Below are 101,223 nucleotides of genomic sequence, written 5' to 3'. Positions count from 1 at the left end.
CAGATCCCATTTTTTGAGCAGCAGATCTGGACAGCCAAAAGGAGCCTTGATTGTATTCCCCTACTGTTAAGGGCTTGTCATTATTTTCATTCCGTCTGGTCTCAACATGATTCAGCCCTCCCATCACAGTCAAGCATAACCGTGAATAGCTCAATCCCTAATTGCAAAGTGCTGTCATGAGGAACTGTGCACTCTTCTGTGTTGCTCAGAAGTATCGCGTGCAATGTTTATATAGTACCTTCTGAACTCCATATGGCACAGTTACTGTGAGCATTATCCTAAGCCATCAAGAGCAGAGACCCTCCTACTTAATAAACATCTTGCTGGCAAGGAGGGGATGTAGCCGTCAGCTGCCTTGTAGCTATGGGAGGTGCTGTTTATCTGGCAAAGCTAGTCTGGAAGGAACAGACAGTATTTAAAAAGGCTTTAAGGAAAACCACAGCCTGTGCCTTACTTCTGTAACTTGTTTTTTCCTATTTTTAAATGCAGTACTTTGTTTGGAATATTGTGTGAATACCACTACATAGTTATTTATTGAACTAGGGAATCTACAGGCTTGCTTCATTTCACTTGTACTACAGAATGAGCACATGGCTGAGGTCCCACACTGCCAGTGAAAAGGACTTGAGCTGTCAAGTATTGCCAGAACACCGGATGCTTCACCACTCCTAAGACTCCTTTCAGTTGCACTGTTGATCTTGTGTTTGTCCAGCACTGAAGCACATAATCCAGATAAGGGTTGGCCCCACCTCTACCTCATACAGGATGCAGTGTGTTCTGTCCCCCTACATTCCTGGTGCCATGGTGTTTAATTTAGCAGGGACAGATACCTGAGCCCTTTGCATTCATTCTAATGGCTTTAACAACTAAAACTTATTGCAGGCTTTAGTAGCTCAATTAGGGAGCTGCAGCAGTGTGGGTAGGAACAAGTAAAGGTTTATTCCTGCTGAAAGGAAACATTTAGTCTGTGGAGCCTTCATGTGTCACAGGCTTTTACTTGTTGAGTTTTAATACGATCCACAGTCCTAAATGAAAACTGATCTGTCTCAGAATCATGTTTCCAATGTGAAATGTATCTCTCTTCACCTCCGTTTCCTGCAGCTGCCCCTTGAGTGAGGCCTCCCTCTGCAGGAGTCTCTGCCTCCTGTCCTGTGGTCAAGGGGCTTGGCCCTCAGCAGTGCAGATCTCTCTGCATCAACATCAAGGCTTTTTCATAGCTTCAAACTCAATTTCCTATTTCTACCAGGTATTTGCCCATTTCTGATAGTCTGTCACACACCTGAAAAGGGCTCCACAGACGTTTTCTATTCTTTTTTCAGCATGGAATAAACCTTTTCTTTGTTCCTTTGCAGCTTAACTCAGTGATGCAGCTACCTACTTGAACGTCGTCAGCTAACAAAAGGCTATTTATACTAACTTCTTAGTATTGTTGGGAGCTTTTACATTCCTGCCTTGGTCATGACCAAGGCCTTTGGCCCCTCTGGTGCGGTAGGTAGGTAGTTAGTAGCTGACGGATCTGAAGATCTCATCCAGCCATTTCTTGAAAGACACCAGGGTCTCTGCTTCAATAACAAAACTAGAGTAGGTAGCTTGTTCCTGAATCTTTGTCAAGGTGTAGATGTATTATTGTTTTCATGTTCTATTTTGTTTATGGTCTAAAAATAGAAAAAGTAAACTAAAGACTTTTCCATTTTTTCCCATAAAGGTAATCATTGTTTAATTCTAATTAGTTTCCATACCTTTACTTGTACCTTTAAGTAAAACGTTTTGGTTTATACTGTAAGTACTGTACTTGGTTACTGAACCACTTTATGGACGTGTCCAATATCGGCATTTTTCCAGTCAATGGGTACTACCCATGTCTTGCGTGCCATTCAAAGTGTTGTGTTAATGACTTGTAAACGCAATTTATTTCCTTATGTACAATTGGGGAGAAAACATTCGAGACATGTAGGCGTGTTTATCTTAAGCTTGTCTAGTACCTGTAATACTCTGTTCATCTGTGCTGATATTTAATACAGGACTTTGTGTGCTCAGCTCGAGGCATGTTGTCTGTTCCTTCCTTGGGAAACACCTTAGTGACATACAGTAAGCATTTCATACATCAGTCATTACCTAGAAGTGTCCTGTTTTTATCTCTGAGAAGCATTACTTAATCAGCTGCATTATTTTGTGTAATACTTTCAGTTATAATACTGAACAATACTGAAACAAAAAAGTTTCCTTTGTTATATTCCTATCAATCTCTCCTATAATATTTTTTGTTTAATACATTATGTACTGTACCCTTTCTTTAACTGGATCTTTTCCTTGTATTTTTCTTAATTAAATTATTAATCTATTCCACATAACATAAATGTGGAATTTATGCCAGCAGCCATATCACTCTGCAACTCCCAGCTGGCAGCCCCACTGGAGCTCAGCAGTGTGAGCCTGGTCAGTACCTGGATGGGAGACTCCTGGGAAAGCTGAGGTTGCTGCTGGAAGAGGTGTTAGTGGGGCTAGCAGGGGGCGCTGAGGTCTGTATGGGGGTCCTAATGCCCCAATATACGGACGGGGACACTATACTGTAAATGGGCACCATCCTTCAGATGAGATGTAAAACCAAGGTCCTGACTCTCTGTGGTCATTAAAAATCCCAGAGTGTTTCTCGAAAAGAGTAGGGGTGTAACCCCGTCGTCCTGGCCAAATTTCCCATTGGCCCTTACCAATCATGGGCTCTTAATAATCACACTCTATGAATTGGTTTCATTACTCTGCTCTCCTCCACACTGATAGCTGATGTGTGGTGAGCGTTCTGGCGCACTATGGCTGCCGTCGCATCATCCAGGTGGGGCTGCACATTGGTGGTGGTGGAGGGGATCCCCATTACCTGTAAAGTGCTTTGAGTGGAGTGTCCAGAAAAGCGCTATGTAAGTGTAAGCAATTATTATTATATTATAAATAATACTGTTATTTTCTTTAAGCACACCTGGAGAAACAGCTTCAGATCCACCATCTTCTTAGTTATCAGAACTACTGTAAGTGTTTCTGTGTCAGCACTGTCTCCGATCCAGGCAGGAGTCTGAAGAGTCTGAGGTATGCCACCTGAGCTCCCCCTAGTGCATGTCTCTGACAAATCCTCATTCTTCTTCCCAAAACTGCTGTTTACAGTGTCTCTCACCCTTTCTGATATCCTTTGAAAACCAATCCACATGTGATATCACGGGTCATATAAAAATCTGATGGCTATGAATCTGATAGTGCCTCTGCCTTTCCAAAAATATATAAGTAAATTAAAACAAAACAATTCTTATTAAAAATATAACACTTAAAGCAATGGGATAACATTTTAGTAAAACTCTGTTGAATAGGCAAAAAGCAAATCTTCGCAACAAAGCATTAAGATGAACAGTATTAAAAAAGAAAGTTAAAAGGCACTAGCCCACTCATGTGGTGATTTCCAGTAATACCATTAATTCTAAGTGCATCTGAAATGTTGAACAGGAAGCACTTCTTTACAAAGGGTTGTGAAGGTCTGGAACAAGTCACCCAGCGATGGACAGTACCTCAAGCTGGATGACTTCCTCAGATCTAGTTAGCAACTACTGTAGCAACCAAGCAAACTAGATTTGTTGTGTGGCCTCCTCTTGTCAAACCTTTATGTTCTTTCAAATAAGACTATATATAATTGCCTTTTTAAAGCCATGCCACCAAAAGCTATGGGCCACTGTAAGGCCATCCAGTGTCAGGATTTGTAGGTGTCTTTCAAACGGTAGAAAGGTGTACCTGCTCTTTCATCTGCTAATACCAGGATGTGATGTGAGTGACAGGAGTGACAGAACTTGGGGCTTTTTTCTGTCATTATGTTCAGTTTCTAAAAGTCAGTTTCCAAATTCTGTCATCAAAAATAAGGAAAATTTTAAGGTTGTTAAAAAAGACTTGGGGACAAAATCTTGTGTGCTTCTTTTAAAGTTCAAGAATTTTACGTTTAGAACAGACATTTGACATAAAAGTAATATAAAATAATATTTCAGGGCATCATCTTTCTTTCATGAAAGTTAATTCTGAGTGTGATTTTGGGGAATGTTAAGGATTCAGATCTGCCGAACATCTTTCGAGAGCAGAATGGCCTGATCTCTAGTGGCTTTTCCATCAGCTGGCTGCCACTATCCGTCAGGGTGAGAATCAGGCCTGCGGAAGGCCATCCGGGAACAACATTTGCATGTCTTCACTCTGGTTTTCAGGTTTCCTGTCAGTTGGTTTCACAAGAAACAAATTTGTGAAACAAACACAGAAAAGGAATTTCATAATTGTAATGTTGTGGTAGTATGTGTGTGTATTTACACAATAGATTTGCAGTTAACCGTAGTTAACCTGCTGTGACTATTTATAGCTAAGTCATAAAAAGAAATTCACAGCACAAAATTCTCTATAAGATGTGTCAAAAGCTTTTATTACCAAGCTGTTAATAAAATCTTAAATTGCACCACTGGGCAATCAAATCAAATGGAATGGAATCAGATCGGATCAAATAAAAAAAATTGCCTTAACCAGAGAAATGCTGTACATTGGTATAATTTAAATGTTCTATGTTAGACTTGTTAAAAGAATAATTATTGCAAAATGTTGCAAAGTTGTATCTTGTAATAAGAATATTTTTTTCTTTGTGGCGCTAATTGGCTTCCATACATAACACTACAGTTATAAGCAGCTGTACGTGGATTTTAACACATAATATATTTTGCAAGATACAAAGAAATAATGCAAAGCCCAATTGCTAGTTTATTTGTCCCACACTCTTACATTTGCTCCCATGTGTACAGATGTGTACTGTATGTTATTCACTACAGCAGTGGTGGGTGAAATGTCTTGCTAAAAGGTACAGCAACAGTCTCTCACACAGGGTTTAAACCCACACCCTTTCATTTAGAAGTTTACAGCCCTGATCTCAGCTCCACACAGCTGTCCGTGTGGTGCTGAGCCTCTCAGTAACCCTGCCAGTCACATTAATTTTTTTTCCCATCACTCCTCCTAGTTGGTCTCGCCTCATCGTGACCTGGACCTGATGAGCTACCCACAGTGCAAGTCCATCGAATCTGCCAGCACGGATCTATGCCGCAGGTCTCTGATGCAGCAGTGGAAGGCCAGGAAAGGCCTGTACCTACATTATAGGGGATAGGATGTTCTGTCTTGGCTCCTCTGCCAGCTTCAGGTCAGCATTCACTAGTTCAGTCAATTTCTAATTACAATGAATAGAAATGACTAATATAAAGGGATGGCGTATTTAATGCTGTAGTGTTTGGCATTAACTCATCTAAATGAGAAAAAATGGCAGCCCCAGCCAAAGGTCAGAGTTGTCAAACCCCCCTCGTTTATGAGGAATGAGACAGGGAAACAGCTGCAAGGGCGCAGACGGGGTGAGAGATGCACATAGAGATGTGGGCAGCCAGCGAGTGTTATTACGAAAGAGAGCAGAATTGGAAGAGGAGAAACAGAAGTGTTTCAGGTACTAGCAGGACTCAAGGTAAATCAATCTCTAGGTCCCAATGGTATCTTACCAGTTAGCAAAGGAAATGAGTGATGTTCTTCAGAACATACTGTATCAATTCAACTCTTCCAAGAGTCACTCAAGTCAGGGTGAATACCCATGAATTGCCAAACAGTAACTGAAGTGCCCGTCCATAAGAAGGGTGACAAAACCAACCCAAGTAATTATAGACCAATAAGTCTAATTTCTGTCAGGTTAGGGAAACAATTGTTAGAACTAAACTAGAGGATCACCTAATTTATATGGAAAAGCCATCCTAGGGCATAGTTAACACAGTTTCAGAAAGATGGATCTTGCTTAATCAACTTGTTAGAATTCTTTGAATAAGCAACAACAGAAATGGACAAGCACAGATCATATGATATTGCGTATTTAGATCTTTAGAAGTTTTATGATAAAGTTCCAGATGAAGACCACTGCTCAAATTCCAGATGAAAGAATTTCAAGGAAATGTGTGAATGAATTAAGAACTGATGAATAAATAGGAAACAAAGACTATAGATAAGGGGTATATAGTCAAATTGTGTGATGTACAGTAATGTACAGTAGTGGAGTACCACAGGGGTCTGTACTAGGACTACTGCTCTTCCTAATTTATATCATTCAGGTTTGTAGATTATGCCAAATCAGGTGGATCAGCAAACATTAAAACTGTTAGCAGAAAATTAAATTAAAAAAGATTTAGTAAAAGACTGGGCAACCACCTGGCAGATGACATCTAATGTTGACAAGTGCAGAGTTTTGCATACAGGTAGTAAAAAACTAAACTACTTAGGATAGTTTTTTATGTTGACATTACTTAAATCTACCAGACAGTGTGGAGAAGCAAAAAAAAAAACGGCAAGCAAAATGTTAGGCTATATACTGTAGCTGGAAGGGTAGGAGTTAAATTAAGGAAAGTCCTGTTAAATTTGTATTATGCAGTCAGGCCCTATTTACAATAGTGTGCACACTTCTGGTTGCTACGTTACAATACATATTGCAGACATTGCTCTGGAATCAGACCTGCAGCTGAACAAGGATGGAGCCTTTCCACCTGAGCTCGTTCAGCTGCTGTAGCAGAGTTGTCTGATCTCAGGTGGCATTTCCATCAGCTGGCTGCCACTGTACTGTATCTGTCAGAGTGAGAATCAGGCCTTGAGGAAGGCCTAGAGCAACCACAAGAAAGTGTCCAGGAACAACATTTGCATGTCTGATGTTTACCTGTCAGGTGGTTTCACACAATTCACATCAAAAACAAACAAGCAAAGGAAATTAAATAGTTGTATTGTTGTGGTATTATGTGTATTTACACAATAACTTAACCATTGATTCTAGAGTTACTATGTAAACTGTAGCTATGTAATTAAAAGTGACTCACAACACAACTTGTGTTCTTTATAAGATATGTGCTCCACATTTGTCTTAATCAAATGACAGAATAGTTGTGACTTAAATCTGCTGTTTTACTATGGACCTTCTGTACACATAATAAAAACAACATAATTTTACAAATAAGGGAAGGCCATTCAGCCAACCCAAGCTTATTTGGTTGTTATTCAAGAATCTCATCCAGCTGTTTCTTGAATGAATACAGATATGTCTCAATTACAGGGTCAGGGAATGTGCTCTACATCTCCACAACATTCTCTGTAAAGAAATTCCCGTTCTCAGTTTTACAGTATGCAGTTCCAAACTGTATCCTTCCGTTCATTGTCCATGAACACTGGTTAATTTATCCATTACTTCATTCAACTCAATTGACTTCTCATTTAAAATACGTAAGTCAATTCAAATCTATAATTGCAGAGAGCCAAAAGTCATAATTAAATATTAAAACACCAATTGACTTCACGCCTTATTTTCATACACATAAATGTGGTGAATTTGAAAGTAGAGAGAGTACAGCAATGTAATTCATGACTACATTGAAAGGCCAAAAAATGTACTGTTTTTAGTATAACATTGGTGTATATGCATCAGTAAGGGGTTGAAAATCAGATGAAATGGACAGATTTAGCTTGTCTTGTTATTTCCATGGCTTTAAGGCAAGGGGAGATTACACTGGAAAACACTGCAATCATCCGCACTCATTACTGGTTCCAGAGGGGTTACAGAGAGTTTCTGTAATTCTGTACTAGCTACAGAGGGGTGTGTGGAACAGTAATGAAGCCAGCACAATAACACATACCATCTTTGGAATTAAAGTACAAATGTAAAACTACAATTCTTCAAATACTAGATCATACAAATCATGAACTGTGAAATCAACTACTACACTGTATCAGATTATAATCTGAAAAGCAATTAAACATCAGTACAGAGTCAAGAAAATAATAGTCTTATTTTAAATGGTCAAAAACTAGCTTCAATTAAGATCTGAAAAACATTCTGTACTGTATAGTTCACATAGGGTTGAATTTTACCCTATTGGTGACCTTCATGAAAGTTCCTGCCTGCCTCATTTCTGCAGTTATTTAATAAATACTCTGAGCTGGGCTCCTGCTCACTGCGACGCTGTATTGGACTGAGTGGTTAAAGATGATGGAAGAATGGTGGTGGTGAAGCTCCTGCTTTTGCTCCTGTTTCATCGTTGTGTTTAACTTCTTGCAAGAAAATTCTACAAGATACCTGTTTACATTGAGGAAGCATCAAGCTCAGCCCCTGATACTTTAGTCCCTCCTTACCTCTGGAGATATAAAAGCCAGAGCTAGAATCCAGGTGGGACACTTTCCCTGAAGATCCTGTGGAGACGCTGCAGCCTATCCATAGTGAACCATGGGAAGAAAGGCAGGGGTACCAGTATTGGTGCTGATGTGGCTGATGATGTTTGCTGCTTATGGCTCTACGCAAACAGGTAGGCAGAGTAGACTGCAGCTACTAAAGGTTTATGTTTAAAATCAGTCAAATGTTGGCAGTGTCAAAGAATACTTTCGGGAACTCGTACACAGATTTAAACAATGAAGATGAATGTGTAATAAAACTGCGGCGTCCACTGACACTTCGGTGTGTCACGCACTTTTTAAATAAGTGCTAAAAGTCGGCACCTGTTGACGTGCTTAATAATGGCACTATTTACCTTCTTCATATTCACCCTTTTTATTCCTGTTGCTTTGTAGTTGTAAATACACAACAATAATCCACAAACCTAACAACCTGCATGAATCATGTCAGGAAAGCTTGAGGCTCTTCTTATTCAAATTCACTTGGGAAATATTTATCTTTATTGGAGAGATTTTTGAATGATGGTATAGGTACAGTTTGTCTAGTGTTTGCAAATACATGCAAAATTTGATTTTTTTAAGAAGGTTTTTTCTTCTGTCAGAAGTTTCTTTTTAGATGAATATATGATGGCAAAAGTGGACCAGCTTTCTGATCTGGTATTTGGAGAATAAATACACAAATCAGCTATTTCAACAAGAATATGAACTAAAACTTAAACACTTCTTTAAGTAACAACAAGCTTAAAAAATACAGCAAGTTTTATCAAAATAAGTGTTTAAAACACAATTTCCAAGATTCTACTAAAACAGTGAGACCTGTACCAACAAACTTCCTTCAGCACTGAACGTCACTGAACATCATTCAGACACTGGTTTCCCTGTGGAAGACCAAGGACTGAGATGGATGGGCTCTGCAGATGTCTGCTCGTTATTGTGCGTGTTTTAGAACTGGTAATGGGGGTGAGTGGTGGGGGAACCTAAGTGCTGTAATGTGGTAACCCCAAAATATACTGTAAGTGGCTGCCGTGTGCAACACAACAGCTGTTCTTAAGAACTGTTGTCAAACTAAGGACTTTTATAGTTTTGCACCTGTTAAACTGGCCGCCCTTCAGCCAGTTGAGCTGCCCTTTGCCCTTCCTCCTAGGCAGTGGCAGTGAGCACATCCAGACGATCTGCAGCACCTGGGGCAACGGGCACTACAAGACTTTCGATGGGGACGTGTACCAGTTCCCGGGGACGTGCGAGTACAACCTGGCCTCCGACTGCCACGAGTCCTACCTGGAGTTCTCCGTGCACATCCAGCGGGCGGAGCATGAGGACCACCCGGTCATCAGCCAGGTGGTCATCACCATCAAGAACGTCGTCGTCGTCCTCCGCAGAAAGCTGGCGTCTGTCAATGGAGACATGTGAGTACTGCTGAGAATGTCTGAAAACTCAATTTATAAAAGGGGGGAACAGAACTGAGCCAAGAAACTGGAAGTGTGCTTCTGTTACAAGTAAAACCTTGGAAATGACACTTAGAATTAGAAGTTAGCAAAATACTTATAAAACAATAACATCTTAAAAAACAGCCAACTAGTTTTTGAAAAGCAAGGTTTTGTTTTAACTAGCTAGAATTCTTCACACAAGCTCAAACAGAGCAGATAATACACGTTGATATATAGACTTCCAAAAACATTTTGTCAAGGTCTCACAAAATTTTAAGGGGCACAATTTTTAATTGAATTGCAGTGGCTTTGGATGTTTGCCCATTATACCTTCCAGCATGTAGGGGCAGCAACATCCTGTAACATTCGTTTTTTAAGGGACAGGGTTGTTAGCCTTGTGCCCAACCTCCAACATGGAGGACCCACTACTCTGAGATGATGAGTCTCATGCTCTACTAACAGAGCTAGTCTGTGCCTGCAATTGAATTGCAGTGGTGTGAATGCTGAAATAGTTGCAAAGGCCTCATAAACACTTGGGCAAGGTCAAGGATTTATCAGACACTTAAAATACCAAATAAAATGTAATATTGATACGTTCAAAGTGCTCTGCACTAATAGTATAAACACATACAATACTGTACATATCGATCCTTATCAGATGTGTGATTCAGACTGTGGGACTGTGTACAGTAAATGTGTTTCCTTACTATCCTGTAACAGTGTCATTTTATGGAAGATGTAAATGAAAGTTATCATTAACAAGAGAGAGTGTGGGTTGCATAATCTCCATTATTTTTTAAACAAATCTACTGTACTTTTTTGAAGAAAAACTGAAATCACAAAAGGTTGTTAATCTGAGAAAAAGACTAGGATTGTCTCAGCTTGCCCTTGACACAAGCTTAACTGGGCAGTTTATATCATAAAATCAAATGACTGATTAATGCGTTTGGCATTACAGCTTATTCATTATTGCTTATTCATTTGGCATTACTGCTTAGCCAGCAGCCATATCACTCTTCAACTCACACCTGGCAACCTACTGAAGCTAAGAAGGTGTGAGCCTGGTCAGTACCTGGATAGGAGACCTCCAGGGAAAAACTAAGCTTGCTGCTGGAAGAGGTGTTAGTGGGGTCAGCAGGGGGCGCTCACCCTGCGGTCTGTGTGGGTCCTAATGCCCCAGTATAGTGACGGGGACACTATACTGTAAAAAGGCGTCGTCCTTCGGATGAGACGTAAAACCGAGGTCCTGCCTCTCTGTGGTCATTAAAAATCCCAGGGCGTTTCTCGAAAAGAGTAGGGGTGTAACCCCGTCATCCTGGCCAAATTTCCCCCTGGCCTTTACCAATCATGGCCTCCTAATAACCCCCCTCTCTGAACTGGCTTCATCACTCTGCTCTCCTCCCCACTGAGAGCTGGTGTGTGTGAGTGTTCTGGAGCACTATGGCTGCCGTCGCATCATCCAGGTGGGGCTGCACATCGGTGGGGGTGGAGGGGATCCCCATTACCTGTAAAGCGCTTTGAGTGGAGTGTCCAGAAAAGCACTATATAAGTGAAAGCAATTATTATTATTATTATTATTCCCTCAGGCTGAGGATTTCTGTCTCTGACTGCTCACTGCAGTATGTACACTGAATGCTGACACCACCTCTCTCCTGGTGCTCGGGCAGGTTATAAAGTATTGGTGTGAGAATCTTTATGTCTCTTCAGAAGCTCAGTTCAAGGACTAAGCTGACAGAAGTGAGAAATCACAAAGGCATGGTAGCAAACATAGAAATCAGCACATGATTTTTAAAACAGTGTTGAGTTCTGAAAATAAATTCAGTTTAACTACACTAGGCTGTTCTTAACTGTTCTATTTACCTGTAGAACTTAACTGTTCTAGGCTGTAAAAGTCTTATATTCTGTCCTTCAAACCATATTTTTTCTTGCGCTCATATTAGTGAGGAAAGCTTCCTCATGCAGGTTGTTTCATTAAGTAAAGTCAGAACAATCTTCTCTCTTTAATGTACACAGTCCAGTTACAGTGTTGAAAATGAATTGCCTTAAAATCAGGCTGCAAAAGACAAGGACCTAAAACTAACGCAATGTATTTCAACCCCAGTGTGAAAACCCCATACTACGGCTCAGGGGTACTGCTGGAGAAGAATGAGGTCTACACGAAGCTGTACGCTAAACTGGGACTCACTGTCATGTGGAACGGAGAAGATGCCATCATGGTAAGAGCCAGGCTGTTTGTCAGCTCTTCAGAGAGGGAAGATTCATTCCCATCCTGTTACCAGTAGGTCACTCCTGGAGCTGTAACGAGACCATAGACATGACTTTGAAATGTTGGCGTGTCTCAGGCCTGACATGCACACATTTCTCCATAAACTTCTGTCAAGACGCCGGGCTACCCCAGTTCTGAACTGAGCATTCTGGGCTTTCTTTCCTCAGCTGGAGCTGGACTCCAAGTACAGGAACCGCACCTGTGGGCTGTGTGGGGATTACAATGGGATCAGCATGTATAATGAGTTCATCTATGAGGGTGAGTTATTGGAACGAGGGACTTTGAAAAGTATGAGACAGTCGGCAATCACACATTGTTGTCAAACATGAATAGTGAAGACTGAGTTTATATACTTGTGAAACTACTTTTCTCATGGTTACTGTATAATTTATATAATATAATAAAACACCTTCTGTGTACTAAACACAAATGAATTTAGTAAACTATTAATCAGTTATTCTGTAAATGTCATATCTTTTGCATTGCCAAAACATATTTAAAACCGTAAACCTTCTTATGCAGGTGAAGCCCTGAGCCCCATTACATTTGGGAACCAGCAGAAGATCCATCGGACCAATGAGGTGTGTGAGGACCCCTATGAGGAGGAGTCAACACCTTCCTGTTCTCAGTATGTGAGTATCACGTCTAAACCTCCAGCTCAGCACAGAATGTGATTGTGTACAGTTTCTCTCTTCAGTGGCTGTAACCTGCCTGTATTGCACCTAGCGCACACCCTGTGAACAGCTGCTCAAGTCCAACACCTGGGCCAACTGTATGAGCTCCGTGGACCCTGAGCCCTACCTCCAGGCCTGCATTCAGGACATGTGCAGCTGTAACTCTACCCTGGGTGACTTCTGTGTGTGCAGCACCCTCTCCGAATTCTCCCGGCAGTGCTCCCATGCTGGTGGCACTCCCCAGAACTGGAGGACTGAGAAATTCTGCGGTAAGATGCATCAGGGTCCAGTGCTAGATTACAGGCAAACTATTTATACCAGATTAGTATTGGGTTATAAGTCATTACTACTTGGATTCTTGCCCTTAGGCTGTAACTGATGTTTTTGCTGCTCCTTGTAAGAGAGCAGGGTTTTTATCCTGAAAACTACTTTGTCTTTTTTGCTGCATAACTGTGAATTGCTTAGCCTTCTTTACTGCTGTGAGAGGCAATATTGTATATAAATATTATCCTTTGCCTTAAATCAAAGAGTCTAGGATCTGCCCTGAAGCAGAAGACCTTTGCAGTATCTTGAAATCAAAGCATCTGACAGACATCTGAACTCCTCACAGCTTCATCCTAATTCATGTCCTCCAGTGCTTAGTGTCATTAACCCATTGCTGTGATGACCTCTAAATATACTGTGTCCAAACTGCAGCCAAGCAGTGTCCCTTCAACATGGTGTACTTGGAGAGCGGCTCCCCCTGTATGAACACCTGCTCCCACACTGACACCAGCAAACTGTGTGAGGAGCATCGCATGGACGGCTGCTTCTGCCCCGCAGGTCAGTGCCCCTGTGTTCTGCAACACCACCCTGTAAAACCAGGATGACATGCTTGGTCTCCAAGACCTGTTTTGGATGCACTGTGCAGTTGTAATTAACAGTATTGCACAAGATGTGAGACTAGAGGCTATTTTAATACAAATGACTAGGAAATAGGATGTTAGACTATTTTACTGGGCAAGTTAGGCTGAGAGCATGACGTGACTGAAGATCCACATACTGTCACAGTGCGTGATCACTAGTGACCAAGTAGAGAAATGGTGACTTGTTCTCCAGTGAAGAGGTTATTTTTGGGTGTTGAAGTCCTTCCAGCAGGAACAGTATGAGAGTGAAACAGGCAGTCTGTCACGGACTGTGGTCTCATGCTGCCCGTCTTTGCTGTGCCACAGGGACGGTGTTTGACGATGTTTCTCAGACCGGGTGCATTCCAGTGGAGCAGTGCCAGTGCAACATGCATGGCAAACACTACCAGCCTGGGGAGACAGTCCAGCAGGAGTGCGAGGAATGGTAAACGGCATCTTCGGCCACTGCAGTGGCTTCTGTCACCTGCAATCTCTCTATCTGATTTAGTGTAGTTTGAAACTGAAATGTAAAAGACCAGGTCCCATCTTATCCTCCCATTAAAATGGATTGTGTTCACAAACACTTATTTCTGTGTGATGTGCTCTGCATGCTGTTGTCTCTTTGGCTTTGAGGCAGAGTTCCTCACAGTGCTGCTGAGCCAGGGGTGATATTCTTCATGCAGGGCGCGGGTGTGAAACTCGAAGGGCTGTTCTGTGTTTCAGTGTGTGTGAGTCGGGGAAGTGGGCCTGTAAGAGCCGGTCCTGTCCTGGGAGCTGTGCCGTGGAGGGGGGAGCTCACATCTCCACCTTTGATGGCAAGACCTACACCTTCCATGGGAACTGCTACTATGTCCTGTCCAAGGTAACGTCCCTGCCCATTACTGTAGGACGTCCTTTCTTTGTCATTTCCAGATGTTGCAAGCTGTCCTATAGAATGTAAATTGGTGCAGTCATCCATGATAAGTTGGCTTGAGTAGGTCAACTCTATTTGTACCCTCTCAGGACTGTGACGGAGCCACGTTCAGCATCCTGGGAGAACTGATTCCCTGTGGCTCCAAGGACTTGGACACCTGTCTGAAGACAGTGGTGGTGCTGTTGGACAATGACAAGAACAATGTGAGTGTGGAGCCAGAGAGACTGGTACTGGAGGGACAAGATACCAGGAAGGACAGGTTTCAGTCACAGTAACTATATTCTTACAAAGAAGAAAAATCCCATTAAAGAACAAACCATAATAAGAGTTGGCAGAAAATGTATGTACCCGATTAGACAGTAGATTTTGTGTTTCCTCCATCTTTATATTCCTTGTTATTGTTGTAGGCGTTGCTGTTTAAAGCTGATGGGAAAGTGCTCCACAACTCGGCTGAGATCAGTCTCCCATACAACACGGGTGAGAACTAGACTTCGTCTGTTGGGAACGTGCCCTGTTCTGTAGGGTGTATGATGAGACTTGAGCTGAGCATTGTGACGGTCACAACAGAGAACTGCATGAATATACGAATAGTCAATACAGATCTAATGGCTTCCATTTCTGTCATTGTTCAGCACACCTCCATGTCTTCAGACCCTCCTCCTTCCATATCATCCTGCAGTCGGACTTCGGTTTGCAGCTGCAGGTCCAGCTGGTTCCCATCATGCAGGTCTATGTGTCCCTGGAGCAGTCCTACAAAACCAAGATGTGTGGTAAGTTGCACTGCATCTGTTCCACAATAAAACCTGAGCTCTCTGGTAGCTGATCTTTGCCCAACAGTCTGTATTGCAGTTCCTTTGCTATGGAAAATGACAGTAAGTTGCTCAGGCAGAAGCCCCACTGTAAGCAGTGTCTTGTGCACAGGTCTGTGTGGAGACTTCAATGACGTTCAGAGTGATGACTTCAAGACCCAGCTTGGGCTGGTGGAAGGCACAGCTGCCCCCTTTGCCAACTCCTGGAAGGCCCAGGCCAGCTGTCCAGACAGGTCTGACCGGCTGGATGACCCCTGTGCCCTCAGTGTGGAGACGGGTGAGAGTCCAAGAGCTGCCTTCCATGTCCATATACAGCATGTGCTGGCCAGATAATGGGACTGAGTGTATTCAACCATTTGTCTAAAAACTGCATCTCTGCCACGTTGGAGTCTAAAGGTGTACAGGGATTTGTGTTCTGAATATGCTGCAAATGTTTAAGAACATGTCTGGATATTGCAGCGATTGTTTTATTATTAGTAATTAAGACAAAAATAGACATTAGCTTTTCTGTATCACACTGGAAGAGACTTAACTGGATGATGAAAAAACAGCAAGAGGAAGGTGAATATCAGCCTCACAACAAAAGCTTGAGTGAATAATGACTACGAGATTCCTCATCTTATTCCTCATAAAGACACTGACAGAGACAATAAGGAGAGCTAATCAGATCAATTTTGGTCATGTCAGATCTCTGATGCAAAACATTTTCTTGCTTCAATTTTTAACATCTAACAGCTAATAGTCAGGTTTTTTCTAAAGTTGTGCATCATCAGCCTATAAATGAAAGTTGATGCCATACAAACAGTATGAAGAGTCTGTACTGTAACTCAAAACCTTCACTACAATTGACAATCTTGACTAGATTTTAATAAAAAATGTCCAGGATTTTATTCCTTCATGAGTTTGGGCAGTACGCAATACCAACAATTTGATAACAGAAAACAATCTGTTGGATTTATCATAGGCTGTCACTATAAATGGTAATAATTGATGGTATTGATTATTAGGGGTCTGTAAAACTAGTCCATTACAGTAGTTCTGTGGAACTGAGGTGTTCCTGTGCTTCTATCCCACAGAGAACTATGCTGAACACTGGTGCTCCATTCTGGAGACTGACAGTAAGTTTGCTGAGTGTCATGCGCTGGTGAATCCCAAGGACTACTACAAGGTATGGATGTGAACTCCAAATCCAGATCATCTTGATCTGTAGAGAAAGTGAAGGAAATAATTCTACGGGTCAATTTGGATGTCTAATGTATAGCTAGTTTCCTGCCTGCTGTGATTCCAGAAATGCGTGTACTCCACCTGTAACTGTGAGAAGAGTGAGGACTGCCTGTGCGCTGCCTTGTCCTCCTATGTGCGAGCCTGTGCTGCCAAGGGTGTGAGTCTGCGGGACTGGAGGAGCACTGTGTGTGGTGAGTGGGGGAGGGAGGGACTGGGGCAGAAATCACACTGGAGTAGTGCTGACATACAGTACAGTAGGGGGTGTACTGATCCTCAGAACCACACAGAGAAACCAGCTGTTTTGGGCACATTAGCTGAACCCTTTACAAAAAATGTAAAAGAGGACAAAATATGGGAAATTTTACAGCTGCCAAACCCCACCTCAGCTATCCCATGTGATTCAGACCAAGATGACTGGTGTATCTGCCTGTTTTGCTGTAATGGGCCTGTGTGCCAGAGTCCTGTTTGCTGAATATAGTAACAGCAGCAACTCCAATAATGAAAGAGTCCTTCTGTGTTTCACTCTGTCAATGGTGACCTTGCATTGCCCATTGCTCATTACAGGCTCTTGGCCTGTACAAGGGATTGCACATCTGAACCCGTTAAGATTGCACCATGCCCAGTGACACCTCATTTAGAATATTGTATATAATTGTAGTGACTGGGTTACTAAAGATATTTCTGCTCTGGAATCAGTCTAGAGAAGATCAACCAGGCACATCCCTGGGATCAGAGGGAATATCCTAAACTGACTACAAATACTGAATCACTTTAGTCTCAAACAAGGAGGGCTCAAGCAATATCACTTGCTATAGTACTGTAGTAGATGAGTAGAACCTTGCAGCATAACCCCGGTCTTGTTAAGAACATAAGAATTCCTCCATAAGAACTAATGATGATCGTTTATTCCATGCTGAAAAGAGAAGAAAAGAAACACAACGTTTTGGCTGTGAAGCCTTCACACCCGAAGAAGGCTCCACAGCTGAAACGTTGTGTTTCCTTTCTTCTCTTCTCAGCACGGAATAAACCTTTACTTGATCCTTTGCAATCTACACATGCTGACGCAGCTGCCTACTGGAACTAATGATGATAATAATGAGATAATGAGAATCTCAACAATTACTAATCAAGATGAGATTAATTCAACTTTTAAACAGTTTCACTCTAATCTTTATAGAACTGATCACTTGCCTAATGATGTAGACATTCAGTCATTCCTGAAGACTATTAAACTCCCTACTCTTTCAGCTGAAGAGTTAAAAAGCCTAGATTCTCCTCTCTCATTGGACAAACTGTACAAAGCTTCGTTCAGCATGTGTAATGGAAAACCACTAAGACTGGGTGGTTTCCAGCTACATTTTATAAACATTTTTAGCATTTTCTCTCATCTACTCTATTTAATATGTTTATTGATGTCACATCTAAGAATAAGTTCCCTGAACATATGAATACAGCTCTGATTATTCTTATAGTTAAAAAAGATAACAACCTATCCTCTTGCTCAAACAATTGTCCACTAAGATTGTTAAATGTGGACCTTAAAATGATTTGTAAAATTAATAGATTAGCCTCTGTGATCCAGAGATTAATTAATTCTGACCAAACTGGATTGTTTAAAGGAAGACAAGCATCAGATAATAGTAAGTGTTTAATTAATCTCATCTATCATGCTAAGCAATTGTCCTTTGACAGAGTCAATTGGAGCAATGGGGTTTGGACCTGGCTTCATCCACTGGATTCAGACCCTATATAATTGTCCTAAAGCCTCAGTTTTTACTATTAGAAAGATATGTAGTATTTTATACTCTGTGATGGACCTAGACAAGGCTGTCCTCTTTCCCCTCTACTATTTGATATCTTTATTGAACCATTATCCTTAGCAAATCTGATTATATTACTGGTATTACTGTACTGTACTACAGAGCACAAAATTAGTATTTATGCAGATGGCTTTTTATTTACAAAATCCTAAAACGTCTCTTCTTGCCTTCTTAAACTTTTGGTAATATTCCAGGATACAAGGTCAACAAGGTCAATTGGTCCAAATAAGAAGTCTTTCCACTAAACAGATTGGAGTCGGGATACTCTGGCTAGCTCTTTACCTTTTAAACTGAACCTTTCTGGTTTTAGATATCTTGGTGTATGAATACGCTTAAATCTGTCTGATCCCTCTACTTGATTCTGTTACATTGCAATGACTTCAATGGATTGCCAGACTCTCTAATGGGGCGTATTGCTGCAGTAAAGATAAGAATACTTCCTCACATTAATTACATGCTTTCTATACTTCCCATCTTTCCAAATCAAAAATGGTTTTCTAAACTGGAAAGTGTACTAATCAGATTCTATTGGAAAAATAAAACAGTCGTATTAAACTTTCAACTATTCAAAATAATACAAAACAGGTTGGCATATCAGCTCCTAGCTTTCTTCATTACTTGCCATTTACTCAATGGTTTAACCAGAGTCAATTAGATACCTATTCTTGGTTGGAATTAGAGCAGGAGTCTAGTACCCCAGTGCTGTTACATCTCCCTTTGCTTGGCAACTCAGTTAAAAAAATGGTTTAAATAATGACTATTTAAACTATTTTAACATGGGTTAAAAATCCATGTATTTCATCCATAACTGAAATATGGTTTAAGATGAATGAAATTCACAAATAGAAAATCATTTTCTCTTTTAACTTCTATTTGGCATAATCCTGATTTCATAATCAATAAGAAACGTATAGGCTTCTCAATTTGCTACTCAAAAGGCATTAAACAGCTCGGACAACCTTACAATAAGAGCCAGTTGATTCCATTTTCTAGATTAGTATTCTCTCCCCCAAAGCCAATTATTTCAATTTATGCAGGTTTTTAAAGACAAACTTTCCTCACTCCCATTGTTACCTTATCATTTAAAGACGACAGATATACTTCTTAACTTGCCAAGAAACCGGTGTTCGGTGTGTAAAATATACAGAATACTGGATGCATTAGACACTGGAATGTATTTACAGTACCAAGTGTAAAGTGGCCACGGTTATATCCTAAGACATTTCATCGGAACTCTGATCGCCAATATGTCTCAATATATTTACAGTAAATGTTCTACTAATAAAAAAAATCCACTCATTAAGTATAAAGTTTTACACATTATACACTTTACTCCAAGAACTTGTGACCTTGAAACACACCAACATTGCAATGAAATCCTGCCATGTCTTCTGAAAATCCTGTCTTTCATTTTTGGTGTGAAATGACATTATATTAAATTAGATAGAAAAAATATATTTTTCTTTCACAAAGGACATCAGATATGTTTGAAATTCTTTTATTTGGGAAAACTATGATGTCTATTAAAAATCAAATATTGACATTTCATGATATTTGGGTGCCATTCATTACTCATCTTCATTTGTATGGGAGGTGATCCTGATCTCATTACTATTGTATATATTTTTCTCCTTTTCTTTAGACTTGATGTTGAATGTTTTTTTTCTGTTATCCCTTTCTTGTTTCTTTCCTGTCCTCATCATTCTCCTTTTGTGATATATTGATGTCTTTCTTTGTTGCCCTATGTTGCTGCAATTGTTGAAATTATGTAATTTTTGTTTGTTTCCAATAAAAAAACACTAAAAAACAACATGAGAATTGTTACCAAATGACGCAACTAGTTCATTTGATTAAAATAGTTTGTTGCAAGCAATTATACTGCACAATTGTTTGTCCACCATCATAAGTGAATAGTAGGTAATCAGTTCTCTAATCAAATATTTTATGAAATGAAGGGGATAGATTTGAAATTGGTACCAATAGCTTTTGTTGCATTATTGCTGCCTCTCAGTATCTAATGATTGGGAATGTACGGTAGATGATGTCTTGTATTTTACTTATTTCAAATTCACTTCAATGACTTTTGTTATAGAAAAGACTGAATCCCTTTATTGGCTTGGCACTTTTTATTGTATAGCTTTATGCATCAGGAAGCATCTCAGTAGACTACCTCTCTTCTGTCAAAGAGAAAGCCTCTAAAACTAAAAATCAGCCTTTTCAGATGTTTGAATAGTCCTGAATTTGTGTTCTTTATACTGTATTTTTGTTACTGTATTCCATTTTATTAAATAAACAACTATGTTTGGATAAATAAGCAAAAAGTCAAAACTTCCATAAAATACTATTATTTTGAAAAAGATTGACTTACATACAGTATGATATTAAATGAAAAATATTTGTTTGATAGCAGTGAACATTTTGGCAGCTGTTGAAAAATGAAATATTGTTCTACTATAGTACAAGTGCTCCAAGAACAACTGTGTGAGTGTAATAGTTATATTTAACAGGATCACACTGTTAGTTTAACTGCTTTAATTAAAGAAACAGTGCAAATATTGTGATTCACCTAATTAAATTATAATCCCATCCTTAATTTCTTTATATGTGATAAGACACACAGACACACTGTTACTGTTACTGATGGTCATTAATTGTGCATGTTCTGATTCACAGACACATATATAGAGAGCTGTCCTGACACCCAGAACTTCTCCTATGGGCTCAGTGGCTGCCAGCGCACCTGTCTCTCCCTCAGCTCTGATCTCCAGTACTGCTCCCCCACCTTCCTGCCTGTGGATGGCTGCACCTGCCCTGACGGTCTGTACCAGGATGAGGGTGGCATCTGTGTGCCCATGGCCAGCTGCCCCTGCTTCCACAATGGAGACCGAATCCAGCCTGGGAAATCCATCACAACCAAGGATGAGCAGTGGTAGATACCATTTCCAGTATTCTTTAATAGACTTACAAATGGGAGATTACGAAAGTGGTGAAAATCAGGATGAAGCAAAAAGGTCAGCATTATATGAATCAAAATCCATTATTCAGTCCACTTTCTTTCTTCCTGGGGTATCAAGCCGGTTACTGGCTGATCCTTTTCAACCAGGCTCCATAAATGGTGCCCTCACTGCATGCAGCTTTGGTCTGCCCAACACAAAAGCAGGCCTGGTTCTATTCGTCAACACTGGGCTACTGGGAGTGAAGCTGTTCTGGCCCAAATTAATGCCCACTGCCTCCAGCTGGCACTACAGTGTGAACTCCCAGATCAGTTCAAATCGGTGCTGTCTAATCTTATTGCTGGGAGTCAGAGAAATGGCAGCAAGGCCAATGTTAACTGGAGACCTGATGGGTTCATTGCTCTATCTGTGCTCCTGCTGCAGTGAGGAAGGGAAAGTTAAGGAATGAAATCCTGGCCCCCTGATACCTAGCAGAGCTTCACTGGAGAGGCTGAAAGACCCTGAATGTTGCCTGAGTCACAGCTGCAGACAGATGTAGGTGGTGACACAGACAGCTTGTTAGTCCTGCAGACAGAAGTGAGTTCTTGAAGAGGCGTGTATGCAGGTTCGCCAAGGAAAAGCTGTCCCTGCCGTAGGACACAGTCTCTAGGATGACAGGGCAGGCCTCAGAGCTGTTGCCCTGCTCTTGCAGTGTCTTGCAACTCACCCAGCCCCCTGAGGTAGCCTGATTGTTATAAGGACTCTGGTAATGCCACAGGCCTCTCACAGGGACCCAGGGGCTCAGGCTACTGACACCAATACTGTCAGTACTTCTGCCTCCGGGAAAGCTGCTTCCAGTGCTGCTGTGCTCTGTGTCTTCTGTCGGCCGGGGCTCTTCCTTCTCTGGCAGCTTGTGGAAGCCAGGTGGAGGTGCAGGAAGCTGAGATCCACCCTCAGGTGTGGTTCCTTTGGGTGTAGAGGCCTGTTACTGTGGAGCTGGTGGCTGTTTGGCAGTCTCTGTCTCGAGTGGTGGACCGCTGTCTGCAGTCTTTTATGCAGTAGAACATTCTACCGTAGACAGTTCTAGCCCTGACATTTGATCATCCAAAGAAAACAGATGACCCTGACACCTCTGCATCTATCAAACTCTCTTTTGACCTGTTGCTCTTTGATTCTGTCTCTCCCACATTTGAACACCAATTATGTAACTTATTCCCTAGCTCTTTGTAAATTATTTTTATTTCACTCGAAATCAGAATTTGACCAAGCGGTTTAGTTAGTAAGTAAAATAACTATTTATAACCCCCAAAGTGATTTCTAGCAACATACAGTACTTGAGCGGCTGGTATAACTAGAGGCACGTGAGCTCTTTGTTCTCTGGCACAGCTTTGGTGAGAGGAGTAATAATCCAGGCACACTTGGTTAAACAAATATTTATTAGAATGACAAGACACAAACTACACTACACAAAACAAAACATACTATACAACACACTAGTTACTCTATGTACAGTAATTACAAACAAGGTGTTTCTGAGGCCTAACATTCTGGTCACCCAGAAAACCCCAGACTGCTGCTATGCAAAGTTCTTAATGCCCACAGAGGCCAGACAGGAGAGAAGCTGCCTTCTAACTAAATACTGTACAATGTAACCTGCAGTTAAATCTCTCTCTCTGCACCCTGGATGCACAAAATAAATGGGAGCCTATATCCCTATCCATAAAAAAGCACCCTTAGCAGGAAAGACATTTCTAACTGAGGTATCTTTTACACAACAAACCCAAGTTCCCTAAAAACACAGAATAGCATGCTCTCTCTAGCAAGGTTCAAATGCTTAGCTCCAGTCAGGTTTGGTTTGGAAGTAGGGGCTCTCGCCTGGCTACTTAAGCTTCAAGTCCCAACTCTTCTGGACACTTGTCTCTCCTCTCCTTGTTCCCTGCCTCTGCCTTCTTCTCTTTCTCTGTGCTCTTATATTGCGTGTTTCTGTACTGCTCCTTGACAATCATTAACCCACAACTTACCTACTGTACAGTAGGTACTGTATACTAAGGTAAACTTTACAATTTTGTCTGCTCAAGGGACCCCTGTAACAATACTGTACACCCGATTATCAGTGAGATTCAAACAAATGGTGGCATAATTGTCTTTTTCTTAAGTGAACTGCAGCATAAAACCAATGCAGGGACAATGTCACATTTTAGTATATAATTTTAAATGCATCTGTTTTAATACTCCTTTTTCTTCTTGTTATCACTGAGACATGTAACCTACACATTCTGTGTTTTCAGCGTGTGCACCAATGGGAAGTTACACTGCCTGTCTACAGAAACATCGACAAGTAAGTACCATGGGCTTGTGGCTAGCAAAGCATGCAGAGAGCTCTTGGTTTCTTCTGCTGGCTCTGACTCCCTGTGTCCTGTGTACTGCAGGCTGCCCATCCCCCATGACCTACTTCAACTGTTCCACAGCCAGGCCAGGCTCTCCAGGCCTGGAGTGTCAGAAGACGTGTAAGAATCTGGCGATGGAATGTGTGAGTACAAGCACCCTTCCTGTCAGTAACACAGCCTGTCACTTACAGTAAGTACAGGTACCTTACATAATATTTTTAGCTGTTCTAAAGTTTTTATATATTGATTTCAGTATTCACAAAATATGAATAAAGTTTTGTGTTTAAATAAAAAAGCCCACTCAGTTTGTGCTGGGTGTCCTTTGTCCCTGCAGTACACCGTTGGGTGCGTGTCGGGGTGCAAGTGTCCCGATGGGCTTTATGACGACGGGATGGAAAACTGTGTCCTTGAACATCAGTGCCCCTGTTTCCATAATGGAGATGTCTTTGCTCCTGGGGTGACACTGAAGGACAAGTGCAACACCTGGTAGGTCCTTCACTAGAGCAAATCAGCTTATCAACTTCAGACTCTTCTCGCTATAGAGAAGTGTAAGAATATAACTTGAATACGTTTTATCAGAATACATCATTTACAGTACACCTCACACTACGCCTCATGTATACATTTCAACATTCATAACTGCTGCAATGCAAAATGCTTGATGCTTGATAATACACCAGACTACAGAGGGGTACTTTCTGTGTAAATTTAAGCTGTGCTCATCAGGATACTCCTGTTGATATTGACAGCTGGTGTGATTCCAGCTCTCTTCCCCCGGTTAAATGTTTTTGGTGACTCTCTCTCCAGCACCTGCAAGGCAGGGCAGTGGCAGTGCACGAAGGAGAAATGCCCGGGCATCTGCACCATCTATGGCAGTGGGCACTACATCACCTTCGATGAGCAGAGGTTTGGCTTTGATGGAGACTGTGGATATGTGGCAGCTCAGGTACTGTAACAGTCTATCAGCCCAAAGTGTGTTATGAATATGCACAGTAGCTGCTGTTTCATAAGGTAGTTTATGCTGTTATCTTTGTTTTTTAAAAAATCAATATCCTTGCACAGAAAACAACAATTAAATAAGAATTTATAAACTAATCTTGTAACAATTATGTTTGATTTTTTTTATTTTTTAAAAATATTATAACTATGACTACTGTGTTTATTTTACAGGACATGTGTGGAGATAAATCTGCAAACGGCACCTTCAGTGTGATCACTGAAAACATTCCCTGTGGAACAACAGGCACAACCTGCTCCAAATCAGTGCGGATTTATATGGGGGTAAGAGCCATTTCCTGAATATCATCATAGCTACTTCTTTCAGGTATATCGTCATCCTTCTAGATCCAATCTCAAGCTGTACTCTATTGGCAGAACTGTTCTCCCATGTTTCTGAACCCAGCGCTGAGACGTTGTCTGGTTTACTGCAAGCCTCCCCACTATCTCTTGTTGTAGAAACTGGTATAAATGTTGGGGTCACCAGGAGCTGAGCTGTCTGTCTTTCACAGAGAACTGAGCTGAAGCTGTCTGATGGAAAGTATGAAGTAACTAAACTAGACTGGGGAGAACAGGTGACGTACAGAGTGCGGTCTGTTGGCATGTACCTCGTTATCGACTCCAGCGTTGGGCTGAAGGTACTGTGGGACCGGAAGACAGCCCTCTACATCATCCTGGATCCATCATACGCAGTGAGTCAGGACTGCCTGCAGTCAAGGTCGTCTGGTATAAAAGAAAGTTAGTGGGGATTTAGCAGAAGAGACCCCATACTGTTTTCTATCATGTTGCATAGTTGGCAATGTGGAATTACTCTTCTTGTAAAGTATAAAGTACTGCTAGACTTGTGCACTCAGCTCTAATTTCTCAGCATGAAGTGGCTTGTGGGAGGGGTTCTGCAGTGCTGCTGTCGCAGGATGTACCCTGAGTGCACCGCAGGCTCCCTGACTCGTGCCCTGTGTCTCCTCTAGGGGCAGGTGTGCGGCCTGTGTGGGAACTTCGATGACAACGGGAAGAACGACTTCACCACCAAGGGCCAGCTGGTGGTGGCCAGCCCCCTGGAGTTTGGGAACAGCTGGAAGGTGTCCAGCAGCTGTCCTGATGCAGAGCTCCATGACCCCTGCTCTGTGAATCCCTTCCGCCATGGCTGGGCTAAGCTGAAGTGCAGCATCATTAAGGGAGACACCTTTGAGAACTGCCATCCTATGGTACACCACACCACAGACAATTCACAGACAATTCACATCTTAAATGTGGACTTTGTATTAAAACAAAGGTTTTATTAATTAGTCACAGATCATTATTAAAATTGTACTTTGACAAAGGCCAAGCCTGATGAGTTTAGATTTGACTTTAAAATCCTGCTTATAACTTGTATTATAACAGTGCTCTGATTGCTCTGATAATTTTTTACAAGTAGGTTTGTATAATAAAAACAATTTATTATTATCACAATCATCTTCACTATTTGGATAACTCGTGTCTAAGCACTTGTGTTGTATATCTTGACTGAATTTGGTTAGGGTTATTTAAAATATCCAAAATGTTTATAAGCAAGCTGAGTGTGTGGTTTTGATGATGTGTGATAAATGTAAAAAGCAGTGTGTCTTGGCCCTTCCCTGTGCAGGTGGACCCCAGTCCGTATTATGACGCCTGTGTTCATGACTCCTGTGCCTGTGACACTGGAGGAGACTGTGAGTGCTTCTGCACAGCTGTGGCTGCCTATGCTGCAGCCTGTAATAAAGCCGGTGTTTGTGTGGCCTGGAGAACACCAGAGATCTGCCGTGAGTAGAGTTTACAAAATACGAGTTTATATTTATGGTTCTGCATTTTGCTTTGTAGTTGCTGCTGCAATTCATGCCTTTGAAAGATACTATCTATAGTGTCTGAAACACCTACATTTCTTGTTTAATAGTTGTATTAATATCACTTAGATTTTTATTGTTTTTGCTATGCATCTTATTCAGTACATGATTGGTACAGTATGATAATATCTGCAATGTAAAATAACAAATAGGATGGGTGTATAAGTCTGTTCCAATTAGATAGATTCTTAACTTATATGACTTTCTGCACAAGTACAGAGTGAAAGCAGTTGAACTTCAGTACAGTTATCTCTCTGTAAGTAAAAACGGGTTCATTGCAAGTAGATGGCCAACCAACAAAGTCAGAACTCAGAGCTTGAAATGAAGGTTATGTATTCTGAATTATGCATTCTGTTTAAGGATTGTATATGTGTTTTGTCTCTTGCAGCTGTGTTCTGTGACTTCTACAACCCCCCTGGAGAGGACTGTGAGTGGCACTACAGTCCTTGCCACAGCCCCTGCATTAAAACCTGCGAGAACCCGGAGGGAAACTGTAGCAACTCACTCCTGAAACTGGAGGGTGAGACTACAAAAACATCATTTCAGCCTGTTTGTCTCCATTCACCACATTCTGATAATCCTCCCACCATTATACTATGGCAGTGGACGATGATAGACTATGAATATAGATACTGCAGATAAAAAGCAAACAAACTTTATATGTCAAAAAGCAGACTTAATACGTGTTTAAAGACACTTTGCGGATCCCAGAACAGACTGCATCATTATTACCAATTGCAGCTATAAGAAATTAGCTTGTTTCTAAGTACTGTATAATTACAACATGTTTTTCTCTGTTGCTTTGTAGGCTGCTACGCCAGATGCCCTCCAGACAAACCCCTGTTTGATGAAGAAACCAAAACCTGTGTGGAGAAATGTGGATGCTATATAGATGAAATTCTCTATCGTCCTGGGCAGGACGTTCCCACTGCTGAAAAGTGTACCACGTGGTAAGGCACTCTCAAAAAGAACTACTCATCCAAACTTAAATAATTTTACATCTCTCAAATTGGCTATTGGCAATTCTGTCCTTGACTCTCTTTATCAACAGTTGTACTACCACAGCAGGTTAACATCCTCTGAAATGTAAGCTGCTGGGTCATCTGTTTCTTTTCCACACAGTGAGTCCAGTGTTAACAAGAGAGTTAACAGATGGAGGATGGATACTTTTCCTAACCATAACATTAAAGGCCACAAATGGGCGCTGTGAGGGTAACTTTCCTCCCACAACCCCAGTGGGACTCAGTTGTGTGACACATCTGGGGTATCAGTCAATTCAAGCCATTCCAGATTCATACTAGAGCAGATGAAGACTGCACCCTGAATGGGCACATTTACTGGATAAACTAATTCAGAACCATGGAACAATCAATCTGATAACTGTCACAATATGCTCAGCAAACACAAAACACCTCTGAGAAAGCTGTGGGTTTTATTGGTAAATATATATTTATGATCTAAACTATCTAAACTGATGACTGTCAGAATCCTATGCAGACAGCGCAATCCGGAAGGGAGTGAGAAAACACAGGGAAAAAAGACTAGGATAGGGGCTGGAAGAAGAACAGGGGGCATGTCCAAGGTGCGCTGGTGCTCGATGGGTGTGTCCAGGGCAAACAAGTCCAAAGGGAGTCCATGAGAATAACCTGAGAAAGCCAATGTCCAGAGCCGGGTGATCCATCCTGACACAGACGAACGAAGTTAAAAGCCGGAGCGGGATCTGGCGAAGGGTCGGGGGGAATAAAAGGGGGTAACGGGGCCAGGAGCTCCCAGTCCCGGACCCAGATGGTCAGGACGCCGTTGCGAAGCCTGTGCCGTCGAGCCCCTCCTGGACTCGCGGGTAGGCGGGCTTCCGGGCGTCCGTCTTCCAAAGCTGAGCCCAGATTGGCAGGAACGCCTGGCTCTTATAGGACGGGGGCAGGTGTGGGAGATCAAGAACAGACAAGGAAGGGCTGGAGCGTCCTTAAGAGGAGGGGTTTACGAGTGTGACAATGACGTGTACTTTGTTTTTATTGTTGCAGTAAATGCACACAATCTGGAAACACAAAATGTGAAAGGAAGCCTGGTGAGTAATTTAAATATAGGCACTTTATAATTGCTGAATGTCTTGAGTCCATGACTCAGTTTGAATCTGCTTTCCACAGGTTGTTGCTTTTACAATGGAAAGGAGTACAAGGAAGGAGAATCCACTTCCCAGGACAACAAAGAAGGAGAATGTGTAACAAACATATGTAGAAATGGAACCATAACAACATTCAACTGCATTATTACTACAACCATTACATCTACAACTCCCACTACTACACCCACAACAAGTAAAAACTATTTGAGTAATTCTGTTGTTTTAGAATATTGCCAATAACCTAGTGCTCTGTTCGACTACAATAACACAATACTACAATCATATGGTTTTTTGTGTAACTAAGCAGAAAGAGAGAATGATGTAGCTAAAGAGAAAGAATTTAGATAAGGTTAACAGTTTCTGAAGAAAAATGTTCAGAATTCTCTGAGCTTAACACTCAACGGGTCTATAGGTATAGAAATTTAGTAAAAGCTGGAAATCACTTAAAGAAAAGGAGAGAGTAAAATACATAAACAGGACGAATTTAAACTGAAGTCTCATTATAATAAAAAAAATATATAAATATTTTTGTAAAAATTATAACTTTGTCTTTTTCACCCACAGTAACACCTGCAACTACCACCCCCCACATTTCTACAACACGTAAGTCTATTCTGATTTGCCAATTCTCATATTCTTTACACACAAGGCTTAATGTTGATGTTCAAAGCTCTCACAGGTCAAAACGGAGAATGTGAGTGTACATTTCTTCCTCTGAACTACTGTATTTTAAGAAGGAGAGCTGAAAGACCCAATGCTTTCTTACATTATATACAGTTTGATTAGGACAGTACAATTTTTTAAAACTTTTTTCAGCTTGTGAGAGGAGATGCACATGGACTTCCTGGTTTGATACTACTGATCCAGAGTTCACACCTGATGGTGATGACTGGGAGACCTATGAGAATATTAAAAGCAAGGGTGACAACATCTGTGATCACCCAGAGGACATCAAGTGCAGGGCAGTGTCCTACCCCGAGTACACCCTGGAGGAAGTGGGACAGAGGGTGCAGTGCAATGTCTCTTTTGGCCTGATCTGCAAGAAAGAAGACAACGTGAATTTAATTCCTCCCAAGTGCTACAACTATGAGATTCAAGTGCTTTGTTGCAGTAATACCTGTCCACCTACAACAACCCCCTACCCTCCCTCTACAACAATCACCCCTCCACCTCCTACAACAACCCCCTACACCCCCTCCACAACAATCACACCTCCACCTCCCTCTACAACAACCCCCCACACCCCCTCTACAACAATCACTCCTCCACCTCCTACAACAACCCCTTACACTCCCTCTACAACAATCACCCCTCCACCTCCTACAACAACCCCCTCCACCCCCTCTACAACAATCACCCCTCCACCTCCTACAACAACCCCCCACACCCCCTCTACAACAACCCCCTACACCCCCTCTACAACAATCACCACCCCTCCACCTCCTACAACAACCCCCTACACCCCCTCTACAACAATCACCCCTCCACCTCCCTCTACAACAACCCCCCACACGCCCTCTACAACAATCACCCCTCCACCTCCTACAACAACCCCCTACACCCCCTCTACAACAATCACCCCTCCACCTCCTACAACAACCCCCTACACCCCCTCTACAACAATCACCCCTCCACCTCCTACAACAACCCCCTACACCCCCTCTACAACAATCACTCCTCCACCTCCTACAACAACCCCCCACACTCCCTCTACAACAATCACCCCTCCACCTCCTACAACAACCCCCTACACCCCCTCTACAACAATCACTCCTCCACCTCCTACAACAACCCCCCACACCCCCTCTACAACAATCACCCCTCCACCTCCTACAACAACCCCCTACACCCCCTCTACAACAATCACCCCTCCACCTCCTACAACAACCCCCTACAGCACCTCTACAACAATCACCCCTCCACCTCCTACAACAACTACCCACACTCCCTCTACAACAATCACCCCTCCACCTCCTACAACAACCCCCTACACCCCCTCTACAACAATCACCCCTCCACCTCCTACAACAACCCCCCACACTCCCTCTACAACAATCACCCCTCCACCTCCTACAACAACCCCCTATACCCCCTCTACAACAATCACCCCTCCACCTCCTACAACAACAACCCCCCACACTCCTTCTACAACAATCACCCCTCCACCTCCTACAACAACCCCCTACACCCCCTCTACAACAATCACCCCTCCACCTCCTACAACAACCCCCTACACCCCCTCTACAACAATCACCCCTCCACCTCCTACAACAACCCCCCATACCCCCTCTACAACAACCCCCTACACCCCCTCTACAACAATCACCACCCCTCCACCTCCTACAACAACCCCCTACACCCCCTCTACAACAATCACCCCTCCACCTCCCTCTACAACAACCCCCCACACGCCCTCTACAACAATCACCCCTCCACCTCCTACAACAACCCCCTACACCCCCTCTACAACAATCACCCCTCCACCTCCTACAACAACCCCCCACACTCCCTCTACAACAATCACCCCTCCACCTCCTACAACAACCCCCTACACCCCCTCTACAACAATCACCCCTCCACCTCCTACAACAACCCCCTACACCCCCTCTACAACAATCACTCCTCCACCTCCTACAACAACCCCCCACACTCCCTCTACAACAATCACCCCTCCACCTCCTACAACAACCCCCTACACCCCCTCTACAACAATCACCCCTCCACCTCCCTCTACAACAACCCCCCAAACGCCCTCTACAACAATCACCCCTCCACCTCCTACAACAACCCCCTACACCCCCTCTACAACAATCACCCCTCCACCTCCTACAACAACCCCCTACACCCCCTCTACAACAATCACCCCTCCACCTCCTACAACAACCCCCTACACCCCCTCTACAACAATCACTCCTCCACCTCCTACAACAACCCCCCACACTCCCTCTACAACAATCACCCCTCCACCTCCTACAACAACCCCCTACACCCCCTCTACAACAATCACCCCTCCACCTCCTACAACAACCCCCCACACTCCCTCTACAACAATCACTCCTCCACCTCCTACAACAACCCCCCACACTCCCTCTACAACAATCACCCCTCCACCTCCTACAACAACCCCCTACACCCCCTCTACAACAATCACCCCTCCACCTCCCTCTACAACAACCCCCCAAACGCCCTCTACAACAATCACCCCTCCACCTACTACAACAACCCCCTACACCCCCTCTACAACAATCATCCCTCCACCTCCTACAACAACCCCCTACACCCCCTCTACAACAATCACCCCTCCTCCTCCTACAACAACCCCCTACACCCCCTCTACAACAATCACTCCTCCACCTCCTACAACAACCCCCCACACTCCTTCTACAACAATCACCCCTCCACCTCCTACAACAACCCCCTACACCCCCTCTACAACAATCACTCCTCCACCTCCTACAACAACCCCCCACACCCCCTCTACAACAATCACCCCTCCACCTCCTACAACAACCCCCTACACCCCCTCTACAACAATCACCCCTCCACCTCCTACAACAACCCCCTACACCCCCTCTACAACAATCACCCCTCCACCTCCTACAACAACCCCCCACACTCCCTCTACAACAATCACCCCTCCACCTCCTACAACAACTCCCTACACCCCCTCTACAACAATCACCCCTCCACCTCCTACAACCCCCCACACTCCCTCTACAACAATCACCCCTCCACCTCCTACAACAACCCCCTACACCCCCTCTACAACAATCACCCCTCCACCTCCTACAACAACCCCCCACACTCCTTCTACAACAATCACCCCTCCACCTCCTACAACAACCCCCTACACCACCTCTACAACAATCACCCCTCCACCTCCTACAACAACCCCCTACACCCCCTCTACAACAATCACCCCTCCACCTCCTACAACAACCCCCCACACTCCTTCTACAACAATCACCCCTCCACCTCCTACAACAACCCCCTACACCCCCTCTACAACAATCACCCCTCCACCTCCTACAACAACCCCCTACACCCCCTCTACAACAATCACCCCTCCACCTCCTACAACAACCCCCTACACCCCCTCTACAACAATCACCACTCCACCTCCTACAACAACCCCCTACACCCCCTCTACAACAATCACCCCTCCACCTCCTACAACAACCCCCTACACCCCCTCTACAACAATCACCCCTCCACCTCCTACAACAACCCCCCACACCCCCTCTACAACAACCCCCTACACCCCCTCTACAACAATCACCACCCCTCCACCTCCTACAACAACCCCCTACACCCCCTCTACAACAATCACCACCCCTCCACCTCCTACAACAACCCCCTACACCCCCTCTACAACAATCACCCCTCCACCTCCCTCTACAACAACCCCCCACACGCCCTCTACAACAATCACCCCTCCACCTCCTACAACAACCCCCTACACCCCCTCTACAACAATCACCCCTCCACCTCCTACAACAACCCCCTACACGCCCTCTACAACAATCACCCCTCCACCTCCTACAACAACCCCCTACACCCCCTCTACAACAATCACCCCTCCACCTCCTACAACAACCCCCTACACGCCCTCTACAACAATCACCCCTCCACCTCCTACAACAACCCCCTACACCACCTCTACAACAATCACTCCTCCACCTCCTACAACAACCCCCCACACTCCCTCTACAACAATCACCCCTCCACCTCCTACAACAACCCCCTACACCCCCTCTACAACAATCACTCCTCCACCTCCTACAACAACCCCCCACACCCCCTCTACAACAATCACCCCTCCACCTCCTACAACAACCCCCTACACCCCCTCTACAACAATCACCCCTCCACCTCCTACAACAACCCCCTACACCACCTCTACAACAATCACCACTCCACCTCCTACAACAACTACCCACACTCCCTCTACAACAATCACCCCTCCACCTCCTACAACAACTCCCTACACCCCCTCTACAACAATCACCCCTCCACCTCCTACAACAACCCCCCACACTCCCTCTACAACAATCACCCCTCCACCTCCTACAACAACCCCCTACACCCCCTCTACAACAATCACCCCTCCACCTCCTACAACAACCCCCCACACTCCTTCTACAACAATCACCCCTCCACCTCCTACAACAACCCCCTACACCCCCTCTACAACAATCACCCCTCCACCTCCTACAACAACCCCCTACACCCCCTCTACAACAATCACCCCTCCACCTCCTACAACAACCCCCTACACCACCTCTACAACAATCACCACTCCACCTCCTACAACAACTACCCACACTCCCTCTACAACAATCACCCCTCCACCTCCTACAACAACTCCCTACACCCCCTCTACAACAATACACCCCCTCTACAACAATCACCCCTCCACCTCCTACAACAACCCCCCACACTCCCTCTACAACAATCACCCCTCCACCTCCTACAACAACCCCCTACACCCCCTCTACAACAATCACCCCTCCACCTCCTACCACAACCCCCCACACTCCTTCTACAACAATCACCCCTCCACCTCCTCCACCCCCTACACCCCCTCTACAACATTCACCCCTCCACCTCCTACAACAACCCCCTACACCCCCTCTACAACAATCACCCCTCCACCTCCTACAACAACCCCATACACTCCCTCTACAACAATCACCACCCCACCTCCCTCTACAACAACCCCCCACACGCCCTCTACAACAATCACCCCTCCACCTCCTACAACAACCCCCTACACCCCCTCTACAACAATCACCCCTCCACCTCCTACAACAACCCCCTACACGCCCTCTACAACAATCACTCCTCCACCTCCTACAACAACCCCCTACACCCCCTCTACAACAATCACCCCTCCACCTCCTACAACAACCCCCTACACCCCTCTACAACAATCACCCCTCCACCTCCTACAACAACCCCCTACACCACCTCTACAACAATCACCCTCCACCTCCTACAACACACCCCCCACACTCCCTCTACAACAATCACCCCTCCACCTCCTACAACAACCCCCTACACCCCCTCTACAACAATCACTCCCTCCACCTCCTACAACAACCCCCCACACCCCCTCTACAACATCCCTCCCCCCAACAACCCCCTACACCCCCTCTACAACAATCACCCCTCCACCTCCTACAACAACCCCCTACACCACCTCTACAACAATCACCACTCCACCTCCTACAACAACACCCACACTCCCTCTACACTCCACCTCCTACAACAACTCCCCTACACCCCCTCTACAACAATCACCCCTCCACCTCCTACAACAACCCCCCACACTCCCCTCTACAACAATCACCCCTCCACCTCCTACAACAACCCCCTACACCCCCTCTACAACAATCACCCCTCCACCTCCTACAACAACCCCCCACACTCCCTTCTACAACAATCACCCCTCCACCTCCTACAACAACCCCCTACACCCCCTCTACAACAATCACCCCTCCACCTCCTACAACAACCCCCTACACCCCCTCTACAACAATCACCCCTCCACCTCCTACAACAACCCCATACACTCCCTCTACAACAATCCACACCCCACCTCCCTCTACAACAACCCCCCACACCCCCTCTACAACAATCACCCCCTCCACCTCCTACAACAACCCCCTACACCCCCTCTACAACAATCACCCCTCCACCTCCTACAACAACCCCCCACACTCCTTCTACAACAATCACCCCTCCACCTCCTACAACAACTCCCCACACCTCCTCTACAACAATCACACCTCCACCTCCTACAACAACCCCCTACACCCCCTCTACAACAATCACCCCTCCACCTCCGTCTACAACAACCCCCTACACCCCCTCTACAACAATCACCCCTCCACCTCCTACAACAACCCCCTACACCCCCTCTACAACAATCACCCCTCCACCTCCCTCTACAACAACCCCCCACACCTCCTCTACAACAATCACACCTCCACCTCCTACAACAACCCCCTACACCCCCTCTACAACAATCACCACCCCTCCACCTCCTACAACAACCCCCTACACCCCCTCTACAACAATCACCCCTCCACCTCCTACAACAACCCCCTACACCCCCTCTACAACAATCACCCCTCCACCTCCTACAACAACCCCCACACCCCCTCTACAACAATCACCCCTCCACCTCCTACAACAACCCCCTACACCCCCTCTACAACAATCACCCCTCCACCTCCTACAACAACCCCCCACACTCCCTCTACAACAATCACCCCCTCCACCTCCTACAACAACCCCCTACACCCCCTCTACAACAATCACCCCTCCACCTCCTACAACAACCCCCCACACTCCTTCTACAACAATCACCCCTCCACCTCCTACAACAACCCCCCACACCTCCTCTACAACAATCACACCTCCACCTCCTACAACAACCCCCTACACCCCCTCTACAACAATCACCCCTCCACCTCCGTCTACAACAACCCCCTACACCCCCTCTACAACAATCACCCCTCCACCTCCTACAACAACCCCCTACACCCCCTCTACAACAATCACCCCTCCACCTCCCTCTACAACAACCCCCCACACCTCCTCTACAACAATCACACCTCCACCACCTACAACAACCCCCTACACCCCCTCTACAACAATCACCCCTCCACCTCCGTCTACAACAACCCCCTACACCCCCTCTACAACAATCACCCCTCCACCTCCTTCAACAACCCCCTACACCCCCTCTACAACAATCACCACCCCTCCACCTCCTACAACAACCCCCTACACCCCCTCTACAACAATCACCACCCCTCCACCTCCTACAACAACCCCCTACACCCCCTCTACAACAATCACTCCTCCACCTCCTACAACAACCCCTTACACCCCCTCTACAACAATCACCCCTCCACCTCCTACAACAACCCCCTACACCCCCTCTACAACAATCACCCCTCCACCTCCCTCTACAACAACCCCCCACACCCCCTCTACAACAATCACCACCCCACCTCCCTCTACAACAACCCCCCACACCCCCCCTACAACAACCCCCTACACCCCCTCTACAACAATCACCACCCCTCCACCTCCTACAACAACCCCCTACTACCCCTTTACAACAATCACCCCTCCACCTCCTACAACAACCCCCCACACTCCCTCTACAACAATCACCCCTCCACCTCCTACAACAACCCCCTACACCCCCTCTACAACAATCACTCCTCCACCTCCTACAACAACCCCTACACCCCCTCTACAACAATCACCCCTCCACCTCCTACAACAACCCCCCACACTCCCTCTACAACAATCACCCCTCCACCTCCGTCTACAACAACCCCCTACACCCCCTCTACAACAATCACCCCTCCACCTCCGTCTACAACAACCCCCTACACCCCCTCTACAACAATCACCACCCCTCCACCTCCTACAACAACCCCCCACACTCCTTCTACAACAATCACCCCTTCCACCTCCTACAACAACCCCCCACACCTCCTCTACAACAATCACACCTCCACCTCCTACAACAACCCCCTACACCCCCTCTACAACAATCACCCCTCCACCTCCGTCTACAACAACCCCCTACACCCCCTCTACAACAATCACCCCTCCACCTCCTTCAACAACCCCCTACACCCCCTCTACAACAATCACCCCTCCACCTCCTACAACAACCCCCTACACCCCCTCTACAACAATCACCCCTCCACCTCCGTCTACAACAACCCCCTACACCCCCTCTACAACAATCACCCCTCCACCTCCTTCAACAACCCCCTACACCCCCTCTACAACAATCACCACCCCTCCACCTCCTACAACAACCCCCTACACCCCCTCTACAACAATCACCACCCCTCCCCCCACCAACCCCCCCAACCACACACCCCCCCACACCCACCATACACCCCCCACCCCAAACCACACCCCCCACAACAATAACCAATCACCCCTCCACCTCCTACAACAACCCCCTACACCCCCTCTACAACAATCACCCCTCCACCTCCCTCTACAACAACCCCCCACACCCCCTCTACAACAATCACCACCCCACCTCCCTCTACAACAACCCCCCCACACCCCCCCTACAACAACCCCCTACACCCCCTCTACAATAATCACCACCCCTCCACCTCCTACAACAACCCTCCACACTCCCTCTACAACAACCACCCCTCCACCTCCTACAACAACCCCCCACACCCCCTCTACAACAATCACCCCTCCACCTCCTACAACAACCCCCTACACCCCCTCTACAACAATCACCCCTCCACCTCCTCCAACAACCACCCACACTCCCTCTACAACAATCACCCCTCCACCTCCTACAACAACCCCCTACACCCCCTCTACAACAATCACCTCTCCACCTCCCTCTACAACAACCCCCCACACCCCTTCTACAACAATCACCCTTCCACCTCCTACAACAACCCCCCACACCCCCTCTACAACAATCACCCCTCCACCTCCTACAACAACCCCATACACTCCCTCTACAACAATCACCCCTCCACCTCCTACAACAACCCCCAACACCCCCTCTACAACAATCACCCCTCCACCTCCTACAACAACCCCCTACACCACCTCTACAACAATCACCCCTCCACCTCCTACAACAACCCCATACACTCCCTCTACAACAATCACCCCTCCACCTCCTACAACAACTCCCTACACCCCCTCTACAACAATCACTCCTCCACCTCCCTCTACAACAACCCCCCACACCCCCTCTACAACAATCACCCCTCCACCTCCTACAACAACCCCCCACACCCCCTCTACAACAACTCCCTACACCCCCTCTACAACAATCACCCCTCCACCTCCCTCTACAACAACCCCCCACACCTCCTCTACAACAATCACACCTCCACCTCCTACAACAACCCCCTACACCCCCTCTACAACAATCACCCCTCCACCTCCGTCTACAACAACCCCCTACACCCCCTCTACAACAATCACCACCCTACCCCTATCTACAACAACCCCCTACACCCCCTCTACAACAATCACCCCTCCACCTCCTACAACAACCCCCTACACCCCCTCTACAACAATCACCCCTCCACCTCCCTCTACAACAACCCCCTACACCCCGTCTACAACAATCACACCTCCACCTCCTTCAACAACCCCCTACACCCCCTCTACAACAATCACCACCCCTCCACCTCCTACAACAACCCCCTACACCCCCTCTACAACAATCACCACCCCTCCACCTCCTACAACAACCCCCTACACTCCCTCTACAACAATCACCCCTCCACCTCCTACAACAACCCCGTACACCCCCTCTACAACAATCACCCCTCCACCTCCTACAACTCCCTACACCCCCTCTACAACAATCACACCTCCAACTCCTACAACCCCCTACACCCCCTCTACAACAATCACCCCTCCACCTCCTACAACTCCCTACACTCCCTCTACAACAATAACCCCTCCACCTCCTACAACAACCCCATACACTCCCTCTACAACAATCACCCCTCCACCTCCTACAACAACCCCCTACACCCCCTCTACAACAATCACCCCTCCACCTCCTACAACAACCCCCCACATTCCCTCTACAACAATCACCCCTCCACCTCCTACAACAACCCCCTACACCCCCTCTACAAAAATACCCCCTTATACAACTTCTACGACAACTCCCTCTCCACCACCATTCTCCTATACTCCGTCTACTACCAAAACATCAACCCCGTATCTCTCTTCTACATCAGTAACCTCTGCTTCTCTGTCTACATCACGTAAGTCTGATTCTCCTTTATCTTATTTGTTTATATAAAACAAACAGTATTTAAGTTTAATTTTGCTGTGACTTAGTTTAGAGTCATCAAGCCATTTTAAGATCTTGATAGTAACCAGTACTGGCTGAAAATATTCTCCGGATCACTTTTTAAATATTTAATTTATGGGCACCTATGGGCTCTTTACTTATAATTAGAAGGTCTTGAGTTTAAATCCTCTTATTTTGTTATTTTACCCTTAATATTCTCAAAAGTAAATATGGTTAGGGTCTAGTGTGCTATTTCTGACATTATTTAATTTCTCCACAGATTCCACCACATTTTCAGTAATTACTGGTACTCGTCGTCAATCAACACATGGACAGAATAAAATAACAACAACACAAAAACCACCATGCCCTTGCATTTTGAATGGAACTCATTTTAATCCTGGTGAGTTAGACTTTTTACACACTTATGGAGAGTTTATTATTTATTATACACACATATAATTCATATTTATTTCCCCTTTTTTGTAATCATTTTTTGGTAACAAAATAACAACATAAAATAGAAAAACAGCCTCCTTTTCTATTATATCCTTTCCCTTCACCTCTCTTGGGTGGTAATCACCTCTGCTCCCAAACCGTCCCACAGAGAAGCCCCGATTAACTGAATCAACAAGTTGAGCATGGTGATGAACTCACTGGAGCTTAGATCTTGTCGGCTGTATCTATTGTCGAGAGGTAAAATGGAAATTGTTCCAAACAGCATCAGAAGAAATGCTTTCCTTTATACAAGGTACATATCTTTATCAAATGTCATGATCTCAGCAAAAGAAAGTAGAGCCAGGACACCAGTTTCAAAGATTAGAGATGTGATTATTCTAGAATAAAAAAAGTACTCTGGACAAAAAAATTATGTGAAGTCACTTAATAAGGCATTGGGCCACCACATGTGGCCACTGCAGTCTGTATGTGCCTATACCCTAGAGTCCACCCATGTCTGTAGTTCTGTACCACTCTTCCATGAGAAAGTCAATCAACCATACAGTACCTGATTGGTGATTGAAGTGGAAAAAACACTCCTGGTCATAGTTCCTGAAGACCCCATAAAAACCCAGCTGGGTTCAGATGTGGTAACTGAGAATGTCATGACATACAGTATGGATGACATACAGTATGGATGATGAGATGAGTGTCATCTCATCAAATTGTTGTGCGACCACACATGCTCTGTGCATGGAGGCGTAGTAATCATCCTGGAGATCACCCCTCCCTGCAGGAAAGAATTGCTTCAGGATGGGGTGAAGACCATTAAGTAGCAATTAGCTTTGTCCTTATCTTCTAAGGGAATGAGTGCATACAAACCATGCCAAGAAAATTGCACTTTAGAACCTTGCTGAGCCACCAGAAGCCCTCACTGCTGTTGTAGTCTTCTTTAGGTTGGCCACAAACCTTTTTGTCTGTCAAGAATAAGATGAAGGATGAATAACCTGACCCCATTGCATTTATCCCCTGTTCAACAGTCTCTTGCCAGTAGTCTTTGCACCACTGGACTCTCAAACATTGACACTTGTGAGGAGCAGTTTGTGCCCTGATATCCAACTGTGGATATGATGCTCTCCAGACTATTCGGTGGAGGGTTTTTGATAAAACTAACTGTGGACTGTGCACAAGTTGAAATTTGCAGTCAATTGCAAATTGATGCTCACCTGTTTATCTTGCACTTCAAAACCCCCACTGCTGTCTTTCCTGATGATGTCTTCCCTCTGAGTTCCATGCCAACATCACTTTAGACATCATTTCTTGTGAAACATTAGCATTTTGAGCTGTTATGATGACTGGAAGCCATGCCAAATGCACCCCAACAAGCACCCTTCACTATCACTGCTAACCATTATTCTAGGCAAAGAGGCCTATCCAGCATTAATATACATGACTCAAGGCATACTGGGATGTCATTTCTTTCATTAGTGCATGAGTCACACTTGTGTGGAAACTCTTGTTTTCCACATACTTGGTGTGCCTCATTTACGGAGAAGTTTCTAGTTCTTCCAAGAGTACCTCTACTTCTGTTGAGTTTGGTAGCAATACAGAACAATACAGAACAAGCAATAAAGTGAAAGGCAATAGTTTTGTTTGAAGTAATTATCAGTAATGATCTTCTTTCTAAATTCTGAGAAGACTGACCTCACTATTTACAAAAATCATTTGTGTTCAATATTGTGAATCCTTTCACATCTGACATGGAAATTGTAGATGTGAATTGTAGATTTATTCTTAAAATAAATTAATTAATTTTTGTTTTTCATTTATTTTTCTGCAGGAATGAATATAAGTGTTGTTAGAAATACAAATGGATTCTGCAATTACACTGTCTGTTCTGTTGCTTGTAAGATTGAGACAAAACAAGAGCCATGTCCTTTTGACTGCCCAACATGGAATAAAACAGTGAGTAAATTCTGCTAATGGTTTGGTTGATGTTCAACCAAACATTGTTGAGACCTTCAAGTAACATTCTCATAGGTTCAACAACCATTTTACACAGAGTAATTTCAGATTCATTAAGAAGTATTCATATAATAATTATAATTTCTTATTCAGGAATAGAATACTGTATATTGGTATGCACTAGTGAAGGTACTTATTACAGGAAACATAAATTTATCAACAACAACTAGTTGCCTGTCTGCTAGTTGGTTTCTTTGAGTAAACATGTATTAAAAACTAAATAACGTGTTAGAGTTAATTGGAAACCAACATCACTTGGATACAAGAGAGTATAATATGGTACTGAACACTTTGTTTTTGTAAATGATTTGTGTTGAAATTAAAAAGTATTTCATAAACAGTATTATTTCTTGTAATCATGAATGGAAAGATCAAGAAAAAATGAGAGTAATTGTGATACTTTAAGAAGGTCCATATTTCCATATTTATTTTTAGTTAATTCTGCTTTACTAATTATGTTACAACAACCTGTGGCACAGTGACTATACTATAGGTAGAAATACATTCCCCATAGCAATTTTGGTAATGTGGTCCAGAGAAGAATCTGTATTATGTCTGAACCTATAGCCTTCTCACACCATCAAAATGATATTAACCTTAGAACGAGCAAAGAAAAGCAATAAAATGATTGCCTCCTCTCACTGGCCCATGTTCTCATGTAGTTATACTGTATATAGAAAAATGACATGGGTCAATAAAGAAGTGGAACAGTTATCTCTATGCTGAAAATGAGAAGAAAGGAACATTTGTGCCAATACCTTTCAGCACAGCAGATACCTTAGAGGTAATTTAATCTTACAAATGAAATCCTAGACAAAGCTTTATTTATAATGCAATCCTATTACAGTAACATGTACAGTAGCTGATGTTGTCTGGCACTATTCTTTCTGTACATCAGATGAACAGGTGGCTATAAAGTTCACGCCTGATGACTTGCTCAAAAAGTAACAGTCCTCAGCAAATGGTTTCCATGCCTGTTTCAGGTATTTGCTGAATTCATCATCTTGAGCCCCTCAAACAAAACCCAAAGGTAAACTAGATAAGCGTACATGATTTCATTGTAATACATGTTTTCTATTAAATACAGTTAAATGAGGTCTTCTGGCTCAGTAATTGCAAGAAGGTTATATGCATTGGGAATGATACAATACAGCCAGTCCCCTATGAATGCCCACCCACCACAAAGATCTCCTGTTCTAACGGAAGAACCCCAGTGTTGGTTTCCGATGAGAACACGTGCTGCCAGCATTATGAATGTGACTGTGAGTATTCTTTTACACTTCTGCACAAAGAGACTGGACTAGACTGTATGTAAAATCTCTGTATTTAACAATCTAGGTTAAAAGTTATAATTGAAATTTTAAGGTTTTATTTCTGCTACAAGTAAATCCTCATTAATTGCAATTGAAAAAACAAACATCTTATCCTAGGTAATGTAATGTATTTAGCAAGATGTTGTAACTAATTGCAGTGTTGCACCTTCACACAGACCGCTACAGATTGGTGCCAAAGTAAAACAAGATCATAAAGTCAAACTGGTTTTGTGTTTGCAGGCTTCTGTACTGGCTGGGGAGACCCCCATTATGTCACCTTCGATGGACTTTATTACAGCTTCCAGGGCAACTGCACTTATGTTTTGGTGCAAGAAATCATACCTAAATATGATCAATTTAAGATTTATATCGACAATGTCCAGTGCAACCTGCGAGATAATGTGTCTTGCCCGCGTTCGATCATGGTTTCTTATGGCACACAAAAAATCACCTTGATTAATAAAGATGTCACAGGCAAAGTCAAACTGCAGGTCAGTATGTATTGCAAGAATGTCAAATAATTTCTGCTGTATACATTTCTGCATTCATTAACTTCTCATAACCGTATGAAACAGTTTTCTAAGTACATATCCTACATTGATGTGACTTGTCTTTAATTTTGATCATCTTCATAGATTAATTTCCTGAGAAGCCAGATTAAACATCTTCAACTATTAAGCTTCTCCTCACAACATTGAGAAAAACATTATTTTTCTCTAAGTCATTCAGCACCAAAGCTTATCATGTGTACATTCAGTAATCTGTATTACAAAATAAAACTAAATGTATAAATGAATACAATATATTTTATTAGAGTTTATTTAATCTAATTTCTGTGTTTTCACCATACTGTATCTAAGTAATCTTACCATGCTGCCCAAAAAAGTCTTTAATTGGGCACAGATCCTAAGTGAGTCATATCAAAAGCCACATGTGGCTACTGTATATCTTCACCAAAGGCAAGAAAATGTACTTATTAGTTTTATGTATCATCTGAAACTTGAAATCAAAGATTTTTAAGCATGTCAAAAAGAATACGCTATTACAACTTGATCCGTTCAGCAGTATTGTTCCCGCTTTATTGCTTCTGTAACTTTTCCCTTATTGTTTTCTGTTTGAAGGTGTTGGTAAATGACAATGTCATTTCATTGCCTTTCACTGGGAATGGCACAGAGGTCTACAGTGCTGGCATTAACGTGGTGCTGCAGATACCAGAGATTAATGCTGTGGTGACCTTCGGTGGAATTGCCTTCACTATCAATCTACCTTACAGGTTATTTGGCAATAACACACAGGGACAATGTGGTAAGGCCAATACATTTGTCCCGTATAAACATTATTTTACACGTCACCTGTCGGACACCTCAAAGTGGCTTGCATTGAAAATCCAAAGGAATAATAATAACCTACAAATGTGAAAGAATAATAAGGGAATGGAAAAGGTTTAAGCCATGACTTAATAACACATGAAATCATGCTTAGTAGAGGGAGAAGACCCCACAATTTTGGATCATAGGAACAATATGTCTGGTCCCTAAAAAATGCAATACAGTATGTACTGTGATCTTGTAAATCTGAGAAGAAAACAGAATGACAAGCAGATCTGTCAGGTACTCTGGAATTAGACCAGTCTTTAAACACAACAACACCATTCTCAACTCAATCTGATATTTCCAAGGTAACCAATATCAGGAATATAAAACTGGATTGATGTGATTACATAATTTAATTTTATCTAATATATATTGTGTATTAAATAATCTAACATTTTTTCAACTTCAGCTCCACCAATACACTACTTTTGCTGTGTTTTAAAAGAAATCACTAAAATATTCTCCTTAAAGATTCGAGGAATTGGATGTTGCAAGCTGTTCACTGTTATACACGCAGTCTTCCTCTAGAGTGTTAGAAGCTTTAGCTTCTGTGTGAAAAATGATTTGCCATGTAAGGTTGTATGTTTTGAAGAAAAACATCTCAGCAATAGAATTTGTGCCTTCTGGAATTAATTTGAGCACTGTGTGAATAATAATAGTGAAGAAGACCTATTTATACAGTAACTGGAAAAGACTGAGAGAAGGAAATATTTTCTCTCCTCAGGAACCTGCAATAACAACCAGGCGGATGACTGCATGCTTCCTGGAGGCCGGCTGGTCAAGGACTGTGCTGTGATGGGAGACCACTGGGTGACAAACAAGAGCAAGCCCTACTGCATCCCACCTGTAGTGCCCACCAGCAAACCTTCAAGCCCCACCAAACCCCCCTGCAAACCTGACTCTGTCTGCGACATCATTGGGTCCAAGTAAGATAATAAAACAGTCCAACAGAGACCCATTCATTGACACAGGGTGTCAGAATCTTTTTCCAAAAGATTGCAGACTCCTTCAGTTTCACCTGTGCTCTTAATTGAACTAATATCTCACAGCCCCCTACAAAGCCTGCAGAACTCTGCCCTTAGAAGACTTCAATTTACATACCCAAAGCTTATCATAATCTCAGTGAGTGATGAATTTAATCACTGATTTTGCACTCTGAACTGATTGTGCAACTGCACTGACTCCTGTTGCCCAGTGATGGACTGCCTGCATGTTGGTATCCGCAGGGTGTTTGCAGAGTGCCACAAGGTTCTCCCTCCAGAGCCTTTCTACCAGGGCTGTGTGTTTGACAGCTGCCACATGAAGAACAGCTCCATTGAGTGCTCCAGCGTGCAGACCTACGCCTCCATGTGCGCACAGCTGGGCGCCTGTGTGAGCTGGAGAGATGCCACGAAAGGGATATGCCGTAAGTGCCTCCATCTGAAGCTGGGAGAAATCTGGTATAGACTCACACGACATGTGGCCGGTCTGTTTCAATATCTTATAGAAAAGGATAGTGGGTTGTAAGGGATGTACATTCATGTATACTTAGCTCCTGAAGCTGTAGCTTGAGAAAACTGCGTCATTGTTTGGTTTGGGAATTGTAAGATCTCAGTCCACAAGTCCCTGCAACGAATTGTCAGTACAGCAGAAAACATCATTGGAGCCTCCCTTCCGTCCAGTCAGGACATCTACTGTACCCCACACGCTGCACACACCAAGCCTTCAGGATCGTGGACGATCCCTCCCACCCCTCCTGCAACCTCTTTGCCCTCCTACCATCTGGTAAAAGGTATTGCAGTACACAGCCCAGCTCCACCAGACTCTGTCATAGCTTTCTTCCACAGGCTGTCAGGCTCCTCAACACCCTGGTACCTACTGCACCTACTCCAAATCTGGAAACCCAGCTCTTTTTTGCCTAATGTCAGGCACACTGTCTGATGTATTTTTTGCACAATCCTGTAAAGTAAATTGCACTATGCAAATTGCACTTTATGTACCCTGTACCCTGTCAGAAATGTCTATGTCTATAGCATTGTCTTGTCAGTGTCTGTCTGTATTCGCCAGACCTGGAGAACGATATCTCGCTCCTCTGTATACTTGTATATGGCTGGACTGACAAATAAACTTGAACTTGAACAGTTTCATATTGGTAAACTGGAAACATAACAAGTTTATTAAAAGGTATCCCAGAAAAATATTCATTGATCACTTAGCCAAACAAAGCCAAGGGAAAAATTAACCAAATGCCAAAAGGATTGCTGTAGAAAGTAAAACTTTCCTAACACTATACAATGCTTTGCAAAAGTTTTTATTCCTGCAAACAATGGCAAACTTTGCACCATCCCAGTGTTCAAGGTTAGTAGATGTATCCAAAAAGGCTGGCAGCTGTAATTACTGCCAAAGGTGTTTCCATCAACTAGTGACTCAAAGGAGTGAATGCTAATGCAGTCAGCATGTTTTAATTTTGATTTTTCTTTGTAGTTCTTGCTAACATTTAACTTCTTTTACTCATTAAAGTGTTTATATCAAGCATTCAAGTTTTTTAAAAAATATATTCACTCTAAAAAAGTGTATTCATCATTTGTAATTAATCAGAATGCAAAACGGAAGGGGAAGAATACTATTTCAAGGCACTGTAGACTGCACAATACCATAAAGTTTACTCCTCCTGACACACCAAGGCACTATCGATACTATTTTTGCCGGGTGTTTTATTTTACATAAATGGCATCACACGTTTTCTGTTTTACAGCCCCTACTTGCCCGCCCAACTTGGTCTACAAGTCATGTCATCGTGCAAAGCAGCTCACTTGTGATGACAAGTAAGTTATTAGGCAGATGAAGAAAGAAGAATGTACTTTCCAGTCAGGTTATGAACATCTATGTCTGGTGTGTGTTTCAAGTCAGTGAACCAAGTGCAAACTGCAAGTGTTATTGAAGGAAAAAGTGTAAAGATTTCTTCTACTCAGTTATATTTTTTTTTATTCTGGAGAACTTCACAGAAGCTTCAAATACCAGTAACAAACACAATCCAGTTCACACCGTTGAAAAGGTAAAAGAGGGAGGAATAGGTTAAAATAGTTGGACAACAGCATTAATATTCTCTTTTTTAATTTGGATTTTATTTTTTTTTCTCAGCCCATACGAAGACCAGGATATCATCCCACTGATAACAGAAGGCTGCTTTTGTCCTGATGGGACTACAATGTACAATAAGCAGACTCAAATCTGTGTAAAAGAATGTGGTGTGTATATTTATTTTCCATTTTGTCTGGAGAGATGCTGTTTGTTTTGGAGCAAATTGAGGAGGGTTAGTTAGACTGCTAGTATAGTCTCCCTTAATTAACTGGTACTGTATGAGTCAAGGTCGCAGACAGGAAAAAACAGTGAAAAAGGCTGCCCTTATCTGAACCTGAATGTGGAATTCTTTGACTTCTATTCTACTAAAGGGTTATTGATAGAAAGCATGTTCAAACACAAGGCATCTTATCACCACTCGGCAAACAATGTTGGCCAGACAGAGGTGAGAGACTGTACAGATGCTTGGGAACATCTGGAGGATGACCGTGTATGGACAGATGCTTGGGAACATCTGGAGGATGACCATGTATGGACAGATTTCAACTCCCTCCTCCGGGAGGGAGTTGAAATTGCATTTCCCTTGCATTTTGGATGTTACCGAGGTCACAGCAGCAGTTACATTCGTAGTTGTAAGACAACAGGTGTGGATGACATTCACCTGAAGATGTTAAAAAGTTCTGAGAAAAAGGGGTTGATGGTTAATACATTTTAATGTTGAGTGAAGGTACAGGGCCTCTGGATTGGCAAACTGGGGTGCAGGAAAAAGGATGTGTTCCAACTATAAGGGGATCACATGTCCCAGCCTCTCTGGAAAAGCTTATGCCAGAGTGTTGGAGGGGAGATTCCATCCTTCAGCTGAATCACAAAATGTTAAGGAAAAATGCAGAACCTGTCCCAGCTTTTTGCTCCCTTGAAGATATGTGAATGTTTATTGGGGTTGATAATCCAGTTTACCTCTGTTTTGTAGACCTAGAGAAAGAAAATGCCCTGTAGGACCTGTCTCACCATAAGAACAGACAAGACACTGTGTTCTTTACCTACTGTTTTTATAGAGAGACCTAATAAAAAACAGCTGTATTAGGTTCCTTTCTTATGTGAATGCCTGCACTTATTTCCTTTTAAACTGCCCTCTTAAACTTAAACTGATCTTAAACTGCCCTCTAGCTCAGAGACACAGACATTTCAGAGTTACAGCAATTCTAAAGCATCCAAAGGCAAGTGTATTCTCAGTTCCTCTGCCTCTCACTCTGTCAGGCACTTTATGTTCATGATCCTATAGCTTGGTATAAAAATATATTCATTTGATATGTTTGTATCAGATTATTTGTACATAGCTGATTACTAAGAAATGGGGTTCCACAACTGCTGGTCCCGAGCCTGTGTAGCAGCAGAAGCATTATTAGAGTCCATTACAATTTGACCTGGTCTATCAGCTATACCACCAGACATCTCAACGTAGCAGCCTCTCCACTACAGTCAATAAGGGTCTATTTAGAGCTCAGATTCAGTTTGTAATATCTAGCCAAGACACTGCTGTATCTGCACCTCCACAGTATCCTACTGACCTGGCTCACATTCGCTCTTTGTTTCCACAGGTTGCATGGATCCAAATCGTAAAGCTCGACAGGTGAGGTGCTGTTCTTACACATCAACATACTGTATGCTACACTTACCAGGGGACAACGTGAGCCTTCCCTGACCTTGCTGATATAAGACAGGTGTGGCTGGGAGGCTCTAGTACGAGGTCTGTCTGTGATTCTTCTATTTCTGCCCTAGTTCGGGGAGACATTTGAGTACAACTGCCAGAACTGTATCTGTGACGTCAACATGAAAGGAGTGAGGTGTGAGCCAAAGAAATGTCCAGTGAAGCCCAAACCTGTCTGCAGTGCGCCAGGCTTTGTCATCACCAGTGAGACCAGCTCCACGGACGCCTGCTGCAATGAGCTTGTCTGCAGTAAGTTCATTTCATGACCAAAAGAGTAGTCTGCACCGACACTCAACCATCACTTGGCCTCTGTCACAGAAGAAAGGAGGAACCTGCTCTTCCAATCATCCGCCATGTGGCTGCTTCAACCACACATTAAAAATACATCTTGGCTATGTCACATTTTCAGCTCAAGATGTTTGTCTAAATGCATGTATTCTTGGGAACACGTTATCACTGCCTCAGTTGTTTGTGTTGGTGAAGTGGCGGACAGTCTTGCATTGCCTCTTGCTGTTTCTCTTCAGGATGTAATGCCAGCACCTGCCCACCCACTCAGACAAACTGCCCAGTGGGATTCAAGCCTGTTGTCGTTATCCCTGATGGAAAATGCTGCCCAGAATATAAATGCGGTAAAGGCATTGTTTAATTAATTCATTCTGCAAGCACAGAGCATAAAGGAATGACACTTGGTCAGTTTCCACAATGTGTAAAACATTGTTTTGTGAACCACACATAATGCCTGAAATTGTGTGGTCCCTGCTTTATTGTACTTATAAGTCATCTGACAATAGCCAATGAAACAGCAATTTAAAGAAATACTGTATATAGAAATTTTCCTTAATTTAACACAAAACACAAAGAGCTAGAAGAGGAGCTGTATTGTAGGATTTAGTACCTGGTATGTTTGGAAACCATTGGTTTTCCTTTAACAAACAGTATATGCCGATAACAGATCTCAGCATGAATAACACATTAGTAAAATCTGCTGTCAAGTCTTGGTATAAACAGCAGAACAGTTTCGTGATGTCATAACTGGAAACAGTTTGATGTCAATAACAGAAACCAGTTTTTACAGGGGAATGGAGTCAGATATGATGTGATCTTTAAAAACTAAGATTAGTGCTCTGATGGGATCATTTGGTATATAAGAAAATATCAAGCATCAATGATTTTTCTTATGTTTCTTAATGTTTTTGTTTTTTAGAGAAAAAGGGGGTTTGTGTTTACAGCAACACAGAATATCAGGTAACCAGTTAGAGGATTTATTATTGTATTTATATTCATGTATTTGTGAACGTGCAGTATTCTACAGAGTATTCTCTGTTCTTCCCAGCCCGGATCCAGTGTTCCAGTGGATAAATGCCAGCTGTGCTCCTGCACCAAGGATATAAATCTCACAACCCAGCTCAACATTATCAGCTGTGTACCCGTGCCCTGTACTAAGACCTGTCAAGAGGTAAGGCTTTCAGCCAATGCACAGTGCCTTGTATCTCAAGATATTTAATTACAAAGACTGATAATATCACTATGGATATGTTTTCCAGGGTTTCCAATATGTCCAGTCTACCACGGACTGCTGTGGAAAGTGTGTGCAGACTCACTGTGTCATCAAAGTGGATGGCACCATCCACATACTCCAGGTCTGCTGAGTTATTTATTGTATATATATATATTATTTGTGGAAAAAACATATTCAAACACCATAAAATAGGATGCAAAAATGAAAATATCTCTTCATTTCTCACACTACATGAACTTCTTTTTCACTTTTCTACCTAAGGACTCCTGAAACATGGTCGAACAGCTACAATGTAACCCCTGTGTAATAAGGCTTCGATTGTGTCCATGATAGCACCATGGACCCAGCAGTCAGAAGTACCATATCAATAATATGAAGACAGGCCAGGATCCTGGTATCAGGAGAGGGCATGACTGGAGGTTCCTAATGCTGGACCAGCTCTGTTTAGCTGCAGTCAAACCAGCCAGCCAGATCCTTTCTGCCACTAAGAGGCGCAGAGTTGTCATGATTCACAGGGATACTAAATGTGAACACGGAATAATCCTATTTAGAAAAATGGGACCCAACCTATTCTGAACTAGTCAGGACTGTTATCTGCACTATCATAACTGCATTTTTTGATACATAGAACATTTGAGTCACAAGAGGGAGATTAACTCTTTAGTTTCTTCAAGGCTGAGGAGGAAATAAGTCCAGTTTCTTTCATGTCCCTGTCACCTAAGACCTTCAGAAATGAAAATCTCCACCTAAACACACATCTCAGAAATGAGGGACAACAAAAAACTCAAAAGAAAATAGGTGGATGGAGCCTTATTGTTGAGCAGGCTTGCCAGAATCCTGGTCAGGTGATCTCCTACTGTTTTTAGCATTAGCAAGACTGCCAGCTATCAATACTGATTAACACCACGTGCTTACTTCTGTCTTCCAAGCCTGGAGATAATTGGTCGCCTCCTGGAGACAAGTGTGAGCAGCACAACTGTGAGATAATCAGCAACACTTTTGTCTCCACCAAAACCACGATTCAGTGCCCTCCATTCAACGAAAGCAAATGCCAGCCTGTAAGTGCACAGAAACCTAAAGTAATTACTTGTTAAAAACTTTGCTTTCTTCATTTGGATAGCAGAAAATGTTTCCTGCTGAGATTTCTTGATTTTCTTTTAATCTAATTTATATTTCAATTTTTTTTTTATTCATCTCAATAATATCAAGACAGGCCAGGATCTTTTCACTATTGACGTGTGTCTTCCTATCAACTATCCTGGTCTGATCATGTCTGTTTAACATACCCTCTGGTTCATATTTACCTCCTTTACAGTTCCTTTCACCCTAAATATGCTAAAACAATCAGTTTAATAGACACTGGGATTGCTTTTCAAAATGTCACTCTCAGCCGAGCCAGAAACAGTCATGTTTGTCCAGTCATTTTTTTATTGCAGACACCGCCCTGCTATTTACATCAGATATCAGGAAGAATACTGGCTGATCGTTACAAAGATGAAAGATTTCCCTGCTCACAGTTCACCACTTTACCTCCCCCTATTATTAACTCACTGATCATCTTTGTGTTCTGGATTTAAATATTCTTACAAAAGGAAAGTACTGTATCGGAATCTCATACTCAGATTGTGTTCACATATTTCTCATTTACAAATGCAGTCTTTCACACTTCCCCCAGAATTAAATTTAAAAAGCTGTATTGGCAAATAGTTGCTTTTCTGACACATCTACAGATATTTTAACTCCTCTGCCATTTTCTCTTTTCCCTTTACTTGTAACTGGTAGCACTGCATTCAGCTGATGACAACAAAATGTGCATACTCTTAAACTTGTAAATGAGTTTTCTTATTTACTTCCCAGGAATAAAGCAATTATCTCTAGAATCTATTTAATGTTTATTTTACATGTTAATTTCCGTTGTGATAATGCAGGGTTAAAATCGTCGCCGCGGTTATCGCCGGGTTTGTCCGATATCTGGGGGCAGGAGAGGCGTCGCTCTGAATGTATTTCTGTTAAAACAGCCTTAAAGCTCAGTTGTTAGGGAAATCTCGAGAGAAAGTTGCGCCTACGCTAGAATCTGGCTCGTCCTCTTGTGCAGCTCATTCACCCGGATCCCGGAATGACACTCTCACACGGGTGTGACGCTCACCTGTATCCCCTCTCCCTTGACGCCCTCTAGCGGTAACCTCAGATATAGACTGATTCTCTGCTGTCACGCCGTACAGTGTACAGAGAAAACACAACACACAAAATCTCATCTTCTTCAGAAAGCAATAAAATACATTCAAATTATTTACTTTGCACTTTTAAATAGCAATATAAAAGGGAATTAGCATAAGCTAATTGAGGCGGACATTAAAGATACTGTATGCTCATACAGTATCTACAGTACTTGAAAACTGTTCTTAATATGTATGTATTCCCTGTAGGAGACCATTACGACTACTGAAGATGGTTGCTGTAAGACATGTAAGTATTATGAATACTAAACTTAATTAGGTGAAATTATAACAATTACAGGAATCTATGGGCCACATTTATTTTTTAGCAAAAAATATGACATCACATGTTAATTTGTCTTTTCTAATATGATTGATATTACATAAAGCATTATGGTTAGGGTTGATAATGTTGATAATAAAAAATCAGTACATTGTGGTACAGTTCCTTCACCCATTTATTCCTGACAAAGCATTCCAAACACTTTGAAAAGATGTAGGTGGGTTCAAGGTCACCACACCATAGTTCAACAGGTCACAGTCATTATTTTTACTTTTTGCAACTGTTAATGTACAATATATTAATAAACAGTAGTGATGTATTTAAATGTATCATATCTGTTCTTCGATAAATGTGGTAAATGGGTGTTGTCATACCAAGTTTGTGGAAAAGTTTTTTCATTTGAAGCAAAATGATCATTTTTTGTAGAGTAGATATCTGACTACTTATGAGATTTACATATTGTGAATGTTTTACTAATTTTACTAAAATGTATCAAGAGAACTCTTTACCTTTATAATTTAAAATGTAGTTAATGAAAAATGTAATGTAATAATTAAACTTAGCACATTCATAAATTATTTCATTGTGCTGTATGTATACAAATCTTAGCTTTGTAGCTTCACATGACAGTAGGCCATTGAGTGGATCTAGCTTGTTTGGTTTTTCATAGTTAAAATGTTCCAAGGATTATCTGTGATCCAACCTTCTTTTTTGGAAGAAGCCAGAGTATCAATGTCAACAATTTGGCTGGGGAGCTTGTTGCACACTCCCAAATCCTTCTGGGCAAAAACGTGCCTCCTGCTGTCAGTTTTTGCTAAAAAAACAGTATATATAAGTCACTGAATGTACTTATTATTTTTCACTTGGGTCTGGAAAATCAGACCATGAATGATCATGAAGTGTAGTTTTTCTATTTTCTAAAAATGATTGGTATTGCTTGTAAGCTCAGACCTGTTAGGTAGTTGTTTTACTTGTGGCAGATCTCCTCTTCTCCTTACTGATTGAATAAATAAGACTCTATCTTTATTTTTAATATGGACCCCATTAGCTTGATGTGCTGTGCTCTGTAAGTATGGCTAAATATTCTATGGTAGTTGTCTTTCAGCTAGGTCCATAAGGCGTAAGTCGCAGCCCGTGTTGTTTTTCCTCACAGGTACTGAGAAGACTTGCCAGGTGACCACAGTGAAAAGGAGCATCGCTCAGAATGGCTGCGAGTCCCCAGATGTCATAGAAATGACACAATGCGAGGGTGCCTGCAGCTCCTACTCCATGTGAGTTGCCCACGAATCACATTCTGAAAGGTGCCCATAGATGGGACAGTATTCTATTGCAGGATTAGCCTTAGCAGTGTAGATACCTATCTATGCAGCTGGGTGGACTGGGGGAGTCAGGATGAAGATCACAGTGAGGACTCGAACCCTTGATCCTCCTGTCGGCAGTCTAAAACTCTGGCTACCAATCTAGGATAATCTGCCCATTCCACTACTGACATTTTTGTTCATTTACGATCAAAATCTACTTTGCTTGTAACTGTGCAGGCCTAAATGGTGACTTTCACAGCATGGAAGCACACATAAAGTAATCCAAATATGGATTACAACCAGAAAGGAAACTCCTAGAGTTATCATAATGTCTTTGGATTCTACAGGCTCAAAAGAAATAGTGCCTAGATATCACTGATTTGATAAACTGCTCTGTGATCCCTTATACAATGGACAGAAACAAACACAAAACGTAATGACAAGCTAGGTATATCTTACACTAGAATTTCAGTAGGTGGAGTATTTTCCACAGAAAATGATGTACTGTTATGCAGATAAAGGCTTTCAACTAACAATACATGATCTATTTTGTGATACAATCTTTTTTTAATTGTCAGGCAAAATATAAAAAACAAACAAAACCATACAATCCCATTTTCTCCTCTACTGCCCTCTCTGGAGCCCAGGTAGTATCCTGCCCTCCATCTCTCCCCTCAGGTTATTATTGCAGTTCAAGTGGCAACTCCTTCCCTACCCAAAAGGGCACCTCCTCCCCAGCCCGTTGGAGCTGCTCAATGGACAGCTCCACATGAACACTGAGGTTCAGCGGTGCCAAAACAGGGCCGGCAGAGGCTATGCCCCCATCTTCATAGCAGTAATAACACCAGTCAGTCAAATTCACTCCTGTGGCACAGATAAAACTGATCAGCTTTAACTTAAGTAAACATGATACCACATAGCACAGATTGCCAGAGGTTAATATGAAGATCTCAGTTTGGTGGCAAGAGCAAAGAGACCAGTTCCACTGTGCAGATCTTTACATTCAGTATTATAATTAGGGACTGGAACAGACACACTGCGCCTCAGGGAACTCCATTAGCTTGCATTGCTGAATGATGGTGTATACAAAAAAGAAAACAGTACCCTATAAATTGTATGAGATTGGAGGTGTTAGGCTGTAAAGTACATACTTGTAGAAAGTTTCTTACCATTTTCTAAACTGTGAATTTCCAGATCGGACCACTAGGGGGAAACAAAGACATGCTATAGTGGGAACCTGTATTGTTTTTCCACCACATACTGTACACCCTGACCAGATAAGAAACATCAGGGCTGAAACATAATTTACATTTTTCAGAGAAATTCCAGAGTAAATGAAGTCTTGTAATTTGCAAGGAAAGACTTTCTTCTCATTGTTAAAGCAAACAGGAGCATCGGCATCAAACCAAAAAAGGTGCTATATGAATAACCAGAAATAATGTCTAAAGCTGAAAACATTCAAACTAAAATAATTAAATTTTAATCAGCTGACAATAATCCAAAAAAGAAGGAAGCAAAAACCATCTATTTTTATGGTACCCCATAAAGCTGGCTATGTAGTCAGTGCAGTGGATGGAGCTTTGGTCAACATAATATTTAACCTGACACACGTCTGCTTTGACTGTCTGAAAGAAGTGGTTAATATCCCTTTTCGCATGACAGAGGTCTGCTTTCAGTGTGCTGACACACATTTCTCTCATTGATCTGCATGTCTGGGCTGTCTGAGAAAGCTTAGGACTACAGTACTCATGCAGGACCATGCCACAGATGGTGTCATGAAATGGCAGAAAAGAAACTTCACGTGGTTTAAGATCCATTTTACAGTACATGACCTCCCTAGATGCTGAGGATAGATTCTGCACAGCCCAGCTTTAAGCTGTGGGATAGACACAACGATATATGAGTTGTTCTTTCTTATGCCCTTGCAGGTACTCTGTTGAGGCCGCCAGCATGCAGCGTAAGTGCTCCTGCTGCCAGGAGGTGAAGACTCACAACCGCACCATCCAGCTGATCTGCCCCGACGGGACCACCAGGCCCTACACCTACATCCACGTGGATGAGTGCGGCTGCCAAATCCCACAGTGCCGAGTGCCATAGCAGTGCGAGCACCTGGAGATCAGTAACACGCACAGGAAGGAAATGAGCTGCTGAGCTACTGTACTTGCCTTTGTATTCACATGTTTTTAGATAGATGACAACCCCACTATGCTTTTAAAATGTGCTACTTTGTTTCTGCCTTCTAAAAAAATCTTGACTTACTTTTTTGTGAAGGTGTCTTACACATATTCACTGTTTTTCAAAGGGGAAAATAAGTTTGCCTGATCCAATAAAAAGCAACATCAAAACAATTATCAAAATCTCTAAATTATTGCAATCTAAGAGTAACTAAAAGGAAACACTTAATTTATAAATCAGAGTTGGGGGCCTTTTTCATCTCAATTCCCACAACATACTGTACCTATGTTGCAAGTTCTTCAAATGATATGGCTGTAATTAACTGGAGAAACGCAACAGTGTACTGGAAGACACACTATTCTGAGTCAGTCCAGGTCTCCGATGGGATGTATACTGTAGATGATTAATGGGAGAACGATGGAAAATGTTTAGGGAATTATGGAGCACTCGCCACATTTTGTGTCTCCACAGTTTCTGCTCCAGCTCTAAAGCTGGACTAGCTGCCTCTCTGCCGAGGGTAAGCTTAGCTGTCCTTGGGAAATCAAGAGTGGACAAACATATTAATGAAGCAGAAATCTGTATTCAGAGCAGGTTACATATAACCCGCTGCAATCAACTATTGCTAACAGCTCAAATTCCCTACAGTATACCACAACACACAGTTATGAGGAATTGTGCGCTCTCCTGTGTGAGTTGGGTTATTTCTAAACAGGAATGTGAGCTGCTAGGAAAAACTGTGCAAACGTCTGTACAGTACTTTCTGAACTCCCTATGGCACAGTTACTGTGACCATTATCCTAAGCCATCAAGAGCAGAGACCCTCCTACTTAATAAACATCTTGCTGGCAAGGAGGGGATGTAGCTGTCAGCTGCCTTGTAGCTATGGGAGGTGCTGTTTATCTGGCAAAACTAGTCTGGAATGAACAGACAGTATTTAAAAAGGCTTTAAGGAAAACCACAGCCTGTGCCTTACTTCTGTAACTTGTTTTTTCCTATTTTTAAATGCAGTACTTTGTTTGGAATATTGCGTGAATACCACTACATACAGTTATTTCTTGAACTAGGGAATCTACAGGCTTGCTTCATTTCACTTGTACTACAGAATGAGCACATGGCTGAGGTCCCACACTGCCAGTGAAACGGACTTGAGCTGTCAAGTATTGCCAGAACACCGGATGCTTCACCACTCCTAAGACTCCTTTCAGTTGCGCTGTTGATCTTGTGTGTTTGTCCAGCACTGAAGCACATAATCCAGATAAGGGTCGGCCCCACCTCTACCTCATACAGGATGCAGTGTGTTCTATCCCCCTGCATTCCTGGTGCCATGGTGTTTAATTTAGCAGGGACAGATACCTAAGCCCTTTGCATTCATTGTGACAGCTTTATTAGACACAACTAAAACACTTGTTTTACAACAACCTTTGCTAATAATCTTCACAATCCGTGAGCCACATAAAAAAAAAGATTTTCCTTAAACTTACAACAAACATCATGACCCGCAAACTACGTTTAGTTTAGTTTGTATAGTATACAAAGGAAAGAAATTCATGAAACAGCCATCCCAGGAGCTGGGAAAACTCAACTCTAACAGTTCACAGCTCCATTTACTAATAATAACTCATTACACTTATACAGCGCTTTTCTGGACACCCCACTCTGAGCTCTTTACAGGTCTTGGGGATCCCCTCCACCCCCACCAGTGTGCAGCCCCACCTGGATGATGCTCCAGTCTCACACACACCAGCTCTCAGTGGGGAGGAGAGCAGAGTGATGAAGCCAGTTCAGAGATGGGGGTTATCAGGAGGCCATGACTGGTAAAGCCCAGGGGGAAATTTGGCCAGGACACAGGGGTAACACCCCTACTCTTCTCGAGAGACACCCTAGGATTTTTAATTACCACAGAGAGTCAAGACATCTTTTTACATCTTAGTTTTACATCTTATCCAAGGGACAGTGCCTTTTTACAGTAGAGTGTCCCCGTCACTATACTGGGTCATTAGGACCCACACAGACCGCAGGGTGAGCGCCCCCTACTGGCCCCACTAACACCTCTTCCAGCAGCAGCCTCAGCTTTCCCAGGAGTCTCCCATCCAGGTACTGACCAGGCTCACACTGCTGAGCTTCTATGAGTTGCCCGTTGTGAGTTGCAGGGTGATATGGCTGCTGGCTATTTGTGGGAGGCTAACATCCAGCAAGTCTCTTTATGATACTGAAAATACAGTCCTCTGTCTTTTTTCACTGTCTCAGTTAAGCAAACTGCTTCAGCTGCAAAACTGAACCTTAACCTTAAAATGCCCACATGGGTATGACTAAAGTATTTTGAATTGAATAACTGAGAACTTGACCGAAATGGAAAGTAGAAGATGTTCTACTGTAATTGGACAGCCAAAGGAGATACTGAGCAGAAGAAGCATTCAGCTATTTTTTACATGAAGCTGGGCTCTTCATTTCACACAGCTAAAAGCCAAAGACATACAAATAACAGTGGACAACAGTAACTTTGGATTGTGTATTGTACTTCAAAACCCTCATTAGCATGAATTTTCCTCTATACTGGGGAAAGGACTCCACAAAATGGAAAAGCCCGCAAAACAGTTTGTATCAATAATCTGTCGGCAGCTGACATCCCATAACTGTTATCTGACAAATTACGCACTCTTCCTCCTTGAGTTTTCTGCCATGTTGTGGAATGGTCTCAAAGTGAAGGACATTTAAAGAGTTGAAATTAGAGTCTATCAGAAGTTGTTAAAGATAACATCCCACAGTAACAAAGATAATGAAAATAACGATTAAGATAATGAAAATAACAAAGATAATTAAAATTGCCTGGAGTTCTCATGTTCTCTCTGTGTTCGTGTGCAGTTTTCCTCAGGGTGCTCCTGTTTCACACACTGGGAGGCTCATTGGCTTCTGGGAAAACTGGCCCTGGTGTGAGTGTGTGTTTTTGTCTGTGTCTGTTCTGCGATGGACTGCTGCCCCATCCAGGGTGCATCCTGCCAAGCACCCAGTGCTTCCAGGGATGGGCTCCAGACCACAAGAATCGTTATTAAAAGTGTTGTGATCATGTGAAAAACAATGACTTGCGGTATTTCAATGAATTCAAGATTGCTATAAGATAGCACAGTAAAGGGCATTGCAATTAATGAGTGAAGCACAGTGGACACACAAGGTGAAATGTTTCAAGGACCTGTCAGAGAGCTGCAGTACTGTGAAACCTCAGTACTATCTGAATGAGCATTCTCAGATCGGACTGGGAAACCGTCTCACAGGTTGAGAACTAATAAATATCATTATCTGAAAGCCAGATGACCCCCCACTGAAGATGTTAGACGACTGCCTGAGTCACCCCATACCATCTTCACTACTTTATACACAAATGTCTTTAAAAAGTGTGAGTTTTTGTCAAGCTTGAGTGTGAGTAAATATTCAGTGTTATTTAATTAGTTATCTTGTTTAAATCATGCCAGAAGGTTATTCCTTAAGGGTAAATATTACATAACCTTACATACAACACTCTTACCAAAAGACTGTTTTGCTTTTGAATTGATCGACTAAATGAACAATCAATAAAATTTACTGAAAGAGCATAACTTATAAATATGTAATATGTATACAATACATACTGTACGTACTTTATATATAATAATATGTATAACTCTTTATGTGTGTCAGTCAGATACTATTAGATCAGGTGTTACTTACTGTAGGTGCCCAAAAACCTGCCCTATTTCACAAGTTCTGGGACATGACATTTGGAAAATATTCCCTAAAGGAAACAAATTCAATTTCACAAGTCACATCTGAAAGGTAGGACAGTGACGCACATTAAAGAGGTCTTGCAGCCCAAGCTGCAGGAGCTTTGTACAGTTTGGTTTTGAGAGGTTTGTTTGAATTTTCCCCATGTTCTGTTTTCCAAATGACTGTGCCCACAGAGTCAACAGAATCATGTGGGAAGATCAACAGAGCGTATAAGAGACTAACGCTATTTCATGTTTAAACAGTTTTGATTTACAAATATTAGTAAGTACACATTTACCTATGGCCATAGATTGCTGCTGATTGACTGGAGAGGTGTGTTTAATGTCATCGATAAAAATACAATTGACCAGGTGGGGTCAGTTTTCTGTGCCGAAAAAACATTGTACACGATCAGTTGTGTTGATTTAAACCTTTTCATTCAGAGACAAAAAGCCTGCACACGGCATTATCATCAAACAGAGCCAGGAAACACAATACAGAATCCTATACCAGACAGAACAGTGATGTGCATCTCCTGCCCTTAGGGACTGCAGTCCAGGAGGGTGTGTAGGTCCTTTAAATCGTTTTTCTTTTTCTAAAACATTTTAAACCTTTAAAAAATATTAACAACTGAAAACCTTTGAAAAACAAATCCAAGTAACCTGATTTATCAGTTGTATGGGCAGATTAGAGATGTCACACATCTCTTGATTAGAAGTTCAAGGAAAACCCTGTGATTCCTAGGGACGGGGGCAATGCAATGCTAATCAAGAGTATCTGACGTGTGGTACGAAAGCACACAGGTTTTGACATTTGAAATCCTGAGCTCATTTATCCTGGTGAGCCTCCGGTGTTTTCCGGATTCAGTGCTTCCCAGCAGTATGGCAAATGCCCACCCAGCATTGCTTTGGCAGCAGCCCTCAGATTCCGAGCGAGACCTGTCCTTGTCTGGTGCGCTGTGATGGAAGCAGGAAACAGGTCTGCTCTGTGAAAGGACTGAGCACACATTCGGGATGGAAAGTGTCAACAGGAACTGTGTGACGTGCGCGGCTGGAACATCCTGGACCCTGGCTGCGCCTGCAGTTGGGTCAGCAGTGCGGCTCCCCTGTGCGCTCTGGGCAAAACCATCATTTCCTCATCACTGGGCATCAGCCCAGTGTGGGCAGCAAGGGCAGCAAGAGCGCACCCACAAGTCCTCTAGCACCCCTCTGCCCCTTAAAGCTAAACATCATAGTTTATACTGTATTACAACACTGAGAGCTGGCTGTCTGATAATAATTAAGAGTGTCAAAGGTGTGACTGACAGCATAGCAATACAGTACCTCAGTTTAAAATGCTGTAACCAAAGCCCAGTTTGTTTCCCGTCATTAACCATATATCATTTGTAATGTGTCTTTTAGTACAGTATGTCTTATTAGTATGTACTGTATGTGCTCTCCAAAGAAATACTGCAGTAGGACTTAAACTGAAACGTGTAGCACTTTTTATTTATATAAGTAGCCGAGAATCTTTTTCCACATTGGTCTAAGAAGAACTAAATTGTTAAGAGTACTGCAAAGACCAACATCAATAAAAATCTAATACTGGTCAGTGGCACACTGACTTTTCAGTGAAGGCAGGTTGTATTGAGTCAATACGAACGTCATTGAAATAATTCAGAAAATCGCATCACAAAATCCACATTCTTAAGTTTTATCCAATAGGAATCTCTTAGCAACCAAAGGTATCTTGTGTAAAATTAGACAAATTGCTTCAAAATGATAAACAGAAAGAAACCTTTCACACACAAGTGTTAAAGAGTGTGCCGTGTTGCAGATATCATTATGTGAGGATTAAGTGGAAGACTTAACTTGGCCAGTCCTCAGACATCATTCAAATTGTGCAAACTCCTTAAAAAAATGTTAACAAATGTCATATGCCATAATGCCAATGTCATAATGTCATATGAGAATTTTATAGGTACAGTATACTCGCACGTGATACTAATCACACAATACTGCGAGACTAATAAGGCTAGAATATGACATTAAATTCTATAGTACATTTATTAATGTATTTATTATTTAATTTCTTCTGTTACAGTGTCACATGTTTTGTTATCAGTGACAAAATTAACAAAATGTCTCAACGCTTGTTTTGTGTGTTAACTGTACTGTTTTCTGTTCTTTCTATACATCTAAAGGGTTTTGTCTAAAACATCCTGTAATTTTTTTTTAATAATTATAAATGCTCTGTAAATCACAGAACACTTCTCTCTCTCCCTGTCTGCTGCTCATACAGTTACTCCAGTTTTCTCTGTGACCAGTGTAGCCTACAGACAGGAGGAGGTCATATGGCCCAGGCCCAGTCTTGCTTGTTTGATAGTTAATGCTGCTTAGTAGCCAAGTGAGTCTGAATCATCTAGCCTTTTATTAAAAGGGTCCAGAGAATGGTCCTTAACTTGTTGGCTGGCAAGCATATTCCATATTCAGGATATTTACACCTCTTTATGTAAAACATGTTTCCTAATCACCACCCCAAATAAATACTGTATCTCTTTTAGTGACCCTGTTGTGTGTTGTAACTCCTAAACACTGTAGAGGGTTTTAGATTCTTGTAACAAATAGCCTTCCCATCAAGAATGATCAGGAATCATTCTTCACTGAGCTGTTTCTAATGATATAATATCCTTTTATGGTGTCTGGCTGAGCACAAAAATCTACTTGATATGAGGTCTTGATAGTGCATTATCAAGCTTCCCTCTATTTGAATTCCCCACTCTTGTGCGTTCTAGCCAAGCATCCTGTATGCTTCTCTATTGCCTCCCCCCATTGAGGACAGATCAGATCAGAATGACTCGTGCAGCATGAAGTGGTTTGTATTGTGTGTGCTTCTACTTCCAGTGTGGATCGTTTTGCACTCACCGAAGTGAATTTGTCTTCTTGTTATTCCCTTGATACTGTTTCTGTTTCTATAATGTACACATTAATAAATAATAATAATATATATTAAAGTATAAGCTTTATAATTATAATAATTTTAAGCTTTCTGTATAAAGCACCTTTCTAAACCTGGACATAGTCTTAAGTACATAAAAACATAAATAATAAAAAAATAAAAAGGAAATACAGTACATGATGAATTGCAAGGCAATCAGAATGGCAATATTTTAGATTTGAAGTGTATTCCATAACTGCAGGAACAACAGAAAAAGAACGATCACCAGAAGCCTGAGATTCAGTCCTTGTGAAAGCCTGAAGAGCCTACAGGAGGGAGTGCAGACATGAAGGAGATCAGAGATGTATGATGGAGCCAGATGATTTGAAGCCCTAAAAGTCTTCATAAGCACCCAACACAGAGTTTGTTCACATGGGGTTCCAAACACAGGAGAGCATCAGGTGTGACTCCCAGATTCCTCACTACGGCTGACTTGTAAATGGGGAAGCCATCATCCATTATTGTGAAGCTCACCAGTTTTTCCAGCTGATATTTACTGCCCACCAGTAACATTTCTGTTTTGTCACTATTTAGCTTCAAGAACTTTAATGTCAAGCAGAGATTAATTAAGCACAGAGAGGAGATAAGTGACAGGAGCAGGAGATCTGAAGAGGAAGAGGTTTCAATATAAATATAAGTATGTGCATAACATTGAAACTAAAGACTACTGTATGTTTGCGTACAACATGAGCAAGGAGAAGTGTATAAATGACAAAAAACAATGGGCCCAAAACTGACCCTTGCAGTGATTAACTGGGGCCAAGGGAAACACAATGCTGCCTGCCAGTCAAATATGAGTGGAACCAGTTAAAAACAGTACCATTGATGGACAAGACGCGTGTATGTTACAGTAATATACTGTATAGACTATTAATAAGTGTATAATGTATGCTAATATAATATATATGTCACTCTTTTGCTCAGACATTCATGTTTATCCTCTTACACTAGACCAGACATACACTACAATACAATACACTAGTATTGTCTACAGCACATTCAGTCAGCACAGTAAGCTCAGTGATGGGACTGTTTGCAGCATTCCTCTCCTTGTCCTCCTGATCATGAGGACTTCCCTTCAAGGGAAACAGTGTGTGAGACAGCTTTCACTGTCCTGTGTCTCCTAGATCTCCTCAATGGCCATGGAAGAAAGAGCTCCATGCCACCGCAAGGTGAGCCATGTTTCTCCTGTGGCACTGCATTACTCTGCTACACACACCAACCCCAGGGAGTTCTGTACAACGTGCACTAATATGATTGAAAAAGATACTTCAATACCATCCTAATGATATTTCTCCTTGTGTATTAAATATTACATTTATCCTGTTTAACATTATTTTTAATATTTACTTAGGAGGCTTTAAAATGTTTTAAATATTTGCTGAACAAAAGGCAAAGAAAATACACACTGTAAGCACTACACCCACATGCAAATCATTAGGTGTGATCATTGTAGTTGACAGCTAAGCATATATAATTAGTGCCACACATACCAAATGTATGTTTGTTTTACAACCTTACTCATCCTGTTGTCACTTAATGTTGATCTACACCCTTCTTATTAAGTATTAAACTTTAATGTAATTGTATCTTTTTAAAAAAATAAGCATTTCTTATAAATTTCTAAATGAATCTATATCTCATGTAGCTTTTGGTGCATTAGCAAGGTAATATCCTGAAATATTTCAGTAAGCTGAATAGTACTGTATGCTTTACTGGTCTTCAGTAAACAAACGCCACCTGGTGGCCCTGTGCTGCAATGGAAAAAAAGTTGCCTTCTGCTCCAGTATTCGAAGGAGTGGGACCTTGAACCATGAAGGAAGGTAGAAATGTTGGCAAGGCACAAAGTAGCCACACAGTATCATCCTGCAGCTCACTGGTGTGAGCCTGGTCAGTACCTGGAGGGGAGACTCCTGGGAGAGCTAAGGTTGCTGCTGGAGGTGTTAGTGGGGCCAGTAGGGGGCGCTCACCCTGCAGTCTGTGTGGGTCCTAATGCCCCAGTATAATGGCGAGGACACTACAGTGTAAAAAGGCGCCGTCCTTCAGGTAAGACGTGAAACCGAGGTCCTGACTCTCTATTGTCATTAAAAATCCCAGGGTGTCTCTCGAGAAGAGTAGGGGTGTTACCCCGGTGTCCTGGCCTAATTTCCCCCTGGCCTTTACCAGTCATGGCCTCCTAATAACCCCCATCTCTGAACTGGCTCCATCACTCTGCTCTCCTCCCCACTGAGAGCTGGTGTATGGGGAGTGTACTGGTGCACTCTGGAAGCTGTCACATCTGTCACAAGTAACCATGCATGGAAGAAAAAAAGATATAAAATAATCTACTTATAAGGTGCTTATTCTTCTACAACTCAAATAAGTTGTTACTGTTTGAAGCACTACAAAATTATGGAGCCTAAGTTTCAGAAATATTGTATATATACCTACTGTATATAGATACACACATACTATACATAGTAACTTCTGTATAACCTCTGTCGAGACTCACACTTGTGTTTGGCCCAGAGACATGTCTTCACCTCAATCACTCAATAAGACAGTTTAATATCCTGGATTGGTCACAGTGTTTTCATCCTTTGCTATGGTTTAATCTATGACTTTTCAATTTAACATACTTTCAAGAAGTTTTCTTTCTTTACTAAGCTGGATCTTGGAAGCAGCATGATATACTTTAACACATGTATCTAAAGAAAGCTCACAAAACTACACCACTCTATACACTTCACCGTCATTCACAAAATTCTACCAGATAAGGAAAAGAAAAGTCTGGGGCCTTTTCTGTTTTCCTTCAGTGGATTTTATTTATAATCAAACCTGCCAATAGACTGTGATTTTAAAGTTAAGTCTAAATTTTGAATCCATCCCGAATTCAATTACTGAAGTCATAGACTTGTATAAGATAAGATCATTTTATTGACCATATACAATTTCTTGTATTAGGAATGTGTCTTCTCACATACAGTACCCCAGCCTTCTCTCCATGAGACACACAGACAGGGAGAGAAGCTGGGGGTCAGAGCGCAGGGTCAGCCATTGTACAGCGCCCTTGGAGCAGTTGGGGTGAAGGGCCTTGCTCAGGGGCCCAGCAGAGTAGGATTCCTCTGCTGGCCGGGGGATACGAACCGGCAAACTTCCAGCCACAGGCGCAGATCCCAAGCCACAGAGCCACTGCACCGCCCCCCAACTATGGAGTGAAGCTGTGTGGTGGCTCACTCTTGCAGCCTGCCAGAAAAGTCTGTAGACTCAGGAGGCGGCTCTTGTTAGCCAGGTCCCTCCTGGTGACTCATTTCCAATTCAAACTGGCTTTGCCTTGCAGCTCTGTCAGCAGCATCAGCTGGAGGTATTTATTTACTGGGATTGGAGTAGCACACAGGCCTGGCATGATACACCTAGGAGCTGTGATGAGTTTCCACATACAGGCACTGTTCTATTGTTCTGTTGGTCACGCTGCAGTTAATATTTGACCACACAACCAGTTTAGCATTTGCTAAAGTGAGAAGGATTCCAAGATAAACTGATACACAGTCCTGCATGTTGTGAATTTCTTCCACACTGGGTTTATGTAAGACAGTATTTTACCATATTTTAGGTTTAACAAAGAAAAATAAAAAATAATGACTGCATACCATAATATTTTGTAAAATAGCATCTGAAAGAAAGTATACTATGTCACATATTTAAAATATTAGAGATTATGATGAGAAAGAAAATTATTCTTATACCTGAAAATAACTGTTCCCTGTCTAGATGGGTTCAGTACATTAAACCTTAAGGTCGGAATTCGTTGAGATACAAAATAACTGAAACTTAATAAGGTACATTTATATAGTCTCCTCCCTTTTCATATTCATAAATGTATACATTTTCCTCATTTTGAATGTATATAGTTAAAGTTATAAAATTGTAAAATACTAGGGGAACAAACAGGAATAGACAATTTTTGCTTGTGATGTATAGTCAGAAGTGTATTGTAAAAGTAAGGCTGAATAATGGTGGTTTATATGTAAAACGGTTTTGTTTTGTTCTCTAAAATAAAAATAAAAAAAAAGAAAATAACTGTTCCCAACTGTCTTACACATAAAAATATCATTCAAATAGACTTTGATATTCTTATGGAAAAAGAAAACACAAACAGACAAAAGAAAGTGACCTCATCGATCCTGTTAACTAGAAGATTTGCTACATGCCTTTTCCGTTCATTTCAACACATTTGTATTCTCAAACACAATGTTTTGTCTTTATAAACAATATAATTTCTCTAGTAACTATGGCTGACATTTATTTTTCACACTTTAACCTCATTTATGATAAGGACAATAAAATAGTTTTGTTTCTTACTAAGCATCCATTTGTGATTTGTTTTTACTGAACCACTATATAAAAATGAAAACCATACAGTATAAACATATATGATAATTTTAGTAACCATTTCATTTTTTTTGACACCTACCAAAAGTCTGTTAATATTAATGCAATGTACATGTCTTTAGGAGTGTGCAGTATTATGTTGTGTAATGCCTCTGCACATTTATGGGTTGTAAGCTCATAGTGTAATCCATGCTAGTTATTAGCCTGTAATTTTAAATCCAAAAAATAACTCAAGACATTATCAAACTTAGTCTCCAAAAATGAACTTAATCTGATTGACGCAAAAAATGCAGGGAACCATATTTATAATATAATTTAACAAGTTTTTATCATACTTAATTTGAATTTAGGTGAAAATATGTTCAAGGAAAAAATTCAAGAGCAAAGCTTTCAGACAAACATTGAGACAGAATTACTCTGGTAGCCAGATATCATATCAATACATTTGATAAGGTGCCAAGTTCAACCCTCTGCCCCACCTTCACCTCTGACTTCAAGGGATCATGGTAGCTCCTCGGCTATGGTGGTATAAAACCCAGAGCCAGAGCCCAGGTGAGACTACCCTGCTGCTGACAATCTGATTGACCCACTGGGAACCATGGGGACACGAAGGGGAATGTCCACATGGGTGCTGATGTGGATGATGATATCCATTGGATATGGCTCTATACAGAAAGGTAGGCAGAAGACATCTTCAATATACGAGCTCAGTACAGGATAATAGTGTATGAACTGATCAAATGATTAATTGATTGACAAGCAGGGTTTAAAGAATGTGACTGTACATGATCTAAAATACATCTTTGTCAGAATTTCCTTTGGGAGCCAGTGAAACATCTTTGATTGACTGGGCAATATCCATGCCTTTGAAACATATTCAATCCACAGCAGAAATAGGGAGGGTTGAAAACCTTTCTCTTAAGTACTTTCTTTAGTATTAGTATTTTCTGTGAATTTTCTGACAATTCATTTGTTAATACTGAAATATCTGTGGACTTAAAAACTCATTAAAATATTCATATAAGAATCTGTTCAATTAACAATGGAGTATGTGTATATTTTTGGTATACATACCAGCTTTATGTGTGTCTTAACTGCAGCAAGCCTGACAAAGTCCAGGATCACAGACCCGAGGTGGTGCCCACGGGCTCTGTTGTGCCGTTGGTTTTTGTCACAGTTGTGTTGCATCTTTGTCAAGGCTGCTCATTTTAGAATAACATGACATCTGGATATGAATGTGGCAAAACCACATGTGCAATAAACTTCATAAATTAATTAACTTAATGATACTTAGTAATCAGGAATACTGTATCATTACAAAAAGCATGTTGTAAGTGAAAAAGGACAAGGTCCTCAGTCAATGTCGATGTATGACATGAAGCTGCTTAAAGTTAAATGTATTCATTAAGTATGAAACAGATACAAATATTGTTGAATATTCAGTAGTTTCAGTACCAGTGTCATTCTAATCCATTTTACATTTAAGAATTTCAACCAGGACCTGTATAATTTAAATACTTTCTGTAATTGCAGATGTTTTAATATACTGTATTACAGAAAATATTGATGACTATATTAAAATTAAAAATTGAATAGTTTTATTATTTGCTTTGAGTTTGATATAGAATTTAATTTTCTGAATCATATATAATTATTTTAATTGTCATTTACATCATTACATTACACAGCATAGGAAAAATATCTGTCATAAATGAAAAAGGGTGATGAATTCTAATTCTACCTAATGACTTTTTAGCTATTTTAGTTTTAAAGCTATTTGTGCCCCGGATTCATTTAAAATGAGGATACTGTAAGAATATATTACAACAACAACAAAAAACTGGCCATTACAGGAGGGTAGTACTAACAGATAAAGCATAGACTAATACTTAACTCTGATGCACCTGAAAAAACAAACTCTTCTGATTGCTCGAAGTCTATGTAATCACTCTTACATTGCTTTGTTAAAAATAAACTATATATTTTTTAATATAATACTTCACTTATAATGTGTTTTAATAATCATTGAAATGTACTAGTCTAAGGACATACAGTATTCCACCCTGAACACAGTTCAGGAAGCATCCATTCAAAACTCTCTGTCTCTACATAGGCAGTCAGCAACAAACTCAGCAACAGACTGAAGACTATGACTATGGTGGTCCCACAGGTAATTCATAAATCACCAAACACCTGAACTTCAAGGACACTTTAATTTCAACACTTTGCAAAAGAAAATAATTGAAAGAAAAGAGAGACATAGAAGAATATGGTTCACATGTCATAGAATTTTCTCATTAAAACTGAAAATACTACATTTCTTTAAGAAGTATTTAAATGGTTTCCCCTGATGTTAAAACTCTAAGATGAGAAACGGTTTCTGCCTGTTTGATTGAGAGACATTCTACAGATATTATCATGACAAATACATGATAAATACATGCCACACAGATGATAAATAATAAACTTTTCCTATTAATTTGGCTAATTTGTATTTTTAATTTGTCAGATGGCCCGCCTATTCCTGGTAAAACGGTTACAATTATCCCTTCAATGACCAAGATAACAACAATAGGAGGTAAGGTCTACACAGTGCATTTACTGGCATTGATAAATGGACACCCAGATGAACAGTTCAAAGTGCACTGTTTAATAGTGCAATCCTGGATGATGAATACTGCTTGACATCCCTAGTCTTTCTTGCCCAAGGCGTGAGCCCAGCGCACAATGGCCAGGTCTGCAGCACATGGGGTAACTACCACTTCAAGAGCTTCGATGGGGACGTTTTCCAGTTGCCGTCCACCTGCAACTACATCCTGACCTCCCACTGCAAGAGCACGTATGAGGATTTCAACATCCAGCTGAGGCGCCAGGTGGTGGACAAGCTGCCCGCCATCAGCAAGATCACCTTGAAGCTGGACGGGACAGTGGTGGAATTCTCCAAGGACTCCATCATCGTCAATGGAGAGACGTGAGTTCTTTGTCACAGTGATGTAAAAATTGCAAACCCGTTCAGCTCAAAGTTTCAGACAATAAGCCTGAAGCTCTGAAAGCTTCTTAGGGGTTAATTATGAAGGAATCATAAATCTGGGAAATCTTTTCTGCTACTAGTTTTATTTTTCCAAATGTTTACTGACATATACAGGAAAGTGTTTTACATGAAACAAAGCAGTCAGAAAGTTCAGGGAACTTTTTGAATGCTTTGTTTGTCGGGGAATTTAACGCTGATTATATAATGGCCACCCTGACCCTGTAGCTATACACAATGTAACAAACTCTGATCAGACCATGACTTCCACCTCTTTCAGAGTCCTCCTGCCATTCAGCCAGTCTGGTGTTCTCATTGAGAAGAGCTCCTCCTATATCAAGGTCACTGCCAAGCTGGGTCTCGTTGCCATGTGGAATGAGGAAGATGCCTTCCTGGTATGAAGTACACACATATTACATGTTCTAATTTTCCAATTTTATTTAAAAAAACAAATAACAGAAGCGTCATCTCTTTACTGTAGAATATATGGCTAATAATCATGCCATCAGATTGCACTAGGAACGTTAAAAATACCCATTTTTCCTTTCTTTAAAACTTATGAAAGAGTTTTTTTTATCTATAACAATTGCTTAGAACCGAAACCTTGAGGCCAACTCCCAGTTGTAAAGCAGCTAGTCAACATCAGCAAACACTCACAAAGGAAAGATTAATGAAAGATAAGATAAATCTCAATTTAATAGATCACCTAATAAACTCCTATCACAGCCTCATACCAACTCTGCAAATTTAAAGACACACCACAATCCTAAATGGCATTATATAATTAGGCTATTATTTATACATTTATATGATTTATTGGGCAATTATTTTATACAATACTGAATTAGTTTAGAACTTGGTTACTACAGTTCACAAAAAGTTAATTACATTGAAAAGCATCAGCTATTTTCAAGAAAAGTTTTCATTTCACTGTCTAGGTGGAACTGGATGAAAAATACCGAAACCAGACCTGTGGGCTGTGTGGGGACTTCAATGGGGTCCAGCTCTATAATGAGTTCATTCAGAATGGTAAGCAGGTATTAGAAGGGCAGCTAGGGAGGTTACTGCCAGTCAGGCTCTGTCACAGCCCCTAGATCTAGCCACCCATCCCCTTCACATTCAAAGGTCTAGAACTGCCAGTGACAACGTACAGTAAGAGATATTGCAAAGAACATTACAGTTACTACAGTAAAGTACAGAGCAGGACCTCAACTCAGTAATCTTGCTTTTTCAAGGCATGAAAGTATCTCCTTACGACTATGGAAACTTCTGGAAAATGGATGGCCCAACAGAAACCTGTGTTGAACCCACACCAGCATCTGATGACAAATGCTCAGACCTGGTAACTGTCTTCTTTGACATCTTCACTTTATAACAACTTCTGGAATCCTTAATCAGACTACATTTTAAGCACACTCTTGATATTGTTTTCATTATATTATGTAAAACTGTGAAGCACAAACCATATATCCTCTCTTCTAAGACACTTTCAGACTATAGTAATAAGGAAGCTTATTAGTTTCTAATTCAGCACTGATTAGCAATTAACAATACCAATGGAACCATGTAAATTCATCAGAGTCATTGTGCTCTTCTGTGAGTGAGGGTTACTCTTATGCTTCTAACAGTAAACTTTCCCTCTACAGACACCGATATGTGAGCAGCTTCTGTCCAGTCCTGCGTTTAGCAGCTGCAAGGGCCTGATCTCGACTGACTCCTTTGTCCAGTCCTGCGTCAAGGACATGTGTCACTGTGGCAACAGCACCAGTGCCTTCTGCCTCTGCAACACTCTTTCAGAATACTCACGGCAGTGTGTGCACGCTGGAGGGAAGCCCAAGCAATGGAGGACTGCCGAGTTCTGCTGTACGTTTACCACCCTGCTGCCGAGCTCCCATTGATCTATGCGGCTTTTAAACCTCTTGTGCCCGACGTGTACAGGAGACATAGTCATATAACCCTCCTCAGGAGAATAAGAGGCAAGACAAGCTGACATGTATTTCAGACTCATGACTTCAGCTTTGTGTGCTCTGCAGCTAAGAAGTGCCCTTTCAACATGGAGCACCAGGAGTGTGGGATTCCCTGTGCTGACACCTGCTCTAACCCAGAGAGAGGACAGCTGTGTGAAGACCACTGTACAGACGGCTGCTTCTGCCCCCCAGGTAGCCACTGCATTCGCTGGCTTTATTAGTCAATCTACAGTGTAGTCTGGCTTGTAAATACTGAACTTGGTTAATTGTACCTCACACCTGGCTTTTAGAAAGAGACATTTTTCACAGGAAAAGGAGTCATTCTTTGTTTCTAATTTAGTATCTAGTACTATGAAGTGTAATATCTGACTTGAACACTTTCCTCTCCAAAAAGACACTGTTTTTGATGACATCACTCAGAGCGGCTGCATCCCAGTTCAGAAGTGCTCCTGCAGCCACAACGGACAGACGTACACACCTGGGGAATCCTACTCCAGCAGCTGCAGTCGCTGGTAAACTGTGCCTTTGTGCCTGCTTTCATTCTGTATACCAAAACGTGTGGATTTACAGACCTTTCAGATTATACTCACAAGACCTGCAAACAGATTTCTGTGCTTAAATAAAATGTTATTATGCAAACAAAATTATTTATAAATGTGTTTCAGAAGGACTATACAACACTGATTAATAAATAAAAAAATACTGGAGCACTAAAATTATAAGCAAATAAAAGTATGGCATAAGAAACAAAGATGTCAGGCAACTTGCTCAGCTGTCCGTTAATGCTGTTCCGTGCAGCACCTGTGTCGGGGGACAGTGGAGCTGCCAGGACCTGGACTGTCCTAGAACCTGCTCTGTACAGGGAGGCTCCCACATCACCACTTTCGACGGGAAGCCCTTCACCTTCCACGGAGACTGCTCCTACGTCCTGGCCAAGGTCTGAGCTCACACACACCACCAGTCTATTACTTCTACAGTTCAAAGCAACTGCAGCGATAAGTACATTGCCCTGTTTAAGAATATCTGGAAAGGGATTCAAAGGCAACTTCAAGAAACCAAGCACATTAAATCTTCTGATGCTGTGAATGTGGACCTGTTTCTACTGGTGTAAAGTGTTCTCAAAGCATCTCAAACAATTAAACCGTCACGTTTCTCCTTCTGTTCATTTTCCTCAGCAATGCAATGACAGTCAGTTCACAGTCTTGGGTGAAATTGTCAAGTGTGGATTAACAGACACTGAAACCTGCTTGAAAGCTGTGACCCTGGCCATCTCAGCAGGACAAACTGTAAGTTACCTTTGAGCTTCCTTCACGCACCACACAGAAAAAGATAATCTATGCTGCTCTTTCCTGGGTGGGAGCAACCTGCCACTGTGGTCTAGGAATTGTCTCAGGTACTACTGTCAACTTTCAGTGTCCCAGAACCCAGCTTGGGAATACAGTAAGTACCACTGGTGCATGTTTGGCACATTGTTGAGATAGCAAGGTTAGGTAATAACGAAACCATTCAAATACATATTGTAATTTCTCATCTCCAAGCAAGCCTGTAACCAGGTAACAAACCAAAATTACAAAACAAAAAAACTGCAAAGATATTTTTATATTTCGGGGTTAGAAAGAATCAGCACTGATGAGTGCAACAAAACGTCCGGAGGCGTAATGTGGCCTTATTATATTGTAAACAAGCAGGCTTGTGAGCACATCTCTTGTAATCCAATAGACATATTGCTCTCGATTGTGAGATGCTTTTGCCAGCAAATACAACCGACTTGATAACTCTGCATTACAGATCATGCAGATTCTGCAGTGAAAAGTCTGCTGCCTATACTTATTCGCTTGTCATATTACTACTCACATTACTATAGTCATTACAACGACTAGTGAGCAGGAAGGGCAGCCTCACGTCTCAGTTCTTGGGAACTCTTGGTCTCGCCAGGGGGCTGCAACAACATTTTGTACTTAATTAGAAATTTGTACATTTTCTCTTTTAATTTATTTTGTTACTGAGATCTAATTACTGCTCTGAGAAACTGGGACTGCAGTTCCCCTTTGATTTTAGAGGGGTAATAAAGATGTTCAATATCTCCTCTACGTGTATATTCCCCAGGTGATCAGCATCAAGCCCTGTGGAAGTGTTTTTGTGAATGGCATCTTTTCTCAGCTGCCACTCTCTACAGGTCAGCTCATTTACACTCTTATTCTACCCAATATATTGAATGAAAATTCATTATCACAATAAATAGTTTCTCTTAGCCTGGACAAGGCTGGCAACACTGTGAGGATTACGTTTCTCGACTTCTCCAGTGCCTTCAATACTATCCAGCCCTTACTGCTAGGGAGGAAGCTGGAGGTGATGCAAGTGGGTGCCTCTCATGGATCACAGACTATCTGACAGGCAGACCACAGTCTGTGAGACTTCAGAACTGTGTGTCTGAACAGGTAGTGAGTAACACAGGGGCTCCACAGGGTACAGTTCTTTCTCTGTTCCTCTTCACCCTCTATACCTCGGACTTTAAATACAATTCAAAGTCATGCCACCTGCAGAAGTTCTCAGACGACTCTGCAATTGTGGGATGTATCAAGGGTGGGCAGGAGGAAGAGTACAGAGGACTGGTCAGCAGCTTTGTGGAGTGGTGTGGGGAGAACCACCTGCAATTGAATGTGGCAAAGACGAAGGAGCTGGTGATAGATTTCAGGAGGAAAAGTGTCCAACCTACTCCTGTCTACATCCATGGGAGAGGCGTGGAGATAGTGGATTCATACAAGTACCTGGGAGTGCACATCGACGATAGACTGGAATGGTCTAAGAACACCGAGGCCATCTACAAGAAGGGTCAGAGCCTACCTTACTTCTTGAGGAGGCTCAGGTCCTTCAATGTGTGTAGGAAGATGCTACATATGTTCTATCAGTCGGTTGTGGCGAGCGCCATTTTCTACGCGGTAGTATTCTGGGGCTCTGGGATTAGAGCAGGGGATGCTAACAGGCTGAACAAGCTCATCAGGAGAGCAAGCTCTGTCATTGGGTCTGACCTGGACCCCCTGGAGGTAGTGGCTGACAGGAGAATGGTGTCCAAACTAGAGGCCATCATGGACAACGTCTCCCATCCCCTCTATGACATGCTTGTGAGAATGAAGAGCACGTTCAGCAATAGGCTGATCCATCCGCGGTGCGACAGGGAGCACTACAGGAGGTCATTCTTGCCTTCTGTCATAAGACTGTACAACACATCCACTGTGTGTCTGGGCAGGGCCGACATTGACATTGACCTCTTTCTGGACTAAACAGTAAACTCTCTGCTACATCTGGCTTTTTTCATTTAGAACTGTTTCTGTGCAATATATGCCAGGGATGTGTGCAATTTATTTATATTTATATTTATATTTATAATTTGCACTACAACTTTTTGTGTACTGTTCTGGTTTGTTCTTTGTATATTCTGGACCGTGAGTAACTCTTCTTGGTGCACTTCTCACTGACTGTACTGACTGTATTATATGTATTGTATTGTATTGTTGTATTATTGTATCATTTTGTTACAATGTGCTGTGTTGACTGTGTTAAGCTGCTGTTGCACTGCAAGTTTCCTCACGGGATCAATAAGGTATCTATCTATCTAATATGATATTTGCGATTGCAGCGGATGTTGTCATCTTCAGACCCTCCACATTCTACATCATTGTCCAAGCCTCCTTGGGGCTCCAGCTACAGGTACAGCTCACTCCGGTCATGCAGGTCTACATCACCGTCAGCTCCTCCAACAAGGGACAGACATGCGGTACGTTCTGAGCTTCATCATGTCTTCAGAGAGATCCCGGACAACACTTAATTTTAACACTGACTGCCCACTGCTAGAAATCCGATTATGAGTAAAACTGGTTTATTACACCTCTTTACAGGTCTTTGTGGAAACTTTAATGATGTCCAAGGGGATGATTTTAAGATCAACAGTGGAATAGTGGAAGGAACAGCTGTAGCTTTTGCCAACACCTGGAAAACCACAGCGAATTGTCCAGATGTGACGACCAGCTATGAAAACCCCTGCAGTCTGAGTGTGGAGAACGGTAAGACTGGCCGCCACTCCAGCAGGTTTTAGTGTTACTGAGTCTGACCTGCAAATCCTGGCTGACATTCTGTAGGCTTGTGGAGAGGGGAAGCAACAGTCACAGGAAACGTTCTTGTTTATGAAGGGCAAAAGAAGTTACTTGCACCTTGCCTTTTGGAAATGAGAAAAGGTGCCTGTACTTACCCCACCTTTCTCTCTCTTCACAGAGAAGTACGCCCAGCACTGGTGCTCCATGCTGTCAGATCCTCAAGGAGTGTTTGCTGTGTGCCATGCTGTGATTAGCCCAGATATCTACAAAACAGTACGTTTCTTTTAAATTTAAAAACTGAAACCTTTGTAAAATCTGTCACACTCATATGAAGACAATATATCCTGAGTCTGAGAGGCACGACCACACGGGGCAGTCTTGTGAAAATATCTCACAAGGTCATTGGTGTTGATCTTCCTATCCTCTCCTCCATCATAGACGTGTTTTGCATTAATCAAAATCCATCTGTGACCATCCTTCACACCCCTTGATTAGTAATTTCTAGTTACACCCATCAGAACACAGATACCGACTCCCCAACTGCAAAATCAACAGATTGAAGTTCTCATTCATACCTGTAGCCATTACTCAACACTCGAACTTCTATGTAAATATGTAGATTGTTGTTCCTGTTCTTTTGTTTCTTGTGTCTGTCTGTACACCAGCACTGCTGCTGTAAAAGAACTTTGTAGTAGTCGTAGACATATAATGGGGTGTTGATGTTTACTTTAATGTTTGAATGTTTGATTTTCAAATTCCAACATCAAAACTTGTAATACAGACAAAAACAAAAATGAATTTCGAGCTTATGAATTGGCTTCTGTTTTTCTGAGAAGTAGTAGCATTTCAACTACTCTTGAATAACCGAGAGCACACCCTCTGCTCCTCTGCCCCCAGAACTGCATGTACGACAGCTGTAACTGTGAGAAGAGTGAGGACTGTTTGTGTGCTGCCATCTCCTCGTACGTCCGTGCCTGTGCTGCTAAGGGGGTGCAGCTGGACGGCTGGAGAGCCAGTGTCTGCAGTAAGTGTCTGCAATAGCCAGGGACCTGGGAGCTTTCAGGGCAGGAAGTTCAGACACCTGAAGGGAGTGTTCCTGTGACTGAAACCCTGGTTCTCCCTTCCTTCAGCCAAATACTCCAGCACCTGCCCCAGGACTCTGGTCTTTGGCTACAGCATGACCAGCTGTAATCGCACCTGCCGCTCCCTCAGCCAGCCTGACCCCACCTGTAGCATCCAGATTGTGCCTGTGGACGGCTGTGGCTGTGCCAAAGGGACCTACATGAACGAGGAGGGCAAATGTGTGCCAGCTTCACAGTGCCCCTGCTACAACAAGGGCACAGTGGTGCCAGCTGGAGAGGTCATCAGGAAGGATGGTGCAATTTGGTGAGGAGCTTTTCCCTCTTGTCACTATACTATTATAGATGAAACACATTTCAGGCTTTCTGGCTTCATGCTGCCTTGTGCATATTCTTCAGCAAGGACAGTGCTAAGTTGGTAGGAAGAATCTTATCACAGAAATATCAGGGTTCGGGGATGTCTAGTTGGTGTGAATATCTCTTCGTGGGAGACAGAAGGGCCAGCTGCAGGCCTCAGGAGAGTGTGCTGTGCTGTGGTCTTTTCATGCATTTCCAAATTCTTTTCATTCCTTTTCCAGCACTTGCAAACAAGGGGAACTGAACTGTATTGGACGTCCAGAGCCGAATCCTAGTGAGACTGCCTTTCTCTTACACTCTTTTCTGAAAAACATGCATGTTTATTTTCTGTTTTTGCTGAACACATTTTTAAGTTATGGGAAATGTGATTTCAGATATGACAGCCATATTTACTGAAATGTTTTTCAAAAACTAGTTTTATAAAATATGACGGAAAAAATAATTCAAAATAAATTGTTCAATCTTGGCATGCTTAACAACAGTCCACAAAACCACAGAGATGGATTGTGGAATAATCCAAATGAGTGCTTAAATGACTTTAACTGGTACCTTCAAAACAAACATATGATGGACACACTTGTCTATTCTTGTCAATAGGTTTCAAAGTAAAAGACATGTTGGTCTAGGTCTGGATAGGTCCTGCAGAAATAAAACAGTAAAGATACATTCTGACAAGCTTAAGTACCTCTGTGAGCTGCTGTTGAATTAACTACTGACTAAAAAATATTTGAAGGTTTTGATACACAAAGGAACAAAATACTTTATTTTCTTAGAAAAGGTGAGATGCAAAAATAGAAAATGTTTCCTTGCTTTTCATTTACAGCCTGCAAGGAACCAATGATCTTTTTCGACTGCACTAAAGCTGGGGCTGGAGCCAAGGGATCAGAATGTCAGAAGAGCTGTCAGACACTGGATATGGATTGTGTAAGTGAACCTGGACATCTTAATTCTAAACAACAAGAACTCTAGCAATCTGCACAGTGTTTGGTGTCCTAAACCCAGACATCTTTACAGTTCGCATGGAAAACCTCGGGGGAGGCTTTCCAAAAGATTAAAGGACACATCTAACTTTTGTAATGCCAGACAATTCTTCTGGGATAAATTCATGCTAAACCTGGTTAAAATTATGGCACATTTCTCTTAACAGATCAGCACAGAGTGCACATCAGGCTGTATGTGCCCACAAGGTCTAGTTTCTGATGGGAAAGGGGGCTGTGTGAAAGAGGACCTTTGTCCTTGTATGCACAATGGAGCTTCGTATCAGCCTGGGGACAAGATCAGAGTGGACTGCAATACCTGGTAAATGAGCTCATTACACTATACGTGTTTCAATATCTAAGTTATGCACTACTATAACTGTAAGCTTATAATAGTGAAAAGGGTTTGAAAAATGATATTTGGAATTAAATCTAAACATTCACTGCTTTTTGCTGTCCATTTGTTTCACTTCAGTACTTGCAAAGATAGAAGGTGGCAGTGTACCAGTAACCAATGCCAAGGCACCTGTGCCATCTATGGAGATGGACATTACATCACTTTTGATGGGAAGCGATTCAGCTTCAGTGGAGACTGTGAATACACCCTCATTCAGGTACATTTCAAAATAAAGAGACTTTCACAAGAGAACTCAAATCATAATTGTCAGTGCATAATTCACTTATTGGGCTTATACATTTGTCACAAGTATTTGTACCTATTCTTCCAGCAGGATATTTTCTTAATGCAGTCTCCTCAAAGGTACAACTGCAATGGCTCTCACAGTATGAAGGTGTTCATGTTGTACACAAAATAAAAAAAATTATTTATTTCAGGATGATTCAGACAAAACTCTCTCTTCTTAAGATGAGAAAGGGATCATCAGTTCTTTTATCTATCAATTGTTCAGGACTACTGCAGCCAAAACAATGAAAACGGCACCTTCAGGGTGATCACTGAGAACATCCCCTGTGGCACCACTGGGACCACCTGCTCCAAGGCCATCAAGCTCTTCCTGGGGGTGAGCAATCAGCCCTCTTTCTTGAAGGAAATCCAGCTCAATTGAAACTCTTTAGAATTACTGGCACTTATGTTGAATTTAAATGCATTTAAATGCTAATTCTTCTTTTCAGAACAATGAGCTGAAGCTATCTGAAGGAAACTACCAGGTGATCCAAAGAGACACAGGTGTAGAGGTTCCCTACCAGATCCGCTACATGGGGATTTACCTGGTGATTGAAGCCAACAATGGGCTGATCCTCATGTGGGACAAGAAGACGAGCATGTTTATCAAGCTCAACCCTAAGTTCCAGGTCAGTGAGCATGTCTGCACTAAGGTTAATCTTACAGATAAATGTGTTTCTGTCAGTGCAGTTATGGAATATGTGTGACCCAGGATAAATGAATACCTAATCGAACTTTCAAAGCTACAGATCTGCTATAGGTCTTGTGGGTCTTGGAGCCCCAGCTCTGGAGAGAATGTGGATTTCTGCATTGTGCTCTTATTCCTCAGGGCCTTGTCTGTGGACTCTGTGGAAACTATGATGGCAATGAAAACAACGACTTTACCACCAGAAGCCAAGCTGTTGTGGTGGATACACTGGAGTTTGGAAACAGCTGGAAAGTCTCTCCCAGCTGTCCTGATGCTGTTGTCACAAAGGACCCCTGCAGCTCCAACCCCTACAGGAAGTCCTGGGCTCAGAGACAGTGCAGCATCATCCAGAGCACAGTCTTCACAGCCTGCCACTCTCAGGTACTGCGATCACACTGGAGATATGCGCACACCACGGCAAGATCAGGGCAGGAAAGACACCAAGCTTCTCAGTGTGATTGGAATTTGAATCTAAAACAACAGGAACTGTGCATTCCTGAGTGGAAAACTAATGAAGAGTAAGGGTGATTAAAGACATTTCTCTCTAAAGGTGGACCCCACTCCATACTACGACGCCTGTGTGACGGACTCCTGTGCCTGTGACACTGGAGGAGACTGCGAGTGCTTCTGTACAGCTGTGGCTGCCTACGCAGAGGCCTGTAATGAGGCTGGGGTTTGTGTGGCCTGGAGGAGTCCAGAGATCTGCCGTGAGTCACAGACAGAAGCACAATTCTACTTTAACTCACTGTCTCCAAAAGAGAGAGATGGACACAATGACTGACCAACACACTGACACTCAGTCTCTGTGATGAAGACAGGAGAGAAATGACACCTACATAAAAGCTGAAAAGGGATCTGTATGTTAAATAAATGAGATTTTGTCATTCCTCTCTCCAGCTCTGTTCTGTGACTTCTACAACCCCCCTGGAGAGTGTGAGTGGCACTACAAGCCCTGTGGCTCGCCCTGCATGAAGACCTGCAGGAACCCCTCAGGGAAATGCTCCAGTCAGATCCCAGCCCTGGAAGGTAGGAATTTCTAGCTCATATTCTTTGAAACTTGAAGACACATCATGAAGGAGGTAATCACATCATAAGCTCTCAACGTCAGCTTTCAAACACTGCAAACGTGTTTTCAACAATCAGTGTTCCATCACCGGCTGATTCTTACTCTCTTTGTAGTTAAAGACATCTCAGTTTTCAGTGACTGCTCCAAGTCTTAAAATTCATAGCAATGAGCAAGTATAATATAACAAGCTTAAACGCTGTTTATATATCACAATTCGTGTTCATTCATTTTTGTGCATATTTTCTGTCAATTTGTTTTTATTTCATTCTGTATAAACAGAAAAAAATGCCCACACCGAGATTTTCTCTCATATTCTAAAAAACTCTTATCCTGAAACAGTAAGAGAGAAATTCTACAGTTCTTACGTTTTATGATAGAATTCATCTCTCTGTATGCTCAGAGTTGTGCGTACTACATGAATTACATTTAAAGAAAGAAAATAATACAACAAATACTGTAAGCATGTTTTTTATCCAGGCTGCTATCCAAAATGCCCTCCTGAGCAGCCCTATTTTGATGAGGACTCCATGACGTGTGTGCAGAGGGAGAGCTGTGGCTGCTTCGATGGTGACGGGAATCATTATAAAAGCGGAGAAGAGGTTCCCTCCGCTGGGAACTGCCAGACATGGTACATTTTCTGTTTCATACAATACCAGAACCAGCACTATAACACTTCTCGTATGAAGAGCTGACCAAATGTATGAAGGTCGAAAACACTAAACCTTACTTTCTGTCCTTTAGTTATTGTAAGTCCACGGGAGTGCAGTGCAGCTACAACGTTCACGGTACAGTATGCAAACTGTTTCTATTATCTAAATAATACTGCAGTAGTTTCAGTTCACAACAAATGGGCGTTAGCAGCATGCAAACTGACCTGCCTGTGCCTACAGCTTGTTCCTGCACATACCAAGGAAACAAGTACCCATACGGCACAACAATCTACAACACCACAGATGGGCTTGGAAGCTGCATTACTGCCGTGTGTGGAGAAAATGGCACAATCCACAGGGACATGTATCACTGTACTACTCCTGCTACAACAACAACCACCCCAGAGCCAACGACAACAATCTTCAACTTCACAACACCATCGCCAAAGACTACCAGTAGGTTTTATTGGAATGTAATTCTGCCTTTCTATCTATCTCCTTCTCCCCATGCACACACACTATGTATATTTAAGCAAAAATACTGAATGTGAATTTCTAGTTCTCCAAATCTATTCCTATTAATTCAAAAACTTAATATTTGAAAAAGGAAAAACAGTTGCACATGCAGTGCGCTGCGTTGAAACAGTGAACATCTTGGACAAATGGAAATGCACTAATTAAAACACTATTACACTAGCTGAACAAGCTCATCAGGAGAGCAAGCTCTGTCATTGGGTCTGACCTGGACTCCTTGGAGGTAGTGGCTGAGAGGAGAATGATGTCCAAACTAGAGGCCATCATGGACAACTTCTCCCATCCCCTCTATGACAGGCTTGCAGGAATGAAGAGCACGTACAGCAATAGACTGATTCATCCACGGTGCAACAGGGAGCGCTACAGGAGGTCATTCTTGCCGTCTGCCATAAGACTGTACAACGCATCCACCTTGCGTCTTGGCAGAGGCAACATCGACAGTGACCTGTATCTGGATTAAACGCATCTACACATCTACTGCTACATCTGTTCTCTTCTTCTTCTTTTTCTTTTTCTTTTTCCCGTTTACAACCACTTTCTGTGCAATATATGCCAGGGACCTGTGCAATACATTTATATTTATATCTACAGTTACATCTATATTTATATCCATATGTGTGATATGAGTGTGATATGATTTTCTGTGTACTGTTCTGTTCTAGTTTGTTCTTGTGCGTCTGGACTGTGAGTAACTCTTGTATTGTATTGTATGTATTGTACTATTATTATATAATTCGTTACATTGTGGCTGTGTTGTGTGTGTTAAGCTGCTGTTGCACTGCAATTTCCCTCACGGGATCAATAAAGTATCTATCTATCTATTCCAGCTGTAGTATCCCCATCATCTGTTTCCCAGCCTGAAACTATTCAATATTGTCTTCTATTGTAGGTGAGACCTCTCTATCATCAAGCACTCCAGGGACCACCAGCTGTGTGGAAGAAGTGTGCCAGTGGTCAGTCTGGTATGACATCAGCTCCCCAACTAAAGACAATGAAGGAGATCATGAGACATATGATAACATCCGAGCTAAAGGACATTCAGTGTGCGCCCACCCGATTGAAATTCAGTGCAGGGCCCAGGATTACCCCAGCACTCCTCTAGGAGACCTAGAGCAAACAGTACATTGCAACAGATCTTTCGGACTGAAATGCAACAACAAGGAAAATCCCACTGTGTGCTTGAATTACGCCATCAGAGTGTTTTGCTGTCGTGTTGTGCCTTGTGGAACAACAAGTGTACCGCCGATAACGTCTTCCAGTACAACACCAAAGAAAACAACAACCCCAAAGACAACACCTGAAGAAACAACATCAGCCCCGTCAACTAAATCTTCTCCTTCAACATCCTCAGCACCAAGCTCCACGGAACGTACCAGCACTGCAACAGTAACAACGCGACAACCTCCGTCATCATCCACTGTTGTTTCCACAACATCCAGAGGAACACAGCCCACTAGCACATCAACTTCACTTCCCACAACCATCTCCACCAGCTCAGCTACCACCTGCCGGCGCCCATGTAAATGGTCCCAGTGGTACGACACCACTTTCCCCACACTTGGAACCCCAGGAGGGGACTCTGAAACGTATGACAACATAAGGAAACATGGTGGAAAAATATGCGAAAAACCAAGCAAAATTGAGTGCAGAGCAGAGAAGTACCCAGATAAGGCCATAGACGATGTGGGTCAGATTGTGCAATGTGATATTGCGAAAGGACTTATATGTAAAAATGAAGACCAGTCAGGCATGGTCCCATTGTGCTATAACTACCAGGTGAGGGTTCTGTGCTGTGATGAGTATCAATGTGAGACAACGACAGAGCCAACCACTCCTATCACAACCCCTCCCACCACAACCATTCCCATCACAACCCCTCCCAGCACAACCACTCCTATCACAACCACTCCCACCACAACCACTCCTATCACAACCCCTCCCACCACAACCATTCCCATCACAACCCCTCCCAGCACAACCACTCCTATCACAACCACTCCCACCACAACCACTCCTATCACAACCCCTCCCACCACAACCATTCCCATCACAACCCTTCCCACCACAACCACTCCTATTACTACCACACCCAGCACAACTACTCCCACAACAACCACTCCCATCACAACCACACCCAGTACAACCACAACCATCACAACCACACCGAGCACAATCACTCCTATTACAGCCACACCGAGCACAATAACTCCCACCACAACGACTCCAATAACAACCACTTCCACCACAACAACTCCCAGCACAACCCCTCCCACCACAACGACACCTATTACAACCACTCCTATCACAACCCTTCCCACCACAACCACTCCGATCACAACACCTCCCAGCACAACCACTCCTATTACTACCACACCCAGCACAACTACTCCCACAACAACCACTCCAACAACAACCTCTCCCATCACAACCACACCCAGTACAACCACAACCATCACAACCACACCCAGCACAACCACACCGAGCACAATAACTCCCACCACAACGACTCCAATAACAACCACTTCCACCACAACTCCCAGCACAACCCCTCCCACCACAACGACACCTATTACAACCACTTCCATCACAACCCCTCCCACAACAACAACTCCCATTACAACCACTCCTATCACAACTACACCCAGCACAACCACACCGAGCACAATCACTCCTATTACAGCCACACCGAGCACAATCACTCCCACCACAACGACTCCAATAACAACCACTTCCACCACAACCACACCCAGCACAACCCCTCCCACCACAACGACACCTATTACAACCACTCCTATCACAACCCTTCCCACCACAACCACTCCGATCACAACACCTCCCAGCACAACCACTCCTATTACTACCACACCCAGCACAACTACTCCCACAACAACCACTCCAACAACAACCTCTCCCATCACAACCACACCCAGTACAACCACAACCATCACAACCACACCCAGCACAACCACACCGAGCACAATAACTCCCACCACAACGACTCCAATAACAACCACTTCCACCACAACTCCCAGCACAACCCCTCCCACCACAACGACACCTATTACAACCACTTCCATCACAACCCCTCCCACAACAACAACTCCCATTACAACCACTCCTATCACAACTACACCCAGCACAACCACACCGAGCACAATCACTCCTATTACAGCCACACCGAGCACAATCACTCCCACCACGACTCCAATAACAACCACTTCCACCACAACCACACCCAGCACAACCCCTCCCACCACAACCACAACCAGCACAACCCCTCCCACCACAACCACTCCCACCACAACCACACCCAGCACAACCACACCGAGCACAATCACTCCTATTACAGCCACACCGAGCACAATCACTCCCACCACAACGACTCCAATAACAACCACTTCCACCACAACCACACCCAGCACAACCCCTCCCACCACAACCACCCCCATCACAACCACAACCAGCACAACCCCTCCCACCACAACCACTCCCACCACAACCACACCCAGCACAACCACACCGAGCACAATCACTCCTATTACAGCCACACCGAGCACAATCACTCCCACCACAATGACTCCCATAACAACCACTTCCACGAAAACCACCCCCATCACAACCACTCCCAGCACAACCCCTCCCACCACAATGACACCTATTACAACCACTTCCATCACAACAACTCCCACAACAACCACTCCCATTACAACCCCTCCCGGCACAACCACACCCAGCACAACCACTCCTAACACAACTCCTCCCACCACAACCACTCCCATCACAACCACAACCAGCACAACCACAACCAGTACAATCACTCCCACAACAACCACTCCCACCACAACCACTCCCATCACAACCCCTCCCAGTACTTCTTCACCAACAGCTTCAACAACAGTGTACCCTACTACTTCACACTGCACTGTGTGTGAATGGTCAGAATGGATTGATGTCAGTTATCCTACTTTTGGTCCAGATAATGGAGATAATGAAACCTACACAAAGATTAGGGAGTCTGGTATTCATATTTGCAAATCTCCAGAGGCAATTGAGTGCAGAGCACTAGACTATCCAAATGTCCCCCTCTCAGATCTGGGGCAGCATGTGGAATGCAACCCATCAGTAGGACTGATTTGCAAAAACAAAGATCAGGGTATACCACCAATGTGCTTCAATTATGAAATCAAAGTTAAATGTTGCAAAAATATATGTACCACAACTACTGGCAAATCAACTTCATCTACAACAACTACAACCGCTACCCATACATCATCTAAGAGCACTACACCTCAGACAACAACACAAGGACCCACTACAACTAAATTAACTAAATCTCCTGAAACCACTACAGCCGTTCCCACCACTACTACAAAAGCAACTCCCACCACAGAAACCACCACATCTACAACAGAAACCTCAACAGCTCCCTCTACATCCACCCATGAAGTCTCAACAACATCACAAGTGGTCACAACCCCTACTCCTGTCACCACAACAGAGACCACCTCTGTGCCCTCTTCTACAAGAGTAACCACAACTTCATCCCCTGAGACAACAATGTCCTCATCAACAGAGAGCACCACTACTTCAACAACAACTGTATCTACGGAGACAACTACGACAGAAAAACCAACAACTACAAAATCAACACAACCAACCAAGACTACCACCACTGTTAAACCAACCACTACTTCAGCAACACCTGTGACCACAGAAACCTCAACATCATCTTCTACTCCTATCCCTGTGACTTCAACTGCACCCATTAAAACAACATTCTCTGTTATTACTGGCAGAACTCGAATGCACTCAACAGAGCATCAGGTTCAAACAACAAATTCATTCACGACTGCAACTACAACAGAAAAACCAACAACTAGAAAATCAACACAACCAACTAAAACTACCACTACTGTTAAACCAACTACTACTTCAGCAAAAACTGTGACCACAGAAACCACCACACCTACAACAGAAACCTCAACAGCTCCCTCTACATCCACCCATGTAGTCTCAACAACATCACAAGTAGTCACAACCCCTACTCCTGCCACCACAACAGAGACCACCTCTGTGCCCTCTTCTACAAGAGTAACCACAACTTCATCCCCTGAGACAACAACGTCCTCATCAACAGAGAGCACCACTACTTCAACAACAACTGTATCTACGGAGACAACTACAACAGAAAAACCAACAACTACAAAAGCAACACACCCAACCAAGACTACCACCACTGTTAAACCAACCACTACTTCAGCAACAACTGTGACCACAGAAACCACCACACCTACAACAGAAACCTCAACAGCTCCCTCTACATCCACCCATGTAGTCTCAACAACATCGCAAGTGGTCACAACCCCTACTCCTGTCACCACAACAGAGACCACCTCTGTGCCCTCTTCTACAAGAGTAACCACAACTTCATCCCCTGAGACAACAACGTCCTCATCAACAGAGAGCACCACTACTTCAACAACAACTGTATCTACGGAGACAACTACAACAGAAAAACCAACAACTACAAAAGGAACACAACCAACCAAGACTACCACCACTGTTAAACCAACCACTACTTCAGCAACAACTGTGACCACAGAAACCACCACACCTACAACAGAAACCTCAACAGCTCCCTCTACATCCACCCATGTAGTCTCAACAACATCACAAGTAGTCACAACCCCTACTCCTGTCACCACAACAGAGACCACCTCTGTGCCCTCTTCTACAAGAGTAACCACAACTTCATCCCCTGAGACAACAACGTCCTCATCAACAGAGAGCACCACTACTTCAACAACAACTGTATCTACGGAGACAACTACAACAGAAAAACCAACAACTACAAAAGCAACACAACCAACCAAGACTACCACCACTGTTAAACCAACCACTACTTCAGCAACAACTGTGACCACAGAAACCACCACTTCTACAACAGAAACCTCAACAGTTCCCTCTACATCCACCCATGTAGTCTCAACAACATCAGAAGTAGTCACAACCCCTACTCCTGTCACCACAACAGAGACCACCTCAGTGCCCTCTTCTACAAGAGTAACCACAACTTCATCCCCTGAGCCAACAACGTCCTCATCAACAGAGAGCACCACTACTTCAACAACAACTGTGTCTACAGAGACAACCACAACAGGAAAACCAACAACTAGAAAATCAACACAACCAACCAAGACTACCACCACTGTTAAACCAACCACTTCTTCAGCAACAACTGTGACCACAGAAACCACCACTTCTACAACAGTAAAACAGAGTTCATCTTCACCTACAGCTTCAACAACAGTGTCCACTACTACTCCACGCTGCACTGTGTGTGAATGGTCAGAATGGATTGATGTCAGTTATCCTACTTTTGGTCCAGATAATGGAGATAATGAAACCTACACAAAGATTAGGGAGTCTGGTATTCATATTTGCAAATCTCCAGAGGCAATTGAGTGCAGAGCACTAGACTATCCAAATGTCCCCCTCTCAGATCTGGGGCAGCATGTGGAATGCAACCCATCAGTAGGACTGATTTGCAAAAACAAAGATCAGGGTATACCACCAATGTGCTTCAATTATGAAATCAAAGTTAAATGTTGCAAAAATATATGTACCACAACTACTGGCAAATCAACTTCATCTACAACAACTACAACTGCTACCCATACATCATCTAAGAGCACTACACCTCAGACAACAACACAAGGACCCACTACAACTAAATTAACTAAATCTCCTGAAACCACTACAGCTGTTCCCACCACCACTACTTCAGCAACAACTGTGACCACAGAAACCACCACACCTACAACAGAAACCTCAACAGCTCCCTCTACATCCACCCATGTAGTCTCAACAACATCACAAGTAGTCACAACCCCTACTCCTGTCACCACAACAGAGACCACCTCTGTGCCCTCTTCTACGAGAGTAACCACAACTTCATCCCCTGAGACAACAACGTCCTCATCTACAGAGAGCACCACTACTTCAACAACAACTGTATCTACGGAGACAACTACGACAGAAAAACCAACAACTACAAAATCAACACAACCAACCGAGACTACCACCACTGCTAAGCCAACTACTACTTCAGCAACAACTGTGTCTACGGAGACAACTACAACAGAAAAACCGACAACTAGAAAATCAACACAACCAACCGAGACTACCACCACTGTTAAACCAACCACTTCTTCAGCAACAACTGTGACCACAGAAACCACCACACCTACAACAGAAACCTCAACATCACCCTCTACATCCACCCAAGAAACCTCAACATCACAAGTAGTCACAACCTCTGTGCCCTCTTCTACGAGAGTAACCACAACTTCATCCCCTGAGACAACAACGTCCTCATCAACAGAGAGCACCACTACTTCAATGACAACTGTGTCTACGGAGACAACTACAACAGAAAAACCAACAACTACAAAATCAACACAACCAACCGAGACTACCACCACTGCTAAACCAACTACCACTTCAGCAACAACTGTGTCTACGGAGACAACTACAACAGAAAAACCGACAACTACAAAATCAACACAACCAACCAAGACCTCCATAACTGTTAAACCAACCACTACTTCAACAACACATTCAAGAACAACTGAATGTGGCTGCCATTACAACGGGAAGCTGTTTCCACGTGGTATGTAAGATACTGTATATATATTTAGAACTATATGTTTCTTATGTATATTTACATGTGAGGAAATTAAGGAGTCAAATCAGAACACCTTTCTATACACAAATAATCATGACATTGTGAAAGACACCTCCCAGCCATGTTGAAGCAGATTTATCGGGAACCTTCACAAAACAGCTTGATAGACACTTTGATGAATAGGTTACCACCAACCAAACAGACATAAATTATAACAGACATATAATTATGAATCTCTGCTTAAATCATCTAAATATCTGTCCATGTCTCATTCTTTATCCAGAAGGAGTCCTCTCAGACATTATAAAATACTTCTTTAAATCTATCAGTGTGGGACAGATTTAAGACCAGTAATGAGTCTGCACAAACCCAAAATGCAAATGTGAATATATTAAGATTAATATCAAAAATCTAAAATAGTTTTCTTACTATTGCTTTTCACCTTTTTACGTTCAGGTTCACTGCTGTATAACACCACTGATGGCGATGACTGGTGCTTCACTGCTTTCTGCAACGAGACGTGTGAAATAGAGAAACATTCCAAGCACTGTCACACCACTGTTTCTCCTCCAACCACAAGTGCCCAGACCTCCACTGCAGTTGGCCCAACAACACCAGGGAAGACAACTACAGTCAAATCAACTCCCACAAAGACAGAGTCCTCCACTGCTGAGACATCAGCCACAGCTCCAACCACCAGCCTTCCAACCACAACTCCTTATAAAAACTGTGACCACCTTACTCCTCCTAGAAAGGTACTTTATATCTCACTTCCTGGGTATTACTTGAATTAATAGGAAAATGTGTTTAGTTCTAAATGTTGCTCTTTAAAATAACATTATTGTGTAACTTAATGCAATTTCTTTAAATCAGTATTTTACTGAAATATTAAAATAATATTAAACACTAGTGTTTATTACCAGATCATCAAACAATTTGTGTCAATCTAAATAAGCATTTTAATTTCAAAATATCTGGTAATATTACTGTAGGTGTCACATTTTATTACATTGGCATTGTATGAATATCTTGTTTTGCTTTGTTTCATTTTGATAATTATTATACTGTTTCTAAGCTTGACAGAAATGTGCAGAGACTTTGTCACACTACTGTGCCTTTGCTCAGTTTCTTTCATCTTTTGTGCTAGCATGGTGAATCCTGGCACTTTGGCAACTGTACCATAGCAACTTGCCAAGGAGGCTCCAACATCACACTAGAGCCGGTGCCCTGCGAGCCTGTGACTAAACCACAGTGTGCCAATGGTCTGCCTCCGCTTGCGAAGTATGATGAATCTGGGTGCTGCGTCCGCTACGAGTGTCAATGTAAGATCTCCACAACATCAAAGATTAAAAATGTATTTCAACATTATGACACAAAGACAAACTAGGAAGACAAAACACCTTCAAGATTTGAACTTGCAAAATGACAAAACACAAACATGAAAGATGCTTCTGTTTTGATCTCACCTGAAAATTTGCATGCACCCCCACACATATTTTCTCACTCTTAGTTATAATACTATTACTACATTGATTTTTCTGTAACAACATTTTCATTTATCACAACCTTTTCATTTATTCCACTGAACTGTTCAGTTTTACATGTGGAAATGTGTGTCCATTATCCACTAACTCATATTTCTCAATCTTCCTCTCATGCTCAAGTGATTTATTCCCACACCCCTGTCATTACCTTGCTACAGAACACAATTTAGCTTAAACTGCAACAAATAAAGCAGAGCTTTACAACAGTCAAATTGTCTTTCAAAAAGAAACAAATCTATTTGATTTATATTAAAACACACATTTTTGTATGGGTTCCAATAAAAGCATCATATAAAACTTTAGTTTTAGAAATTGACTTACAGAAAATAGTTAAAGTAATGATCACAGCAAGTTATTTTCTGAGAAATGTCCAGTCTTTCAAAGCTCAATTAAACATTTGAACATTTCTGAATACCACAGCATTGTTAGGAAAACCTGCTTGGGATAGCACAGATTGAATTCAGTTATTAAATACTGTATTATGAAAAATACAACTTGAAAATCACCAAAACTATTAAACATGCATATACATAATATTCCTTTGCAAGTCTAGGATCCTTATCTGTTTGTCTGCTACATGTAGAACACCTGGCAAGTGGTCTTATCAACAAGTCTCTTGTGTGCCTCCCCAGGTGTCTGCTATGGGTGGGGAGACCCTCATTATGTCACCTTTGATGGACAATACTATGGCTTCCAAGGAAACTGCACCTACGTGTTGGTCAAGCAGATCATCCCCAAATACGACAACTTCACCGTTATCATTGACAACTACAATTGCCACTCTGAGGATGGCCTGTCTTGCCCCAGGTCACTGACTATCTATTACAAGTCGTATGAGGTGATTCTGGACCAGCGGACAATCAATGGAATCACTACAAACTTGGTAACTGTTTCCCTATTTGTTTAGTTGTTTAGAGGGCAGAAAGCTTTCTAAGAGGAACTTTAGGATGAGTTAAGACTTTCTTCTACCTTCATCAGAAGTCAGACTAAAGTGGAATAAACAATGAAAGGGATCATTTTAAATATTTTTATATACATTTTTAACTTTAAATTTATTCAAATCCCCTGGTGAAATCAAAGGGTTTTGAATAAATTTAGGGATTTTTGTTCATATGATGAACAAAAAAAATCATATAAAAGCCTGACTTGTGTGTGCTTAAAAAATAAAAAAAAAGTTAGATTTTTGTATAGTAGTGCCACACAGAAGAAATCCATGTGACACCGCTGTATCATAACCCTATTATTTCATCAATTCTTCTCTGGCTGGGACTGTCCCATACTGCTGTAAACCAGTCTTCCAGGCAGAACTGCGCTAGTTTCTTTAGTTCCTGTGGTTTTCAGTGGTGATCAGCTTTCTCAAATGTTAGATTGGATTGAGGCCTGGATATTGACCTCAATGCAATATGTGAACATTAAATGTTTTATTTAATGCTTATTTAATACAGTTACATTTTTATACTTGCATCTTATAACTATAAAAAATACTTTTTCAATATTGAATAACATTTACCAAAATGTACCAGTCTGATTTTTGGATCAGTATATTGTGTAAACTATATAATTGCACAAAAATTATAAAAACAAAAGCAAACATTAAAAACAATTAGAATCTGTACAAATGAAAGAACCTGAGTGATTCAAATAAGTGCATTTTTATGTTATTGTGTTTGTTATTAATCCATTCTTCTAAAACTTCTCAGATATATGTCAACCAAAAACGAATCATCCCAGCCTATAAAAACAGCGTCTTTACAATTACAAGCAGTGGAATTGACATGGTTCTGGAAATCCCAGAGATCAACGCTCTAGTCTCATTCAAAGGCCTCACGTTCAGCATCTTCTTGCCCTACTCCCTCTTCCATCACAACACGGAAGGACAGTGTGGTAAGAGGAGACTGTTCATTGTCTTCATGCTTATTCTAATCAGAGCTGTTGAGCAACTGTGATCACTGAGAGACGAGGGAGAAAACAAACGAGGAGCATTCTCTTAAACTACATGCAAACTCCTCCTTGCACAGCTGTTTTAACAACCTTGATCTGGTTATGTGTGTTTAATTAACTTAATTTATTTTCACATACACTGTATTCTAATTAAATTATCCTAATTAAATCTGCTTTCCTCTATTTTAAAGGTACCTGTGACAACACAAGGAAAAATGACTGCAGGCTGCCAAATGGACAGATAGATCCCTCATGCCCTGACATGGCCAACCACTGGCGTATTCATGACAAGAATAAACCCTACTGTGACACAACAACTACAGTGCAGCCTCCTGTGACACCACTGCCACCAAGAACAACAGAGACACCCATCTGCAATCCAGTCATCTGTGAGATTATCTACGGAAAGTAAGCAGAATCAAGTGTAACCTGAAGAATCCTTGTGTTGTATCTTCATAGGACAGTAGTCACATTCCACAAAAAGAAAATAAAAAATTAGCACAAAAACAGGACAGCCATGCTTTACCTCTTAATGAACACTACCGCATAAATTCAAATTCAATCTTATTAACACAGTAGAGAGCTGAGGGCAGAGAACGTCTGCTGTTTGAAATGTAGAACGTTTTGCTGTTGTGTGACTCAACGCAGCTGATGCGACCCCTCTGCCGCAGGGTGTTTGAAGAGTGCCGCACAGTGATTCCTGCGCTGCCCTTCTACGAGGCCTGCAGGTTTGACGTCTGCCACATGCCCCACACCAAGATCGGCTGCTCCAGCTTGCAAGCGTACGCCGCCCTGTGCGCATCGGTCGGAGTCTGCGTCGACTGGAGGAGCGCGACAGGGGGAGAATGCGGTAGGGCCAAGTCAGAAAACAGCGGGGTAGCTGCCTTCCTTACTGCTCAAGAGCTACCAGTGTAAAGGAGAAAACATGCGAGCTCAACTGAGTACGGGCAACAACTGACCGAATCTGTGCTGTACCAGATACCACACTCAGCTCCATATGAAATTCATTTTTAATTTCCACTAAACACATGATTGTCTCTTCGAGTTACTGTAGAACACAGCAGGAACTCAAGGTCCCCTTTTCTGCTCCTATACAGACTATAACTGCTCAGCAACCAAGGTGTACAAGCCATGTGGACCAGCAGTGCAGCCAACCTGCAATGCAAGGTAAGTGAAATGAGTTGCCTGTAGCTGAGCACACACTAAGATTTACCTTTGTGATTTTCTTTATCATACTTTTGAATTATTATGCAATAAAACAATCCCATACACTCAATTTAAGGACTTGCAATTCTATTTGTATGCCACAAAAATAAAGCACTGTCGTCATTTTCTAGACAATTCTCAAGATCAGACTCCAGATCTAATAATATGTACAGTGTTACATTTTCTATCAGTCACACTAAACACAGGCCAAACACAAATGCTGTGTTCACACTTTTAAACAGGTACAATGAGAAATTCATCCAGCAGAACAGCAGAGAGCAGACAAGTGACTTCACTGAGGGCTGCTTCTGCCCCCAGGGGACGATCCTGTTCAACTCCTTCTCAGACATCTGTGTCCCCTCCTGCGGTAAGGACTGCTGGCCCCCACACTTGGTTGCAGAAGTTACAGAGTACCCACCTTCCAGGTCAATCCAGTGCTGGTACACTGTTTACAGTGAAATACATGACGTTTGGGAAGCTAGACATAATTAGCACTTTATTAGTTATTTTTCAAGCTTAATTTTCAGTTTTCTTTTATTGTTAACAGAGGATAAAGCTACAGCAGTATTCACTGAGGAATTAACTCTGTTTTAAAACTTTCTGTTTAGACTGCACTGGACCAGATGGGAAACCAAAACTGGTAATGAAATTTTATATGTTATTGTTTTGTCTTTATTTGTGTCTTATTCGATTAATTACCAGTATGTCAATGGTCAAGATAAGAGATCTTTAAAGCAGGAGCTCTTTCCCTCCACATACTCTTCTGCATAGCTGAGCTAACGGCAGGTGCCTGAGGGCAGGATAAGCTGGCGCGTTCACTCTGTGTGTCTGTCCTCAGCCTGGCGAGACGTGGGACAGTAACTGCAACGAGTGTGTGTGTGACGTCGATTCAATGAGCGTGCAGTGCAAACCCCGGCAGTGCCCCGGGCAGCCCCCCGTCACCTGCAACAAGGAGGGCCAGGTGCTGGTAACTGAGACAGTCGACTGCTGCAACAAGTCCCGATGTGGTGAGTAGCTGCAGGGACAGGGACAGACTCAGGGCTGGAGGGGTTAGTGCTGCTGGGAGACTGGCTCTTTCAACAGCATCATAGAGGTGCAGCATTTAGAGCAGCACAGTTAATGCTTTGAAAAGACTATTGTTATTAAACTATTACAGTACTTTTGCAGTTTATCATTTTGTACCTTGCTAATAAGCATATGCTTAGCATGCTCTTTTCTTTGGTGCAGTTTTAACATGTTTCCTGTTGCCCCCTGTTCTTTATTGCTCTTCTTCCCAACAGAGTGTGATGTAAAACTCTGCCCAAAACCACAATCCTGTGAACTAGGATTCAGACCAGTGATAACAACCCCAGAAGGAAGCTGCTGTGCTGTTTATAAATGTGGTGAGTGTTACTGGTGTTTTTCGCTGTGCTGTGCTGACACTGTCAGTAGCTATCTTCCCAGAAATGAGAAGTACAGTAGAATCTTCCCAGAAATGAGAAGTACAGTAGAAACTTCCCAGGAATGAGAAGTAGACGACCTGCTTTTCTGTATTTATAGTATTTATTATTCACAAAGGTTTTTAATACAACCAGATGCTCAGTAGAGAATCCAGTTTATTTTCATGTCTATTTTAATTAAACTGATTCAAGATTTATCTCTTTCTTTACAGAACCAAAAGGTGTCTGTGTTTTCAATAATACTGAATACAAGGTAAGATCCTTAACTAACTTTAACATATTCTGGGCTTGCAGCTGGCCAGATCCTTTGACATGTGAATACAGACACTTTACAAATCAAGATAAGGTCATGTCATACCATTTCAGTTACTTCTGAAATGAGTTTGAGAATTAAATGACAATTACATGTGTACACGTGTTCTTATGTTGCATATTTTGTGTGTATTTGTCTATGAACTGCAATGACTTTAGTAACTGGATGTGCAAATTCACTTCAGTTGCCCTATCAGCTGTTAACAGGTTGGGATCTCCTCTTCTCTGTGTGATTCTAAGGGTGGTTCTGTTTTGCTCTCCATCACAGCCAGGTGTCAGTGTTCCTAAAGACACATGTGAGTTGTGCCAGTGCAGTTATGAGGTGGATCCCAATACAAGACTGAACATCATTGCCTGTGATCCAATGCGCTGTGACAAAAACTGTCAGCTGGTATGGAACTTCCCTCAAAATTCCTACTGATATCATATCTACAGAATCATAAGGAAAGACAATTAGTTGTATTTCTGTGTGACTAAAATGTGTTAATTAAGGTGTCCCTATTAATAACATTTTTTATGAAGACTATTTCTAGCATCATTCTGAATTACAAAACCACCAATATACAGTAAAATCTATACTATCTAGTATTATTTCTTAATACTTTTCCAATTTTCTGACTAATGTGCTGCAGATGAGAATAGAAACTGGTTAACTGGTTGCCTGTGTTCTGTACATTCATTTTCTCTGCAGGGTTTTACATATCAAGCTGTCCCTGGACAGTGCTGTGGCCAGTGTGTACAGGACAGCTGTGTCATCATGCTGCCAGACCACACAGTGCATGTCATTGAGGTGAGAGCACAACACTCAGCATGTCAACCAGATTAACATTAGTGCTCCTATAACACTGAAAGCACATGCAGGCACTGCTGTGGAAACAAATTTGATGGCTGGATTAGAGGTTATTGGAGATCACTTACATGTACAATACTTAAGAAAATGATTAAAACATGTTGTTTATGATAATATAAAGTGTAATGTATATTGCAAATTTCCACATTGCGAAATCTGTGTCAAAGACGCACGGAAAAGTTTCTTGGCTAGAAAGCATGTCTATCAAGCTTTGTTCTTGAGATTACATAAACAGAAAACTCAATCACATCCTCCTGCAACAATTATACCTCATTCCCTCCAACAGCCTGGAGACACCTGGTCGCCCGCTGGTGACAAATGTGTGAAATATGAGTGTGTGAAGATCGAGGATCAGTTTGTACCAGTAGAGGCCAAGACCACCTGCCCTCTCTTCAACCGCAAGGACTGCACTCCTGTAAGTGTACGAGTCACTTCCTCATTCTCCAGTGTGAGAGTGTACGAGGCTGCAGGTTTCACAGCTCTGAGCCAGCTCTGAGTTTGGTGATTCCTACTGTGTTGGATTATAATAAAAAAATAAACTGGGATTCCAAATTTAAAAGACAATTAACAATGACTGTGGGTTTTGTCCAATCCTGGACCTACGGTGTATAGACTTGGTTAAGAAAGCTATATTGTCACAATTTCCATTCTGTATGGCCTAACAACTGGTTTCTATGGTCATCCACCTTTTTCCTGAAAGAATCAGGAAGTGCCTTCAGGAAGTGTTCTTCCAAGTGCCTTCGTTTAAAAACAAGCCTCCTGTTCTCGGTTTTAAACAGATCTTTTCTCATAAAAATCTTATCTAAATTTGTTACTGCAGGGCACAGAGAGAATTGCCCCAGATGGTTGTTGCCATGTCTGTGAGTATCATTTACATCTTTGTTACATTCTTGAAATCAACACTGTAAACCACTGTGAATAAATACTTTGCTTTATTAATAAAATCAATGGTTACTAGAAGCCATTTATTTTGTATAAAGCAGAGCTCAGTCCTGGTGACCTTGTCTTTACTCATCAGTGGAGTAATCCTGAAGGAGTCCACAGTCTTGAAGCTGATCTTACTTCTCCTTGACAGGGTGTGGTAGATAATGCTCTTGGGCTCTGGGTTTCGATTCGGATTGGTACATCTTTCATGTGGAGTTTGCGTGTTCTCCCCATGTCACAGAGGCACAACGGCATCAACCCCATATAGCAGAACAAACAGTCTACCTCACTTCTTCAAGCAGTGTCAGTAACGCTCTCTGTGTGTCACCTGTCCAGGTGTTCCAATACCAAGGAACTGCAACATTAAGACGAACACCACCTACATCACCAACAACGGCTGCCAATCCAGCAAACCTGTGGACATCACGTCCTGCGGGGGCTCCTGTGGAACCTACTCCATGTGAGTTTCAGAACTGTCTCTGCAGCCTCTCCCTGCAGCTTGGAGTTGTTTCATGTTCAGGTTTCACATAGCCCTCACACACCCTTATCATTATAATAGGGCAATGCTTGAAATTATGGATCTACGTCCGGTATTCTACATATTTCTGAGATCAGGAATGATTCAAAAAAGAGGTTTTGAATGAAACTACTTTACACACACAACCATCAACCACAACGAGTGACAAGCCCACTTCATTTGTGAAGTACAGTAATGCAGTTAAAAGTACATAACTGGGCTTAGTATCATGTACACAGTATCAGTGAACCCTTCCATGCAGCAGTGCGTGGGACAGTAACTGTGAGTCCCGCTGCCCTGCCCATGCCTGCACACCTCTCCAGGCTCAGCCCTCTGTCCTGCCCTTGCCAGGTACTCTGTGGAGGCCAACACCATGGACCACACCTGCTCCTGCTGCCAGGAGATGGACACCACTCAGAAGCAGGTGCAGATGGTTTGCCCCGACGGCACCACGTTCAGCCACTCCTACACCTACGTTGAGAAGTGCGGCTGCAAGGAGATCGAGTGTGAGGACAGGGACACCCAGCAGTCTACCAGCAAGGGTCAGGAGCCCTCCAAGTCCTCAAAGGGGCGGAAAGTGTACAGAAGGCGACGGTGAACTCGAGGAGAATGAAGACTGCACTACCCCGATTTTAACCCCAAATCCCGTGCTTTTGTTTTTGCTGCATTTAAAATATCTGATACACATCCAACTACCAAAGACTGTCAGCTGAAATTAATATATTAAATTAAAGAGGGGCTAGGTGACTGCTGCAGAATTATTTCCTCCCTTAATTTTCAGTGTGATTGCTTGCTGTATTTATTCTACACGTACGCTGAGACGTGTGGCTGCAAGGAAACATAATGTGCGGACAAGAACACCCCCAGATCTATGAAATCTACTGCTAAGGGTCAGAAGAAGACTGGCAGCCAACAGCACACAAACAGGTCTTCAAGGGGAATGAAAGCCCACAGCAAACAGCAGTGAGCAGGAAGTAAACTGACTGCTGCACTCTGCTGATCTAAATGATTTTTGTCTTTGTTTCACTCCATTTAAATCACCTGTTAAACTACAGCACACCCCGTTAAGATTAAAGCAATTGATTTTTTTATGAGTTTAAACTGAGTCAGGCATCTTTTTCCAAGTATTGCTTACGTTGTTAACTCTTTAGAGAAAAAGGAAACATACTGTTGTTTTTCTTCTTTGTGAAGTGTTTTGTAATAATACAGTTACATCTAAAAAGGTAAAGCTACGTAGGAAAAAGTTCAAAAGCGCTATAGGTTTTGCATTATTTTCTTGCAATTAAATAGAAAAAATATATGCAAATTTAAGCTCTGGATTGTTTTGACTTGTCATATAAAATATAAATAGCTGTAAAGTGTTCCTGTTTATTTATCAGCATATCACCCAATTATATATCAAACAATTTATCTGAATCCATACCCATGGGCTAACTGTTCAACACACATGAAAAACTGCATCTTGCTTTCCTTTCCTGTGCAAAATGCTGAATCTGATCAATAAAAAATTCCCACTTTGCATGACTCTTGTTTCTCTTTGAGTCATTTCAACACATTCAATAAATTGCATTTATTTAAGCCTTGAGAAGCACTGTTTCAGAGATATCTAAGTAATGGGTGTTACTTCACTGCAGTCATGTACTCATTGAATATCACAGTATTCTAAAGGCACATAAAGCTATGGCACCTACTGTTTATCTGTAATCCAAACAAAGCCCTAATTTATAATTAAATTTCTAAAGGAGTGGTAAATTATACTGAGTGTAAAAAGCAATATATGAATCTATGAATCATATATGAAT

General features: G+C 42.4%; 4 protein-coding genes and 1 pseudogene across 4 annotated transcripts; all 5 read left to right on the top strand.

Moving 5' to 3' along the window:
• Positions 1-8,262: 8,262 nt before the first annotated feature.
• On the top strand, positions 8,263-30,858 carry LOC148819675 (mucin-2-like; the record flags this gene model as incomplete). The annotated part of the gene is made up of 30 exons (XM_088935210.1): positions 8,263-8,366; positions 9,377-9,638; positions 11,761-11,875; positions 12,093-12,183; positions 12,448-12,557; positions 12,652-12,868; positions 13,296-13,421; positions 13,811-13,928; positions 14,207-14,345; positions 14,486-14,599; positions 14,804-14,873; positions 15,029-15,166; positions 15,318-15,482; positions 16,282-16,373; positions 16,494-16,620; positions 20,923-21,178; positions 23,471-23,520; positions 23,612-23,712; positions 23,904-24,055; positions 24,377-24,515; positions 24,740-24,850; positions 25,078-25,257; positions 25,534-25,770; positions 26,190-26,346; positions 26,816-26,947; positions 27,236-27,377; positions 28,449-28,492; positions 28,572-28,742; positions 29,114-29,152; positions 29,366-30,858. Coding segments are annotated over exons 1-30 (5,367 nt in total), but the record flags the coding sequence as incomplete, so codon positions are not given.
• Positions 30,859-34,665: 3,807 nt separating this feature from the next.
• Positions 34,666-35,618, top strand: LOC148819674 (uncharacterized; annotated as a pseudogene).
• Positions 35,619-35,849: 231 nt separating this feature from the next.
• Positions 35,850-36,623, top strand: LOC148819673 (uncharacterized; the record flags this gene model as incomplete). The annotated part of the gene is made up of 1 exon (XM_088935209.1): positions 35,850-36,623. A coding segment is annotated over one exon (774 nt), but the record flags the coding sequence as incomplete, so codon positions are not given.
• Positions 36,624-37,719: 1,096 nt separating this feature from the next.
• LOC148819672 (intestinal mucin-like protein) lies at positions 37,720-56,921 on the top strand. Its single transcript, XM_088934968.1, has 20 exons — positions 37,720-39,357; positions 39,667-39,789; positions 41,665-41,789; positions 42,937-43,111; positions 43,403-43,653; positions 44,284-44,467; positions 45,260-45,461; positions 45,762-45,940; positions 47,270-47,339; positions 47,656-47,762; positions 49,194-49,225; positions 49,375-49,552; positions 49,828-49,932; positions 50,508-50,548; positions 50,637-50,759; positions 50,848-50,943; positions 51,752-51,880; positions 53,249-53,288; positions 54,475-54,592; positions 56,551-56,921. The coding sequence occupies exons 3-20, from the start codon at positions 41,667-41,669 to the stop codon at positions 56,717-56,719; spliced, it is 2,322 nt and encodes a 773-aa protein (XP_088791094.1). The 5' UTR covers positions 37,720-39,357; positions 39,667-39,789; positions 41,665-41,666; the 3' UTR covers positions 56,720-56,921.
• An 11,527-nt stretch (positions 56,922-68,448) lies between these two features.
• On the top strand, positions 68,449-100,942 carry LOC148819671 (uncharacterized). The gene is made up of 49 exons (XM_088935208.1): positions 68,449-68,559; positions 69,996-70,052; positions 70,392-70,460; positions 70,592-70,853; positions 71,191-71,305; positions 71,849-71,939; positions 72,146-72,252; positions 72,557-72,773; positions 72,944-73,069; positions 73,272-73,389; positions 73,676-73,814; positions 74,053-74,163; positions 74,984-75,053; positions 76,515-76,652; positions 76,774-76,938; positions 77,147-77,241; positions 77,866-77,992; positions 78,099-78,354; positions 78,626-78,678; positions 79,228-79,328; positions 79,552-79,703; positions 79,857-79,995; positions 80,290-80,400; positions 80,513-80,692; positions 80,893-81,132; positions 81,302-81,458; positions 81,649-81,777; positions 82,295-82,445; positions 82,559-82,602; positions 82,708-82,923; positions 83,891-90,673; positions 91,145-91,443; positions 91,836-92,010; positions 92,865-93,115; positions 93,933-94,116; positions 94,365-94,581; positions 94,845-95,023; positions 95,271-95,340; positions 95,622-95,746; positions 95,988-96,019; positions 96,218-96,386; positions 96,660-96,761; positions 97,031-97,071; positions 97,399-97,521; positions 97,822-97,920; positions 98,267-98,395; positions 98,801-98,840; positions 99,241-99,364; positions 99,773-100,942. The coding sequence occupies exons 1-49, from the start codon at positions 68,481-68,483 to the stop codon at positions 100,017-100,019; spliced, it is 13,404 nt and encodes a 4,467-aa protein (XP_088791334.1). The 5' UTR covers positions 68,449-68,480; the 3' UTR covers positions 100,020-100,942.
• Positions 100,943-101,223: the final 281 nt, after the last annotated feature.

This window comes from Atractosteus spatula, chromosome 16 (assembly GCF_055471065.1).
Source record: "Atractosteus spatula isolate fAtrSpa1 chromosome 16, fAtrSpa1.hap1, whole genome shotgun sequence".
In the NCBI taxonomy this organism is placed as follows: Eukaryota; Metazoa; Chordata; class Actinopteri; order Semionotiformes; family Lepisosteidae; genus Atractosteus; species Atractosteus spatula.
This window is presented reverse-complemented; position numbering and strand designations above follow the sequence as displayed.

Bases quoted from the DNA above. Each gene is read 5' to 3' on its own strand.
- LOC148819671 (XM_088935208.1), top strand. From the start codon at position 68,481: ATGGGGACACGAAGGGGAATGTCCACATGGGTGCTGATGTGGATGATG. The intron at 75,054-76,514 runs GTCAGCTCATTT...TTGCGATTGCAG, and splicing joins TCAGCTGCCACTCTCTACAG to CGGATGTTGTCATCTTCAGA. The intron at 97,522-97,821 runs GTATGGAACTTC...TTTTCTCTGCAG, and splicing joins GTGACAAAAACTGTCAGCTG to GGTTTTACATATCAAGCTGT.
- LOC148819672 (XM_088934968.1), top strand. From the start codon at position 41,667: ATGAATATAAGTGTTGTTAGAAATACAAATGGATTCTGCAATTACACT. The intron at 45,462-45,761 runs GTAAGATAATAA...TGGTATCCGCAG, and splicing joins TGCGACATCATTGGGTCCAA to GGTGTTTGCAGAGTGCCACA. The intron at 50,549-50,636 runs GTAACCAGTTAG...TGTTCTTCCCAG, and splicing joins ACAGCAACACAGAATATCAG to CCCGGATCCAGTGTTCCAGT.